The sequence below is a fragment of the Peromyscus maniculatus genome, chromosome 22 (genome assembly GCF_049852395.1).
Source record: "Peromyscus maniculatus bairdii isolate BWxNUB_F1_BW_parent chromosome 22, HU_Pman_BW_mat_3.1, whole genome shotgun sequence".
Lineage (NCBI taxonomy): Eukaryota > Metazoa > Chordata > Mammalia > Rodentia > Cricetidae > Peromyscus > Peromyscus maniculatus.
Genome location: NC_134873.1, coordinates 55,495,084 through 55,602,175, shown reverse-complemented (window position 1 = coordinate 55,602,175; position 107,092 = coordinate 55,495,084). Strand labels below are relative to the sequence as shown.

Here is a 107,092-nt window from a genome sequence, read left to right as displayed (position 1 = left end):
CCACTTGGTCCATGTCCCCATGGTTCTATACGACTGCTACCCTCCCCCTCCCCCTGCCCTCCACTCTCCAGGTCCTTACACTGCAGTCTCCGGAGCTCCTCACTAGTGGTTTCTCCTCAGAGCAGCTAGTCCTGGCCTCCACCCTCCCTGGCTCTGACCTCTACTGTCCCCTGCACCTGGGCAAGCCTCCCTCAGATCGCCTCCATTTATGTCAGCCACTTCTGAAACTTCAAATCTCGATCTTGGTTTTTTAAGTTCACACATTTTAAAAATCCCTTGGGGTTTTTTTTTGTGTGTGTGTGTGTGTGTGTGTGTGTGTGTGTGTACATAAATCCTCACAATCATCACAGATAGCACATGGAATAATTCCAACGTATCAAAGAACTCTCTCATAGTGCCCCTTTAAGTTCAAACTGTTCCTACCCCTGTGCTCTGACAAAGACCTGGTTTCCATTTCAATTTTAGTTTTATTTCTTTATTTAGCCATTTCAGAGTATGGCTGACATGGAATGTGGGCGAATGCATTGTTCCGGCCATCTTCTTTCCCTGGGCCTAACCCCTTTGGGATCCCCATGCTGTTGCCGGAGTCCAGCACGCTCCCCCCTTAGCGCTCGGAGCATCCATTCTACTGTACGGCTGCGCCCCAGCTGCTGTGATCTGCGTGTACTCCTGTTAAAGTGCTGGCCTGTTTTACTTCTTGGGGATTGCGAAAAATGCCGCTTGGACATCCGTGTGCAGAATGTGTATGAACTTGGCATTTCCGCTTCTTTAGAATAACTATCCTGTGGTTAATATGTGTGAAATCGTCTTTCCTCTGCTTGGTCCCCTCTCTCTGACTGTGAACTGACCCAAGAATTCTACAATTTACTAATCCCACCGTTGGTTTTCCCTGACCATCACCTCTGAATTGTTTTTCTTTGCCCATCACACAACTTGGATTTCAGAGTCCGTTGGAATACATTCTTATTGGGACATTCACTTGAAAAAAATGGTTTATTGTGTGTGTGATGGGAAGGCAGGGGTTACTGTGCTGTGGTGTACCTGTGGGGGTCAGAGGGCCACTACAGAACTCACTTCTCTCCTCCCACCACGTGGGGCCTGAGGATCGAACTGGACCCCCATGACAGAACTCACTTGGGCTGCCAGGCTGGGCCACAAAGTGCCTTTTCCCACCGAGCCATCTCACGGGCCCTCTCTGCAACATGAAGTCCCTCTCCTGCACCTCCCCCCTCCCCGCACTGAGCCCTCACCCTGGCAGACTCGAGTCCTTGTCCGTTCTGTTCTCAGTAGAACGGGAAGGTGTAACTGGAGGAAGACACATTAACAGTGACAATAGGTCCACATGTGACCTGCATTATACTCCAGATGTTGGCCACTGCATTATACTTCAGATGTTGGCCACTGCATTATACTCCAGATGTTGGCCACTGCATTATACTCCAGATGTTGGCCATCAACCCAAGCTTCTAATACTATTTCACACTTGCATCTCTTCAAACTTGAGACAGCCCCACTCTCTCTTAGATCCTGGTTTGCTCCCTGGAGGTAGAAACAGCCAGACTGGAGCTAGCTCATCCTCTTCACATCACTAATTCCGCCTGATTGTGTCCCCTTTGCATTCTCTGCTGTCCCTCTCTCAGAGTGAGGCGCTGCCCTGGCCTCTATCCAGAGCCATCCCCCCACATTCCATGGTACCCCGGCTTCTCTCAGCACCCACCCCATCTTTCCTCCATCTTGGCTCTTGCAAACATTTCTTCTCTTCTCTGCCTTTATCAAGTGTTCCCTCCATCCTAATATAGATCATCAACAAACACAACCCCCCAGAAAAACCAACGAGTTTACTGTTGGGAGAGCTAATGAACATGACCTCAGCTGAGGGGTCGAGGTTCACATCAGTTATGATAAGTCATGATGATGACATGGACCCTTGGTACAAGGTGATAAGAATGGCATTTAGCCTCTGAGGTCCCCTTCCCGATGCCCACCACCAGAAGAACAAGAGAGAGATCTGGATTAAAGGATGTTCTGCAAAGCATGTGTCCCAAAAATGCTAGGGTCGCCAAAAACACAGCAAAGTTTGAGAAGGTATAGGACACAGGCTTGCTCAATGGAATGTGCCTTGGATGGAATACTAAAACAGAAAAAAAAAGAAGAGGGAAGGGCAAGAAGAAGTTAGATTTAAAACTAAAGAAATAAAAGTACAAACTTTACTGTCAATATTTTAAAAATTTATTTGTTTATTCTATGGGTATGGGTGTTTTTCCTGCATGAATGCATGTGCACCACATGCATGCCTAGTTTCCGTGGAAGCCAGAGAGTGTGTCAGATCATATGGGATAGGAGTTAGAGTTATAAGCCACCATGTAGGTGCTGGGAATTGAACCTAGGTCCTGTGGGAAAGCAGCCAGTGCTCTTAGTCATCTCTTGTGTCCATAAAGTGCAAACTTTAAATAATGTACTGACATTGGCTCATCAATTGTGACATACATAATATATAATATATATATTTTATATGATATATATATATATCATAGTAATGTTAACAAATGGGGAGCAGAGGGCAAGAAAATATAACACTCCTAGGACTTCTCTATAATGGTAAAACTATGTTTATTTAATATTAAAAATGAAGGCTCGCTCATTCCTGTGAAGTACCTCTCTTTCCAGCCCCACCCTTTCCCCTGCGTCCCTTCCCAAGAAGTCTCCCAGGGAACTCCTTGGGAGAGTTGTATAGTACTGCCAACCTTGCATCCCCACTCCAGCTTGCTCACTCAGCTGCTCTGTCCTCAGCCCCCCACCCAGAATGTTCCCATGAAGGCCAACAATGTCCTGCATGCTAGCAAGTTCTAGAGGCCATTTGTTCTCCGTATCTTACCCCCTTATCCTGGTGTGAAGCCCACCCAGTTCTGTTCCCCTCTGGTGAAGTGCCATTGTCTTGGCTTTTAGTGTACTCATGGGCTGTTTCCTGTTCCCTGGTGGCTCCTGGGGAGTATTGTCGCTCATTATTCCTTCTTAGTCCCACTCATTTCAGTGCCCTGGGCCCTGTCCAGAAGACCTCTACATTCCTTGTCTACTCTCATAACCATTGTTCATCCCATCTCATGGACTAAAGTACCAATTACCTATTGTGTCCCCAAAGTGTATATCACCAGCCCTGGCCTGTGAGGCCAAAGGGGGTTCCGTCTGTAAGAGAAGGAATTGAGACTTCACTGGGGTTACAGAGAGGCCAAGCAGTTTCCTTGCGAGTCACTGGGTTTGAAGGAGCGTTTTGAAGAAGCAGAGTTGACATTTTGATCATTGTAGAACTGGAAAGTACCCTTTGTAGAGGAACAGGAAGAGGCTGGAGACTGAGGAGACCGTACTGGGGAACAGGTAATGTGTGGGAGGTCCTGTCTACAGGCTAAGAAATTGGTCCCTGCCCCTATGATGCTAGCCTGGGCTCAGCTCTGCCTCTCAATCTCTGTATGCCTGTAAGCAAGTCACTTAGAGGCTTTGCTTCTCTGGGATTCAGTCTACTTAGCTATAAAATATAAGTTATAGTTGATAACTTAGATATAAAATATAAATATATAAATATAAAATATAAAGTTATAAGTTGATAACTTAGAGAACGAGGTTGGGTTCAAGCCTCTCCGGGCTCCTGTCAGCATCCACAGACAGTCTGTGTTAGCACAGCCCCATTTCATGACCCTGCACTACCCCGGCCTCAGGGAAGAAAGAACAGGCTAAGCTGACCACTCTCCTACAGAGTATACATTCTTTTTCACAAAAGCACAGGCTGGGCAGGCAACGAGAAAAAGGCAGGAGATGGTTGAAACTTACACACCATAAAGGAAATGAGTCTACATCACATCTTTAGCCAAACCACAGGTCAGCATTTGACCAATCTGTTCTGCATTGAAGGGGGGTGGGGCTGGCCAAACTCTACAGGACAAGTAGAATCTCTTGGTGCTCCAACCTCGGGTCTGACTTTCCCTCCCAGGGAGAGTTCTAATCTGGAGGCTACCAACTAGAGCAATGCCAAGATAGCATGAACCACTGAGAAAGAACGTATCTACATGCAGGAGGTACTCAAGGGGCTCAATGGCTGTCACTTCTGTGTAGGGGCCTGGTCCTGGGGCTGTGTGCATCACATGCAGGCAGACACCTGCTCCTAACCCACAATATGAAACCGGGAAGAGTCAAGCCAGTCTTCCTTTTTTTTTTTTTTTTTTTTTTTTGGTTTTCTTGAGACAGGGTTTCTCTGTGTAGCTTTGAGCCTTTCCTGGAACTCGCTTTGTAGACCAGGCTGGCCTCGAACTCACAGAGATTCGCCTGCCTCTGCCTCCCCAGTGCTGGGATTAAAGGCATGCGCCACCACCTAAATTCCTACTGACCCACCAGAAACAATGACAACCTTTGCTTGCTTGCTGGAGTTGGAAGTCAGAGATGTTGGACACTGCCCCCACCCCACCAGGGCCTGGAGGGTCAACCACAGCTTTGGGTGTATGGTTGAGGCCAAATACTTTGCCCCAGAACAGCATTATAGGCCCCTCAGGCTCCCTGAAGTCACTGGGGACCAGGAGAGTGCTCCTCCAGGCTTGAGTCCTGAATTTGCTCATGCTCTGTGTTGATCTGGTCCTCAAGGTGAAGTGTGTCATTCTCAGAAGCGCTTAGGAAAAGAACAAGTGATGTTTGCAGGAAGCCTGAGACGGTGGATGAAGAGGAGGAAGAGCCTGGCAGGGTCCAGATAATCCAACTCAAGGTCCAGAAACCAAGTCAAGATGAAAAGGGGACCAGAAGCAGAAAAAAAAAAAAACAGAAGTTCGAGAGTGAAACTAAGACCGACTGGGGTATCATTTATTTTTTTAAAATTTCTTTTTAGATTTATTTATTATTTAATGTGGTATGTGTGTTTTGTGTGCATGTACTTATGTGTGCCATGTGCATGTCTGGTGCCTGTGGAGGTTGGAAGTGGGCATCAGGTCCCCTGGGACTGGAATTACAGATAGTTGTGAGCCACCAAGTGGATGCTGGGAATCCAACCTAGGACTTCCTGCAAGAGCAAGTGTCTTAATCACTGAGCCAGCTCTCCAGCTCAGACAGGACTTTTCTATTTGAAAATGTAAATGGGCTCTAGCATAAGATTAATATCTCCTAGCCAGCTTTGGGGCAGGAGAGGAGAGCAGCCCTAGACTTGAGCTGTATGTCTCCTAGAAATGGGCTGGGATATGTGAAAGTCACTGAGTCCTGGTCTCATCCGCAAGATGTGTATGTGCAGCATCCCTTAGGCCTTTGGAAGCTACCAAGGTGATAACGAACCCAAAACATTAGGTGTACAAGGGGATGCTGGGGCGGCTGGTCATAGGGCTGTCTATAAAAATCGGGATGCTGCTGGCCTTCTCCCGCCCCTTCCCCATCACTCCAGAAAAATGCCTGTTGGATCACCAGAAGAGTGACTTTGACAGAAGCCACATTTGGAATAGGGAACCCATCAGGTCCATGCCTAGTGCTGGCCTTCTGCTGTGTTCTGTCTCTGGCTGCAGTCACCTTTTTCTCTCTTATCCTACAATCTACCTAGGAAGACCTTGACCTCACACTGAAGTGGAGTCCTCTCTGACCTTGGCCCAAGATGCCCTTCTCGGAACCTCTGCTGGATGCCCAGTGTGAAGACACAAGGACCAACACACTCCTCAGTGCCTCCCGTGGATCTCTGAAGGTAGAGACCACGGCTTCTTCCCTTCTTTTCTAGCCTACAGAGAAAAGGGCCCGTAGATCTCTGCAGAGACACACGGAAGACAGCGTATGACTTCTGGACTTCGGCACTAGCCAGGTACAAATGTTTCCCTTCGGTTATCAGACTTCCCATTGGCTGCTGTCAATCATCTGGTCCAGTTGGGTTCCAATGTTCATTTTCTGTGTGGCAGTGAGTAAGAGCGTCGCTTTCCATTGGTACAGCCCACGATAAATGCACAAGAAACGAGAGGCACCAGCAGGAATTGGATCAGAATACTTTAATAAGATATCAGTGTCAAAATACATTTCCTTATAAAGTTAAGCTCCCGTACAGTTATAATGTCATCAGTAGGAATTTGACAACGCAATAATGTTCATGAAGTTGTTACATGGACAGGGAAGGTTAATATGAAGCTCGGAGTATTTCTCAGAGTGTTTTCAGTTAAACTGCAAAGGGAAAATGCCCGTAATGCTGAGGCGACAACACAAGAAATCAAATACCAGCAGTCACCTGTCAATAACCCTTCAAGTTCCGTCACCGTGCGTCAGGCCACACCGCGCACCGACGTGCGACTTGGACAACACCGTGCCTAGGTCATTTTAGGTAGATTGACTTTGACAGTTTATTTTTGGTTTGGGCAGTAAGTCTCTTTAGGCTCACTGCGTTCTGGCCTGATGGGCTTTGTGTGTCTTTAAAGTTTTATTGTACCCGAGTGAGCAACATCTTATGTTGATTGGTATCACACACCCCAAAGGTGGCCTCCCTCTTCCCCAGTGAGTTACAAAGTGCTCTGGGAATACTATTTTCAGTGCTTTCTACCTATTCACGTCACTTCATGTGACAGAGACCTCCGCTAGAGGCTGTCCCCAGAGGTCTGCCTGCTGCTCGCCCACAGCGGGGCGCTACACCTAGGCTTGGCAGGGCCATCTGTCCTGCAAGCTGTGGGCGTGGCGGGGTGCAGGGCTGGTCAGACCTGGCACCGGCTCCGAGTTTAGCTCCCAGGACCGGGTCACTGTATTATTCGTGGATCCCCACTTGCTTTGTGAATCCCCATTCAGACCATCTCATGGTGGCTGTGGAAATACCCAAACGTGCCGCATGAGGGAGACAGGTAGAGTCACATAGCTCAGTGCGCTTGAAGGGCGAGGAACACGACCTGAAAAAAGGGAAAAGCGCCTCCTTCCCATCCCCGACACGTCCCCGAGCCCTCGTGGCGGCAGTCACAATGCATACGTACAGAATACACAGAGAAGATGAGAGAAGACAGCTTGCCTTGCTTGCCTTAGTGGCTCCACTCACAGGATTGTTTGCCACACCCATGGCACGTCACAAAAGCAAAAGGTCACCAGAGAGAGAAAGAGAGAGAGAGAGGAAAAGAGATCTGTAGCGGTGTTAGTACAGGCCTGTGGGAGTACTATACAGTTCTACAGTGTCCAGAACACTGAGAAAAATAAAATCAACAGCCCTAAACAGATCTTAAAAGTGATTTTGTGAGCAGGCTTCCATTTCTAAGTTTTTAGATATTATAAAGTACCCCATATATATGATAAACACTAAACCCAGATATAAATTTTCCTTTAAAAAAAAAACCCTCAGTTTTACTTTTGAGTAATAATAATAAAAAAATCCCCTGAACCTGGGGTGTGATGGGGGACGCCACCAAACGGTTCAGGAAAGCCACTGCGTGGCTTCACAGGTAACCCTGGAGTTTACCTTTCACATTGCTTCTTTTTTACCCCATAAGTCATATCAAAATCAGAGCAAAAAGCTGGCTTTTTAAAAAGCACACTAAATCTTACAATATGGTGATTAGGGGTGTGTGTGTGAGAGAGAGAGAGACACACAGAGATAGAGAGAGAAACAGAGAATCCACAGTGGAGCTTGGAAAGCAAAATCCTTTTCTCTTTGGCAACAACCACCACCAAAACCACTTCAGCTGAACGAAGCCCAGGCTTCCTCTAAGGAGAGCCAACGTCCACCATGCTTGTTAGTGGGATACTGAATGTGAGAGAGAAAAAAACCTTTGGGGAATATAAATTAGAAATCATTCAAGGAAGGGAGGGGAAAATCTTATAAAATTTCAGAACGTTTTCATCGGCGGAAAAAACGACTACGTATTTTGAAAACACGGATAATAAAGTGAGCATGTCAGGTAAAGGCCACTGCTTGGTGACCTGGGCAGATCGGCCAGGTCAGTACATCTCTTAAGAAGTGTGCTGGTGTTAGAGATACCTAATTGCAACACAGACAGAAGGTGGAGAGCTGGCAGACGAGATGGCAGGGCAGGAGCGTGCCCGGCCACAGGCCCTGGCTCAGGTGGCCTGGTCCAGAGCTCTGAGAAGGTCTCTCCCTTGCAGGAGTGTGGAACTTCCCGGCACAGGGACATTCACCTCACAGTCATATCGGGTCAGTTCCGGCAACAGGTAAGGCTCGAACGATGGCCCCAGCAGTCGACTCGCCATGCCTGCAAGAAGGGGCGGGGGGGGGGTGAAAGGGAGGAGAGGGAACTTTAAAAGCCTGACCCAACTGCTGGCACAGTGCCTCCCCCACTGAAGACAATCAGGGAGAAGGGCCCCCATGGCAAGAACAACGTCTCCATGGCAGGCCGGGAACGTCAGGTACCAAGGCCATCTTGCCTTGGGCTCTACTCCCCATTCAGAGGATGGAGCTAGAAGAGAACATGTCTCAGTGGTGCTGAGATCCAAAGTAGGTGCTAGCAGCAACAGGGGTCCCGTAGCTTTGGTACAGGGCAATGTCCTGGTGGCCTCTCCCTCCTGGGGTCCACCTGCTTCCCCTTGTCTGCATTCCTATAAACAGATGCCTCACCCCCTGTTAATTTCACCTCCTCTTTCAGTCATGGTCAGAACGTGATCTAAGTTGAAATTATTTTTGCTTTGGTTTCAATTGCCAGGGCAACCTGTCATGTGCTGACTACTGCTGACCAGATGTGTACCAGGGACTGAGTGACGCATGGTTCTCTCCTTTCGGGCTTGCCCGCCCACCTGCTGATAAACAGTGGGGCTGGGATATCAAGCCCAGGGCTTCTGGGGTTCCACAGACTGAGAACCCAACTGTAAGACTATAGACAAGGTTCTGGCATTTCCCCCCGGCCTCAAAGTCACAAATTATATGTGCCAAGCAGGGGCCTCTGTGGGAAAACATCTGGGTTTCAGTGGCAATAGCTGAACTTTCCGGATCACCAAGCTACCCTGCTGTCAGTGAGTCCCCCATGCATGCTTTCAAAGAGATGTTGTGTGTGCACTTGAGGCCACGAGGAGCTAAGGAAAAGACAGACGTACGCCAAAAGCCTGCAAGTGACCTGCTTATTGGAGGGTTCCTTCTAAAGCCTTCCAGCCTGCCTTTCCAGAGCAGCCAGCTTGTCTTTGCAGAACCCACTCCAGAGCAACTGTCTTTCTTAGAACTCCATTACAGCCCTGGGCTCCTCACCATCCCAGCCGCTTCCTTCTCCCGAAGCTTCCCTAGCCTGAGTTGGTCAGAAATAACTGTAGCTCTGCCCTCTCTCCAGGGCCATGCATATGGAGAGAGCGATTTCTCCTTCCTCTCTCTCTCTCAGTTCAGATTCTCACTGAAGGGGGCCTTCAAGAAATTCTCTAAGCAAGTCACTGTCACCCACTTCCTGGGCCTGGCACCATGCAGGTCCTGGCTAATCCATCCATCCTCATGCAGCCTGGCTGGATGCACTGTAACTAGTTGCCTGAGGCCTGAGCAGAGGCTCCAAAGGCGGCCTGTCATCCAAATGCAGAGCTGCCGTGAGTGGCTGCTTCCCAGCGTCCTGTCTGGTCAGGCCCCCCCCCCCCCCCCCCCGTGTGCATCAGGACCCTGGGTACGGTACAAGCTCCCACTCACTCACCTGACACCTTCGGGGCTCCTGGAGGACTGTAGTCCTGGAACTGGGAGGCATAGCCCTGTGGCGGGAACCCACTCTTGGCATTCTCCCCTGGGCTCACGGCAGATGGTGGCTGCGGGGGTGGCAGGTGTCTCAGTGGCTGGCCCAGGCCTCTCATGGAGTTTTGGGTGAATTCATCTGGAAGATCCAAGCCGGAGGGTGAATGTGGTGCCGTCTGATGGGACCGATGGTAGCTCTCAGCCTGCCTTGTCTTTTCAGAAGCTGCAGAACCCGGAGCCCCCTCATGGCATGGACATAGCCCATTCTAACAAGGCTCAGGGAATGGGCCCTGAGCCTCCAACCCTCTGGACCCCTGGTTAGGCCTGCTTACCAGGGGCCATGCTTGCACTGATGGTCTTGTCGGGCGTCAAAGGACAGGCCCCACCCATGAGGCTCTTCATACGTTTCCACATCAAATGTGAACTGCTGCTGGTGCCCGGAGGGTCCCCCTGCAGATGTGAGGTGTGGTTGGAGGCAGAGGGCAAGGGTGGGGTGGGGTGGGGGCACCACACAGACCCAGCAGACGGCACAGGGAGGTGCTCACCCCCGGCCTGAGCTGTTTACATCTCTGCCCTAGCCTCGCTCCCCGCCCAGGAGGCGGAGATGCCCATGGCGTCCCCCGCGAGGAGGCGGCTTACCCCGCTCGTGTCTTGGAAGGCGTGCTCCTCGTGTTCCAGCTGGCGCTTCAGCTTCAGCTTGTTGGAGAGGGCTATCATGGCGGGGCTCATCATGTATGGGCCGCGAGCCCCGAAGTCCTTGGCAGACCTGCCAAGCCCAAGAAGAGAGAGCAGGGTGTAAGGGAGTAGTCTATGGCCTCCCACCTGGTGTCTTCACAGGACCAGTACTTATGACGGAGGCGATTTATGGACCCAGAAATGTGGAGTGCCAAAGGGCCTGAACAGCTGTGGCTCTGCCTTCTCTTCCTCCACCTGGTGAGATGCCAAAGCATCCAGGCACCCGTACCTCCCTCCACACACCTGTCTATTACCTCAGCTATTCTCGGCCAGTCCTGCCCTCATAGGTGACTGTCCTGCTAGATGACATCAGTCTCTACAAGGATTTCTGCTCAGTGCCTCCCACCCAGAGGACCATCTGGGGTGCTTTACAAAGGGCACACACTATAGACAACACACCCCAGCTTCTGGGACTTAGACCAGTGAGCACCCGGTGTGGCGGGTGAGATAGGAAATGTTGGCGCCTGCGTGTATCCCGCAGAGGCTCTCAGGTAGAAGCCTGGGCCGGTGGAAAGCACGGGATTGTGGAGAGAATGGAGAAACTGTCACTCAAATACCTATCTGTGCCCAAAGATGAACCCTAATGTGAGTGAAGTACCCTTGGGGTGATCAAAAGGCAGACACCAGGTTTGAGGTACTCAGTGAGCCCTTTACTCCTGAGTTCTGGGCGTTTGGCCTTCAAATATCAGTTCTCTAAACTAGGTAGGTAGAGTGCCAGCTGCCTGCAGAGTGAGGGGCTATGGTGAGGTGGGAAGCCGAGGTGGGGCCCCAGAGCACCCACTGGTGGGTGTGTACGGAAGACTCCTCCAGCCTGGCATCTGTCACTGACCTCATCTTGAACATGGAGACGTGAGGTGAGGTGTTGGGCGGCTCCACCGGTGACGGCCCCAGTGGCAGAGCCCCCAAGGGTTCGCTGTTCTGATCGCCAGCAGGCCACTTGGTGGGCCCGAAATGTAATGGTGGGTCTGGAGGCCACTGAGTGTTGGATCTGCCTCCCATCGAAGAGAGAGGAGTGCTGGCCTGGCCACAGCATGGAGGCAGGGACCCTTTGTTCCCAGCGTCGAAGAAGATGGAGGACATGGGCCAATGCTCTGGCTCCAGCTTCCTGCTTTCCACCTGCTGGGGGTACTTGCCCAGGAAGAAGGGGCTGTGGGGGGCCCCCAGGGCTAGCGGCTGGAAGATGCTGGTCATGGTACTGAAGCAGTGCTGGGCGTTGGTCTGGGGGCTCTCTGGCACGTGGGGCTCCTCCGGGCAGATGGGGCTTAGCTGGAAGTCCTCCCCATCCATCGGGATGTAGGGTGCTAGAGTCTCCAAGTCCAGCTCGTTGAAATCCGTCTGAGGAGAGACACAGAGCAAAGTTGTATTGCCGTGGCTGGCCCGGCCCATGCCTTTCCCGGGCCTTTTCAAAGGCTTACTCCTCCATGCAAGCACTTGTATTGGAAACTCTCGGATGTGCCGTTGGGGCACAAGACTTTCTGGCCATGCACTTCATTCCATGCTCTAAGCTTCCACCCCTGACCTGCAATGCCTTCTTGTTCCATTCTCTTGCAGTCAGGCAAGCTCCCTGCCTCCATGGCGTAGGCTGCCCCTCCATCCTATTCTTGCTACACTCAAGCTCCCGAGATGAAGGGCAGCTTCTCTTCCCCTCCCTCCCAGGCCCTGTAGAGGGACTGCCGTTCTCAGAGACCTGCATCGGGTTCCCATGGTCCCACTAGAACACTCATAAACAGAGACAAGCTGTGGCCACAGTTAGTGACGGACCCCTCACTGCAGACAGGCCTCTCTAACTAGCACCCAGAGAACAGTACTGAAGCAATACTGCTTGCTTGGGCTAAGGAACGCCACAGGTGCACCCAGGAAAAGAGAGATGCCCAGAGACGATGAAAAAAATTTGCAGGCCAGGGCGACGGCACACATGAGGAGCCAGGTAGAGGCCTGGATGGAGAACTCGGTCTGAGACAGTCTGGGGTATGAGGATTGCCCCTGGAGGGCTGGCCGTCACCACATCCACTTACAATGATGTGTGGCCTTGTGCAATAAATTGTCATTGAATATACAACTCAGGAGCATTTCTGTCAATCATTTAAAGTGAAATGACTTTTTAAACTGCGTCGATTGAAGAATTTGGACGTGCCTCCTTAGAGGTTTGGTGGCGTGGATTCGGGGGGAGAGGAGGTTGAGAGTTAGAAGCGGAAGTGCAGGACTAAGCAATGAAAAAGCGGGAGGAGGGCTGGCCGCAAGCTCCCTGTCCCCTGTCCTTTGCTCAGCGCCCCCCCCCCCCAGGGGATCTCTGCACAGGGATACAGGAGCCTTCATCATCCACACGGGCCCTCCCTACCTGGGTGCTGCACTGGTCCTTCGCCTCGGTGTCCATGGCAAAGAGTTTCTCGATCACTTCCATCTTCAGGTGATCCTCCAGAGATGAGTAATAGTCTTCAGGGCTGTTGGGCTGGAGACGGAGAAGGAGAGGACCGAGTCAAGAACATGGTGCTTGTCTCCCCAGAAGCTCGATGTAAACGGACAAGCATGTTTCCCGACTCATTCGGCTGCATTCCACCAAGGAATGAAGGGGGCTACTATTTACAAGCTGTGTGAAGTAGATCCGTTCGCCAGCCTCTCTGAACCTTGGTCTCCCCGTAAGGAGACGTTTGCCTCACTTCCTAGACCGGGGGTTCTCAACCTTCCTAATAGATAAATAATAAAATTATTTGCGTGGCTACTGTAATTTTGCTACTGTTCTGAATTGTCATGTATTTGTTTTCTGGTGGTCTGAGGTGACCCCTGTGAAAGGGTCACTCAACCCCAGGGGTCACGAACCACAGTCCTAGGGCGTCTTGCCGTGCACATTGGATAGAGGCCAACAGAGCTCTGTGACTGAAGCCTTCCGTTTGCACAGAGACCAAACTCGGTTCTCACTGCGATTTCAGGGCTGGGGGACAAGGACTAAGAGCCAGCTGTCAGCTCTATGGTCCCTGGAAGATAAGCATCCCAGCATTCTGGGGGAGGGGGCACTGCAATAACTTGACGGGGACAGTATGTCGTATGTCTTGGAATGTCTTTTCAGGCCTTGGCAGCAGAGCATGGGGCCCGCCCGTTCTGTGTGCTCCCCGAGGAGGGTGGGGCTCACCGTGGAGCAGCTACTGCTGCTTGTGGCACTGGGCGTGGTGTTCCCTGGGGTGCCCGCCTGGGGCACAGTGAAGGCCGGCAGGCTCCCGGACTCACTCTGGCCGCCGTGGCTCAGCTCTGCAGCCCAAGGCTGGCCTGGGGGCAGGATGGCCTTGCTGTAGGCTGATGGTTCATCAAAGCTCTGGTTTCCTGTAAAGACAAGACATGCTTGGTGAAGAGTCACGAGGTCTAGGCTCTTCCCAGGGAGGAAGAAGCCCAGAGGTTTCACAAAGGTCCTAACAGGGTCCTGACAGTGGGCCTGGGATGGACACCCTCAGTACCCGGGAGCCTAGCTAAGACCGAGGAGCCTTTGACCAGAGCTGTGATTCAATATGGGGACTCCTTATAATGAGAACAGTTCCCAACAGCGTTTGCCTTTCAGAGATGACTGCACTTACTAGAAGCAGCTGATCCCTCAGAACACTCCAGAAGGTAGATGAAGTTACCAGAGATGGACGGGGCCATTTGTCTTAGTACCATCATGAAGCTAGGGGCTGCAAGATATCTCATGCAAGGGCTCATTGCCCTTTATCGTTCTCTGAGACATCAGTTTTCCTGTGGCCTCTGAATCGCACATATCACAGGAGACAGTAACTGCAGAGACCAGCAGTCACGGTTGGGCTAGGGCGGGGTGGGGTATGGTGTGACCTGGAAGAGGCCTTTCCATGACTCCAAGATGTCAGAATAGCTGAGGACTCTGCCTAGACCACAGTGACTTCTCTTCCAGTGAGACAGGAGAACGTTCTAACCAGACAGCCTTGAGGGCTTCATCCTGGCCCTGGATGTCCTCACTGGTGTTTTTGGCTTTATTCCTTAGCCTTCCACTTAAATAAGGGCGTGCACTTTGAGATACGTGAGGGGATCTACCATCTCTCTAGACAGGCCTCTCTCCCTCAACTCAGACCCCCACAGCCAGGTGGAGAACGGACCCATCTCATAGCCCACCTCCTTTTTCCCCTTCATGAGGACATATAACTCAGTGGCCAGGGAGTTTGGGGTCCTTTTGTGCCTGGCAGAGCCTGACCGTGAACACGTGGTTGGCACATGGGCAAGGGTCAAGTGTAGCTCTGGTTTAGAGAAGGTGTGTCTGCGGAGGCTTGTCCTAAGAAGAACTATTCCCAGGCTCAGAGGGGCCAGGGTTCAGCTGGGGCTAGGAAGTGCTCACCAAAATCCAGAGAAATAATGGCATCTCCTGCAGTGGGGGCCAGCTGGGCAAGCTCCTCGGGCTCCTCCTTCAGCTTGGTGAACAGGTAGTTACTCTTCTCAGATATGGCTAGGTCCTCACTGCTGTCGAAGATGCTGTTCATGGCCGTCAGGTGGGGCTTGAACAGGGATTCGGTCTGGTCCATGGAGAACACCACATCGTTCTTCTCAATCTCACTAAATGGCATGAGAGAGCTGTTCAGAGTTTCTGCATTTTTTTTTTTTTAAGTCAAAGCCTTTGGCTCCCCCAGACACAGAAAGTCCAATAGCTCCACCTCTCAGACAAAAGAGATGGGCAGGGATACTGCTGACATTTTGGAAAGGATCGAAGTCCGTGAGCCATGGAAGCAGAGACCACGAGAGGAACCTCTACCTAGCGGCTGTTTCAGATGGCTACACTGTGCAGTGAGCTGCTGGTGTACAAGAGGCCGGAATGCTATGTCAATTTCCTTCGTAATAGCTATGGCTGCCTGTCCTGTTCTTCTGGGGGCGGGGGAGGGGTGGGGGGGAGCTGCCTCCGAGCAGCTCTGGTTTCCCATTCACGCGATACTAAGCAACTACTGTACACAATCTCCTCCCCTTAACACAAGTCAGAGGCATGACACCATAACCGACGAGGCACAAGGGAGATGAGAAACCTCCAGAACTCTGCTCCTCAGAGCTCAATGAAAACCCCTCTTCAGAAGGATTCCCACCCACGGCCAAGAGCTTTGGGAGGTAGTGCCCGGGGCACGGAGAGGCTGGGTGCCCCGCCCCCTCCCCTCCTCACCTCAGGACGTAGTTGACACACATGATACACTGGGGCTGCAGGTTGCGGGGGTTGTAGATGACTGTCCCCTGGGTCTCCAGCCACACGTATCCTCCATGCTTGGCTAGCATCCGGTACTGGCCAGACACCACCTGCCCCTTGGTGCACACTAGGGAAGAAAGGGGGCCGAGATGAGAGAGGTGGAAGAGCATGTGCAGCCACATTCAGACCCCACAGGAGGTGTCACCTGCCAGGGGGTGGGGGTGGGGTGCGGGATGGACAGAGCTGCCAGATAGACACTGGGCACTGGAAAGAGTACCCTAGGAGGGAGGCCGGAGGGCATTTCAGCTGACTCTTCATTTTAGAAAGGGGAATAGGCGGTCTGAAGGAAAGCAGACCATTGCCTGCCCAGTGCAGGAGTGACCTACTCTACAGCTCTGCCAGGCCCCCTCAAAACCCTCGTTATCGGATTCCCAGGCAGCTCAGGGGAAACATAACCAAGAGCAGCACCCTGCTTCTTCACAGGCTTCAATCCCCCTCTGCAGGCAGCAGCGCTAGAATGCATCTTGGAGAAAGGTCCGCTGCAGGGATGCAGACCTGTCGCCATTCCCCGACTGTCAAGGACAGACAGAGGGACAGACAGACAGACAGACAGACAGACACACACACACACACACACACACACACACACACACACACACTAGCTAGGCAAGTGCTCTACCATGGAGTTACATCCCCAACTGTCTGTTTTTATTTTGACGCAAGGTCTCCGTAATTGGTCAGGCTGGCCTCCAACTCACTCTGTAGCCCAGGCAGGCCTTAAACTTAGCAATTCTTTTGCCTTAGCCTCCAGAATAACTAGGACTCAGGGTTGTGCCGTGAGACCCAGCTGAGGTTTTTTTTTTTTTAAGTGTGACCTTTGAACTTTCAAGGTCATCTGTTAGGTCTGTCACTTAGGGGGTGGGGATAGTGTCAGCTGGGGTCAAGAAAGGCCTGTAACCCAGGACCAGTTAGCCTCCTTACAGCCTCCTCAGCCACGGGAAATTCTTTAAACTTGCCTCCCAACTACCCACTGAGACTGCTGGCTTGGAGTTCTTTCCTCTTCTAGATTATTCTAAGAGTTCATTTTTACATGTGTTATCACTGTCTAAAAACACCCCAGACCCCAGACTGTCCTCTTCCCCATTCCCAAATGCATTTTCCATTTTTTTAGAGAGAGAGAGAGAGATTAAAAGCTCCTGTCCCCTAGTGTCTGCTGACTTCAGAAATGTCTGTTAGCTTTGTAAACTATCTACTCCCATCTTTTGGAAGTTCATTGTTGGGAGCTCAAGCCCAGGAGCGCACAGGTCACAGAGAACTGGGGAGATAGGTATGGTAGGAGGATCAGGAAGTCTTGCTGGCATGAGGAGTGTGGGGAAGGAACAATCCTGGTGTGGTTTCCTCCTCTGCAAACTGTGGTATTGAGACCAGTCATGTCCATCATTGTCATTATTAACCGTCCAGGATGCTACTGCTGCTTGTGCTGAGGATCAAATGGACATGCCCGCCTCGTCAGCTACACAGATGTTTAGAAGTCTCCTCGTCCCCACGCTATTAATGTCCAGTGCATAGGTACTGTCTGGTTACATTACACAGAACTGTTTACAGGCAATGTCTCTGGGGACTCTATGAGAAAACAGCCAGGCTCCCTTAGACAGTTTCCCTGGGTTTCCTGGTCAGCTCCTGGGCCATCTTCCTATTCACCAGTCCTGCATGGTAGAGGGACACGGCCTCGTGCATACTCATGCTGGTCATAATCTGCATCTCGGCACTTCTCACCCTCTTGAAAATCTTAACCAGCACCAGCGAGGGGCAGGAATGGCTGAGAGTTACATGTATGCATTGCTCCACAGAGCCCATAGCTGCCTCGTGAGATGAGTTCAAGTCCTTGTGACGATGAGCTCAGGGCCTGGTACATAGGGCACCTGTGGAGATCAGTGTCATGGTCGTCTCCTTTGACAAGCGACAGCATGGGTTATTATTAACGGGTCAAACACCCATTTCACATCTGCAGCGACTGAAGCCCTCACAGATTTCCTTCCACTAAACGTTTTTGCTGACTTGCACAAAAGTCTCAGACTCAAGAGTCTAAATTAGAGTCTCATTGTCAACTTTATTTGCTTCTCCCTAACAAGCTTTACTGGATTTTCATTTACCTTCCCTGGACACGTACCCATGTTAAGCATATAATGCAAATGTAAATACCATCACAGTGTAGCTATCACCTCAGCAAAAGCACAAAGCTCTTCATCTCCCCCAGCGCCAAGGTCCAGATGCCTAACTAATCCTAGTTCCAACCTCAGAGTCCAGACAACCACTGCAGACTTTCTATAGGGTCGTTCAAGTTTATTTCATGTGCCTGACTTCATTACACTTGATCAGTGGGTTCTTGAGGTGCCCATCGCTGCCGGTGTTTCTTGTGTCTCCTCCCCTTTTCATGGGGGAGTAGTATCTCACTGTATGGGCATACCACAACTAGTTTATCCCTTCGTGTGGATGTTTGAGTTTTCAGTTGTTGTGAATAAAACAGCAATAGACCTCTGTGTCCGGATCTTTGTTTGAACTCAGTTTCATCCCTCACAGGCGTGTAGCTAGAAGGGAAACTTTTAGAGGAAATGCTAAGACCAGGTTTTTATTATCAGAAGCAGCCAAATTATTTTTTCCGAGTAAAGGCTGTGTCATCCTAATCTAATCTTTTCAATGGAATATTGTACCGTAGGGAGGAGCGACACCACCCTTTAACATGAGGAGACTCGGGCTAGGAAGGCTCTGACTCGCTTCACACTGCACAGGACAATAGTGACAGCGTTCAGATAGTCGGTCTTTTGATTCCCGGGACAATCAACCCTCCCTGACTCCATATGTCGAGCCCCAAAACAAGTGAGAAGGCAAAGTCTGCTATGGCCACTTTGTTAAACCATCATGGGCTCCTTGGGCCAAGAAGGAACTTTGCTCTTCTCTGCTGCCCCTTTCTCTGGAGACCACCTAGCTGCGGGGACACGATTTCAAATCTGGAGTTAACTCATTTAGACAGTTCTTAATGCAAACCACATTCAAGGCTCTTAGTCTGTTGGATGAAACAGTTCACCAAGCAGAGGTTGTGACTGCACTCCTGGTAATTGCAGGCAGGGCCTGCTCTATGTGTAGAATCTAATTCACACCAGCATTCTAATCATCTCATTAATGCCAGCCTTGGTGAGGGGCCTGCTACTTGGGAGGAGATAGGCTTTTTATGGCCTTTAATCTTGTTTCCCTAAGAGCACAACAAAGAGAATCCACCCCTGCCCCTCCTTTGAGAGTAACAGCTTATAAATTAGTAATCCATTTGGAAATGATGACTTTCAATTATCTAAACCTGGTTGAGGACTGAGCTTCTCCAGGCATTTTGATGGGAAACACGTACAGGCTGAGACACACGGGGGTGAATTGGAGACATGTAACTTCGATGCGCTTCTAACCGGAGCCTCCACCTTGGCCGGGGGATGAGTGCCGATCTATAGTCCAACTGTATTTGCAGGGGAGGTGGGGTGGAGACCCCTCTCACAACTGACACTGACCCTGTTTCCAGCCCAGGTAACCTTGGCTTGATGCACAACCATTGGCTAAGCAGAGGCCTCTGTGCTCAGGGCAGCTTTACTTAATGCCACCAGGAACAACAACAATAAAACCAACCAACCAACCAGCCAGCCAGCCAGCCAGCCAGCCAGCCAATCAACCAACCAACCAACCAACCAACCAACCAACCAACCAACCAACCAACCAACCACAAACCCAGAGTCTGTACTTTATAGTTGAACTGTGAGTTATCTTTAAGTGTGCTGGGGGATTAAATATATGGAGTAAGTAAAAACAACATCCAACCAAAAAATATGTTTTTCAACATATTTCCCCCAGGAGTCAGCCTCAAAACTGATAGGGCCAACTTTTTTGTTGCTAGCTCTTTTTATAGATGAGGGAGTTCTAAAGGGGGAGGAGCATTTCCATATGACCGTTCCCACTGACTGTGCTTCTTCTGTTCACCCCTCCCCAGAAGACAAAGTGCGGTACTGTCCAATCCCAGAATTCCCAGATACTTAAAAAAAAAAAAAAAAGCCCTTGCCTCCCTGTGTTGATGGACCCCTTGGCTTAGAAGGCCGAGAAAGGAAGGAAGCCAGACCCCAAGGCACTAGCTGCTGGGCAGTACAGCTGTGTGTTTCTACCAACCTGCCATGGGGATGGGGAACCCTGGAAAACACAAAAGCATTGGGCCCTCTAAGAGAAGGCTGCAATCTCTAGCTGGGCCACAGTGATGGCATACAGGAGTAACCTGGTCTTTCTCTGCCATCCCTGGGTTCCTGGGTGGGGCTGGATCGAGGCTGTTGTCTTTGGGTATTTTTGGTTGTTTTTGCCAGAGATCACAGTGGGAGACTTGTCTGTGGTACCATAATGGTCCCTGCTGTATTATTAGATCAGATGAAACTCAAAGGCCACAGGGAGGAAACAGCAGTGTGAATCTAAAAGAGAAGCAAATGTTCTCTCTCCCTCTCCCCCGACCCCCTCAAAGCATGCTGTACCCAGCTTGTGGAGTTGCTGCTCAGTTAGTGGATCTGAGCTCTAGCTATCCTGACAGTGAGACAGAGGAATGGGAGACAGATTCAGGACTAGGAACCGAAAGCCACACTTCCGTTTCCTGTGTTGTCAGTATGGCTGCCAGGATGCGTCTCGGGGTTTTACCCATTTGACTCCTCCTATCCCGCCCTCTTATCAACCCTGTCTGGACCAGTGTCAATGCTGGATGCTCTCTCTCTCAAAGATCTATGAGATTATCGTTCACTTGGTGCTTGTAATGCCCCCCCCCCCCACACTATGAGAGATGCTAAGGTTAAAAGTCACTCAGCTTCGGGGAGCTCAGCCTCCTTTTTCCTCCACAACAAGACCCCTTAGGGAAGAGACCAAGTCTACCAATCCCTAGTCCTCAGAGGGCCAAGTACAGGTTCTTACATGGTGATGAGATTTATGGATTCAGAGAAACTACCCTGGAGCATCTAGAAATGAGAAGACAACATTGGGAAGCTGGCCGAGGGACCACTACAGAACCACCCTGTCCAAGTAAAGGTGGTCACATGCCAAGTAAAGCTACTTAAATTCTTGAAAAATCAAACTTAGAAAAAACATCTCCTTGCATCAGCTACATTTCAAGTACCACCTAGGTCATGTGTGGCCTATGAAGACACAGAATGTTTCCATGACAGAGGGTCTACTGGACGCCTCCATCCCAGAGTCCCTTCACCATGCAGGCTTTCCCTGCATGCTTACACTCTGCTGGCTGGACAGTCCTCTCCCTTAACACCTTCTCTGTTTAGTCCTCTCCTCCTCTGCCCTTACAACGGATCCAGTGCAAGCCCACTTTCTTCTGAACTCTCCCAGACCCCTCTTCTCTGCTGAGGTACTTGCTGCTCTAGCCCGGGTCCAAGCTGGTTATACATTGACTTGTAGATAGATGTTCTTCAGGGTTGCCTGCTGTGGGACGGTCTGTATGTCAAATTGCTCTGACTGGTCAATAAATAAAACACTGATTGGCCAGTGGCTAGGCAGGAAGTATAGGCGGGACTAACAGAGAGGAGAAAAGAGACAACAGGAAGGTAGAAGGAGTCACTGCCAGCCACCGCCATAAAAGCAGCATGTGAAGATGCTGGTAAGCCATGTGGCAAGGTATAGATTTATGGAAATGGATTAATTTAAGCTATAAGAACAGTTAGCAAGAAGCCTCCCACGGCCATACAGTTTGTAAGCAATATAAGTCTCTGTGTTTACTTGGTTGGGTCTGAGCGGCTGTGGGACTGGCGGGTGACAAAGATTTGTCCTGACTGTGGGCAAGGCAGGAAAACTCTAGCTACAGCTGCCCCTCAGGGTCGTACAGAATGTGGACTGCCTGAGAGGAGCCCGGAGTCTTTCCTTAATTTGCATAAAAGCATTGACAGGCTGGTGGTGGCTGGGGTTCTCTGACCATCTTGAAGGTATCTACCTTATCTGCCACCCAAGATGGCGACTCTGGGAAGGAGGTAATCAAGGTTATGCCTTGCTAATCACACTCCTCAAGGGCAGATAACAAGAACACAGGGTACTCTAGGAACTCACAGTTCTGGTGACTTTTGGTCATGTTCTCCGAGTCCAGGGCATGGTAGAACTCGTAGGCAGAGCGGCCAAGTAGCTCCTCAGGGTGGTAACCGATCAGTTCCATGATTCTGAATTAAAAAGAAACCAAGGTGAGGAGGAAAGACCAGATGAACTTGGACAAGTATGCAATCAGGGGCTCCAGACGCTCAACTGAGAAAGTCCTGGTCACACCATTTATTTATTCGAGCAAAACCCCATCACACTGGGCCTGCAACTGGGGGTCATCTCCCCGCCCCCACACCTCCTGCCCTTCCTGAAGTCCCAGCTCAGTGGACTCCACTGCACACACAACCCACTATCTAAGAAGTCCTGGGGTTAGGAAGGGGCCACACAGCTCCTCCTCTGGGTTCATGCAGATGAATGCCTGGAGATCCAGGAGGGCAGAGAGTTGGCTTGATCTCTGTGCAGGTTCCCAGGTCAGAACAGGAACAAGAGCTGAGGTCTCCTGACTCCCAGCTCGAGTGCATTCTAGCAGAGATTGGGGAGTGTTTAAACGGGAATCCTGTGGTCCAGGTGGGGAGACAGCCTGGCAAGGAGGAGCCAGGCAGGGAGAGTACCTGTGTGGGAGTGTCACCACCTGATGCTTCTCAGGTGCCATCTGGGACCCTAGGTATGTCTCCAGTGGCTGCTCTGCTCATCTCTCCTCATCTCGAGGAGAGGAGAGGACAGAGGTTGCTAAGGGGAAGAAACAGAAATCCAGTCCTCGCAGGTGAACAGGCAGCAAGGCCGGAACAGGGCAGGACTGCATGGAGCGGGGATGTGTTCATTCTGCATGGTGTCTGGTTTTGGTGGGAACTGGCAAATATGGAGAGCCATGGAGAAGCATTGAAGCCTTCTGTGTGGAGGCAGCTGAATGAACAAAAGCCTGCCCTAGAACCACTGTACTGGCAACCATCTCTGTCACAGGTCATGCCTGTGTCCTAGGTCTCCATCTCTGACACTGTATGTTTTCTCTCATGAGTGCATTGTCCGGTTTACCCAGCATATCACAAGTCAGAGCTGATGATAGGGTCTCATTAAGATAGTCCTACTTGGAAGCACATTCCTTAGGACACACTTGTGTCCCGTGTCCCCTGGGCAGAGGCTAAGGACAAGGAGGGGAAAACAAAAGCCGTGTGTGCTCACTTTGCAGTTCCACATTCTTTCCATCCACACGGGTAGCATGCATGTGGCTCTCACACTCCATCCTTCTGAGGGGTCATTTTACTCTCTGCGCTAGGGAAAACTGGCCGGGTTCTGGGTCTCTCCAGAGTCCAGTCTTGGTTTCCAAGCAACTTTTCAGCTCACTTGCCGTGTGCCGTGTACCCTCTGTCCTGGCCTCCTCTCCTCCTACTGTCTGAAAGCCTTAACTCTTGCAGGGTCTGCCTGAGGCCTCTTTTTCTCCACAGAGCCTCCTCCAATTCCTTCAGGCCTTGCACAGTCCCAAAGACCATGTGCAGTGGCCCTAGGGAGGATGCATGTGTCCTCTTTGTAGCTAAGGTACAACTGAGGCCTGCCAATCCAACACCATTAAGGAACCTGATCACTGCTACCTCCTTTCCTTCCTTAAGCATGACTGGCCACCTCATTGCACACATGTTTATGTTTGTGCACATGCATGAACACACACAAGTACCTCTAGCAGCTCGCCATAATCTGCAGCCTATCCTTCCATTCTGCATGGTGCCTGCTATTACGTGAGCTGAGAAGAGGTAAGTTTTCTGACTAGATACAATGCTGGAGGTCCAAGTTGGGTCAAACAGAAGGTTAGCTCCACCGAGCAAAAGGCTCAAGTGCAGCTCACTCAGCCCTGCGGTTTCCCTACGAGAGGCTGGCCGAATACGTGTGCCAGCCGCCATCTTCACTGCAGGATGATTCATCCCCCGGTCTCCAGGCTCACTGACCATGGACCCTGGAGTGGGCACCCAAAGGCACTTAAGCCCAGATGCAGTTGGGGTAGGATGAGGAGAGAAGAGTGTTGTCTGTGAACTCCACCATATGGCATCCTTGGTAAGTCAAACACATTTCAAACTTCGCCTGGGAACCAGAACTGTAGTGACAACAGGGTGACCACTTATAGGGTCACTGATTGGCCAGTCCGACTGCGCAGATGTAGAATTTTCTAGAAACCCTTAACACTGAATCCACTGGTCTTCTAAGAAAGAGATAATCCTCTTTCCTGAAGGAATCCCATTTCCTTTCAAGATTAGGATCTTTCCATCAAAACGCTCCAAGTAAATATTATAATTAGCCTCATAATAAGACGCTTTTATCTAATTACTGTATCATCCATTCAAAGGCACACAATGGGAAAGCCCTGGAAGACAAACAAACCTGATTTCAGACTTGCCAGTTATCTTCCCACTAGCAGCTTTCATTTATCTTGTCAGCCAAAATAAATATTTAATATCCCTCTTCGTTCCTTTAAACAGACTACTGTAAAAACTTGGAAATACACACGGCCCAAACACAATCGCGGAACATTTGGGTCGTCAAGACTTCACAAAGCCAGGAAGCCCTAACTTGGAGCTAATGGCCATTTGCCCCCAACCACAGGCACAGCGACGCCACAGAGAGGTTAAGGAACTGAACTTGTTTATAGGGTCTCTGGGACGGCCCCGGGGACCTTCCCAGCTCATTTCCCTGGCTGCACAAGAGCAGGCTCGGATAGATAACAGTGGCATCTGCTCTCTCCATCAGGGCGGAGGAACCATGTCTTTCTTCCTAATTAGAGAGACTTGACTCACTGGGAGAAGAATCAGTCGGGGTCACCCATGAACTTGAGAGTCAACTCAGGGCTGATCTGAGAGGAGAGGGAAATGGGTAAAGATTGACTCCATCAGATCTCGAAGCTGAGGACAGAGTGTATTCTTTAATGATGAGCAGAAGAAGATGACCAAAGATGAAGGGAACAGAGACAAGGCCAGGCAGCTACAAGGAGGCCGGAGAGGAAGAAAAAGAGGAAATATAAACAATGCATAGTGAGAAGGTTACTTGGTTCTGAAGTCAGTGCTACACCGAGAAAGTATGTGGACCAGACGAGGGCTTCAACCTTGGGAGTGAGATGCACCTGTAAAGTGTGATGTGTTTTATTCAGGTCCCCAGCCCCAGTGTAAAAAGCTGTTACAAGGTAGAACATGTCTGTAACCCTGGTGTTGGGGCGTAGAAGGTGATGTGGTGGTAGAATAGACAGATCCTGGCAGCTTACCCGTCAGCCAGTCTAGCCAAAACCGTAAGTCCCGGCTCACTGCGAGAGCATTTCAAAACCCAAGGTGGAGAATGACAGAGAGAAGAGAGAGAGAGAGAGAGAGAGAGAGAGAGAGAGAGAGAGAGAGAGAGAGAGAGAGAGGCCAATGTTGACCTCTGACCTTAGAAGCATGACTGCAGGCAAGCGAACCCATACATACATGTACACATAGATGCACACAAAATAAGGCGTGATGTGTTAAAAAAAATACATGTCTAGAAGTGCTGTATAGAATGGCCTACCAGAACAAAACTAGGAAGAAAATTACTTTCTGAGTGTCATCCTCTCAAGAGGCAGGAGAAACCAGCCACGAGCCTCACGGGGCTCACTTTATTCATCCTGGCTGTTAACAACCATAGGTTGTTCATGAGCGGGACAGAGCTCGCTGGTTCCAGATGCCACTGCCTGGAGACCAGGAAGGCCTGGGTGCTATTTACCCCTGTTCCCCACCGAGGGAAAAGGTTTGCTAAGCAAATTAACCATGTAAACGAGATGTCTATGGAGTATTGGAACTCTTTATGAAGATGAAATTTCTGAGCGCCTTTGTTCCATCTACTTGTTTTCCCAAGAATGCTTCCACTAATAAATGCTTCCACTCAAGTCTGCATTTTCCTTCTACGCTTTCACGACTCTGGAGGCACTCATTTTAGTTTCTGTATGTTTATAAGCATTGGCAATGCATTTCTTTAATGATATCTAGATTACTCACTACTTAGACTTCAAGACCTATTCATTCCAATACATTTTTATATAGATTGTATTTGCATATTGTATTGTATTTGCTTTAAGTAACAGCCCTTAAACCTTGCACGTCACTTAAAATACTGCCCAGTTATATGAAGTCTATCCAACAAGCTCTGTGGTTAATGGAAAAATCTATTTCTCTTCTCTGTGTGAGATGTGTTGTCTGTCTATAGGGTGAAGTTATATAGCAGGAGGTAGCCTGCTCTCTCTTCTAGACCAGTCCTGCCCTGCATGCCAGCAGCCATCTTTTAGTGGACAAACCCCTACACATAGTATGAGAGAAATGTGAGAAGTAGATTATGGAATGGTTCGAGCTGTGAGATCTAGGAAACTCTGAGATAAACTCCAGAGAGAGTTTGTAGACCATTTCCAGCAGTCTAGATGAGGCAGGATAACACATGAGTATTTTTACACATTCAAACACAGTTAGGGCTAATTCCAGAACACTGTCAGCTGAGCAGATACAAGGACACAGAGCACTTTAGAGCCTAACTTTAGATCTAAAGAAGCACATGATAACCCCTGAGAGGGACGGGCCTGCAAAAGTACTTAGAATCTAATATGTATACACCAGAATCCGTGCACAGTCCTTGCAAAAGATAACCCTGAACTTAAGACCATACGGTCCTATAGAAAAAGCAGCAACAAGTTTATCAAACATCACCAATGTGCAATAAAGAACATAATATCTTGTAATTAATTTGCTTGAAGCCAGTCTGTTTCATTCTTGAACTTAAAACACCTTGGGGCTGTCTTCACACATGTGTGTCTCACACCTTTTGATTCTTTATCATTTCCTCCTTAAAACTGCATTTATTTGTGTGTATGTGTGTACATATATGGGTGTGCACACCATGGCATGTGTGTGTGTGGAGGCCAGAAGAGCACTTGTGAACGTCGGATCTGTCCTTCCACCATGTGGGTTATTCTGGGGGTCGAACTCCGGCTCTCTGGCTCGGCAGCAGGCGCCTCTCTGCTGAGCCATCTCCCCAGTTACTTTATGGGTTTTCTTTTCACGAGCCTCACCTCCCCCTCACTTTATTCATCTTATTGTTCCTAGGCTCTTTGACTAAAACGAATTCACCATAAATCTTTTTTCCAAAGGTTTACTTTGTGTGTGTGTGTGTGTGTGTGTGTGTGTGTGTGTGTGTGTGCGCGCGCGCATACAGATGCCAGAGGTTGGATTCCCCTATAAGTAGAGTTACAAGTAGTTGTAATTATATGTATGTCAGGGTGGGGGTGGGGTGGGGCGACAGACAGAGCCAATGTTCAGTTTCTCGGCAAGAGCAGTACGCGCTCCTAACTGCTGAGCCCATCGCTCCTTGAGTTGGCTTTCTTCGCTGTTCTTCTCCTTGGCCACTAGATGGCATCTCCACATGAATTTAAAATCCCAGCCCCTTGAACGGATTTGCGAATGACTTGGGTCTTCCTTGGATGGATGGCATGTTCTGTTTTGTACTACAAATTCACTGTGGTTTCGTTAAGCTGCTTGTATCTCAAGCTCAGAACTCTTAGCCACCCTTTCTTCCTGATATAATAGTTTCCATACATGGTATCTTACGAAACAGACTAATAACTCCCATGTTTGGGAGCTGAGTAGAGAAGAGCATCCTTAGCACTCAGGATGCTGGGGCAGAAAGACTCGCAAATCGCCGGCCATCCTTGGGAGGGTGGGTGCTGGAGGGAGAGACTTTTTCCTCAACCTGGCTAAGCAACTTTACATCCGGTTGTCTGGGCAACAGCCGTCAGTGGTAAACAGGCTGAGCATCCTTCATCTGAAAAGGGCATGCTCAAAGGGCATCTGAAAAGTTCCGGGTTCTAGAGCATTTTGGACTCTGAATTTCCAGGTTGACTGCGGACAGTCTATACACAACATTTCTCCCAAATTCTCAAATCTGAAACATGTTTAGTTCCAAGCTTTTCAGATGAGCAATAATGTCTGAGTCATGACTGTGCCCCGTATATAACTGGGAATGGCAGAAGTTATTGGAGGGTTTTTGAAGTATTTACTGTCCGAAATAATTTTTAGAGACCATCAGGCACCCTCTCTTCCCCACTAAGGGACCGTAACTGGTTTTGAACCACAAGTGCATCAGAAGCAGCTGTTTGAAATGGATGGACTGTGGAAACCTGGGAGCTCAACAGTGAACAGTAACCTCCCGGTTGCCCTTCTCCTTCCTCTCTTCCCTTCCTATGACCCCCCTTTTTCTTTTATTGGATGTATTAAGTCTGTAGACACAAACAATCAGAGGGAAATAGCCAGCGGCCCCCACTGTGACTGTGGATTCAAACTGCCTGCCTTTCTCCGGGGATTCTTTCTAGCTTCCCCTAGGGAAAGCCACCTCCTTTGTGCCAGATGTCACTAACTCAGGAGCACTCGCTGGGTGAGATGGCGGACCTCTGCCCCTGCCCTCGCCATCACACGTAGGTGCTGGGTTTGCAGCGTATCTCTCAGAAGGGTATGTTAGTGTGTGCACGCACACCCACACACTGCTCCCCATCCCTACACACTGAAAACAGAACTAGCCCCTCCCCCCCAGCCCAAAGCAATCAAGAAATAACACTGAGGGATTAAACACTTAAAATAGTCCCTTCGTCAGCCGGCATGCCTGGCCGCTGGTGACCTAATCTGCTAATCGGTTAAACACTCCGCATGGCACCGCACACTGTGTGTGTGTGCATCCCTCTGCAATCGTCTCTCCAGCACGCCACCAGCTTCCTTGAAAGGCAAGGTTATGCTGAAGATACAGTGTGTCCCTAGACGTCACAAGCAGCATCTCTCTCTACACGATGAGTCACAAGGCCCCAAATCACAGGATCCTTCAAGGGAGGATCTACTCTGCCCGTCAGTCCCCAGCCAAGCTGAAGAAGTCGTCACGGGGGCCCCTCCCTCTCTCTGTGTACATGGTGTCTTCAGTCCCTTTGGGGACCCGTTTCTTGTACTTCCCCCTTTAACCCAAGGCTAGCGCTTTTACCTAAACCCATTCAAACCACATCAATGAATGAACAGATTAACACTGAACTAACTTTCCAAGGAATAGATCCCTCACCTTAAAACTAACCAAAGTCTGAGGGTTCCTTTTTAAAACCTTTCCTTTCTGTTATCTACAGATGGCAAGGGGTTTGAGGACAGCGAGGGGTTCCCTGCTTATGAAGCCTGGGGATGGCTGAGATCCACTCAGAGGCACCCCCGACTTCCATCACCCACAGCCCCCGGCCACTTCCAGGTGACTGGATAAGGGTCCCAAGGACCATTTCACCTCAAAGCTGGTGACATGGATCAGACATTGGGACTTCCAAGGGTATCTCAGAAGACTGCTGAGAGCAAACACCATAGAGCTAGCTGTCTTCTGCCTAGAGTGTTCGTGTGGACACGAGGATCCTATGTGACGAACGGGGATCCAGGGACCACCACCGTAACAGCAGCGGCAAGACTAAAATGACTATCAGAGCTGACTATTGAAGCCCAGGTTTCTCTCCCCACAAGGTTGTAGTGCTTTTCCTAATTACTTAATAATAAACTTACTTAATAAACACTACCTCCCACCACCTTGAGTCCTAACTCTGATGTGGTCAGAACTAGGAGACAGGAATAGGTCAAGGGTTCTTCTACATAAGTTCCTAAATGGAGCCATAAGTGATGGCCAATCCCAAGACGAGGACACTAACTCACACCAGGTCCATCTAGACTCAGTGAAGAACCTAAGCTAATCTGGAAAGCTGAACTGCTCCTCTGTAAGAAACAGGTGCCGCTAGATGTCTAGATGGGAAAGAGGAGCTGGCCTGAGGCTGGCGGGAGTTTCTGTCTTGAGCCTTGGAGGCCTTCTGCTTTTGGGGAACACCAGACAGTTACTTGCTCATGTGGGCCACAGGCTTTCAGAAGCAAACTCATTTCCTTGAGTTCAGGAGGAAGATCTTTGCTTTGGGGAGGCCAGGGATGGGTATGAGCTGAGACACAAAGCCTCCTCAGTTCATGGAATGGCATTGTGCTTTTCCAAACGCATTCCCAGCTGTGACCTCTTCTCCCAATGACCCTAAGAAGTACGTCAAGGACAAATCATTCCTGTCAGAAGGAGTGGCCCAGAGTTTCAGGTAGTATGGAGTTGACTTGGGACACTGCAGAGTTGAGGTCATGCTGGGTAAGGCAGTCAGGCATGGCGGTGCCATCTACTCAGGTTAGGCATAACCCAGCCCAGTCCCTCATGGGCTTTCCTTCCCCTGGTGCAAGCCACTGCTCATCACAATCTGTTCTCCAGATCCCAGCAGCAGGACAGGAGGGGGTTAGGAACTGTGGTGTAGTCTTGCACCTAATGACAACCCCAACGATAAAGATAGCATGCCTTCCTTGTGTAGTCTTCTGTGTGCTCCCAACTTCCATAAAGGTGGGAACAAGAGCTCACACTGACCATGTATGAAGACAATAGAGCCTAGGCTGTCTTGTCCAAGTCTACACTCTCACTTCTGGGTCCCCCAAGAGAATGCCCAATTGCCTTGGACTTAGGGATCACAGTCCAGTGTAGCTCACTTCAAAGTCTTCACAAGGAGGCTAGCTGATAAAAATGAGTCTATACATAGCAGGGGCAAAGGCTGAGTGAAACCTGTCAGTCATGGAAAAGAACTGGAGAAAGCCAACTAGTGTAGGTCAGTATCCAGGCCAGAACTTCTGGCTAGTCTTTGAATCAGAATACTTATAAAATTTCTTCCAGACTCTTGTCATGTGGGGCAGGAAAGAGCCCTTGAAAATATCTTCAGACCCTAGATACATAAGTGAACAAATTACACATACCATAATAATGACAATAATCACCCCAGAACAGCTCTGCAGACAGACCCAGAGGCTGTGCCAATGGGAGGCTTCAAACTTTGATGCTCGGGACCTCTGAGAAGGACTGGTAAAATGACGTAAGCCTAGAAACTTGCAACCAGCAATCCGACACTTAGGACCCAGTCCCATCCCTGTCCTGTAGGTACACTCTCATACACAGACACGCTCAGGTTAAGACCCACCCTGGTCCTTGTTCCTGCCACAGATTGTCAACACTTCACCTGTCATCACAGTAGGTGAATTTCATGTCCATGCTGTGGCGGCTCAGGAAAGTCTTGCTGTCCAGGGGGATATCCATGTGGGATGGGTGCTGGATTGGCTCACACATGATGATGAGGCAGGACAGCAACGGCTCCTTGTAGCCACAGAGGCTGCTGTGAGGGGGGCAGTTGCTGTAGACCCTCACTTGACCAGTGCAGTGCAAGACCTGGGGACAAATGACAGCAGTCAGGAAAGTCCTAGAGCGCCAAAAACAGGGCCAGGCCTTTAGGTACCCCCTGCTCCCACCTCACCCGTGAGACTCGAACCCATAGCTAACAGCCTACCTTCCAGGTGGCTGACTTGAGGTTGACAGTCCGGCCTCTGTTGGTGACTGTGCACTTCATCCTCATGAAGAAGTCGCGCTCGGTAGACATATCTTTGCTTTTCTTCCCAAAACCAGAGCCTGAGTGGGCAAGGGTGTGGGAATCAGTTGAATTAGTCCAAACCATAACGTTCCTAGGCAACTTGTGTCTGTGTTTCCTAGCGGTTTGCCGTCTAGCGCTTGCAGTCTGCCATGGGCACGGAGTCCTTCAGCCTAAGGAGGAATGGTACCTCAGCTGCCGCATGCACCTTAAGCCCTGCCTCGCTTATGGCCAGAACGAGAGGATGGAAAGGAAGCTTTATACAAAACTTCCTGTGACGGCCACTTCCACTCAGGGGCCACGGGCTAGCACCAGGTCTGTGGAGACGCAGAGTGGGTAGAGGGGCTACTGGAAGGCAGAGCTGCTCTCCTGAAGAAACCAGATGCCCTTGATGCCCATCTCGGAGAGGCGCCGGGCCTGAGGGCGGCTGAGTAGAAGCTCCCGTGTTACTGAATCCCCAGGAGCACCAAGGCCTGAAGACAGGGGCTGCACCATCATCTGGTACCCACTGCACTTAGCGGGCAGGCCCTCAGGGTTGTCAGTTGAGAGCATCAGGCTCTGGCCACAGTTCTCAGCGGCCTCTCATGGGGCAGGCCGGGTCCTCCAGTGGGAAGTTTGAGGGAGACCATGGTTACTCTAAGGACATGAATCTGTCCAGTTGGAATATTCCTTCCAGTTAGACTTATCTTTGGACACTCCTGTGTGCTCTTTCTAACCCATCTCCCAGGAACGTGGACAATCTATATCCTATCTGCATCCCGGAACCACTGTGTTCTGGATAATGTACCATCAGTTTTCTCCTTAAGGTGTCATGTGTCAAGGAGGGGAGGGGAGGGAAGTGAAAACACACACACACACACACACACACATACACACACACACACCTTCTTTTATATGGAACTGGGTAGACAAGTCTGTCTTAAAGATGTTCTTGACAAAGATCAATTAGATCACCTTTCATCCAGGATTAAATAAATCATTGAGACAAAGAACATGCAGCGTAAAAGTCTCCAATGCCTACCCAGTTTTTCTGCTTCTTGTTCTGCAGAGTGGTACATACAAGGCCAGGTGTGTCTAAATTGTGTCTTTACCGCCAGCTCCATTCTGGGCCTTCACAGGCCCAGGATTACAGAGCAATCTAGAGACTTCCTTCAGATAGCCACACTGCTCTTTTTAAGAGAAGCTGCCAACACCTCTACACACACCTCTGAGGAACCTTGATTTCTTTGACTGACACAGTCTAGAAGAGCTGTGTAACCAAAGAATCAGGATCCTTGAACTGAATTTAAATATTGTGGGGGGAACCCACTAAGTGATAGACTGAATGTTGTCCTGATAAACTGTTTCTCCCATAATTATGCTTCTTATAATTTTAGTTTTTAAGTGGGGCTTGTATATGATGAATTGTAACTGTACTGGGGGAGCCCCAGGAGTTAGGGATGAAGGGACCAGAGATTCATTTGTGGCTATTTGTCTGGGTTGCTATTGTGGGCTCCTAATTCTCTAACCTTCAGCATCTCCCCATTCTGGTTTGATAGTACCGCTTCAGCTTCAACATTTTCAGTAGCTCCCAACTGTCTGCAGGACAAGCATTTGAGGCCTTCGACCTCACCAGCAAAGCATTCCACAGCCTGCCTCCCGATCTTTCCTCCTCCAGGAATCCACCCTGACCCTTTGTTTTTAGACCATGTGTTGAGTCTATGCAGACTGAAACCTTCTGTGAGGATTTGTTGATTCACTGGGTTTGATTGATCCCAACTCCCATTCATGAATCAAAAGATGTAAAATTCTACTCAGCTGAGCAGAGAGCCAGCACATCTGGAAGCTAGAAAATGCTGGACTTGGCCTCATCTTTTGCCACGGATTTGAAAAGGTCATGAGCAGCACAGGAGTGAGGTACTTCGTTCAGCTCACAGAATCAAACAGATTTCAGTCAGTATTGAACTGAGGCCAAGAGCCCAGGGGCCAGTGAGTTCATTCTTAAGTGAAGAAACAGCGAGAGACATGTAACATGAATTGCTAAATGGTCTTTTAATAAAACAAAACAAAACAAAAAAACGGAGCCTGATATTGGGGTAAATGCTGATAGATCAGAGACAAAGGAACAAGCCACTGCCACTTCTTACCTCTAGGATCCCTCAGCCTGAAAAGGCTTCAGTTCCTTTCTCCTCACCCTTATATACCTCTCTTCACCCAGCCATCGCTTCCTTTCTAGTGCTGGGATTAATGGTGTGTGTGCTTCCCAAATACTGGGATTAAAGGTGTGAGATCACAAGTGCTGGGATTAAAGGTGTGTGACTCCCAAGTATTGGCATTAAAGGTGTGTGCCACCACTGCCTGGCTCTGTTTCTCTCCTAGACTGAATTAATCTCATGTAGTCCAAGGTGACTCTGAACTCACAGAAATCCAGATGGTTCTCTGCCTCCCAAGTTCTAGGATTAAAGGTGTGTGCCACTACTGCCTGGCATCTATGTTTAATCTAGTGGCTTGTTCTGTTCTCTGATCTTCAGGCAAATTTTATTAGGGTACACAATATATCGCCATAGAGACACCTCTTTAGACAGTGCTTCTGAACGCTTGCAGGTGAAAATGAGTGGACTAAAGGGTAAACTGTGTGTCTCAATGGGCCACACTACAGCTTCCAGGACAAGATGATTCTTCTTTTTGTTTTGGTTTGGTTTGGTTTGGGTTTTGTATTTTCTTTTAAATTTGGTTTTGATTTGGGGTGGAAGGGGGCAGTGATGGGGAGATACCAGAATGCATGATGTGAAATGCACAAAGAATCAATAAAAGTTTTTTTTTTTTAAAGTGCTTCTGGAACCCACATGTGTTGGTGTATGTCTGTAATCCCAGGATTTGGGAGGGAGGATTACAAGTTTCAGGCCAGCCTGGGCTACTCTGCAAGATCCCACCTCACAAGAGAAAGAGAAGGAGGGAGGGAGAGGAGGAGGGAGGGAAGGGAGGAAGAAAATGCCAGTATGGTAGCACCTTCACCATAGAGAACCAATCATTCTATATAGTCTAGAATTTCTCAGCAGCACAGACAAGACATTAAATAAACTCATGGTGGTCCCCAGCCTGTGTCCTCTGGGATCCAGTAGGGGAAGGCCTTCAGACAGAAAGCAATGATCCAGGTGAAAGGTCGGGGCAGCACTGGAAAGGGAGGTGGTTATAATTTTACAAAGCTTTGTAAGCCCAAGTGAGGATTGCAGTACTCTGTACCAAGAGCGGAGGTAAGCCCATGAAATGTCAGCTTTTGCAGCATGCATGTGATGAGAAAACCTTGCAGGTGTGGTACCTGCCTTTGTCATTCAGGTTGGATGAGCACACGCCCCATGGTAGTGACAGGTGAGAGATGAGAAGGGTGATATCTTGATGGGCAGTCTGTCCAGCCCGTGATAGGTGCTCGGGTTCAGAGAGGATCTTGGGCAGTCATTGGGTGCTACTGCTGCTTACAGCTATGGCTCATTTTGTTTAGTTTTGAAAGATTTTACTGTATTTTTATCCATGTGTTTGTGTGCACATTTGTGTGAGTGCCCACAGAGGCCAGAAGAGGGCACTTGATCTCCTGGAGCTGGAGTTCCAGGTGGTTGTGAGCCATGGGTTGTGGGAGCTGGGAGGCATGCTCAGGTCCTCTGGAAGAGCAGTCTGTGCTCTTAACCACTGAGCCATCTCTCCAGCCCCAAAGTTTTATTGCTTCTGAAGATCCCCATTCATGCCTTTTTGTTGAATGTTCTTAGAGATGAAGCCAAGCGCCTTCTGCATGTGTAGACTCTCAGACCCGTTGGCACTCACTGGCTACATACCCATAGAGTTCAGTATAAGAGAGGGTTTAAAACCTTCCCCACCAAACCTCTCTGCCCCATGTCTCATCACCACAGGCTCCATTCACTACATGGCTCCTGTAAGAACTAGTCTTCAGTGGTGATCCTAAGGGCTGTGCCTCCTGAGACACACCCAGCCAGGGTAGGCTTGAACCTTGCATCAACCAGCAAAATAGGAATAGAAGTGATGATGTCCCAGTTTCAGGACTCAGACTGCTTCTACTCCTGCAGTTTGCAGAGAGAAAAGATCTACATGGTCCTGAGCTGCCATATAAGATGGCTGTTCTGGAGTCCCCTTCTGAAGAAGGCTACTATAAAGCTCTATAGTGTGAGCTGTGGTCACCTGTGTCCCAGCTACAAGCCACAGGTGAGCCATGTTGATCACATCAGCCTAGTCCAGCCTCTGGTGACTGCAATCCAGCTGATGTCATATAAAGCAAGAGACCTGCCCACAGAACCCACAGGAACTTGGAAGATTGCTTAAGCCTGTGTTTTGGTTGGTTTGATACACAACAAAAGACATCAGTAGCATTTCCCATAAATAATCTGGCGTAGATGAAGTTATTGGTTTGGGTGGCGTCACTTGGCAGAGATAATTGATCTCAGGTGATGAAACCTCCTAGCGATGGCACCCTGACTTGAAGGAGTACCCTGGTAGTATGACATTAGGTGTCATATATGGCCCCCAGGAGCTTTTCTGAGTCCTGGGTCATATAATCTCAACTCCAAGGCTGCATATCCACCCAAGAGCTAGTCTAACTGGAGCTTACAGAGGTCGGTTTTCCAAGCACCATACCATAATCCATCTGGCCTATATGAGTCAGCTTGGGGGAGGGATCACAAGGAGAATGGAAACACAGAAGAACACGTTACCGTTTTTGAGAGTCAGGTTCTCGCGGATCTCCTCATGGTCACAAGGATGCGTGAAGTCAAAGATGCTGTGCCCTGTTAGCTCCACCTGTTTTAGAAGCAAGGTCGGACTTCGTCACTCCTAACAATGACTCTAAGAGGGAGCCGGGAGGACTTCCAGATTTGGAGACAGGGAGGAGACTGAATAGAGTGGTCACTGACAGTCTCTGGCCAATACCAGGTCCATGGGCTTACAGATGCAGCGGAGTGCTATTGATATGGACAGGGACTTGGTTCCCAAGGGCTGCCATGTTAATCTAGCTATAGGATCTGCTAGGATGGCCACCAGCAATGTCAAGCCCCATGCCATCGGGAGCGATCATCAGGATGGGCACATGTAAGGAGCCGTCTAGAGAGATGGTGGCCAGGACCCGCCCGTGAGTTTCTGTCCCCCAAATGAAGACATTTGTCCCTTTTGAAGGGGGCCGAGGAGCGTGTCACCTGGGTCAGTCCCATGAACTTGCTGATGTTTTCCGACAGAAAGATCATATCACCATCTTGGGTCACCACGGCAATGAAACCCTCCAAGGCTTTCAGGTACAAGTTATCCATCTGCTGGTCAGCCTCAGCTTCAGATTCATTCTCAGAGCAGACTGGAAAGAGAGGGACAGACAACGTTTCATGAGTGTGGTCTTAAAACAGATGCCACCGAAGGGACAGAGGACTGCCAGGCATGGTTTTAGGGTACAAGGTGGACTTCTTGGGAAATGCATACTGCCAACTTAGTGTCTGCCACATGCCTGATGAGTGGACACTAGATGAAACACCCAGAACACACTGATGATGATTTGGGGAACAGCATGGTTGTCATGGTAACAGTACTTGCAATATCAGTAGTAATGGTGGTGGGAGAAACTAGAGGTATTTTAGCTGCTAATGTATGTGGAGCAACAACCACAAGCAGATACAGTACTAAACATGGATGTTACAATGACTCACGAAGTAGGGACCATTCCTTAGTCTCATTTTCCAGAGCTGGATTTACAAGAGTTAAGCCATTTGCCAAAGACTATGAAGTCTAGAAAGTTAGCAAGCCCCGGGGGCTGGATGCAGTGGCCACATTCAACCATCTTGCAGGCTTTGGAGTCAAATAGCATATCTATTCCTAGCTCTGTCTCCCACTGGGCTATGACTTTGAGTAACAACTGTTTGAACATCACCTTCCTCGTCAGCAAAGCCAGAAGAGTGATTTCCATCTCCTTGGTTTCAACACTTGTGACCTCTTTCCCCCATTTGCTCCCTCTACCACTGTCCTCAAATTGTTCAGAGCCCAGATAGAGAATTCTGCTATGCTATGCACACCTCACAAATCTAAATAAACACTCACACCTACTACAGTGGGGCACCCAAATGGGGGTGCAGAGAGCAAGTACTCCAGGAGTCAGAGGAGGAGAGTTAGTTTGCAGTGATGAGAGATGATTCTTTCCAAAGAAGCAGGATTGAGAAGACTCCTGAAACAGAGTTCACTGTAAGATACAAAGAGAGGCTTGTCAGTCGGGACAGGATTGGGCTGCCATTCCAAAATGCATGGGGCAGGCTTCCTCCCAGGACTGAGAAGAGCCCACCTGGATGTAGATGATCCATCTCCCAGTATCAGAGACTTGACAAGTAAAGAAAGCCCAGTGTTCTGAAGGACCTCCTCTTCCAGCCCGAGGAGCAGAGGTGGCATCTTAAAGCACCATTGGGGGCATTAGTCTGGGAATAGCATACAGAGTCGTTTATAGAAAATGAAACTTAGAGGCACAAAACAGTGAGAAGGCAAGTGGCGGGTTAAAGAGGCAGATGCTGGGGGTAATATGGGGATAGATCTACCCTGAACCATGCACTCTGTATACCCTGGACTGCCAAGTACACCTTTGCTAGCTGCAAAATATAGGCTCTGCTCTTGTCCAGACAAAAAGAACTCTCAGGCCCCGACCCTTGGCCGTTATCCTCAGAATACAGACTGTTCCTTCTTCTAGTTCATTAGTTAATGCCAAATGTATGTGTGCTTTGAAAATCTGCATTCGACCAGGTTGTGGTAGTGCAGGCCTTGAATCTGAGCTCTCAGGAGGCAGAAGCAGGTGGATCTCTGAATCTGAGGCCAGTCTGGTCTACATGGTGAGTTCAAGGCTAGCCGGAGCTATGTAATATGACCTTGTCTCAAAAAATAGAAACAACAACAACAAAATATGTATTCATCTAACACACCCATCAATTCAAGAGAGCTTGGCCTGACTTACAGAACGAGAGGTTTCAGGGGTAGGATACATTGATGTAAAAGGAACCTTTCAAATGGAGACTTCTCAGGGGAGCATAAAGTGCCATTAGATAGACTGGCCACTTGGCAAGTGACATCACTTATGCTGTGCAGTCAAGATCAAAGACCCTTGCAGAAGCGAGGACACTGAGCGTGTTCAGTTCTCCTTTCTCCCTTTCTGTGAACCCTCAAATGTGAGCATCAGCAGAACAGCCCCAGACATGCAGACGCTCCCATGAAGGGTCTTTAGTGGGACTGCTGGGGACCAGCTACTTTGCAGGGCCCAGAATCAGAGACTGTGCCGAGAGTCCCGGACCCTGCCATTTCCGCAGAGAAATAGAATGGGACTAGTCTCCTGGTAACCTTCCTTTAGTCTACCAACAGGATGAGGCACATGGAAGGCAATGCCTTCTCTTCAAACCTAGTCCAAGCGGCTAGAGCTTTCTACCACCTACCTATGCCACACTGGATGCCCTCCTAGGAGCTCAGTCCGATGCTCTTTGGCAGCTAACCAGTTTTCTGGACTAATGAGGATGAGCTCATTATGGGGGAGGAAGCGAAGCGGCTGCCGATGTTAGCACTCCCGGGGAGCATCCATGCTTAAATCCGTGGTGGGAGGGAGGCAAACTCGGTGGGTACATCAGGACCCCGCGGAGGTTAAGAAAGAACTTCTGGGCCCAGGACTGCTATGCAGTTTATGGCATTTTGTGCGAAGGAAAAATGTGGAAACTCTTGTTGAAAAATTAAGCCAAGCCCAAGACCCTTGCCAGTAGGAGAAGAAGACTACACCCCATTCAGGATGGCGCTGGAGGGGTGTACTTCCGGGCTTCCTTCATAATTCAGAGCTAGGAGTGGGCTTTCCTCCTCCTCCTCCTCCTCCTCCTCCTCCTCCTCCTCCTCCTCCTCCTCCTCCTCCTCTTCCTCCTCCTCCTTCCTCTTCTTCTCCTCCTCCTTCTTCCTCTTCTTCTCCTCCTCCCCCTCTTCCCCCTCCTCCCCCTCCTCCTTCTCCTCCCCCTTCTTTCCCTCCTCCCCCTCCTCCTCCTTCTCCTTTCACCATGTTCAAAGGGTGTCAAAGCTGTTGCTTCGGGAACCACATGCTGCAGACCATCTCAACCCCAGGTTATATTTCTAGCCCCTGTGTAGAGAACCAGCCAGTCTGGGCAGGGGTACCTGATCTAGGAGATGGGCAGGGAGAAGGTTTCAGCTGCATTTGGGTTCCACTAACTAGATGGCCACTTTCTCCAGACAAGCAGAGACCAGCCCTGAAGCCTACTGAGAAGTTATTTTCTCCTCAGCTTCTTTGATCTCAGTGGTAACACTGACTTCAAAATCTGGAGTAATCCCAAGACAGCCTGTTTGGGTTAACTAGGCCCAGGGAAAATAGTTCTGCTGGAAGTTGCCTGTTTTTAACAGGCCCAGCACAGCCAAGCGGCTTTCCACGGTGTCCAGCCCGCTTCCTTCCAGGAGGTGGCGGAATTGGCTGCAGTGGCGGGTTGACCAGCCTTTGGAGGCAAGGGGGGGCGGGGCGGGGGAGAAGGGTGCTCTGGGGCCACCACGAGAAACAGAACATCTTGAGACTGAAGTCACAATGGCTACAGGGTCAAGGACACCAGCAGCCCTCCCCCCTCTTTCCCTGGGACCCTGGAGCAGCCAGGCTCAGGCGTGGCCTCTTCCTTCAATGGAACTATTTGCTCTTACAGCACCTGCTTATCCCCCTGAGAGTTTCTGAAGGAACTTAGCCAAGTCACTCCCAGCCTGGACGAGGGAGGCAGATGTCCCGGCTCCGGCACCCAGAGCCCTGAGCCTCACGTCACATCTCTGCTGAACACTGCTGTGTCTTACCGCTGTGTACATCAGGCCTCCCCCTAGATATCAATATCTGACCCTGCACCGGGCGTGGGAAAAGAGGGGACCATTACAGTCACTAAGAGTTTACTTACTCTCTGTCTGTCCTGGGCTGGAGAAAAGTAATCGGTTCACCAATGCCACCCCATGACACACTCAGTCCTGTCCTGCGGAGAACTGGGGATACTGAAGAATGAAAGCAACCCTGCTCCTTCAGGGAATCAAGACTTCCAGGGAAGCCATCTGCTGGGAGGAGTCTAAACTCTCCTTGAGGAGAATGAAGCAGGTGCTCACTAAGGTACTGGCTGGATCTTTTCATTAGCTTGGGTTTGACATCCTGGTCCCTTGCTTCCCAAGACCTGTCAGGGTTCAAATCTCCAAGAAGGACTGGGGTATATAGACCAGCGACCTCCGCTGAGAAGGGGCACGGTCAGCTAGGGGCACCACAAGATTCTTTAATGCTAAAAATAGTGCCAGTAAACAGGCTTTGATGACTCCCCACAGCCAGGATATGTGCAGCTGAGGAGGTTTGGGAGCACCTTTTCCGGAGCAACGCTCACATCCTTCAAGGCAGCACCACCCATGTGGGGTGGCACATCAGGATGGTAGGAGGTGGCTGTTTTCGGTAAACTGGCAGGTGGCAGAGCAGGCAGCTTCTGACTGGGTCTCTGAGGTCCAGCTGTGCCAGCGGTGAGGCTGGCCAGGATGCTGGCTACAGTCTTACTCTACCAGCGTTATCCATCTCAGCATTTCCTTCTCAAAGAAATTCCACTGCCGGGCGGTGGTGGCGCACGCCTTTAATCCCAGCACTCGGGAGGCAGAGCCAGGCGGATCTCTGTGAGTTCGAGGCCAGCCTGGGCTACCAAGTGAGTTCCAGGAAAGGCGCAAAGCTACACAGAGAAACCCTGTCTCGAAAAACCAAAAAAAAAAAAAAAAAAAAAAAAAGAAAGAAATTCCGGGACTGCTTGAGCGGTCCTAACAGGGTCAGATACAGGCTTCCTGCTCCAGGGGTGCTTGGCACTTGGTAATCTCTGCAGGGTCTTTCCTTTCAAGAGCTTGGCCTAGGCAGTTCCTCCAATCCCAGCACCGACACAGACCTCATGCCCTCCAGGGACACTGACGGCAGACCGAGTGCCACACAAGCCACAAGGACCTGAGTGTGAGCCACTTACTGTATGCACCTGACACCCCACTGTGGGCAGGCTTGGGCCATCTCACACTTTGAGCTGGGAATAGATTTCGCCTGATTTCTTTATTTTTTCTTTTTATTTATTTTTTCCTTTTCTTTTTCTTTATTCTCTTTTGTTGTTGTTGTTGTTGTTGTGCTTTCCATATCTGCTCATCCCATCTCCCTCCTCCGTGCTAGCCTCCATAAAACGCCATGTGGGGCTACGTTCAGTTGATACCCATTGACTGACCAGACCGTTCGCTTCAAGAGAACGTTGTGAACTAGGGTAGTATTTCTTGAAAGGGCTGCTGGCTCTCTCGACCATTGACATCCTGGCATGAATCATCTTACTGGCTTGCTTCCAGACAGGACAGAAAAAGGCCTTGATTTGGACTATAGGTGGGGCGAGGGGTGCGTCAGTAAAACAAGTGGGGTGGAAACCAGGGAAAAGAGGTCTGACCAGGAGGCATAAGCGGGTACAGACACCTCATCAGCTGCCATCATTGTGTGCCCTTTGTCCCACTTTTCCTGGCGGAAAGGTCATGGTGGAAACTTCTTTAAAATAGCATTACCATCTTTCCCTGAGCAGTCTGGGGGGATACCATCATCTCCTGTGTCTTCACTATGCAAATGCCAGGAATCAAAAATGAACCTGACAGTAATCTCTAGAAACCTGGCTTTGTGTTGATGCTACAGTAGAGGGAATTTGAATTTTGCCAGGTATGAATCTGGGGAGGTCTCAGATCAGTTTTAGGGCGAAAAGCCCATTTTTGCACATTACTGGTGGCCTAAAACTCCTGGGATGCAGAAGTGACTCTCCTCCAGTCCCAGAGTGCTGGGCTCTTCTTGGAAGAGAATTTAAGACAATCAAGTGATATGTGCACTCATGTTCCCGCCAGAATGTGTTCTGTCCCCAGCCCAGTGTGGAAGAGAGTACCATAAAGCCATTGTTCCAGTCGGCTTCCTGTGATACGAATCTCAACTGCGGCCCCGACTCACAGCCTGGATTTCTCAGTGTTGAGGCTTCCTCTCCAACATTCCCACACACAACAGCCTACTGTGAGAATCAAAGGGAAGTGTGGTACTAAGGAAAGAAGAAATCCTAAAGCCAAGCCTGGTATGTTACAGCTGTTTGAACTCTGAGGCCTACAACCTCAACTTACACAGAGAAGGAGTTTGCAGTTTGTTTTGACTTGGGAAAATGTGTGCCCTAACACTGGGACTGCTGAAGGGTGGGTCCAAGGACATTAGTTTCCCCCTGGTTTTTCTTTTACATTTCTCCAATTTATTGAAATTATTTCTAAACTATAACTTGCACAGCGGGCTAGTGACTAAGGTCTTTCATATCATCCAACACTGTTGCGGGTGAATATCATCATTCCCTCTGTGCTATAAAGAAACCAAGGCCGAGGGAGAGAAAGATGTGTACAAAGTTGCAGGGAGAGATGGCAGCCACACTAATACTCCAAATTCGGGAGGATATCGGCTCAAAGATTCTGTCATCTTTTAGTCATGTACAAAAACCAAAACAGAACAAAACATAAAAACTTAGGATTCAGGGTTGACAAGATGGCTCTGCAGTGTGAGTTGGATCCCTAGAGTCCATGGTGGGGAGAGAGAACCAACTCCCAAAAGTTGTCCTCTGACCTACACACACACACACACACACACACACACACACACACACACACACACACACACGTGTGCACACGCGCGCAAATAAGTAAAATTTTAAAACAATTATTTAGCTGGGCATGGGCAGCATATAACTGATTCCAGCACCCGGGAGGCAGAGACAGTTCAAGGCCAGCCTGGTTCACAAAGCGAGTTCCAGAACAGCTAGAACTACACTAAGGAACCCTGTCTTAAATAATAAAAAAAAAAACAAAAACAAAACAGTGAATTAGAAGAAAAGAAAAAGAGGACCCCGGGGAAGCAGTTAAGTGCATAAAAACACTAGCCGCACAAGCATGAAGGGCTGAGTTTGAATCCCCAGTGTTCCTGTAGAGGCTGAGCTTGGCTGTGTGTGCCCAGGACCCCAGAATTGGGGGGCAGAGATGGGTAGATCCTGGGAGTTTGCTGGCCCACCGGCCTAGCCAAAAGAGCGAGCTTGGGGTTGGATGAGAGACCCTGCCTCAAAGAAATGAGGAGGAAGCAGCCGAGCAAGGCCCCAACGTCCTCCTCTGTCTCCTGCAAGAGTGTGCATGCACACTCTACAACCAAAGGGAGGGCGGGGAGGAGGAAGGTTGGTTCTGAAAATTTCTACAACTGGTCCAGAGAATGCCTGGTAGGAGCCTCTGAGAAACGATAGAGAGGAAAGGTCACTAAGCTGTCACTTCCTTTCCTGGGGTGTATTTTATGAGACCTTCTCCTTCAAGGACACCAGGACCAGATGACCAGAAGTAGAAACTTTTTTTAAATTATCATTTTCTGACTTCTTTCTTTGGGACAGACAGCCCTAGAGCTGATGTGCCAAGGGCTCTGGCCTGTCCGTGCTTGGGCTGTCTAGAAGGTAGGCAGTCCTTGTGGTCAACGCTCAGAGCTCCTGGGAGGTGTGATGTCTGGTCCTGGATCTATGACTTCATGCAGCATGCAGAGTGTGGGAGGGGTTGTACAAGATACGTGAAGACAGATATGCTCAGAAGATCCAACCCTACCCGAGACCTCAGCGAGTCAACCTCGCAACCACCGAGGAAGACACACAGTGTCTGTGTGGGCGTTCGCAGACAACGTGTTCCTGCTCCAAGAGCAAGACACAGCCCCGGCTCTGAGAACCTCCTGTCCACCCCATTGCTCATGACTAGTCCTGGTCGGTCTCCAAGCTACTTCCCTTGGACATTGGCTCACTGGCTCTTCTCAACATCTTCGCCTGGGCGGCTTCGCAGAATCCTACAAATCACCTACATCTGTCTTTCTCACTGCTCCAACGGGACCAACCTCTGTGTAAGAAGAAAGGCATGCACGTGACCTGGGATGGCGTCTCCAGCAGTCTGCCTTTTATTTGGCAATGCAAGCTTTATGGGGCCTTAACCCGTGCTTCTCTCTGCCATGTGCACCGGCAACTGAGTGCTTGCTCCTGTCCCACGGCCCGGGCGGCATCCCTGCCCTCGCTTACCCCCAGGATCTGCTGTCTCTGCGACAATGCAGTCGCCCGACCTCGAGGCACAGATTTAGCCTCCACCCTCTGGGCCCCGGGCAGTCAGCCTCTCCTCCAAAGGTCTTTCCCGTGTATCCTTCCTGTGCACAGGGCCCAGAATAGCACCGGCCGGTCTGGCTTCCCTGCCTCGCTCTGGATTCCCTCTGTGAGGGGGGCTCTTTCCTAAAATAGTTCTGTCCTTACAGGATGGCAGAAGGAGCCCGTGTCCGGAGCGCCACACTCACTTCGGGAAAACAGAAAAGGAACCGCAGGATCTCTTTGCCTCCTTGACGGCCTCACCCGCTCGTGCCCTGAGACGCTGCCCAACCGTAGTGCCAGTCCGGCTGCTACACGCTGCCCAGTCTCCTTACAGAATGGATAAACTCAACGAGAGTGCACAGAGGATCTGAAAGTGGAAATCCCAGGCTGCCTCTTCCTGGTGGGGGCCTAACAGGAAGCAGGTTTTGAAGAATGTCACTCTGAGAAAGGAAAAAGAATTTTTTTGCAGAGATTCTAGGGAAAGGAGACTCCATGGGCTGGCTGGGGGCAGGTGATGCCTGAGGCTGTCATCCACCAAGGGGCTATCTCAGCAGGAACGGGCACAGCTAAGCCACTGCCTCCATTCATCCCTACAGCCCTCCCTGGGCAGTAAGCATGGACAATTCCAGTGTATAGGCAAGGAAACCAAGGTCCCTCCCGAGAGACCAAATGCCCTGCCTAACTGCTTAGTAGGAGGGGATAGATGGATGAGGCCCACCCCTGCCACCGATGTCCTAGAGATGTGTCAGGACGATGAGGGTGACAGGCTTCCTGCAGAATCACATGCGGAACAGGGCCCACAGCCAGATGTAGCAGGGCTGGGTCTCTAGCAGCTGTGGCCTGCCCTCCCAGGTCCTTTCCTCTCTTGCTTTGGGTGCTCATACTCTTCCCTCGGTCCTGCCCTTGACCTCTTCCCCTGGGTGTACTCATGATGAGACCATTGACAGAGAGGAGATGGCTAAAATGAAAGAACAGGGCCAGCGAGAGGGCTCACTGGGCAGAGGTGCTTGCTGCCAAGCCCGACGTCCTGAGTTCAAGCCCCAGACCCAGATGATGGGAGAAGAGAATAGAGCGGACTCTCCAAAGGTGTCCTCTGACCTCCATATGCACCCACATACATACGCTCACGCACAAATACATGTAAAACTACAGGCCCATTGTCGGTCTTTTTGTGGGTGGATGTTTGTAGAGCAATAGGTGTGGGAGTGGGGCCTAGGGACACGCCAGCCTCAGACAGGACCCGCCAGTCTTACCTGAGGACAGGAGCTTGTGTGTTCGCAGGAAGCTGATAGCTAGCCGCATGATGGAGGCTTTATCCAGGTGGGAGCTCACACTGTGAGGCAGGGGTAGCTCGTGAGCCAGTTCATAGAAGACCTCCGTCTCCTTGCTGCGCCGGCACCTTGCGGCATCTCGGGATTTCTCCTTCCTCAGCTCCGAGCTGCTCCTAAAGGAAGAAGCAAGGGGTCAGTGCCCAGAACATCCCTGTCATCCTCCCTCACTGCTGGTAGAGTCACGCTCACGCCCCTATCCACGGTAAGGTCAGTTCTCCCACTGAGCCAACCGGGGCCCAGCCCAGAGGAACCACGAGCAAGCTGCTTTTTGTTACTGGCTCTGCTTTTCGGTGTGTTGGTGTCTCCTCAAATGGCTTCCTTCCCCTACATCCCTGTGGGGGCCAGAACTGGGCTTCGTGCGGGTAGAGTTTCAACAAAGACTTGATGATTAAATTAATTAACAGACCTTGGGCACAGGGGTCAAAATTCCAGTGATGGAAAGGGAAGGATGCAGAAACTATGGTCAGTGCACACATGGTGTTGTGCAAAGCCCTGGAGAACAAGGCTCTCTTTTTTTCTAGGTAAGATGCACTCGGTAAAAAACGAAGCCCAGTTCTGGACCCTGATCCTGATTCAGATGTGAGAGAGACGCCAGAGCAGAGACTGAAAACGCCAGCAAGACCCAAGGAGAGCACGAGGCAGACACGCCTCAGTTTGACTTCCAACGTGTGTGCCTACAAGGTGTGAAAAATGGCAGTGCATACAAACCCCGCTGGCCTGGGCCACCAGACCGACTCGTGTGCATTTTCCTCTTTGTCGCAGGACAGAAGAAGGAAGACCCACACCCACACTCAAACCCACCTCTCTCAGGAGGTCTAAAGATACCGGGATCGTCTTACGAAACTCACATCAAGCACTAACATGGGCGAATCAGAACCCATGGGCCAGAAGTCTTAACTTCTCTGCTTGCTGACTCTGAAAGCTTCAAGGCACTTAGCATCCCCTCAGTGGTACCCACTTGACTGTTACTGTGAGGACTTAATATGATCATTTATGTGAAACCTTAGCTCCAGGCACATCCCACTCTAAGCAATCAGCATTAGCTTAATAGTATTAAAAAAAAAAAAAGACAATCTGTCCATGAAAAGACGACCTATCCTATCAACAGCATAGAGCGTGTCCTCAGAAAAATGCACGCATTACATGTAACATTTTTCTGTTATGTCATACAGCGAGAAATACAGTAAATGATAAACATTCTTACAACGGTCACGGTATAGTTCAGCTATAATTTTAGACAGTACGGTGTTAGCCTCTTTAAATTTCACAGCTTGCTGCGAGAATAGAAATTATTAGCATCCCCGATCTCCAGATGAGAAAACAGGCCCGCAGAGGCTAAATAATTCACCTGTGGCTGCCAGCTGATAAGTGGAGAATTGAACTCTGCCCTGGGCAGGGCAATCCCAGAATCCAGGCACTTAGTCATTAGTGACTGTTAAGAGCTGCAGAGTAATGGAGTTAGGGAGCGGGACCCCCCCCCCCACCCCCGTCCCTGGCCTACTGATTATCTATGTTTTCTTGTGTTTCTATAAATAACAGGTATTGTATAATAAAGAAATTGGTTTGTTTTTTGTTTCTGTAGAAGATGTTCAATGTGTTTTGTGGCTTTCAAGGCTTGATCTAATCAGCTCCAGCCTGGCTCATTCTACCTTGCCTTCTGACATTGCCAACCCCAGGGGCTGCTTTCCTTTTGTTAGGCTTTGAGCCTCTTGTTATCTGGACAGAAAATCACTATTTGGGGATTCCTGGAATGCTGGCATGCCTCTTACCCCCTTGCGGATTTGAGGCAGAAGCCCTGTTTTGACTTTACAGCATACTTCATTGGCAGACACAGCTCCCTGGATGGATGGATTACCCACTGGATACCAGACTACAAAGAACCACACAGCACTCTGATGGTCAACCTTGTGAGAAACTGTGAAATGAGGGACTTGGGTTTTCTTGTCCTCTCTCCCCTGTCTGTTTCCCTCATCTATTCCTCTCTCCCTCCACTCTTCCTGACTTTCAGCTCTCATGAATCCCACACCTCTGTATCCCTATCCATCTCACCAACTAGGAACCTGCCCTTTGGGAGATTTTGCATCTTCTACCAGACTTGACTGGTCCCCAGATTTTGCATCTTCATCCTGAGTTCACCGGGGTGGGGTGTGTTGAGGGCTCACAGGCTTTTTGGTGTAGGAAAGGCAGGCAGGATGGGTACCTACACTGGAACACTACAGCTCTGGGTCATGAGATCCAGACAGGAGACGCTGAATTTCACTCTTCAGTACCAACCCTCACACTTCCTGACAACAGCCGGGTCAACACATGACCTAGTCATTAGAAACAGCTAAAGCAGCCATGCTGGGGTGGAGCAATCATCACAGGCTATGGATTAGCAGCAACACCTTCATGGGCAAAGCCCCTCACCTTGTCAAGGCTCCTGCCTTAGAGAAGAGCTCCAGGGCTGAGGAAGAGCTGAGGGGAAGAGGTTACCTAGAGGCAGGGCTCTGCTTGGCATTAGGGATTTGAGCTGTACCACATTCCTTCAAGCACACACACACACTACTACAGCAAGTGTTCAGCCACTGCACCAAGGACTGTACACACCACCTCATTATAGTCTTCTTCATGACAGCTCAGTAGACACTGTGCAATTTACAGACAGGGAAACTGAGGCTCAGAACAGGCTGTATCATTTTCTCAAGGTCTTAAAGACAGAACCTACATAAGTCCTTGGAGGGTCCAATTAGGGAGCAGGCAGGCTGCCTAATTTTATCATTGCAACCACCATGTGAGGAGAGCAGGCAGGTGGAACCCATGTCCCCATTTCAGAGACCTGGAAACTGAGACCCAACTGGGTTAAGTTGCTTGCCTAGAGCAATTATCTAATTTAGTGGCAGAGCCAGGGTTAAAATCTTACCCCCACCCCACCCCTAGTACTCAGTGTTCATCTGTAGGAGAACAGTACCCCTCCTTAGCAAAAAAGAGGAAACTTCCACATCTTAACCGTTTAGAAGAAGAAAGGCTGAGAACCTGTGGCAGGCCCTTGGTTTAAAAGTTGTGCACTTCATTTTAGCTACCTTATTTTTACAGTTTCACTCTAGAACTAGCTTGATTTTAATTAGATCCCCTAGTTGACCTTGACATAGTCCAGAGATGTCCAATGTTGACTCTTAGAAAAATAGACAAAAATCTGTAACACTGAAATCATTTAACTAACAACCCTGAAGAACTCAAATAATTAACATGAAGGTACAGGTACCAGAAGCCCAAGTTTGTCCATTGGCAACAGTACACCCATCTAACTTTGGAGAAGAAAATACATTCTCTGGGCTCTGCTCCCCTCACCTGTAAAACAGGAAGAAGACTCCATGTCTTGTCAGGATAAAATGAGGTCAGTGTGGATGCTCTAGAAGGTTCTCTGGCGGTAAAACCTATCATGGCAGATTAAAGATTCATCTGACTACCATGAGCATTGGTTACATTTGGACTCTGCCATAACACCTGTCCTTTCTCACCTAGCAGGCTGTCTGGGGGGTGCAGGGCTGCGTCATGCAAGCTGATCCCGGCCCGTACTGCATGTCACATTTGGGCATCTTCCTAGGCTGACAAAGTTGGACCCAAGATAGGCCCAACAATGATCAATCACAGTTTGTTTTTCTTTCTAGAGTGACAATCCTAAATTTACATGTTAGAATCCACTGTCTTCTCTGAAAAAGTTATCATACCCTGAATATTTAGATAATTAGAAATGACTTAAGAGTTTCTTACACCACACTGCTTTTTTTTTTTTCCTTCGAGAAGTTTCTCCTCCCATCCTTGGGGACTCTCCTGTTCTGATAAGGAGGCCCTGTATAGCATGTGGTGTATGAAACACACTACCTAAATGCCCCTCTGTCTCCTGTCCTCACACACACCGAGATGTGCCTGCTGGGCCCCAGGCTGGCTCCTGTGGTCACTAGAGAGTGAAGGAGCCCACAAGCCTCACTCTCCAGGAGTAAGCAGTCTAGTTAGGGGGCAACAGCTACACTTGTCATCATTAACTAGAATCATAAATAAGGACAAACATGGTAACAGCAAGGACAGGGACTCAGAGAGGCAGGATTCCAGCTAATCTGGAAAGATAATGGCTACACCCTTATAACAACTTAGGAGTTTGGAAACTATTTTCTAAAAGAAACATATGTAATCTCCTTTGAGTTTCACAATAACCCTTAAAGACAGGAGCTAGAGAGACTAAATCATTTGTCTCCATCCTAGCCAACACCCCGCCCCCCAATGTTTTCCCCTGGCAACAAGGGAACGATTGAACCATTCTGACATGCCCAGTGTTATTCCAGACTTTCCTACAAAGCAGATCCTCATCCACACTATGGGAAGAAGAGGATGGAGACCTATAAAAGACCCAGTGGCAAAGACTCCGTGGAGCTCGGATAGCTCTGTCTTTGAATCAGCACCCAAGAACCTTAGGGAAATCATGGAATCCTCGGAGGAGAACCAGTATTGCAGTTGAAACTGGGGGGGAGTAGGAAGGTGGAACACAAGGAGTCCCCATTGCTGGAGAGCTGGCTCACAGTGAGGTGCTGTATGACGGGAGTCCAGGGCTGCAGCAAGCAGTCCGGTACACTCCCTGTCACACCGCAGCCAGGAGTGGGAGCCGCTTCTGATTTTCAGGAGCTTCTCTGCCCCTCCCACATTCATTTATAGTCAGCTGCTCTCCCTGGGGTGGGGAGCACACATGATTCTGAAAGATTTAATCCCAAGTAAATGAAGTAAGCACTTTGGGACTAAGCAGCAGGCAAGAAGTAAAACCAAATTGACTGTCCAGAAGCATTGATTGGTCAATAGATAGGGATAGGTGTAACTGTCCCTTTGCTAGTGGATGACTGGCTTTGGGACCCCTTACAGACATCAAAGTCCTCAGACTTGAACATTAATGTTAAGTAGTTATACTGTATTATTTAGGGAATGATAATAAGAAAACAAAAAGACTGTACATATTCAGCACATACATGATTTCTTCCCAAATATTCTAGATCTGGTTAGTTGAATCAGCAGGATATGGAACCTTGGAATACCAAGTGATAAATGTAGACACTATCACTCAATCAGGCAAAAGAACCTTTAGTCAGAACACATGATGCTGTAAGTATGGCAGGGGATGCCTGCCTGATGCATTCAGCCACAGTGACCTACTCTTGGCCCAGATGAACCTTGTTCCTGACCTCCAAGTGACCAGAGCCTGAAGGGGAGCCTAGCTGTCTCCAACACCACCAGGAAGTTGGTTGCTCAGTTAGCTTTAGACTCCTAACTTTTACTGGGACTGGAGTCATCAGGTATCTAAGCCATATGTCCATTACCCTATAAGGTCAGGTAGCTGAGAAGTCAAGTGAATTTCAGTAGGTCAGGGAGATGGACGAGGCTCATTAAACCAGCCTGGGTCAAAGTAAAAATCACAGTGGGATGTCAATGCAGGCAAAAGGGGTCAAATGAAACTGGGAAGGAGGTGGACTCTTCAATGGGTTTGTGAAGCTGTTGTACAAGAACTGCCTGGTGGGAGAAACACCAGGTTCGGGCTGGAGAGATGGCTCAGAGGTTAAGAGCACTGACTGCCCTTCTAAAGGGCCCGGGTTCAATTCCCAGCACCCACATGGTGACTCACAACCATCTATAACTCCAGTCATAGAGGATCTGACACCTTCCTACATTGTGCACAGTCACACAGGCAGGTGAAACGTTCATATACATAAAAATAAATAATTTTTTTTTAAAAAAGAAAATACCAAGTTCAGGTCCCAGGGGGGATCGAGAACCACTTGGGCCTTGAGCTTAGCAGTTAATTACTTCACAGATGAAATCAGGGCAGAAACAAAGCCTCTGGGGTTCTTTATCTTGGCTGTTCACTGGAAGAGCCTTAAAAATGAATCGTGGGGTCCTGGCTCCAGAGACTCGGATTTGATGTATGTGAGGTACAAACGGAGCATCGTGACCCCAGCTCCTTTCTGTTCTCATGTAGCAGAGCCAAGAACCACCGTTACAAAGCAGTGTTTAAAGGTCCCTTATGTTGATTTTTGTGTGTATTACATATGTTGTTCTGGAGTCATGGATGTCTTGGAAATGCAAACAATTTACCCTTTTTTTTTTATCAAATATTAAGGGGGAAAAGAAAACGGTATTTATGGAGCTCTGGAGTACAGTGCTTTTTCTAAATGATTTCATTTGATCACATTTACATTGGATTGCTGTGATTGATGTCAGTTTGCAAAACAGTCATTTTCAATGTTAGCTTGTATCAGAATCACCTGGAGTTCTTATCGATACAGCTATCTGGGCCCATTAGCATTCATCACAGGGGTCTTGAAGCCCAGGGCTACATCTGAGTCCTAGCCACACCCTTCTCCTCTACCTTGCATGGTGTTCATAATCATCACATCTAGCAAATTTGAAGTCACTATCATAAGCTAAACAGATAATATCCGGGAGCTGAGTGGGGCCATCAATCTATTAGATGCTATAGCCATCAGAAGAGATCAAAATAATGATAGAGAGATTTACACTGTCATACAAAAAGGTGGTGACCATTATAAGAGTCACTTCAGGAGAAGGCTCGGGCTTATTCTGGCGAGGTGGCCACTGCTTTAAGTATTTTAGAAGGTCATTTTGGAATTAATGTTGGAGCCACACAAGAATATCAGTTACAACATTTAATAGTGTTGATGTCATTCTAAACCTCTGACTATCTTCCCCAACTTATCCACCCTTTTAGTCACCAGACCAGGCTGTGGCCAGCTCATCGTTCTTGGAAAGAATAAAATGTGCTCTCAGCTGATAAGTTTTTGCCCAGCTGGAGGTACTCAAAAGAACAAGCGACTCACAAAAATTTCGCGGAGGGTAATTCTAAAGACTAGCAAGAACGTGTTCTATGCGGACAATGTTCTGATGGTCCACTTTCTGGGAGCATTCTGATATTTGTCCAAACAAAGGCAATAGTGATCGGCATCTAATACAAAGAGAAGAAAAAGTTCGAAATGGAAAATACCGAGTTACGAACTCAGGAAGAACTGAGACCTAAACAAGAGGAAGCGATATCAGTGCACTCAGACAAACAGGCCTTCTGTGAAGAGGATGGTCTCCGTTCTGGAAGACAAGACTAACAACACAGAGTGATTGCTGGGGTGGCTGAAGTGAGGGGCAAAGCTTTCACGGCCCCGTCTTTTTCTGAAGGAAAAGTCTAGATAATTGTCTTTCAGCCCAACCTCCTCTCTCGTGGGGAGTTTAGCTCCCAGCTGCCTGACCCTCACAGAGGGTCAGCGTCCCTGGAGCAGCAGGCCTGGACTGCATTCAGAGCTGACAGTAATGTCTGGAGCTCACGCCACTTGGCCCTCTAATGGTCAATTCCACACGGGGAGACTGGAGATGCTTATCACACGGTCTCCTCTGCCCCAGGCAGCCTTGCAGAAGACAGTAGCAGATTCAATTACTGCGCAGCCCATCTGGGGACCCAGACACCCAGCTCCTTCCATCACCTTAGGACATGTGGAGTCCTCAGCCCTGCTGGGAAGCTGGACATGGACAGGAGTCCTGTGACAAACAGCTGCAGGGCTAGCCTCACTCTCCCAAGTACCCTGATCTGAATTTTATGTCTCCAAAGTTCATGTTGAAATCCTTGCCTCCAGTTTGAGGGTGGAGCCCTGAGGATGAGATTAATACCCTTATAAAACAGGTCGAAATGGCTCCCTGGAACCTTCCACTATGTAGCCACAAAGAAGGTGCCACTGTGTGAAGCAGAAAGTGGGTCCTCGGCTAACACACGGTCTGCTCACACCTTGATCTTGGCTGCCCAGCTCCCAAGGAGCAATCAGTCTCTGCTGTTTCAAAGTTCCCAGTCTATGGTCTTCGTTTCCGCAGTCTGAATAGCTATGACACTGGGTAACCACTACATATCAGTGAATAATATCGCTTTACATTTGGATCACACGTGACAGCTTCTACGGCACTTTATGTTGAATCTACAAGGAGGTAACTCTTACATTGTATGTAGGCAAGAAGCCACTGCTCTCAGGACTTCCATTTTAGAGAGGAGGGAAACTGAGGCTTAGAAGATGGAAATAGGCGGGAGTGGATGAACTGCCTCAGATATATTTTCATGGACTCAGGAAGAGTCTGTCGCCAACCAGCTCTAGGCATGCACCCCACGTGGAAGGAGAACTTTATCACGTGTCTCCTGTAACCTGGAGGTAAGGCCAGTGCATACTTGGTACAGGTAACTTGGAAAACACACAAATGTCTACAGGAAGGGCTCTCATTGGATGTATGGATTCCCCCACCCCCCGACCTTTTTACTTAACATTCTGTATAATGCTCAGAATTCTTTCAAAACATCCCTAAAAGCCAGCACCAGCATACTGTGCGAGCAGAGAGCCCAGGACTTTGCATGACTCCCTTCCTGTGGCTTAAGTAGGGTTTCCAACACTTAGGTATTATAAATAACACTATGACGTGTGCCTATGCACCAAGTATTGCTTTGTAATTAATTTTTTTTTATAATAAAAATGACAGGTATCCAACTCCCTGACAACTCTATGTCCATAAGCCACTCACAGCTGAGTAGACAGATGTGGTCACATCAGCCACCTCGGGACTATAGCCTTCATTCCTGAGTGGTTGCAGAGGAAGACAGCAACAGAAACAACTGTTCTTGCATCCCCCCCAAGGCCCCCCATTCTCTTAGGCCCCCTCCTTTCCTTAGACCTAGGTTGAAAAGGCTGAAGAGATACGACCAATGGCACAGAAGGGGGAGGCTGCCTTAAGTCCAGTCCTGAGACGATGGCCATCTTGCCGGGCAGCAACTCCTCTTCCCACTTCCCACACGGTGAGGTCTGGAGAGGACTTTTAGAAGTTCACCCCTGAGAGAAGATCGAGAGTGAGCAGCAGCGGAGCATTTCTCTGTCCAGGCATTGCTCTTGGTTGGCCCCCGATGCCCAGTACTGCCTGACCCCCGCCACGGTGCAGGCTCTAGCTATGGGATTAATCAGTATCTGCAGACTGATACGCTGCTGCAGGTGTAGCTAGCAAGTAACCGCAGGCCATATTTCCCACTTAATAACCATTGCTCATCCTGCTGCCTCTGATGTCATCCTCAAGTCTCACGAGGTGAGGATGGCCTTGGGTGACATGACATGAAGAAGCAGCCCCCAGAGATGGAGGCCAGCATGCTCAGCACTCCCCCAGCGATGGAGCTAGCACTCACCCTGCGTCAATGGACCCCACTTACCACACTGGTTGGTAATTGGGCCATCCTCCCCAAATGCCAGTCAGCAGGCCCCTCTTGTAGCTCAGAAGGCTTTACTGAGCTTGGTACATGGAGGGTACAGCCCTCTAAGGATACTGAATTTGACGAGCCATTGAAAACATACCCTCTAGTTTAGGAAGCAGCAAAAGGGGACAACAGGGTCACCTCCTGCTCTAGGCCATCACTTCAAGGGGCAAACATGCCCTGGAGGGAAAGTTTACGTTTGTTTGGAGAGCTCTGTCTAAAGACAAAAAGATAAAGGGAAAAATGGAAAGAGGAAAGGAAGGAGAGGAGGAAAGGGGATGAGTAGAGACAGAGCGAGCGATGCGGGACGGTGCTTACTGTGTTGGCAGGTGCACGGGATGTCACTGGGGAGCATTTCTTTCTCCCTGGACTGTTTGTTTCGGGCCCCTTCCCTAGGTCTGGGCATAAGCCCCACGCCCTAAGCTGTTGCCAGATGGGTTCCAGGGCTTTTCCTTGGGGCTTCTGTGTCCTCACAGCCTTCTTCTTTTGGATCCCAAAAGCACCCAACAGTACAATTTGTGGCTTGGCTCAAACCACACCACATGGGCAGCCTGTTCCTACAGCTCTGCTTTCAGCTAGAAGAGCTGACAACCATTGAACAGCAGAAGAAGCAAGGGAAGGATGATCCGTGTGTAAAATGGACTCCCTACCATGAAGCAAGGCTCTGTGGCGTGGGGAACAGCTGACCAGCTCCCTATGAGCCCTAAGATTTAGCTGTAGCCACTGACACTCCCCACAGCCTTCCAGAATGTTTCCTCTTCCCCGCCTTAGCCTATCTATGTTGAGCTGCTCCTCGGTTCACCTCCACAAGGAGTCCATTTTTTTCCCCCAAGAAGGTTCCGCCTACCCTGACCTCTCTACATCATCCTGCTCCGGAGATTCCACACCGCTCAGTCAGCCCTGTTCTGTTCTTCCTTTTATTTCAGCTCATGTAGACACGTTCTTCTGGGAAGGGCCCCCACCCTTGGTTCTCTCAGAGTCCTCTAAAGCACAAGCAGTACTAACTGAAGACATAAAAACCACCTCAGTGATTCCTGCTGTGTAAATTCCTCAAAGTTGCTCACTGTTCTAAATCCTTCCTAAGAATCCTAATCCAGTACGTGATGAGAGCAAGAAGTTTCCACCCGGCAACAGTTATTAGTGCGGAGATGTCAAAGGTAAAAGTGAGTGTGTGTGTGTGTGTGTGTGTGTGTGTGTGTGTATGCGCGCGCGCGCGTGCATGTGATCTATTCTCTCTGAAGAAATATTGGGGTGTGAACTAGAGATGCTGACATGGGCCCATGATGTCACCTGCACTGCACACACAGAACACTGGGGACCTGGATCCAGCCCACTGCTCAGGTCAGGTGGTCTGGGCCAGGGCAGGAGGGGCTACATTTCTAGCACCATCCTGGTGGATGCAGATGTTGCTCAATCTCACACACCTCCATAGAAAGAATCCCAGGACCCTTACCATCTTGAGGCCAAAGATACAGTGGAGTGTGTCCGCTACCTGGATGCCATCCTTGGCCAAGGGTGCTTAGTATCTAATGGATTGGACCTTCGCTGTCAGAGAGAACCCCATTCACTTTGCACATTTCTTTATGAAACTCCCCGAAGCTGGTGTGGTGTCAATCTCCTCTGACTACCCTTTCATCTCTGCTTTCCTAATATTCCACGCCCTGTCTCCCCCAGCAGCATCCTTGGTCCCAGCTCCCTCAGGTACTTCTTGCCCCCATTAGCAGATGCCCTGTCCTGCTGGCTTTTCTGTGCAAAGGCCCTGCAGCCATTAAGGACTGCGGAGGCAGAGGCATACCACCTTCAACTTCTGAATGGTCTCCGTAGGACCTTAGCTCTGGGCAAACTGGGTAAATATCTGCTAAGTGATGTAAGGGCGGTTCAGATGTGCCCTTCACCCTCTTCCTTTCCGCCTCCCGGAGGAAAGGGACAGCGATCTCAGCTGTGTTGGCCTCCAGCCTTAGCCCCAGCCACACTCTCTCCTCTCTCCTGGGGAACTGCAGCTGGGTCAGCTCGGGCTTTCTTTTGCTCTTTGCAGCTCCCCTTCCCTGCAGGGAAGAGTTAAAGCCCTGGGAAGGCTGCTTCCCACTTGGAAATCTCCATTTCCTCCTGTAGCTTGAACAAGAGAACTCTATGGGCAGAGGCTGAGCAGGCCAACTGCACAGGGAGTGAACTCCCTCTGAATGAGACTGTTCTCAGGCCGCCAAGTCAAGTCATTAAGATGCCAGCCCCGAGGAGCAGCCTCAGCGTCACCTCTGGAGAGCGGTATCCTCAAGGCCAGGCCCAGCAGTGGATGAATGGCGAGCACAGAGCCAGAGAAAGCAAGCAAGTTCTTTCATGAGCAGGCATGGAGAACCTCAGCTCTTTCTAGGGTGGGGGTAGGGTGCTGCAATGGTACAAAAGGAGAAGACATCCCCCTCTCTCCCCACCACTGAACTAAAATTAACTCTCTGATTTTACATGGAATTGCCAAAAAACTGAGTGCTCCTCAAAAGGCAACCAGAAGGGTGGAGGAGGTAATAATAACATTAGAGGAAATATGTGCAATGCCAAAAATAACCACTGTGTCATGAGAAAACAGAGCTGTGTTGCCTCTGGGGCACACAGTGGGCATATGCAGGAAGGAGGGGGCAGAAATCCCCCTACAAGTGCTAGACATTTGAATGTTCTAAATGAAGAAGAAGGGGGCGGGGCGTGGAAGGGGGAGGAGTCCTCAGTGGAATAGATGGCTGCTGGTGGCAGCTCTTCTCAAATACAGATCATAATTGCAGGGGTCGGTCAATCCTCTCTTTACTTCAGACACTTGAATTTTAAAAAGAAAAATCACCGGAGTGTTTGGCCTCTTCCTCGGGACTGACGCTTGGCTGCGTGCTCATCCAGCACAATCCTCAGAGCTTGTGGCACCTGAGGTGTTTGGAAACAAGTGAAGACATGGAGACAGACCCTGCAGGACGTCCACTCTCCAGTCTGCGTCTCCACTTCTCCACACACTATTAAAAATATCCAGAGGGCTGAGGCTGTAGCTCGGTTGGTAGCGTGCTTGTCTAATGGACAAGGAGTCCTGAGTCAGATTCCCCAGCACCGTGGAAACGAGGCATGGTAATGCATGTCTGTAATCCCAGCACTCAGCAGGTGGAGACAGGAGGATCAGGAGTTCGAGGCCATCCTCAATGATATACCAAATTCAAGGCTAACCTGGGCTACATAAGAGCCTATTTAAAAAAAAAAAAAAAAGAAAGAGAATGAGCTGATGGAGAATCTGGTCCTATTGAGCTTTGGTTTGTGGCCTATTTCCATGGTCACATGCCTGGCATTCTGGGTTTGATTCATGGCCACACTGCAGACACTTGTTTTCTCCCAAATTTGTCCCTTCTTGTTCCTATGAGAATTGACTATCTGTGCATATTTAGGAAGCCTTACTCCATGCCTTTGCAAAGAAGTCATCCAAAGCCACAGGAAATGCCAAAAGGCTTCCCCTCAAGTGGTAACCCTGAGCAACCTGGGAAAGCAGGCTGTCTTCCCCGGGAGGGGTTTATCCCGCCACTCTTCCCACAGACAAGACTCCCTCCTCACAGGCTGGGTCTCAGAGCAATAAAGTGACAGGTGGAGATGTCTCCTCTGACATCGGGGAGCCTGCAGGGAAGTGAGGGGTTAGACTCTGGAGGGCTGGCTTACTCCTCAGTCAACCCCAGGGGAGTGTGAGGGGAGAACGTTTCAAAGGCTGGAGACAGAATTGGAAGGTGGAGCTGAGGAGGGAAGGAAGACAGAAAAAAAGGATACAGATGCTGCTAAGGAAAGAGTAGTGGCCAGGGGGCAGCAAACTGGCAGGGGTAAGGTGCCAGTCAGAGTGGGCACAGCACACTGACATGTACCGACATTGCCAAGCAAGCAATCAGAGGCTGCCATAAGAGGCGGCAGCAGCCCGCCTCGATCCTGTTCATTTTGTTGGTCATGCTGTGGTCACACAGGACAGTACATATGAGACTCTCTCTTGACACCAAGGCCAGGAGAAATGAATCTTTGTTAGAAGATTTTTACAATCTTTTTTAGAAGCAGTCACGGCTGGGCTGCCATGGGCTGGAATCTGGCTGGGTCCACAGAGACCGTGGCAAGGCATTCTTGCTGAATTAAAGAGGACGCCGTGTCTGTTACCCACGGGATGGAACACACTATCTTACCCAGGCTATACCCCTTCTCAGGCTGCGTGGGTGTGATTTCCACAGATATCTACCCCTGCCTTCCTGCCGGGTCTCTTCGCCCCTCACCTGTTTATTATGGATCAAGAAGAACGTAATTGCCATCAGACCTCAGAGAGCCCAGCTCAGGAGCCTGGCGCCCCTTCTCCCAAGCCACTACCCAAAGGCTGTTTCCTTCATTGGGACAGGAAGAGGGTCACAACTGCCCTCATGGGGAACACACTCAGCACGCCCTTTGAGGCCTCCTAGCCCCAGCCTGATTCTCTAGACTCGGGTCCCCTCATCTGAGCCCCAGTGCCTGTTCTGGCCAGACTTCAGTGAATCCCCAAGTGCCACCCCCTTCCGCCATCAAGCCAGGTTCCCGGCTCTTCGGCTTCAGTTGAGAGGGTCTCCTTCCATCTGACCTCCCAAGCCCTCTGCTTTAAGGTCCAGCCAAGCCTGCTGCCCTGCAGAGGCTCTCTTGACCCTCCACCCTGTCCACATGGATGCTTCCTCCCTCGCCCTGGCCTGAGCACTGAAGTTGGATGGTGTCACTTAACTGTGAGGTACTGGCCCCTTTGTTATTCCTTATCTCGGGGTCCCCCCCCAGTGACAGGCAAAACAGCAAGCTTATGAATCATATACCTCCCCCTGACAACAATTAGCATCAGGTAGCTCTTTCAGATATGGTAAGGTCAGCTGGTATGAGGTTGTAGACAAGCCACACTCCTCCAGTCACGGGAACAGTAAGGCAGAGTTCTAGTGCTTTGGTACTTCCTGCCCACCCCACCCCCCAAATGTATGGGCAAAGGGAAATAATGGTGGCTAATTCATGGCCAGGTTATTTAACACCCAAGGGCTCACTGTCCCCAGGGAACTAACTGATCCACATATCCTGGGGATATCTTCACATAGAGGTGGTTGCCTGTGCCTGCTACCTACATCTGGGTGTTTCAGTGAGCCAACTGCCAATCAGCACCCACTGGTGCAGGGCAACAAGCCCAGACAGGGGCTACCCTCTCCCCAGCCCTTTCCTAAGAACCCAGTTCCTTGATAGAACAATCTACCACTCAGCATCGTCCGTTGTCCAGAGCCTTTGTATCACATGTGTGGGTGCCCTCCCTCCTCAGAGTCATTTCTGGCAGGGAGAATGCTGGAGCTTGGCCAGAGTTCCCACCTTCTTTTAGTGATGTAACATGGAGGTGAGAAAATAGGACAAGTCAACATCCCACAAGCGATTGAACACAACCCCCGACTCTAAGAAACACCACCAAAACAAGCAGGTATAAAACTCAGTGACAGCCGGGCGGTGGTGGCGCACACCTCTAATCCCAGCACTCGGGAGGCAGAGAGAGGCGGATCTCTGTGAGTTCCAGGCCAGCCTGGGCTACAAAGTGAGTTCCAGGAAAGGCTCAAAGCTACACAGAGAAACCCTGTCTAGAAAAACATAAAAAACAAAACACAAAAAAGAACAACAACAACAAAAAAAAAAACCCTCAGTGACAACCTCAAAATCATTAATTAGTTTTAAGGAATAGGCAACACTTAAAACAAATTCTCTCCATTAGCCTGAGTCTCCTTTAAAAAAACCTACACTCCACTGCCAGCCGTCAGTTCATACCAGACCTAGACACACGTGCCCCCGGGAGGAGGTGGTGCAGCCAGCTGCTTCCCTTATCTGTCTACCTGCTAATGCAAGTCTCTGCTCCTGGGGTGGTCAACAACCTCTGTAAATCACGGTTATTAGGGATAATCTCATTTTGACATCATTATCTAGCCCAGCAGTCAAAAAGAAAACAAGTTGGTATTTTTTTTTTTCTCTATGCAACACTGTTTGCGACTATTAATGCTGACAGGTGACGGGGAACGGGCTTCCCACGAGATCTTGTCCCCAGGCCAAGCAGCTGGGGGGACCTGAACCTCTCTGCAGAGCTACCAAAGCAGGGGCAGATTTCTAGGCCTGTAACACCCCCTGCCTCAGGAAGAGGCAGTAACGACATAGTGACCGGCCACTTGCATGATTCTACTGTGTGAGAAATGGCAGAGAGAGGCTGTAAAACCCGCGGAGAACCTGCAGCCTCAGAGGCAGGGCTGTGTCCCACCGAACCATCTGGCAAATGATCCTGAGCATGGGGAGACCTGAGTGGAGGGGGGAGCTGTGTGACCCTGAAGGGGGACTGTGTGACCCCGGAGGCTCGCCTGAGTTGTCCGTTAGCTATGTCTAAGACACTCCAAGACCTGTTAATGGGTAGAAGGCTCGCCCGTCCGGCACCACTGGATGAAATCCTCTTTCCTGGTCTCCTGCTCGCTGCTTCCCTTAATTATTTTTAAGATGTCGGATGAAGCTTTGACTTCGTTGAAATAACTTCTAATGGCCCCCAATGTTCCGACAAAAACATTGTCCTTTCCACCACGGCAGTCTGCCAAACCCCCACAGCTCTGTCTACACTGCCCAGAAAAAGAGTTTTGAAGCAACCAGAGCCTGAAAGCACCATCCCTGGACCAGCGAAGACAGCTCAGCAGGCAAAGGCACTAGCTACCAATCTGAAGACTGGAGGAGTTTGATCCCTGGGACCCACAGCATAGAAGAGATAAATGACTCCCATAGGTTGTCCTCTGACTTCCATGGATGTGCAGTGATGTTCTCTCTCTCTCTCTCTCTCTCTCTCTCTCTCTCTCTCTCTCTCTCTCTCTCTCTCTCTCTCTCTCTCTCTCTCTCTCTTCCCCCCTCGATGTAATCAAAAAATAAATAACAACAACAGATTAAACAACACCCCAACTTTGCTACCATGAAAAGCTAAGGGCTCCTTTGCATTTCTGGGGCTTTGTAAACCACATGGCTCTTTGGAATTTAAATCCCACCAGGTGTTGGTGAGTGGTGAGCTTTGGCTTACTGAACATCATCCACAAGTGCCTAACTACTAGGTGGTAACATGGGCCTCTGCCTTTAAGAGGACAAAGCCTAGTGCGGGAGCCAGACAAGCGGACAGCGGGGGCAGCCTGGGCCTGAGGGCCGGGGTGCTTGCTCTGAACTAGGGCAAGTTACTTTAGCTTTCCTGACAGGCCTCTGCTCCACTGAGCGCTGCAGAGGAAGGAACGACACCGGACTTGTAACATTCTCAGAACAGTGTCTGACGCCTGCAGAGCACTCCAAAGTGTTGGAGCTCCTGCGGCCAGCGCAGAAGTCAGCAGCAAGCGCTCTGGGGACAAGAAGGGGGCACATAACCAGAAGAGGAAGTTGCTAGAGGGGATTTTTCTCTTTTGAGTTTCCAACAACAAACAGGAGTTAGCCGGAATACAGGGCACTGTCGGGCCTGGGGAGGCTCAGGTGGTAGGTGTGGGCTTACGTAGGAGCCCACACCTTATGAGTCAGACGATGTTCAGGGTGATGGGATTGAAGCTCTGAGGTGTCCCAAGGTGCCCTCAGCTGGGAGCAGAGTGGCTCACTGAGCCACGGGCAGCCCCACTGTGGCAGGCACATCTTCTGTTGCTGCATTCCTTGCGATTCGACAATGAGATGATTGTGTGGATATTACAAGAGGAGATTATCTCCATGGGCACTGCGCCCATTTTACTGCAGAGACCCAGCCTTGCCAGAGCCAAGATTTCTGAGCTCACAGCTAAGTTGCCAATTCTAGAGAAGCCCCGGCAAACCTCAGATCCATCAGAGAAACTGCTCGCGGCGGGATGCCTCGCTGTGAAGGCTGGGCTCCGCTGAACAGGTGCTTGGCAGGGGGAAGACTAGGTACGCATGGGATCGTTTCCATCCAGGGAAGTAATCTATGCAGGCCTTACTTCGTGTGCAAGCATTGAAGGAAGGAAAAAATTACAAACAAAAAGACAGCTCATGCCATGAAGTGGTTAAGTGCAGCTCAGCAAAGACCATCATGTTCCTAGATTTTGGAAAGCCTTTGATCTCTGCTCTCGTTCTCTAGGGGATTGGGAACTCCAGTCATGCTCAGGTCCTAGAGGACAGTAGGATGTGACGCAGCTTATTCGACTTAGGCGTGAGTAAAAAAAAAAAGCCTTCAAATGAAAGCATGAAGGAAGATGCTAAGAACAGGAAAGAACAATTCCTGCTACAGGGCATGAATGTTTGGAGACCTTAATCGGGATTTGCTGGAGTTATAGTGATACATCCTTAGTCAGATTCAAGTCATTCTGGGAATGATTTATGCCAGTGGCTGGAAGTGAACTTCTTGTCTCTGAGGAGGAGGCTGGGGAAGACTCAGACGTGTAGTACTCCAGACAAGCAGGCAGAGGCAACCCAGGCTGAGAGTGTGTCTTTCAGAAGATGATTTCTGTTATTCGAAGAGGCGAGGTCTCTGGGCAAACGAGCTTGTCTTGGTAGGACAATCCCTCAGTTACTCCCCTTTAGCTGTGTGAATCCCATAAGCATCATCCTGTTCCTTCCTAGGTCTCCCCGGCTCAGACTCCCCTCAGGGACCATCAGAAAAGATTCTGAGTCCTTGGAAAGAAAGAACATTCTAGAAACAGGGCCTCCTACCCTATTGTTGCCTAGCACCCAGATAATAATCCCTAAACTAGGGTCAGTAACCAATCCCAGGTCTCTACTTTCAGACATGGCCTAGTTATCCTGGAGAGAATTCTGGACCCGTCCTTATTAAGGAAAAGAAATGTAATACATAACCCAGCTTAAAAACCCAGGAAGTTCTAATACTCTATCAAGTTCCTCCGACTTTTTCTTTCCCCCATAATCCTCAGCTGAGTTCAAAGGTGAGCACTTTCCCAGAGGCTCATTAGAAATAATGTTTATTTCATATATTTGGAGGTTGCTTATTTGGAAGAAAATGGCTTTTTTTATGAACAAAAAGGGGAGGGGACGGGAACGAGACAAGGCTGACATTTGGGAGAGCAGTTCTTAAGGAGGCCTCCTGGAAGGCGGGTTTCTGTCCAGAACAGAGGGCTTCAGCAGCAAATCACTGTCCCTCTCTGAACCCCAAGACTCCCTCCACCCTGCCTACTGCTTTGGGCGCCTGCGTGAAGGGGTATTCTCATGGCAAGGGTGGCATGTCCTTGTGCCACATCGCACCAGGATTTCTGGGGTCTCCACCAGGAAAGAGACTCAGTAGAAAGCTGTGGTCTGCTGAACTGAAGCGTGGAGCAAGGCCATCTCGGACTTCTCGGGAGATGAGCGGGAATTACCAGTGAGAGGGCAAGACCAGGGAGTTCACCCACCTCATCCGCTGTTTCCATCTCATTTCCCCCCTGAGAATAAAAAATGCATCGACTACTTGCTATGCTTGGCTAGTGGAAAGGTGTGTGTGTGTGTGTGTGTGTGTGTGTGTGTGTGTGTGTGTGTGTGTGTGTGTGTTGGGGGCAGGGAGTGTGACATGGGAGGTAGTTGAGACCTCCACCTATCTATCTCCCAACATGGCCTCTTCTCACTCATCAAGACCTGCTCAAGTTTCTTGCTCACCTGTCCCAATTCTCTAACCGAGATGACCTGAACTATCTTTTATTCCACTATTCTAGCCAGTAGGAGTCTGCAAACTATTCATTCCCATGTTGCCCGGGTCTACCAATTTGCATATGAACTCTGAGGAACTATGGTTTGGTTTGTTATGAAACCAACTCGAGTGGGTTTCCTCAAACCGTAGACGTGGATACTGCAGGGGAGGGAATGTCTATACTCCCCTCCCTCCAAGACAGGAAAAGCTTAGGCACTGGGAGAATTCATCTTAGAAAAATCTGGCCCCAGAAGGATAGGGCCATAGGAAGCGCTTCTCCAAACTATGGTGAGACAGGTATTGTCTGTGCACTGCCCTCTAGAGGCGGGGCTGAGAACACTGCCTGTTGTTGAATCTGAAAAATGTAGAGCCCTGGATTTTCCCAGTCATTGGAAAGTGAATTCTTCTGTGCCTATCTTGGGTCAGATACACTGTTCCGATAGAATGAACATCCAAGAACATATAAGGAACCAGTTTGGACCACTTCATACTTTCAGTCTATACTGCTATTACAAAATTGGGTCTTTCTAAGGCTCCAAATAGGTGGCTGGTTTTCTACAGTTTCGATATTAATGCCAATGTTTCGAGTGTCAGAATTCTGGGCTGTGACTCACAAGTTGGATGGTTGCTGTAGAGTCTCCTCACTCTGGTTCACTCTGAACTTTCTTACTGCAATAGTCTTCAGATTCATGCCTCAAGTATTTGGGTATTTTATTTACTTTTGTTTTATGTGTATTGATGTTTTGCCCGCCTATATGTATATGTGTCATAAGCACACCTCATGCTTATAGAGGCCAGCATCAGATCCCTCCAAATTGGACTTAAAGACAGCTGTGACTTAGCATGTGGGTGCTGGGAATCGAACTCCAGTCCTCTCAAAGAGCAGCCAGTGCTCTTGGCAGTTGAATTGTTTATTCAGCTGTGTTTCCAAGCTTTTAATCATTAATGTTCTCAAATGTTCTGTGTATTAGTGCCCTTTCCTCATGTAGACAAGATCTTCAGGACAGGGACCCCTATTGTCTACTTTTACTATTCAAGCATGCCCAGTTCAGTACTGGAACATACAACAGACACTTAATATTTATTCAACCATAGAATCATCTCATTTTAGAGTAAACAAAATGTTACCATTTATCTGATCTTACCCCTTTACTGTATAGATGAGGATGAAGACTGGTTAAGCCCAAAACTCAAGGTTAATACAGCTCTTCCTCTGGTGTCTTGGAGCTGGGACCAACCTTTATGGTGACTAAGCCACTACCCTCTGATTCAAGTACAACAATGGCCTCCAGGTTGTAGTTTAAACACTACTTTCCCAAGACACCTCAGCTAAGAGGCAGACCCAAGACTTGAACTCAGGTACTCCATCCCTAAAACATGCAAGCCTACCACCATTCTGCCCTATGACTCCTCTCCCAAAGTTCTAAAGCCATCTGTCCCATATTCATATGTTGGCATTGACTGTCTCCTACCTTGTCTCATTCTACCTACCCTCCACTTGCCCATAACTGCCACAGGAAGGACAGGGGAGGCCATCTTTAACCTTCCAAGGTCTTCAGCCCAATGCTCCCCCTATCATGGGTGCTTAGCAAATAAAACTCCACTGGTTTTTGAGAAGGCAATCCATGTCATCTAAGATGTTGTACAGATCTCCTAATACTTGTTTATCCCCCATGGAGGAGATAGGCATCTATTAGGAGTGAAAACGCCTTTGCCAAGACCTCTCCACCCTGGCCAAATGTTGCCCAAGTCTTGCACAACCCTGAAGTCACATGGGTGGCTCATCCCCCAGGCAGGTGACGCAGCCACTCCTTTCTACGCCCATTCACGGGCTGTCGTTCTGCGGACTCATCTCAGCCCTCATGCTCAAGCGGCGCTGCTCCCGGAAGTAGTCACTCTTGATCATACACACCTGGGCCTGGAAGCCGACAAGGAAAAGCATCATTCTTACTTCCCCAGCTCCTCCTCGGGAGTAAAAGTTGATTCCTTGCTGGTGGACAACAAGACAAGATTCCAGTGGTTCTGAAATCCACCCAGGAGAGGAGACTGCTCTCAAGGGGGTGGGGGTGGAGGGTAAGGGGTGCCTGGAGGAACTAGCCCTGCACAGGATCATTTCCTTTTCATCTTGATCATCCCCCTGTTGTCAGACAGCCCAAACAGCACCTACATTAAGCCAGACTCTCCCTAGGGAAGAATAGCCAGTTTTCTCGGTAGGGACTAATCACAGTAGCCTGGGAGATTATCTCTTTAGGATTTAAATGATGAGCAGGGGCTGGCTTTTGCTAACCTTAAACATCTTGGGTTTCTGCTTCTATCTCTTTGATCTCTGTTTTGAAAACAAAAAGATCTAGTGTGAATTCTGAAAAAAAACCACGGCAGGAGAATTTCAATTTTTTTTTCACTTGCACACACCAGACATGGGTGGACATAAGGCACACTTGAACCGAGAGAGCATAGCCCAATGGCACAACAAGCTTTCTTGTTGGACTATCTTTGGACCGCCAGCCTGCAAATGATGAGCCAGAGACTTATTAATTATGAAAGCTTGGCTTTAGCTTAGGCTTTTTCCCAAGTAGCTCTTATAACATAATTAACTCATATTTTTTAATCTATGTTTTGTCATGTGGCTCGGTTACTTCTTCTTAGTACGGCACATCTGACTTGCTCCAAGTTGGTTGGCTAAATCCATACACTTCTTCCTCCTCTTCCTCTCTTTCCCAGGAAATCTTGCCTATCCTCTCCTGCCTAGCTATTAGATAGTCAGCTCTTTATTAAACCAATCAGAAGGCCTCTTAGGCCGAGACACATATTTACAGTGTACATTAATATTAGCCAATACAATGGAGTTTTATATAACTTGCAAAGTATAGAGAAAATGGCTTATGGAACTCATCCTCTGTCTGGTGCCACCAGCACCCAGGCCAGAGTCTTGCTGATGACCACTAGAAAGGCTGACCAGTCCCAGATAGCCTACCTCTTCTGACCTGACTTGCTATGCTCAGCTGAACCAAGAGGAAGTCAGCACAAAATGAGTCATGGCACCCTTCACCTGCCTACAGGATATTCTTAAACAGAGGCCAGTAGGCTTTTGCCATAAAGGAAGCACACCCTTGGTGCCTCTCCCTGTCCCTTGGCCCCAAGTGAACACCCACATCAGCAGAATTTGCTTTATGCTCTCCTCCCATCTCCAGTGGACAACAAAATAGCTTTCCCTCCAAAGGTAATGACCTAAAAACCTCCACAGGACATTAATATTCTGATGTAACTCAGTAATAGTTTCCACAGCCCCTATCTCTAAGTGTCTGACCTAAGCATACAGAACCATTGCCCAGCAGAGAGCACTGGATCCAGTGGGTCTTAGGAGACTTAGGTGGGCTTTTAAGTAGGAGGGGGCTCTGACAAAGACCTGACCTTTGGAAATCTCCCCGCTCAATTGGGAAAGTTTAGCCCACCCCAAGTTATACCCTGTTCCTCCTCTTTCAATGAGCCCCTGAACATGCCTCCCTACTAAGGACCCTCTCTGCTTAATCTAACACTGTAGCAACAGCCGGTACCCGAAGGTACCCTACAGGAGGCAAAGTAAGACCAGGGAAGGTTGTGAGCCTGGCTTTAGCCCAACCCATTTGCAGCATAAAGCAGAGATATTAATCGGCTTTAGGTTTCTGTAGTCTTGACATTTAACAAAACGGCTCCGAATTATGGACTGTGCCACTCTTGTGAAGTCTTTTATAAGCTGCAGCCAGATACCCATTCCTGTAAGTGATTTTAGTGTGTGACTTTAAAAACATATCATGACAGGCAGATGTCAGTGGAAAAAGACTTGCTTAGTATATGTGAAGCCCTACATTGGATTCCCAGCATACAAAACAATTTTTAAATATGAAATACAATTTGATGTGGAAACCCCATGGCATCTGGGTGTTGCCCAAGGATGTCCATTTTTTATTCTAACCTTTTTCTCATTCCTCTCCACCACTGGACATATAGCCAAAGTAGGGCATCTGTGCTCCTGAAAGCATTCTGGTTCACCTGCAACCGTCTATTTGCAGACACCTCTCCTCCCCAGTAGACATGGATGTTTTATCTTTTCATAAATTAAATTTGCACTTAGAGATAATGTTTCATATAGTGAATATTGACATATAATATTTACTATACTTATGCCTTACTAAGTAAGTGATGCAGGGAGAGGAACACACACACACACACACACACACACACACACACACACACAACCGTCATCATCAAAAGCATAGTTTATCTTGCCCTGCCTGGCTCCTTTCACCCTGACCCCATGCTAAAGATCAAACTCAGGGCCCTGTGCCTGCTGAGCAAACACTCTCACTGAGCTACACACCCTAGCCCCCCCCCAGCTTCTAAGCTGCTTATAAACAGTTCCTGAGACAAGAGATCACCCCATATACACAATGGTCACAGACTAAATATTTGTTATTGGTGGTAAGGAGGAACAGGCATCGTGTGGGTTGGCACAAACGTCTGAAAGATGGCATTAGGTTATTTCCGAAGCCAGAAGAATCACAGCTATTGCTTAGGAGACTCCTGAAGGACACAAAACCCCACTTTGGCTTCATCCTCTCCTTGTGGAAAACATGTAGTGAGCATCCCAGGGACAGAACGGTGGCAACAGCCACTACAGTTCATGAGTTTTTTAAAATGTCTTCTATGATTTTTATTGTGTCTGTGTGTATGCATGGCATGTATGTGTGTGTACATTCATTTCATGTTTTAGGAACACAGAAAAGACACAAACCCGAGGATGACTTCAGGGCCAAATGTGTCTCATAAATTCAAGGTGCTATCCTCTTGTTTGATCTTGTTTATCCCTTCTGCTCTTTGGTTGAAGATTTCATCATATTTACACATAGCTGCCTCTGGCACCTACTATGTTTACCTTTCTTAGCAAGTATTTATTGAGCACGATTTTAATATCTGTCACTATATTGAGTGCCAAATAATGGAATGTTTGGAACACAGGAGAAGTGAGTTAAGAAAAAAACTTGAAAACGTAAAAAAACAAAGCAAAACAAACCACCACAACAAAACTGTCTTCAGTAACTTCATCTACGTCTTCAACCTTGTAAGCGCCCTGTGTTGCCCGAGTCCCAGACTCGTGCTGTGGTCTGCTCAGGCCTAGCCCAATCTGAGGATGCCACGTCCCTCACATTTCCAAGCTACCAAACACTTGCCTCCTATGCAGCTCCGATTGGAGCCTAGATGAAGTCTTCTGTTCAGCCATCATTGGCTGTTGTAGCAAAGGGCAGCTCCAATGGGTATGGCTGTGAGCAGCAGGCCTCCAAGGTCACCTTTTGCTATGATAGGTTAATACTGTGTATCCTTGGAAAGGTGGCAGAGGGATGCTCCAGCAGGTGCTTCAGAGTCCCACCCATATCAAGTTCAAGCTCTGTTCCCTATAGTGTTGAAGATGCCAGTCATCTGGCCTCTTGCTGTCTTGTTCCTCATTTCTCAGTGTCAACGTAAAGCATCAGTTCTCCAAGTCTGGACTGAGTACCAGCAATGTCAGTGTCTCCCGGAATTTGACAGAAAGGCAAAAACCTCAGACTTCTTCCATAAGAAACTCCGAGGACATCCAGCACGCAGAGGTGTTTTGGAGTGTGTGTATGTGGGGGGGGGGGGGGTGCACGTGTGCGCATGCATGTGAATGCACATGGGCTCTGATCTTTCTCTATCACTCTTCACTTTATGTTTTGAGACAGCATCTCTCAAGGAATCTGAAGGTAGCCTTTTTTGGCTAGGCCAACTGGCCAATGAACTCCCAGAATCTGCCAGTCTCTGCCTTCCCATGCCTAGGGGTCATAGACATGCAGGGCCAAGCTTTTACATGGATGCTGGTGATCCAAACTCAGATCCTCTTGCTTTCACGAGTGCTCTTGACCACTAAGCCATCTCCCCAGGCTGCACTCTGAGTTTAGATGACCCCCGTATGGCTTGCATGTGTGCTTCTGTGCTGACGTCTGTTTTAAGGAAGAGTTCTTTAGTTAGAAGTCCTGTAGTACTTCCTCTGAGGACAGAGCCTAGGTTGCCATCCATTACAAATGGCTAGACATTCTTTCAGGTTCACAGAAGGTATCCCACAAGTTCTAAAGCTAGGCTGCCAATTTAACATCCCAGGAGTGGGGAAGAGGAGAGACTTATATATTGCTTTAAGTAGGAAAACTTGATAGCATAATGGTTCAAAGTCCTAAGCAAGGGCTTGGCAAGATGTCTGGGTGATTTTTATTTTTTCTCCAAGAAGAGGAAAGAAAATGGGTCCAGGTTCCTATAACAGATGATAACAACGCTTGTTTCCTGGGAAGAGGAATACTCACCCCCACCTGAAATACTAAACAAGGAGGGATTACCAGGGTAAAGCCAGCCTACCGCATGCTTGCTTGGGTTGAAACTTATTCAGAGAGTGACTGCCATGTAAGTCTCAAAGGCCTCTATTTCATCTATTTCACAGTAGGTCCCCAGAGGTGCCTAAACCAGAGATGGAGATCACATGGGCTCTCCTTCCCTCCTTACACTCCCCCCCCCCAACATTACCTTGAAAAGCCTCATTTGCCTCATAGGCATAAACAATGGGTCAGTGGTGTCCAGTCCCACCCAAGCCACATGTGGGGGGGTGCCAGGGCCACATGTCTATAATGACAAATACATTGGCAATCATTAGGAAAAATGAGAAACCACTTTACACAGACTAAACACCAGAATTTAATGGGTGGCAAGGATACGAAGAAGCCAGAACCCTCGAGCATTACTCGGAATGCAAGATAGTATAGTTGCTACAGAAGAGAGTATGGCAGTGCCTCGAAGACTAAATATGAAGTTGCTGTATGACCTGGCAGTCTCATTTCTAAGTTAATATGCCCTAAAACACTAAAAACAGGGACTCAAGCAGAGGTTGGTAAACCCACGCCCACAGAACACTGCTCACAACTGCCTAAAAGGGAGACAACCAAAATGTCCTCTTGATGATCAGTAGATAAATACCATGCGGTACATACATACAATGTATTGTCCAGTTTTAAAAGGAAATGAAGTTTTGATCATTGCTCTAACATGGACAAAACAAAAAGTTGCTAAAGTTGTGAAAAAAAATCAAGACACAAAAGGATACTTTATATTTTCATTTATATGAGGTACCTTTGAACTGTCATAGTCACAGAGAACGTAGCATGGTAGTTACCAGGGGCAGGTTTGAGCAGGAGTAGAGAACTACTGTTCAATGAATGCAGAGTTTCAACGCGGGATGAGGAAAGGGTCCTTGAGATGGACAGAGGTGATGGCAACATGGCAAAGTGTGTGTGGTTAATACCATTGAATTGTACAATTGAAAATGGCTGAAACCAGGAAGGGACAAAGCTAACTGACAGAGTGCCTGCTGCCTGGTAAGCAGGAAGCTCTGGATTCAGTGCCCTGTACCACACAATCTAGGTACGGTGCCTCATGACTATTATCCCAGCACTCTGGAGGTGGAGGCAGAAGGATCAGAAGTTCAAGGTCATCCTCAGCTGTATAGGGCACTTGAGGCCAGCCTGGGTTGCTGGAGACCCTGTGTCAACAAACAAACCAGAAACAAAAATAAACCAACAACCCCTCTCAGAATCCAAACAAACAACCAAAAACTAACCAACCAAACATGACTAAAATAGCCAGCCATGTCAGCCGCGATAATGCCGCCTGTCCCATCACCACTGAGGCAAATGAAAACACAATGCAAAGATCTTACAGCTCCTTAAGATAAACTTCCACCCAAAGGAAACATGCTGAACAAGACGACCCTGAAACCTCTCCATGCCTAAAGCTGAAAACTAGGGCGGATGCCTACTTTCAAGGCAGCTAGCTTCCTACTGGACTTGGGTTTGCCACACTTGAAGCTCATCTCCCGTGAAAAGAGACACTTAGCTGAAGATGGAGACTTGGCTGTGGAGTTCCAGCTTCACCCAGCGGCTTCAAACGCCCCATCCTCCCTCCCATTAATGAGGCTTTGCTTCAACCTTTCCATTAGCCCACAAACTACTATTAAAAAAGCCATTTATCAAATTAACACGGAGGACTGCTAAAGTCATCTGCGAGCTCCGTGCACTTTGCCACGTAGGAGTTGCCATGCCAACAGCTGCCGCACGTTCATTGTACAGACCTATCAATTTTAACAAAGTCCTGTTTCATAATTCTGACTGCCGGTTCAGGCGTCCTGTCCCTCCCTGCTTCCCGAATGCGCAGGCGCGACCCGGAATCCAACAAAATCAGGTACTGACCGAGTAAAGAGAGCAGTCTCAAAACTCACTCGCTAAATTAGTCCGTGCCAAAGATTTTGAAAAGCAGACCAAGATCATTAATTCCTCTCTTTAACTCTTAGTCCCATCATTCCTCAGGAATACAGCATCAAGGAATTTGATGTAATAACAGTCTGGCCAGTAAATCTAGAATAGGGAGTGCAGGGTGAATAAGTTGAAGGAGAGACTATAATTATGCAAATTGTTACAATAGATCATTTGCCGGCGACTATCAACAAAATGAGGTAAATCCTTGCAGTCTACTGCTGCCAAGTTTTGTAGCAAGTTTTTGTTTAAAAAGCTGCCTGAGAGGTTTAAAGTAAATGTGTTTAAGCTGAGAGACATTCTCTGGCTTTTTGATTTAGGTAAAAAGTTTAAGCCAGAGAGTTTAGGAAACAACTTGTCTTGCCTCAAAAGCAAACCTTACAAGCAATTCCCAATGGCAAGTAATTAAGCCCAGTCTCAAACTGGAACTTTTAGCATATATATATATATATATATATATATATATACATATATACATACATACATACATATATACACACATGCAGAGGATGTGGCTCAGTGGTAGATCACTTTCCTAGCAACAATTCGAGAGGCCCTGGGTGCAATCTCCAGGACCAATTTGGGAGATATTAATCCAGTTTAAAGGACAATCCAAACAGGCAAATGCCGTAGACACCCAAATCCAGTACCGGAGTGTTCACTGCGCTGATGCTTACCGTGGATCTGCTACCCTTTCAGCATGTAGAGTACAAATGCTCATCACCACCCTTAAGAAAGTACAGTTTTCAGAGGCAAGGTAGAAACCCTGTATCTACAGCTTGTTTTTGTTTTTAATAATCAAGTGCTTCCATGTTCTCATATCATCATAACAGTACTGGACCAGGAAAGGTCACTTCTTTAAAGACATGGATTGTGTTACAAATTTTCAGGAGGGTGATCGCCAAGGAAAATTTACAGGGAGCTTCTTTAAAATCTTGGGCACAGGGAAGCCACCAAAGCAAAACTTGTTCTTCCAGCTAGTGGGCTCCTTGCTTAACGCGCACACGCGGTCCTCGTGAAAGATCGTTTTCCCCAAAGTGAGACCTGGCCCAGCCCTTGGATCTGTCATCGGCACAGTCTCCTCCCGTGTGATCATGTGAGTTATTCTAAGCCTACAGAAAGGCCTACGCAGGCTCGTACCCTTTTATTTTGCAGTTACTTCTGGGACAGCAGCATTGTGGTCAGAACTTCAGGAGGGACGTTGCTTTTCAGGTTTGAGAATAATTGTTGGGCTGGTTACCACTTGCTTTTTGAGTCTGGAAACGCACCAAACAGGAGTCTCATGAAGATGCACCTCTGAGCAGAACTTAATACAGCTAATAATACCCATGTCCCATAGCCCGTGTACCAGTCAGTGTTCCTGACATAGGAGAAGCTATGTTCTCTCCGTTAACAGAGCTTGTTATAGTGGGGTGGTAGAACTTTGGTGATTTTCACCTTAAGGCTTCTTGTATGGCTTGCATGGGAATAATTCATATTTTTTTTATGATCAGAAGAAAACAATTTAACTACATTAACAACTTATCACAGGCAAGATGATTCATGAATATAAGATGGAGGCATGTGCATGTGCGAGTGAGTGTGTATATATGTCTGCAGTGTTCTTCTGACTCCCTTCCTGCTAAAATCTTCCATCAAACAGTTTGATGGGCTCTGTCTCCGTGGCCCTCCACTAACAGGACCCAGAGCACCCATAGGTTAGATTCAGATACCGCCCATCCGCCCTCCACATCTATTCTCCATCCAGCAGGGCCAGTGAGCTGCCCCCGCGCTGGGGCCAGCCATTCAAGAGGCAAGGAAATATTATGCAAGAACACAGGAAGTCAGAGGAGACAGGATTCTGGGCAGGCCTGGCAAGGAGTCTGTGTGAACTCCAGCGAGCAAGCGGACTTTGCTCAGCAGGGCTGAAGCCAGCAGAAAGCCTTCCCAGGGCAGCAAGGCAGAGCTGTCCACATCATGTCTCTGGCCAGTGGGTGGCCATCCAGAACTTGATGTACCTGATAGAAGGCAGATAAACTCAAGTCTCAGTATTTCCACTTTTTTGGCCCAAGTTCAAGGTGACTCCCCAACACTCCTGCACTGTGACTCACCTCTGTCCTAGAGCATGATTACCCCCTCCCCCAGTGCAGCATGACTTCATTCAATAATTTAAGCCTTTTTCTCTCAAGGCCTCACTGGCTCTCTAGCTCACTTCCCCCTCGATGCTGCAGGCTGATGGACACCGTATTTTCAGGCTGCTGGTGTCAATCAGTTCATGTGGTCAGCAGGCCTGAGCACGCCATATATACTCACATATAGGAATCATAGTAGCGATGACCCCTTCCTTGGCAGCAGTTTGTATTTTTGAAGCTCTGATCCAAACAGTTGGGAATAGGACAGTCACCTACAGATGTGTAAACTGAGGCACAGGGTAGCGACCCACCACTGTAGAGTGATGGTGTCCAAACATTCATTTTCCAATCTAAGTGCTCTCTCTCACCCCAGAAGCCTGGATCATCAGGAGATGGAGACATGGCCCCTCCTGGTCACGCAGCTGTCTCCTTTTGGGGACCCTCTATCATATCACAGTCAGCTTTTTTGGTAGGGTGTTAGTCCTGCTGCACTCACGGAGATGGGCTGAGCCAGGCCCAACAGCAACTCTTGATCAAAGGGAATATTTTTTGGAGAGAGAGAGTTACAAGAGATGGGAAGACTTCTTCAGTCCCTGCCCATAACCCTCAACTTCCCTGGAAACAGGAGGCCAGACCACTAGAAATCCCCTTCAGAGAGGAGCTAGAACCCTAGAGAACTATGAGGTTATCTGCTCTGGTTTCCACTTACTGGTTCATTTTGAAGGTGGAGAAATTGAGGCCAGGGATGGGCATCTAGCTGGCTAGTACCCATCTCTTCTCAGAAAACTCACTAAACATAGCACATCTCCTTCCTGCAGAAAGTCCATACTTCAGTGTGAGTGGGAGGGCCACAGTGGGCATGCATGGGGCTGTGGTGCTAGGACCCCCCACCCCCACCCCGTAGAGACGTAGAACCTGCTGCTGCTCCCGGCCTGACAATTTCTAATTGTGGTAAGAACGGCAGTGGCCATTCCCCTGGGACTCTGCTGTGCATTCCCAGACGCTACCAGCACACAATGGCCCCTACTTTGTCCGGTGTAAACATTGCCAAATATGACAAACAATAACATCGCCACAACAGAAAACGAAGGTGCCAAGAGAGGTAGCATTGGGTCTCTGCAAATAGTCTGAGGCTAGGAATCTGTTCACACAGGTGCTGCCAGCTCCTGCCATGGCCATTATACTCTTGGGTCCCAGTGACCTCATCTATACGCTAAAAATGACAGTTCTTTAAGTTCCCACCGAGAACTTTGGAAAGGGCCAGGTGTGGTAGCATCCGTGTAATCCCAGCCCATGGGAAGCCAGCATGGGCTGCGCAGCAAGACCCTACCTCGGAAAACAAAACCAAATCAACTTTAGGAAAACATTAAACACTAAACAACTGCAACGCTCCAGCAATATCAGAGCAGTGATTTCACGGAATGAATATTTAAGGAACACGGGTATACGCAGGCTCTGTCCTTAAACAGTGAGGACCGGATGGTAATAAGCAAGGCACGTGTGGAGCCTGCACCTTCACGGTTTGACCCCGGCAGGGGAGGGCCATGACAGATAGAAGCAAATACGTAAGTTACACCATGTGGGAAGTGTTCAAAAAAGAAATAGCACAGGGCTAGAGGTCAAGTGAAGGAGGTCAAGAAAGGCTTCCCTGAGGAGGCGATATTTAAGCTGAGACCTAAGGCTTGAAGTCCGCTGGCCAGTCTCCCGGGTGTGGCTGAAGGAAGAGCAAGCGCAGAGGTATGTGGTTCAGACATGATACGGATGATGATGGGTCTGAGGCCAGAGCTGAGTGACCTGCCAAGTCTCATGGTCAGTGTGTGGCACAGCCAGGCCTCTGCATCCAAACACTCCTGCTCACTTCTAGAAACTCAGGCTTTCTGCAGTCCCTTGGTATTAATCTGGTTTCCTCACTCTCAGGGTATGGACAAAAATATCACTGAACTCAATGTCATGATTGGCAACAGCCCACAGGCCCCAAAAGTCCAGGCAGAGGGACACTCAGGGGCCCGGAGACCAGAGTCTCTATTTTAGACTCTCCCGAGGCTCCCTTCCAACTACAGTTCGTTCACTTTAAGAGGTAATAATATGCCTAATGATTATATTGCAGTGCTTTTTAATTACAATGCCTTGAAGGTTTGTACTTTATACTTTTCAAAGTTCTTTCCATTGAGATAATGCTTACAAAATGAGCTTTTAAGTATACTTTTAAAATGTGTGGTCTTATTAAAACATTAACTGGTTTTAATCCCTTAATGGTACTCAGAGAAACCTGCACATACATCTAGTACTCATGGGAAACACCCAGAGGGGTGAAATCTCCATCCTAGGTCACACAAACCAGAGAGCAATACAGAGCAGTCTTTCAGACTCCTAAAGACTCCTGAAAGTGTCTTTGAACTTCCTGGGGAGGCAGGCTTTGCCAGGGACACAAAACCAGAGAAGGTGGCCCCAAGAGCATTTAGAATCTGTTTGGCAAAACAAAAACGAAGGAACACAGAATGCTTGTGGTCATTCTGACGCTATTTGGAGGCCAAGGAATTCAAGTGGGTGAAGCTTGTCACTCCCCAAAATAAACAAGGGCCCTAGAGACCTAACCCAAGGAGAGTTAAGGTGAAGTCACCACCCCTGTTGTGATGTTTGTACCCATACAAGGAACTACAGGTGGCTAGAGCCCCGAGGCACCTGTTGAGCTCGATGGAATACAGTTTCTAATGTGCTTAAGGGATGGCTGAGGGTTGAAAGATCCATGCTCAGTCACCCAGACAGCTGCCCGGCTCCTCTAGTCCTCTGGCTCTCCCCACAGCCTTGAGCTAGCTAGAGAACATGGGGACGACACTAGCTTGAGATATACCTAGACCCCAGCATTTCACTGACCAAGACCAGACAGAACCTGCTTTAAGTTCCAGAGAAACAAAGATGGATTTTTTTAAAGGACCTTTTACTTTGGAAAAGAAAATGAACATGGAGACTAATGAGATGGCTTGGTAGTTAAGAACACATACTACTCTTGCAGAGGCCCAGTTCCAAGCACCCATGCCTGGTTAGTGGCTTGCAACCACTTGTAATTCCAGCTCCAGGGAATCCAACTCCCTCTTCTGGTCTTTGCAGGTACCTGCATGCATACAAACACTTGTGCATGCACATACACATTTTTTTAAACATGAAAAAAAAAACACATTTAGAAAATAAACACAGATGAGTAGACATGGAGGCATTCACAGGTTGGCAGATGTCTAGTCACAGGTGAACCTGGCTAAGGTGGCCTCCTTTTTCCTTCCTGCTGCCTGGATGGATCGATGGGAACGTAGTTGCTAGACTCACATAGTGTGGCAAGATCTGAGCACATGCCTCTCTATGGTCTTGGGGTTTCTTAGAGCTTCCCAGAGGCTTCCAGAGGAAAGCCCAAGGTCTCGGTTAGCCTCTGGATAAGGACCAATCTGTGCTGGGCTGCAAAGCTCCACTGCCTCCTGTCTCTTTCTGGTTCTGGCAAGGTGACTCAGGCTCCCTGGCTCCAGAAGACCCTTCTCTGGGCTCAGGTATGATGCTCATACAGCAGGCACAGTAAAGCAAACCACCGGCCTAACCAACCTGCCAGGACTGAGCAACGGCTTCTCCATTCTACAACCAATTACCAACCACAGGGGACAGAAAAGAACTGAGTTGAGACGTGCAGTTGTCATTGTGAGGTTACATTTTAGGCTCAATGCATTCCGGAGCTATAGCTTCCCTTGAAGCAGGGTAAGCTAATGTAACTAGGATCAGAGCCGCTGGCCTCTGCTGTCCCTGGAGTGGGACCTCATCCAGGGATTTGGGATCTTTGACTGACTCCTGGCCCACAAATGTTCAGCTGTGACCTTAAGTGCTTCTCAATTCCTCCAGGGAAAAGGTTACACCTGCTTGCGGAGAGAAAAGGGCTCCGGCTGTCCTACCCAGGTGACTCCGAAAGACGATGCTATTTTTCCCCGACTCTTCTGGCACCAGCCGACCCAGAACATCAGAGCTGGATTTAGGGAGTGGTGTGGCTATGTAACAGAAAAGGAGAAGGTCACAGAGCCACTTGGCCAGAGCACTCTGGGCAGGATGTGTGAGGAAGAGCTACTAGTAGAGACTGACTTGGCCCTGGCTGTGGAACTCCATAATGCAGTAGGTTCTGGAGGGATGTCTTATCTTTCTTTAATGAGCCGTGGCAAGAAGGGATGGGATGAATGACCTCACCAAATCCCCCAAGGGGGCAAAGGCTGTGCCATCAGAGCGAGAATATGAGGGTGCCGGGCACTGCCCTTTTAGGGTCACAGCAAGCCACCCCCCTTCTGGTTCCCATTCTGAACTCTAGCATCTATTACTCCCAAGTAGTTGTGCAAGCAAAAAAGGACCATGTACCTAAATGACAGCCAATTTCGTAAGACCCGTGGGTGCTGTGCTTCAGGTCACTGTTGTGGAGGACCACCAAGGCTGCCTTCGGTCACTCCTAGGTGCTCACACTCTAGCTAGGCTCCTGGGAGAAGGAGAAGGACAGTGCTCTGAACAGCTACTGTCCCCAGAGAGGAAGGGCAAGGATTCCATCCACTGACTTGAGAAGGCCTGTCCCCAAATTGCCCAGGTCCCATCTCTTCTACCATGAGAGCTACCATTCAGCGCCAGAAGGGGCACTGGCCAGCCCTGGCCTGTGTACTTCTACCTTGCCATCAGCTCCTTCCAAGTCCATCTCCAGCGAAGCAGCCTATGGTCACTGCCTGTGCAAACCTGAATCCTAATCTTCAAGACTGAGGTCTTAATTAATGCTCCTCTCTCAGACTGATGTGTCCTTTTTAACTTTGCATGACACAGAGCTTTCTCAGTTCCTATCCGTTTTCTGCTTCTGGCTCAATGCTTTGTCTGGACTAGCTTTTTACCCCATAACTAGATGGCAGCATCCTAAAGACGCAGCTAGGAGACTCATCCATGTCAACCACCACACAAGTCATTTGAAGAGGCCAGAGCCGGTCAAATGCCTCATTGTGATCTTTCTGTGCAGCACAGTCCCCAGATTAGTAGATAACCTGTAAACACATTGGCTCAACACAAGGCCACCGTTACCACAAACCTCATCACTTGCATGATGATTATCAAATAAAGATGGGTTAAGCTGATCTGAGCCTGTGTTTTCCATCGCTCTCCACAAAGGTCCCCATATTCCTGAATTCCCTTTACAAACAACTACAGAGCACCTAAAATGGAGATAAGAAAGCAAGCTTTAAAATCATTATGCAAATTTAAAAAAAATCAGACTGAAGACCAAATTGACACAGGGCTACGGTGTGCTGCTGACCAGAGAAGGCTTTCTAGGGAAGAATCTCTCTGAGAGCTGGTATCTATCTGCACAACTTTCCCACCAGGCAACTGGTTAAGTTCTGAGTTAGCCTGGGGAATTCTGCTGTTTAGCTGGTATTTGCCTTAGAATATTGTACATCCTTGATGCGAGCCATTGACATACTTCCTGTCCGACTCTCACATTTGATAGCTAATAATGTTCATCTGGTCCATGCCCACCCCCCATTATTTTCTTTTCTGTTCTTTCTAAGCAAAAACAGGTGAAGGAAAGTTGTGTGGATGGAGACAGCTGAGTCCAAGAAATGGACTTTGTAAGTAACCCAAGAGTCCACAACAAATCAATTCTGTAATTTTTTTAAAAAAATGAAACACGATTTTAGAGAGAAAGGAAAAGGACCGAGATTTTATAGGCCACAATGGGTCATTTTCTTGGAAAGGCAAGAACAAATGAAATGTCATTAGATAACAAGGAAATATAATCGTCTCTTTGGCAAACATAAGCACAAATGGAGGGGGAAGTGGCAGAGAGGAAATGACTATGGCATTCTATGAAAGGAAGAGAGCTTGGGTTCATGGTAGGAAAAGTGTGAGCCATCTGGGCAGAAAGAGAGGAAAGCCAACCAGGAGTGGACCAATGTAAAGAATCAGGCAGGGATGAATACGACCACAGTGCCTTCATGGCAGAAGAAAGAGGCTTACGACTAGAACTCAGGAGGCATCATGGGCAATAGTGAGTGGAGCAAGCGGAAGACCTAGGGCGGGTCCCTCATTGTCAGCAAAGTCAACTGTCACATAGGTTCCCCTTGGAAAAGACTTGGGGTCAAGTTCCAACCTCTTCATTTAGACTCTGGGTATCTAGCGAATCCTTGGAGAACACCCAAGTCTGCATAGAACTCCCTCGCCACAAGGAAAGTTTGTCGTGCCCCCAGGACAACAGAGAAGGCCTGAAACAGGGCAGTACTGGCACCATGTAAACTCGTCTTGAGAGCCTAGGAAAACCATGCGAGTGCCAGGGCCTTTCCTAAGTAAATGCATGGGTAACCAATTTCCATAGAATGCCAGAAGACTCCAGAGTGAGGCCACAGAGGGCACCAGGGTTCCCTCTGGCTCCTTGACCACCACAAAAGACTTCACCAAATGGGTGGGGCACATGGACTGAGCCAAAAAAGCACAGTGCCAGCAATAGTGCCAGATAGAGAAGCTGAGAAGGGCCTTGGCTTCTACGCCCCACCCACCATTAATTCCCTTAAGTCCTGGGTATAGAAAAGAGACTCCTGCTACACGGTGATACGGTTACAATTACAGACGCTCCCTTGTCACCAGTGAAATGTGACCTTAATATTTTCCTTATCTTAATATCTAGGCAAACATTTGTTGGGCAAGTACACAAATAAAGGTTCTAAAGGTGAAAATGTGGTGTGTCTGGTAACACCACACTGCTCTGAGCCCAGGACAAGAAAGCCTTTCGGCTCTGCACATGATTTCTCTCTCCCTTTACCCTAGACACCAAAATTAGCTCCATCGACCTTAGCCAGGGCTGGAGTGAAGGCTGCCATTCTAAAATAGCATCTTGGGCACACCAGAGAGAAACACAGGGATACAGTGGCTTGCAGAAACTTGCTCAGAAAGCTGTTTCACTGGACTGATTGTTTAAAAACTAAATATATAGGAAATGAGCATTATGAGAACTTCTGGAACTTAGGGAACTGCCCGTGTGGCATATTTTATATATCTTGATTTACTCTATCAAGCCCTACTACCTTCCTTCAGAAAGCACTGTGGGGCCATAGTTTCATAAAAAAAAAATTGTAGAGGTTGCATGGTTATAAAAGTATTTATGTAATAGCTATGCTTCAACCCAAAGTTTCACTTTATAAACATGCATAGTCTTATTTCTAGGTTGCTCTACAAACATCACGTCTGCTTTTCTCACTCGCCTAGGAGTTGAGAATTGATTTTTAAAACTTTGTTTTGAAAAATGTAAGTTTCTCAGCTCCAAGAGGTATAATGCTGTTATTCCCACATAGAATTCATAAACAAAGCTAAGTGACTCTGTGTGTGTGTGTGTGTGTGTGTGTGTGTGTGTGTGTGTGTGTGTGTGTGTATGCTTAAAGGCACTCTTTTCCTGCAGCCATGTATGACGTATTTTCCAGAACAATCTTTCCCAACACTCCAAAGTGCTTCAGCAACAGGAAGTCGTAAAGGCAGGAAGGAGGCCTGTAAATATTTGCTGTAATTACTCATTAGTAATGAGAGGGGTTAGTGCAGCAGTTTGATTTGCTCCTTTGAGTTCCTGACTCCCCCCCACACACACATACACACAATGAAACAAAACCAAACCAGGAGCCCGAGGTGGTATCCTGGGGGCCAGCCTTGCCACACCTAGATCCACGGCTAGGTTTGGCTTCAGATGGCGTGGCTTAGTTCTTTCCACAGCTCTATTTCCCAAATGCAAAACGACAATAATGTGCTGTTCTCGCTGCTTCCCCATCCCCTACAGGAGGCAGTCAGGACAAATCTCACACAGTGATGACAGTCTGGGAGTAAAGTATGTATATTTGTTAAGAGTAATCGGCCATCAAAAGACAGAACGCTACAGCATAGTGGTTTAAATTATTACCAGTCCCAAATCATATGCTGTAGTTGACGTATTTTAAAGGACTTATAAAACATTCTGAACTTTCTCAGATGGACTCTGTCTTCCCTCCTCTTAATCTTAGCAAACTACTGACTTCCCACAGTTAGAGGCCAACTAACTATGCACTTCAAACCAACAGGAGACCAAAAGAGGCCACTGCAATTACTTATTTACATAGGAGAGTGACAGTGGCTGTACCCGGGGAATTTGGGGGTAGCCAACAGGGCAGTAAGGCTCCATCTCTAAAACAGTGGTTCTCAGCCTTCCTAATGCTGTGCCCCTTTCATACAGTTCCGTAGGTTGTGGTGACCCCCAACCATAAAATTATTTTTGTTACTTCATAACTGTAAGTTTGCTACTGTTACGAATTGCAATGTAAATGTCTATGTCTTCTGATGGTCTTAGGCGACCCTGTGAAAAGGTCATTTGACAACCCCCAAGAGGGGGTCGAGACCCACAGGTTGAGAACCCCTGCTCATGAACCTCGTGGTCAATAGGGCAGCACGGCAGAGGCCTGTTTGTATCTACATGGGTTAGTTACACAGTCTACCCCTGGGTACCACGAGTCTTCTGATCCTTTGCACTTACCTATGACATTTATTTTTTTTTTCCAATTGAAAGTTGTCACTGGAAAAGTGACAGTGAGTGAAGAGTGCAGTGAGTCACTGAGGGAACAGAGGAAACTTCTAACGGTTCATTTCCATGAAGTTGTAGAATTAAGAAAATGATAGATGGATACATGGATATATATGTGCATATATATATATATACACATATATGTATATATATATTGTTTTAATTATGGGGGGAGCATGTGCAGGTGACAGAAGTGATGGCATCTGCATGTTAGATCCCCCAGGAGCTGGACTTAAGAGGCAGTTATGAGCATATAGGTGCTGGGAGCCAAAACCAGGTCTTCTGAAAGATCAGTAAGTGCTCTAAAGTGCTGAGCCAGCTCTCTAACATGCATGCATGTGTGTGCACAGGTGCACGCATGTGCATGCACACACATGCAGACACACACACACACACACTTTAATGTGGTTGTTTTACTTACCAGCAAGCTATTCTTTCTGAAACCTCATTCTGTATGAGAAAGTGTCTGCTTCCTAGGATCTGGCGTACATATTACTTATAGCCTTAAAGAATTTTGTGCTCAGTGGTAGGTGACACTGTATTACAGGAGCCTTAAGGATGTAATGGTGGCCCCTGGAAACAGCCTGAGGCCATAAGCAAAGCAGTATTTCTTGAGTGATTAGGAAAAGAAAGGCCACTCAGACGCTCATAATAACATTCTGGTCACTGTCATGCTTATCTCTTTGGTTTGGGGGATCTCAAAGGACCTCGACATTTTTCTCAATCGCATGCTTTCAGATCGGTTCTGTGTCTTTCAATTAACAAGACCAATGACATCAAATTGCACACTAACTCTGCTTAAAAACTGCAAGTCTTGCTAGCTGCATATATCCACAGATGCCCCCCCAAACCTCCCCCCCACACACACACCCTGACCCACAACTGCTAATACGGCAGTAGCTTCTCTTTCTGTCGTGATATGTTCTGATGCAATCATGGTTTGTGGCGAGGAAACTCCAAAAGACCTCAAGGTTCTTAGTTACAGGGGCTGGTGGTGCTTACCAGAGATAGGGCTCTATAAAAATACAAAATATGATCACAACAATCATAACCATTCTTTATCCCCCCATCCATTCTTTCCTTCCTGTGCTTGCAATTTCAAAAGATCAAAGAGTCAGAGGAAGTCCTGTTCATCTTGATTTGTAGATGGTTCTTCAGAAGCCACAGAGGAAGAGGGCCTAACAGGTCCCCCTGCACAATGGAGTCCGAAGACTGAGGAGTTATTGAAGTCTTGCCACCAGCAAAGGGTGGGTGGAAAGCTTTGAACTTCTAGGGGCAGTGGAGAACTGTCTCCTGTTCAAGCTGAAGGGGGAAAAATATCTATAAAAAAAATAAAAAATTCCAGGAGTTCCAGGAATACCCTTTGGATCTTCAGTTCCTGCCTGTGTGTGAGGTTTGATACATAGGATGAGTCACAAGAGAGAAAGTCATTATAATAATTATAAACACAACAACAGAAGTTATCATTTATAGAGTGCTTACCACATTCAGACATGGTATTAAGTGCTTTATAGGCCTCTTAGGCAAGGCCAGGAGGCATGGAACAATTGCTAAAACTGTGGACTCTGGAGACAGTTTGCCAAGCAGAGTCTCAGCTCTACTACACTGCCTGGGACGCTGGGCAGCAGCCTTACTGTGCTCGCGTTCCCATCGGTGAGGTGGGGATAATGACAGGGCTTATCTCACAGGGTTGTTACCAGGATGAAGAAAGCTAATCCACGTCAAGTTCTGAGGCCAGCGCTGGCACAGGGAAGCTCAGAGCTCAGCTTTTTGTCTGGCCTTCCCGCATATATGGGTTCATTTCTCCTAAGAACACATCCATTTCTAGAGTACGAAAGAATCTCCAAAGAGCGGGGAGTAAGAGAAAATGTGAATGTCAGTTTCTTTCCATAGGTATCCCCAGGATAAGGAAAGACAGTGGCATGGAAATGTACCCAGGCAGTCTGCAGCCTCCACCAAAAGATCCTAAAACTCAGGGCAGCTCTAGGCTGCTAAACAAGACAGCCAGGAAGAAGGCCTTGCCTCCTCCTGGTCACAGCACCTTTGGAAGGCTGCTAGGAGCGGAGCAAGGGATAGCGGTATAGCTCAGTGGTAGGGAATGCTTGCCCAGCACGTACAAAGTTCTGGATTCAATCCTCACAGGGAGGGCAGATGGAGTTTTGTTTTTTTGTTTTGTTTTGTTTTGTTTTTGAAAAACATGCACTTAATAGAATTTTAGAGATTGACTACTACACTGGAGGCCAGTTTACAAAGTGTAGGGGAAAGGACCCACTCCCTTTTCAGCCTTCATGAAGTCACAGTCAACTCCACTGCTGTCCTCAATGGAAGCAGAAACCCCTAGTTGTTACTGTGGAGGCCTACAAGAGTTCCCCCTACATATCCTTCACCCAAAACAAGTGTGCCCCTGAGTTAAATTCAGTAGCCATTTTGTCTATGGTACCAAGATTCATGATGGAGGACTCCCTTGAGCTCCATATTTTACTTCTATTACCCCCACTGGACTATCTCTGGGATCTAGTGTACACTGGTGTCCAGCATCCATCCTCTAGTATTCCAGGAACACTGGGAGGCAGCTTCCCCCCTTACAGCAATGCATCTAGATACCAGTGTGTGTGGTTACCGAGGGAAACGCCACTCAAGAGTCTCTCTTCTTTAGTTTCAAACATTTGAACCCTACAAAAGAAAAATAATATGGGTGCTGACACCTAAGATTTCGTGGGTGGTTCTCTCTCACAAACAGAACACCCCAGTACAGACCAAGCAATTGAAAGTACGGAACATATTCCCCATTTCTTAGTTTTCAGCCTTTTTTGTCTTTCAGACTAGGAGTGTTCGCTCTGTGCCCATTGTTACCTTACTAGTTAATATCGTGTATGAATCATCATGAGACTCGGCACCATGAGGCTGGAGTGGGACATACAGGTAAAGGATAGCTAGGTCCTGGGAGAGAACAGTACTGACTCAGCATCAGGGTCAAAGTTCAGTAGGTATACACTACACAACTTTCCTTAGCTTGGTCAGGACTCAAAACTAAGGAAAGCTCCCTCGGGGTAAAATGAAAAGGGAAACTATTATATTGATATAGGGCAGAGCTGGGGGAGATTAAAAAAAAAAAAAGCAAATAAATGCTGAATAGAAAAGATTTCCAAGCCTAAATGTTGAAAGAATTAATCACAACAAGGACTTTCAAATGCATTGGCCTGAAGTCCAGGAGCATTAGGAATTACCTACTTGGTTCCTTCTATTTCTAAACACTTTATACCATAGATTCCTAGAGTGCTGGGAATCACCATGCACACACACAGGCAGGCAGGCAGGCAGAGAGGCAGGGACAGAGAAACTGATTTACAATGTAAATAAAGTAGACTGTTTTCATCTCCCGACTTTCATCCTGTGAAAACGCCTAATCTCACCATACAACAATCTGGTAGCTCTGGAATGTTCTCCACTCCACAAAGTAACTAGCAACATCCAGGAACTGAGGAGGGTCCTTGAATTGTTTTGCTCAATGCGGTCTACCAGAGCAGTAGTTTTTGTTTTTGTTTTCTGTTTGTTTTGTTTTTGTTTTTGCTGTCCTTTCTACCTGAAACAAAGAAAGCTACTCAGCAGTGGATTTACATTTCCCTAAGTTTGGAGACACAGAGGGCAGTGCCACCTGACCGGTTGGCATCATTTCTGCCATGGCTGGAAGGCTCTTGCGATTATCTAGGGAAGTAAATCTTCCGTTCTGAAAGTTCAGGGGTCTGGTGGTAGTGGTGGTGACCTGCACTAAGTCTCTGGAAACCCCCAGTGGCATGTCAGGGTTGGGGGCTCTGCTGGCCACATACTGACTGACTGTAAGGAACTAACATTCTGCTTCTTTCTTATCAGCACTAATTTTCCTTGTGAGGACAGGAGCCATTTTCCCTTCCCTGGGCCTTATCCAGAAAGAGAAAATATTTTTATGGTTTCCATGCATGTTTATAAAATAATCTTAAAGCCCCACAATAAAACAAACAACAAAAACAAACCCGAAGTCATGACACCTTCTGAAAACTCCGTGAAAGCTGTATGAAGTACAGTTTAAGTGTCCAGATGGATAGTGTTCCACACAAGTCTCTAGCGGTCTATAGGTCTGGTAATTCAATGTAAAATGCTGCCAAGTGTTGACGGAACTCTGATTAGAAAATACGCTTCCACTTGAGGAAGCCATCCAGCACTGTTGCCTTGATTTGGAAAACTGATAGACTTTGGTTTCATTTTCCCACTAGCATGAAAATCGAGTCACAGTTTGGAACTGTCTCCAAGTCCTTGTGCACCCTTGCCCTGGCATCAAGCGCCAGAAGAGCACGCCTGAAAGGTACTTGGACCAGAGTCTGGCTTAGGGCCTGGACTCGGATTCCTGACCATCCAAAGACCTCACTTGCATGTATCTTAATTTCTCTGCTCTGCAAATTTCCACTTGAGACCATCCACACTTGGCCCTTCCTAGAGTCGGGAACCTTGGCAGATGGATGAGACCTCTGCTTCTTCTAAACTCAAGATTGTTGACCATGGTTCCCCCTAAAGCCTGTTAGCCAACCAACAATTAAAAGGCCGGCTCTTAATTATTATGGATTAATATATCCACCCACTCAGGGATGTTTGAGAATAAAACAGTCCTTCTGGCTTCTTGAGGGGCTGTTTCTAGAAGAAAAAATACAAATGTTCAATGATGTTCTGGAGAAGAAACAGCTCTTAAACCAATAAAAATACAAAATTTTTCAGAACCACTAGTGGATGGAATCACCAGTCCAGAAGCCCTGCAGCTCACATCAATTTCGTGAGGCGTTCTGGGAAGCTTGGGGCAGCCACTTAAGAGATACCAGCCTTCAATGCCCCGCTTCACAATTTTTAACTACATCTCAGTGCTCCAAGAAACCAGCCAACACAACCCAAGTCTCAAAACTATTAGCCTAAGAGACATTGGGCGGTGAGGGAATTCCACAAGGCTGGTCCTGCCTTTCCTTAACACACACACAAAATCCCTGCTGGGCTACCACTAGGGCGCTGCACCACCCGCAGCGGCCTCCCCAGGAGGTTCGCAGGCCAGGCGGTGTTTCACTGGTTCTTAAAGTGGCCGCTGTCATCGATAGTTTGTGGTATCATTACACAACTTCTTCCCGCTCCTACTGCGGCTCCCATACTCCGACGGCCCTCTGCTAAGGAGGCTCTGTAAACCGGCTATGGAATCACTTTCCCTGCTCTTCCCTGTTTCTCCCAACGACTGGTAGACCTAAGAGCAAGATGACACTTCACACTGATTACCATCAGGCCTCATCTCTGTAAATGCGACAGTCACCCATAGGCACCGCAGTAATAAAACGTTGTACGTTCCCCTGGTGGCTCTGGGCTGTCTAACTTCGCGGTTTTGGTTGTTTATGATTGCATTCTGATTGGCTTTGAGTCCTTTCCCTTGCTTCTCTACCCTCAAAGGACACAGCACCCCAGAGCTGCTTGGTGGGCGACAATAGGGAATCTAGAACCGGACTCAATGCCTTCCCAACCCCTAGAGGTCCTCCAGCGCAGGACGCGGGCGCCGGGCCAGGACGGGTGCGATTCGCTCGTGTTTATCAAATCCTTATCGGTGCCCTGAGGTGGGAGCCGTCGCTTTCGACCAGAGGATACACTGTTCCTGGCTCGGGTCCCTAAGTGGAAGTCCAAACAAAAGCCAATCTGCTCTGGGGCTGAGTCCTCAACGCAGTCCTTTCCAGCTTGCCTGTGCATCTCCCGCGGCTCGCACCACCCTGCCGGCCCGCGTTCGATCCTGGCCACCCTAGCTAAGTCGTCGCGGAGCGCAGTGCTGGACGCTCTAGCCCAAGGCTCGCACCGCAGAGGGCCAGGCGACCAGCCACAAACTTTTGCAGGAGGCGAGGGTGTACCCAGGTCTGCGAGGCTGCTTGGTGCGCTCCCACCCAGGCTCCGAGAGAGCCCAGTGCCGCCAGATCCCGCGGCGCAGATTGAAGGAAACTGGAGGGCAGCGCGAGCTGGCCGGAGTTGCCTCTCACCCAGTGCCCACAGGTTCGCGAGGGCAGGCCTCCGTGGCTGCCCTTCTCTGTCTTCTTAAGAGTCAGACACTCGGAAAGGCCCGGTGTCGCCGTCCTCTCCCTGCACACTACGACACCTGCCCCCGCAGGGCAATCCAGGTCACTACCCACTCTCTGGCAGAGTCGCGGTGCAGGGCGAGGGAAGGGGGGGGGGTGTCTACAAACTTGAGTGCGGTCCGGAGCAGGACACTTGGCCATGTTCCGGCTCCTCGGGCCAGGGAGCGCCCCCGAGTTGCGTTTTTGCCCCCTGTCCCATGCTAGTTTGGGGCGCAGAGCTCGCCCGGGAGCGCTCTCGGAAAGACCTTGGAGGGGCGTAGGAAAAGAAAGGCGTGTCTGCTGCCCCAGCAGGTAAAGCCTGAGAAAGTCGAGGGCATCAGCCCAAGAAACATTGCAAACCTCTGGCTGGGGAAGCTTGGTGCTCTGGGGACGACAGGCTTTGGAAGGCGCCATGGAAGCACCCCTGACCTCCAGGGCCATCTCTCTGGGTCTCAAGGTCTCGGAACTAGGGGGTTCGCGACTCGATTGCGAAGCCGCAGCAGCTCCGCGTCCCTAAAGCCCGCACCTGCTCGCTCACTCAACCCCCTACTCCTCCCCAAGAGCGGTCCTCCGGCCTCCGAGACCTCTCGCACCCCCGCCAGCAACTGCCCGGGGTCGCGCCCGCCTCGCGCAGTTCCGCCACTGCCCGGGACCGAGTTGGTCGCCGGCTCCGACGCCCGCCCGCTTACCTTTTCTTCTCCTTGTCAGCTGTCATTGTCGCCGCGTCCCTCCGAGACCCGGAGCGCCTGGGTTCTTTAGGGCGGCGGCGGTAGGGGCTGCAGCCGCTGCCTTCTGCTGTGGCCCTCGGCGGCTCTCTGTCGCCCCGGCAGGTGTGAAAGGTCTTTAGTGCTCGCAGGTCCGAGTGTCCCCGCACAATCAGGTGGAAGTTTGCGGACGGCTGGCTAGGTGCGGAGGAGGAGGAGGAGGAGGAGGGAGGAGAGGGGTGACGGGGAGGAACCTGCAGGAGGGGGCGGGGCCGGGGAAAAGGAATGGGAGGAGGTGGTAAGACGCCAAAAGGAGAGAGCAGCGACAAGGGACCAGAAGTTCCGTTTATCCCCGAAGTAGAGTCAGTTTTCTGGGATTCCGCGAAACAAAACCAACCAAAAAAAACCCAAACAAACAGAAATAGTTATTCGACGAGCGCGAGTGGGAAGGAATCCGGGGCCAGGCGAGCGCGGCCGCTGAGATGACCATACAGTCTCAGGACACTGCCGAGGATTGTACGGCCGCCTCAGGAGAGCTGGAGCGGGACGCTGGGGACTCCGAAGCTGTGCACCGGCCGCTCTCGAATGTCCGGCTCCCTCCGCTGCCAGCCCACTTTAAAAACTCGGACGGCCCGCCCGCGGGAGGGCGCGAGGGGCGCGGGAGTCCCACAGCGGCCCGGGGGCGGGGCCTGGGCGGGGCTCCAGACAAGCCCCGCCCCCGCCCGCTAGCTGCCTGTCTGGGCTTCCCACCGCGTCCGGGCCAATGGGGAGGCGCAGCCACAGGCTCTGCCTTGACCCCGGCCCGCCCCTTTCTCCCGGGCTGCGCTCCTCCGGCGCTCGCCCAGCCCTGCCTTCTCCTTCCGCAGATCAGCGACTTGTTTTTATGGTCTGCTGGGTGGCGGGGAGCTAAGCGGGACTCGGGGCGCGGAGGCTCAGTTTTAGCGCCCGGCTGAGTAGTGACGGGGGTCTGCTACCCGAGCGGAGTGTGCTTTCGCTCCAGCGTGCTCTCAGCTGCGCATTTCCCTGAGAACCAGGGCAGGACCGCGGGCGGGGTCAGGGGTCCCACGCGCGGCTGGGGCGTGCAGCGCCACTCCCGGGTGCTGCAACGCGTCCCCGGCCCAGCTGCGTGGCTCCCTCCGGCCGGTGGGAATAATTCCCAGGACTCCGACCACAGTGTTGCATGCCTGCCTTGCCCATGCGCTTTTTTTTTTTTTTTTTTTTTTTTTTTTGGCGAAGCGCAGCTGACCTTGACTTCTGAATCCAGAGAGGCGGCGGGGGAAAAGCGTGGGAGAAAAATGTGACAAAAATGATCTAGGGTTACTCCTGCCGGTGTCTTTTCCTCAACTGGTTTATGGGTTGTTTAAGGTGCTCGCGGTAGGCTGTTAGGTTACTATGCAGGCCAGAGAGGAAGGTCTTGGAGCCCTCCTGCCTGCCGCCGCTGCCAGCTCTCAATAAATACCCCAGCGTCACCGTGGGTTCCCCAGTGTGATCTTGGGGGTGAGTGTTGATAGCACATCCCCAAGTCACTAGATCGGCCCGCCTTCTAAGGCTCCAGGGTTATGGAAACTGCGGGAAGTGGTTGGTGGTTCATCGTCAGGGAGAGAGCTCTTCGGCCTTTTTACCTGTGAGATACCCCTGCCCTGACGCGGTCCCACTTCCTACTTAGGTGATCCAGCAGGGAACAAGGGAAGCCGTTGATTTTTGAAGACTTGGGGAAAGGTCCACGGGCTTCACATGTGTGAATTCCTGAGAAAGCAAGCACCTGCAAATTGAGTCGCCCTGGGACCCAAATCCTGCACTGGTCCCTCACCAACATTTTCTAGTAAATTTATAAGCAGAAACGGGGTGTATGTGTTGGGGCGGGGGCAGATCTTATGGGCGTAGGCACACAGGAAGATGGGCACTTTTCAGGAGTCTTGGGAAGGTGTCGCAAAGAATGGGGAGGGTGGAAAAATCAGAAATGAGAGACACTTTCCTTGAGAACTTGGAAATCAATGATACATCTGACTGTGATTTCAAAGGCCATCTGTTTCACCCTATGAAGCTGGTGGGTGATTTCCTACGGCACTCACTTCTCCATCCAGACAACTCTAGTGGACACATTTATTTGTCTTAATGAGAAATTCAAATTGATAGACATGGTCATAATAAACTATAAGCATATTTACTTCACTTGACACTGGAATGGAGGGGGGGTGAAAAAAACAAATCAATTTAAAACAAAACTCTAGCACTTTGGCAGCATCGGGGCCCCTGACATTGTTTTCCACCAGAGCTCCCAAATCCTGAGCTGTGCGTGACAGGTGACTGAGCAATACCTCTCGCCCGCAGGGAACATTTCAGCAGGGCTGAGGTTATAAAATTTGTTGGGGAGATTTTTGTTTGTAAGAGGAAAGGTAGGGCCCAGAGGTGTAAGCATGTGTCGGGCCCTGGGTTCAATTCCTAGGACACGGACACTCCAAAAGTAAGGGGTCACTCAAGAACACAGCAAGCACATCAGTATAGCCCCTTCCCTACACTAGCATCCCCTCTTTCTAACTGGGGTTTTAACATATAAATGAAATGTACCTGTGTGATTCGTAGAAGGACCCAGACTTGCTTAGAGCAGAGTCCATCTGGCCAACCTAAAGCCTCTTAAGATGTCTTCCAGAATTCAGTCAACAACCTCTGTAAGGAGCTGAGGGTGTAAGCTAGACATGGCATTCTGTGCAGTTTTAGTGTCCGTGGGAAACTAAAGGGGACAAGCTCTGAAAATAGATGGTAGGTGTAGGGGAGTGGGGCCCCTGGCTTTGGAGAAATGTCTCTAGAGGCGTTGATGGTAGGCCACGGAGCAGGAGACATCCTGAGGTAAAGCTCCCAAACTTTAAAAGGGACACAAATGGCCTGTCTCTCAGGAAGTCTCCCCACCGGTCTCTTGGCTCCCTGCTGCATGGCTTGGAGCCAACAGCTATGGCATCAAAGGACTGCCTGCTTGTTTTAATGAGGGATGAGACTGGGCCTTTGGTTCCCTTCCTTCTTTTAGAGTATCCCATTAGAAGGACGAGCTGTTGATAAGGGCTAACCTAGAAAGCAGGTATTTGGGAGGTAGCAGGAAGGTGCAAGGATGCCTCGGTCACCATGTCAGAGTGACAGACTCCACCCAGGATACGGTTTGTAATCAGGTTGGAGTGGGTAGGACTTAGCAGAAGCGACCGTGGAAGGCTGGGCTATTGCTTTAGTGTTGACAAACTTGCAGCTCCTTGTCACAATGGGATCAAGAAGAGACGACAGTGGCCCCTGGGACTCAGACATTGAAGGAGACACTCAAAGTCACAAAACCCGGCCCTTACCACTGTCCTGTGTGTGTACTGTCTCATGTGGCAGCTCTCTGATCTCAGGCTGACCATCTAGTTGGCTTGGAATGGTCAAGAACATGGGAGGTAGCAGAGATGGGGAGGCGCTATCATCCTCCTCGAAAAACCTTTCTGACTCACCCCCAAGAGTTAATCTGCGTTGTCAACTTGATTGGATTTAGAATTTCTTTGCCAACACAACTCTGGGCTTGTCTATGAGGGTGTTTCCAGACGCTACGAACTGGGATCCAAGACGAAGTAAAAAAGAGGAAGTGATCTGAACGCCAGCATTCATCTCTCCCTGCTTCCTCGATGAAGATGGACACAATGTGACGAGCCGCCTCATGAAGTCACGCCTACAGCCATTCTCATCCCTACACTGTCCCCAACATGATGGCTGGTCCCCTCCAGCTGTGAGTCAGAGGACACCCAACCTCTCTTAAATCGCTCTGGTCAGTTATCATGTCACAATAACAAGAAAAGTTTTTTTACGTTCACTCATATAGGCATCACCCCGTGCATGCCTGGACACGCACGCATGCGCGCGCGCGCACACACACACACACACACACACACACACACACACACACACACGCAGCTGCTCCATTCCAAACAAAGCCAACCCATTCTGTGACTTCACAGAAACTATTTTCTATATTCACGCTCTAACCCTGAACTCTAGTACCAGAAAATCATCCTCCGGTGCATGGCTCCTGGCCAACATCCTGAGATGGTTTCATAGACACATGCTACTATACATGCTATTACACATTCTGACTTTCGGCCCAGATACTCAGGATTTTGTTGTCTTTCTAAAGAGGCTCTGTGATTTTATTTTGAGGAAGGGGGGTCAAACAGTTTTTTTTTCAACTCGACTGTCTAAGTGACTCCTGACAGAGCTATCTGGTTACAACCCACCCCACTGAGGCTCCTTCAGACCTGGATTGCCGGTGACTTAGAGGTCGGTGGCTTCTGCTGCCGGACCTAGGGATAAGGTTGTAGCAGTAAGAGGTTGTATGTGTTTCTCCCTGCGTCATTTAGCCAACGAAGGAATCATTGATCCACAGCTACGCGGCCACGCTACTCCACGGAAAACAATTTGTCCGCCTCGGTCCCTCCCTCCGGTGGACCCAGCCCATTTGTTCAACACTGCCTGTCTCAGATTATGAATGTACACTGGCTCACCTTTTAAGACTTTTGAAACCAGCAGGCAACTTTTAAGTGATAATAATACTTTTTGCTTCCTCCAAATAGTTTTTAAATTGGTGAATGAATATAATTGTACTGGTTAGTTGTTATTATTATTATTATTATTTGTCAACTTGACACAAGCTAGAGTCCTTTGGGAAGAGGAAAGCTCTGCTGAGAAAATGCTTCCATCAGAGTGCTCTTTAGGCAGGTCTGTAGCAGGGATTTTCTTAATTAATGATGATGAGATAGCCTAGCCCACTGTGGCTGGTACCGTCCCTGAGCAGGTGGTCCTGGGCTATATAAAAAAGTGAGACAAGCAATCCCTGGAGAGCAAGTCAGTAATCAGCATTCCTCCATGGTCTCTGCTTCATTTCCTGCCTCCGGGTTCCTGCCCTGATTGAATTCTTGCCTTGGCATCCCTCCGTGATGGGCGGTAATCTGGTTTATGCAAAATCCAAATAAACCCTGTCCTCCAAAGTTGCTTTTGGTCATGGTGTTTATCATGGCAAAAGAAGGCAGACTAGATCAATAATGACTATACTCTCAAGAGTCTCTTAAATATGAAAATTGAGGACAAAACCACACTCTAACTCTCAGAACAATAGGTGTGTAAGAATTGGGTTGTCTGGGGGTGGGGTGGGCAGGTAGGGGTTGAGTGAACGAGAATGAAAGGCAGAAAAATCTAGAATCCAAGCTGTGTCCACTCCTAGGACCCAGAGAAGCTTAGCCTGGACTGGCCAGGCAGCAGGCTGGTGGGTGTGCCATCTGAGGTGGTAAAGTAACGCTCATGTGAGAAGGATGGCCAGTAGGAAAGAAATGCTAGCCCCACCTTGGAAAAAGCATGAACATAAATGAAACTTCTCTTGTCACTAAAAATGATGCTGCTGGGCCCAACCATCCCTGCCCTGGAGCCTGGATGACTCCAAATGGCACAGAGTAGCGGTTAGAATGACCCCTCAGCTACTTAGAGTAGCCTTGACCAAGAACAGGACGTTAAATCGAGCCTCTTTGATTTCTGTTGAAACCAAGGTCCCAAACACTGGCTGCCCACTGCCCCCATTTCCAAAATGCAGAACACAAGAAAGCTTTGGAGAATGGTTTTGAGTGTTTTTCCTAGCCACTGTTCACCTCAAGGGAGTTCCTGATTTCCCCATAAGGAAGACTCACAGCTAGATTTCCAGGTGCAGTTGTGAGTATCATGGTCTACCCAAGGGAGAACATGGAGACCACATAGGGAGCTCATGGAAATTTCTGGAGCTTGGGGGATGCAGAGAGTGCAGAAAAGCTGGCTATATTCACATATAGAAGTGATTTCCAGTTGCTTGTGCCACAGCAACGGAACAGGTTGGATTCCCTGGACTCTGTCTAAGGGGCAAGATGAGAGTCCATGGGAAGTCTACTTAGGACATGCTCTTGCGTGACACTTTTGTAAGATAACAGAGGGAATAAGACTAGACAGAGGGAGAAGTGGAGTTTCTTGGCAGCTTCAATAAAAGCCTCATTCAACTTTCTAGAAAGATCTGAAGCCGGATTGGTCCAACTGAGTAGTCCGTGGCAATGTGAATAGGTCTTGTGACCCCTGCATTGAGCAGTCGTTAGTGATGGATTTGAAGTGTATGATCTTTGGAGATAACATCTGGGTAAGTGGATGGGTGCGTAAGTCTATCTTTTATTCTGGAGGAGAAGTCAGAGTAGTGATGGAAAGGTCTCGTATAAAGCATGATATTCAGGGCCAGATACGGAATTCACAAGATGAAGTTCACCTGGAATGTGTAATGAGAGGCTGTCTGCATGAATGTCCTTGAGAAGTTCTCAGAAGAAAAGGCTGACCATGTCCCTGGAGACAGAAGCTGAGGGAAGATCACCAGGGGCAGCCGAGGGAGAAATCCCTTCTGGAACCACAAGAATTTCAGCAGGAAGGGACAAGTCCGGTGATTGCAAGGATCACATAAGGGTACCAAAGAGAGACGCACCTGCTGTGGCCAGAGGAAACCAGAGAGAGAGAGAGAGATTGTATCTGTGCTCGAAAAGAAGGGGGTGGGGCAGAAAGGAAAGGAGGAGGGAGGGAGGAAGGGAGATCTTTCCTTCTTGCCCCCATTTCACCGCAGGGCGAGGGCAGGCTGAAACAGGGATAGAGACACTAGGTGGCAATGTATATTGGCATCCTCAATGGCCATCAGGGTACCTGGCACGAAATGAGCACATGACAAATGACATGCAGAGTGAAAAACGTTTGCCCCTTCACGGTCTCCAGTGGCTTGCATAAGAGTCCCGGTATCGACATCACAATGGGTGCAGAAACCGGGCCTTGGTGAGGTGTAGGTGTCCTGTCCGAGGAAAAAGAAAAAGGGCAATTCCTGAAGCACATGCAGCATGCTCCTAAAATCACTTGTATACACATGCTCACTCATGCTCATGAACCTCTGCAGGTGCCACACCAAAAAAATAAGCTCCCACACAAACAGAGTGCACACCTCTGTCTTTGCCCTTTGAAGAAAACCAGGAACACAATGTGGAGAATGAGTCTGTAAATACTTAAGATTTTCAACCCTGAGAATTTTCTCTTTGTCTCCTCAGAGGGCTGAAGGTTCTAGTACATGAACCAGGGTGTGTGTGTGTGTGTGTGTGTGTGTGTGTGTGTGTGTGCGCGTGCGTGCGTGCGTGCGTGCGCGTGCTAAGGATCCTATCTGAATGGGAGAACCGAGAGACGTGGATGTTTCAAAACCTTTAGATAATAGGGCATGCTCTGTGTTAATTGCTGATTTTACATCATTCTAGGTTAGTTCTTCTAATTATTTCTATTTTTGCCAGACTCATGTGGGTCCTGCTTAGATAGTCATTTATGGAGGCAAGATGCTTTCTGGCCTAAAAACATGTTAGAGGTAACACTCAAAGCAGATGACTCCAGGATAGACAGTCCAGAGTTCATGGTCTATCTATAGCTTACAGAGTGAAACTTGTATGGCAAGGTTTTAAAGACTAACTAGAGCCATAATTACAAAAGTATTGGAAAAAATAAACCATAGGTGATTCAAGATGATACCAAAGGTGAACCTATTCAGAATACACGCTTCATTTAAAAATTAATAAAATGATAGTGTTGAAATAACCCAGTATTCCAAGCTTCCCCCTTCAAATTCCGCTGAGGCAATATCCCTTTTGACTGCATTTGTTGTGACTTGGCTTAAGTAATTTATCTCATCCGCTCATTCTGTGTCAGCACCTGAGCGTTTAGCCCATGTTCAATCACATGGCTGATATTCACCTCCAAGAGATGAACAACATGTGGTCCTACCTACTAAGCCTCACAGTTTGCTATTGGAGAGGGATGTCCAGACAGGTGAAATACCACACCTCGGAGTTAAAAAGCCTGCTGTTCTAAGAGGTCAGCGTGGGAAACAAAACAGAAGAGGGAGAAACTGGGTAAAGTCTTTAGAAAAGGTAACATTCTGACTGGATCTTGAAGGGTGACCAGGAGTTTCCTAATAAGAGAAGCTGAAGCAGAGCATTTCTGGGTAGCAGATAGCAACTGGGTCTTTTCTTCCAGACCCAAAGCCAAGGACCAGCCCTACAGAGGCCATCAAACCTTTGGCCGAGTGCTAGTCATCGTCCATCTTGGATTTCCAGCTTTTGCTAGTTTCTACAGTGCGGGGGACATTAAGGCCAGTGGCTGCCAGATGTGTAGAGTGGGCTGTGGCTGCTCTTCTGCTCCATGTGAGCTGGCCAGGACCCTCACCTTTCCGACCTGGCATTCCAGCTTTCCCATCTTGGATTTTGTTCCTGGTAATTTAGTACCACTGAGGCAGGAATGACAGCTAAGTGTAGCAGTGACTGAGCATTCTTTCGGCAAGCAGCAGCTAGTCTGCAGGCGACCTTGGCCCATGCAGCTCCTTGCTCAGTTAACCAGGAACCTACTTCAAGTCCTTCAAGAGAAAAGTTTACATTATTTTTGTTGTTGTTGTTGTTCAGCATAATTTTTACAAACCCCATTCTATTCTTTTTCCACTGGCATTTTGCACAATAGGCATTCACACCAGAGGGAAGTTTCCATGAGCTCTAGACCCTCTGAGAGCCAAGTACTCTGAGCAAAGCACAACTTCTTGCCACCCAGGGTACATGTGGCGCTGAGGTCTAGGTACTTGGCTCTACCAGCTTAGGGATGTTACAAAGGCAAATCAAAGTGTCTCCAAGAGATTGTTTGTAGGTACATATGACAGAGGGAAGCTCGGGGCCTTGGAGAGGAGGTATCAGGGGAATCCTGGAACCTTATAAGTTTTAATTAAACATCCTACCTGGAATACACACCCCCTGACCTGTGCTCTGTGTGTGTGTGTGTGTCCCCCCCCCCCCCCTCTCCTCTCCTCTCCCCTTTTAATTCTCTTTCCCTGTTCCTCCTTCCTAGTGGATATCTTTTTATCTCCAGAAGCTTCTGCGGAGGTTAGAGGTGTCAGTGAGCACACTGGTTATAACCCTGCTGATCGCTTAGATAAGGAGGCATTGTCCAGTGCTATTTCCCTGTGGGAGACAGCAGGGTCCATGAGGCTCCTGTGTATGAAGAACGGGGAGGGGCGGAGGGAGGAAGACAGCTAGGTGCCATGTTCTGAGCCAGCCTTTGTGGTCTTAAGTCACTTGGGCTAGCACCGATACCTTGGCTCTAGGTTGGACCTCAGGGTGGCTCTCGGGTGGGTGTAGTGTCAGGGACTGCTGGAGAAATGTGGCAGAGAAGGAGCCAGGAGAGAGAACCCTCTTCCGCTATTGTTCCTAAATCAGTTTTTCTGCTACAGCGAAGGAAGTCCCTCTTCCTTGCACGGTGGGGGAGGAAATGACAGGCTGGAAAAAACGGAGAGCACAAATTTGAGAGCTCAGACGGGAAGGATTCAAGTCTGCGAAGGTCAAGGCGCCGTGTGCTGCTAGGCTGGCCACGCAGCTAAAGGCAGTTTCCACACCCATCGTCCTGCTTTGGCCTAGAAGTTCAGGGGGCTTGTCGCTGGAAACCTGCAGCCCGAGTTCTGGGCTCCACTTTTTAGGGTAGCTCAGGTTTAAGTTGCCACAAACACATCCAAGCCCCAGCTTCCTCGTCTGAAAGAGAAGATTCTTCCTCGTGGACTTAGAGACATGGTCAAGTGTCATAGCCCAAAGGTACTTTAAAGTATAACTCAAATATGGTTATGATGACCCTACGTCCTAGCGGTTCTTACACCATAATTTTCTTTTTCTTTTTCGAGACAGAGTCCTGTAGTGTAGGCTCATCTTATAGTGATCCTCCTGGTTCAACTCTCCCTCTCTTCTCCAGGTGGGGATTGCATTCTTCAGCTCCCATAATGAGGTTTCAAACGCAGAGTATGAAGAAGGTGAAGGGAAGGAACTGAAAAAAAGCCAGTCTGTTTTGGTTTGTTTGTTTCTCTCTCTCTCTCTCTTTTTCTCTTCAAGACAGGGTTTCTCTGTGTAGCCCTGGCTTTCCTGGAACTTACTCTGTAGACCAGGCTGGCCTCAAACTCACAGAGATCCGCCTGCCTCTGCTTCCCGAGTGCTGGGATTAAAGGTATGTGTCACCACCACCACCACCCGTCCAAAAGCCAGTCTTATATACCAAAGTAACACAAGTTCAATACATTTAAAGACTTAGTTTGCAGGCCAGGCTTGGTTGTGCGGGCCTTTAATCCCAGCACTTGGGAGGCTAAGGCAGACAGATGTCTGCGAGTTCTAGGCCAGCCTGGTTTACATAATGATTTCCTGGCCAGCAAAGGCTACATAATGAGACCCTATCTGAAAACAAACAAACAAACAAACAAACCCAAGGTAAGTACATAAATAAAAATAAAATCTTAATTTTGGGGGCTGAGCACGTAGCTTGGGAGGTAGAGTACTGACCTACAATGCGCAAGGCCTTCAGTGGATCCCCAGCATAAGATCAGGTGTGGCGGTGCACACCTGTAACCTCAGCACTAGGGAGGTGAAGGCTGTGGGATCAGAAGGACAAAGTCATCAACTATTTAGCAAGTTCAAGGCCAACCTGGGATACGAGAAACCATGTCTCAGAAAAACAAAAACAAAAAAGCCCAAACTTAGTTTTCTTTTTTTAAAGATAATTTAAAATCAGGTTTTGTTTTTTTTTTTATTAAAATTTAAAAGGATTTTCTAAGTACTGGGAAGGGCCTCTCTTCCCGGCTCTTTCATGGTAAGCCTCTGGTTATGTTTTTGAAGTAGAGTTGACGGAGATGCGGGCAGATGGCTAACCTGACAGGAACAGCGGGTTTTTCTGCTCTCTTGCCTTCCCTGCCTGCCCCACACCCAGGCACTCTATCACCCCAGTGGAACTGTTGGCCCAGCCCACCATTAGCGTAGAGAGCTGTGCAGTATTTCCACTATTGACGCTCCTATGGTTTTCTCTTGGCTGCAGGAACCTCTTCTCACCTGGAAAGAAACTTCTTCTGCGGACTCCGCTGTTTCCACCCAGGCCCTAGTCTGGCCCAGCCACCAGCCTCTTTCCAAGCTTCAGCTCTGGAGAAGAAATGGACAGGGGGGCGGGGAGTGGGGGGGGGTTGTGCCTCAACCGCCTGAACAGATCTGGCCTCTAGGGGGCTTGTGTTGGGTACGTCTGGTGGCCCCGGCCTCCACTTCTACCATGCTCCAGATGGATTAAGAGCCGGCTTCCAGGAGATGGCGACTGAATCAGTGGTACCATCCATCTTCCCACTGCACCCTACTGCCCTTGGCTCTGCCTCTCTCAGCCAGGTCTTCTTCCTCTGTGACCATCCCCACCCTCTTAGAGACGCATGCCCCCCTTGCTCCGCCAGATCTCTCTCACACAGGCCTTCAGCGCATCTTGGGCTGATTGCTCCTTTGTCTTCTAAAGGATAGAGTGGCCCATCAGTCCCAAGAGCTCAGTTTGTCCTCAATTATGCCTGGCCTGAGAGGTTCCTAGGATGTGGGGGCACTGGCCTTAAAAAAAAAAGAGAGAGCTAGAGAGGTGTAGCAGATACTTTAGAACCGGAATCTGAAGACTGGAGAGCCATCTCAGAATTACACTGACTTGGGCTGACGTGGCCAACTTCTCTTAGTAGCAATTTCCTTGTCCGTCAATTGGAGATACAACTGAGGATGCTGTGAGAGTCTGCAGTGATTTGTTCAAAATAAACTACACCCCTCCCTGAAGCATCCTTATAGAATACTTCTCGCTTTTTAAATTTTACTTTGTGGCACACAAGCTGAGTCTTCTACCATGGTCCCATGTCCTCATGCCAATGTCTGTTTTCTTGTTTGTTTGTTTGTTTGTTTGAAATGTCTGGTTATTTCGTATGTGTAGATATAGGTATATGTGTTTAAACAAAAAAATCTCTTTACTGAGATCTGGCCTGCAGGGCTGAGGTTGGGCACAGGTGATATTGCTGGAGGGTCACCACTAATGACTGCGGCCTTTCCTGACACGCTCCAGGCTTTATTTCTCAATCCTCTGACAGCAGGACTAGTTGGCCTTCGGCAAAAACAATAGCACAGTTAACACTCCTGAGGGGTTTCTGATGACCCCGTACCCACGCCCGGCCCCCACTAATTGCTTCCGAGAAGAGAGGCATGGGGTAGCTTGAAGCAACTCTCCGGTGCCGGATACAGCCCTCGTTTCTTGACCTACGGGTGGTGGCCTCCACGGTGAGGGACGGGGCGGGATTATCTCCATTCTTTCAGGGAGGTCACTGATGAGCAACAACACCCTATTCAAAGCCATGGCTGGTTTGGAAACTGAAGGGAGGAATCTGGCAGGTGCTGGGGTCCCATCGTTGTTGAGTTTGGCCTCATTAACCAAATCAGTTAACTAACCACAGTGTGAGCGATGTCTGAGAAGCCACAGCGCTCACAGTGGGAATTCACTCACTTTATCTTACAGATCCCGGTTAACCAATTGGATTAGCAAGTGTCCAGCGTGTGGCGGGGGACAGATAAGCACAGCCCGTTGCTCTTGTATGGCCCTTTGTTCTGCACAAGTAACTCTTTAAACATCCTATCACCGATTCCCACCGAGCCTCGATGTCATAAATAGTATAGATATTTCCAATGGCCCTTTGCAACCAGATAACCACACAGATAGATTAGACTAAGTGACTGACGCATCTGAACATCTCAGTTCACAAAGCGTATTGAGGAATCCAGGGCTCTTATCTCTCAGACCATTGTTTTCTTCTATTTGCTTCTCTCTTGTCAGTGCTACAGGCTATTCTCCACAGTGCAAGCCTCCCGTGAGTGTACATCACTTCCCGGCGTGTGTATGGCCTCCAATGGCTTCCCACCTGAGACACATCCAATCCAGGGGGGCTTACCTGGCTCAGCCACCTGGCTCCTGTCCTATGCCCTCCCACACCATGCCCTTTCTCAGGCCTGCATCACCTAGGCTCCCCTTCCCACTGCTTGCTCTTCAAACCCCTTCCTGCTCCTCAAACCCCCGACTTCCGGGTCAGTCTTTCTCACTGCCCAGCTTTTGCTGTCTGAGATCACTTACTGGCTGAACACGAGCGGCCTGTCTTTAACCAGCAGATCATCAGCTCCTCGTGGTCATGGAGATGGTTTTGTTCCTGCTGAATCCCCAGGGTCTAGAATAGGAACTGCAGAGACGGGGTAAGCAGGGAGGGCTTTTTGAAGAAATGGATGTTACACGGCATTCTTCAGAGTAAGAGAGATGAAGGCCTGGAAGTAGCCTGACCTTGGCCGGAGATCCGGGACAAAGAGGCTGCTTAGCAGTGGGAAGCGCAGTCCCTAACTTAGGAGTTGAGTGGGCTCTATGGAAGACTGCGTGGTGTTACCAGGTCAGCCCGGCCCTGTCCAGTCGAAGGCTCCTGAGCCTGTTCTCCTCCCTCCCTGGAGATGGGACTGACAAGCCAAACCTTGCCATCTCTCCTGAAGCTGATTCTGTCTCCAACTCACATCACCATAGGTTGGCCTGCCAGAACCAACACCTCTTTTGACTTGAACCCTGTGTCTAACCATTCCCTTAACTTGATACTCTAATCTGAATGGCCAACCGGAACTCCTAACTACAGTCCCCTTGACTCGGAGGGCCAATCACAGACCCAGACTCTATTTCTTTCCTCTTGGGATAATGTTATAATTAATAAATGGGATAATTTATTTTCTATTTATCGCACTGGGTCTCTGACCCCTTGTCTTGCCTTCTCTTGGATCAATCAAGTATTAGTTAATAATTTCTATATTCACCTTCTATCTAAATCTCTATTTTTTTTAAGTGTTTGTTCTTGGATCACAATATATAGCTTTAATTTATTATTTATCTTGAATTTACATATAAGATTCTAAACCAGGGTAGAGAAATGGGTCAATGGATAGGAGTGGTTGTTACACAAGTTTGAAGATCTGAGTTCGGATCCCATTACCCATGTAAAAAGGTGGGCAAGGTCATGTACATGTCTACAACCCCAGGGCTGTCAGTGGTGGAGACAGGAGACTGGCTGGGACTGGCTGGCCATCAGACTAGCTCTGTGTACACTGGGAGACAGTGTCTCATGGTAGAAGAGGACACACAATGTCCTCCTCTGGCTTCCATGTCCACACAGGAAGGGTACATGTGCACACATGTGCAATCAGCACACACCACACATCCACAAGAACCTAAGTAACGCAGTCCCCCTTTATTCTACCATTGCCAAATATGCCTTAGGGGAGTGTGAACCCCGCCACTGTTTTTGTTATTGCTTAGAAAATTGTCTTTTCAAGTTATTAAGCCTTAAAAATGAGCTGGGCAGTGGTGGTGCACACCTTTAATCCCAGCACTCGGGAGGCAGAGGCAGGAGGATCTCTGTGAGTTCGAGGCCAGCCTGGGCTACAGAGCGAGATCCAAGACAGGCTCCAGGGCTACCCAGAGAAACCCTGTCACAAACAAACAAACAAACAAACAAACAAACAAACCAAAAAAAAAAGAAAGAACAAAACCCCCAACAAACAAAAGATATAACACTTTAAAAAATATCCTACATATTTAAAGTTTCTGTTGCGTCTTCCTCTTTCCTGTCTTTAAATTTTTAATTTTTATTTTTTAATACTGTGGCTGTGTGTGATGTGTATGTGTGCAATGTGTGCAGGGGCGTGTACACCACAGCACACGTGTAGAGGTCAGAGGACAACTTTCAGGAGTCATTTTTTTCCTTCCAGCATGGGCCCTGGGACTCGAACTCGGATTATTAGGCTTGGGCGGCAAGCGTTTTATGCGCGCCAAGCCCTCAGCTAGCCCCCTTCCTTCTTCTCCCTGAGTCGTTTCCATTTGATCTTTGGTCAAGTTCCCCTCTGTGCTGCAGAACCTCACCGTTCTCTTCGTCCCTGTGACCTCTGCCGCCTCCTGAGGCTGTCAGCCTGGCGTCCACAGATCTGTACCTTCACCCGGTTTTAAACTCCCTACAGCTAGATCCAGGTAGAGCTAGGAGAGAGAAAGGAGAAAGCAGAGGACAAGTGGCCCCTCTTCTTCCTCCTTCTGATCCTGGCTCTCCCAGCCTCTCGGACTCTAGAAAGTGGGGGGTGAGGGACTTCAGAGAGGTCAAGGAGCTTGTGGACTCATCAGGAGGCCCCGTGTACCATCCTGACGTCCGCAAGCCCGTCTCTCTTTCCTTCCCTCTCTTTCTTATTTTCCTGACAGTCAACAAAAATCAGTAGAACTTCAGGGAGGAATAAATGTGATTGGGTAAGACAAGATGCTCAAAGAAATCTGCAGGGCAGCGGTGGCACACACCTTTAATCCCAGCGCTCAGAAGGCAGAGGCAGGCGGATCTCTGAGTTCGAGGCCAGCCTGGTCTACAGAGTGAGTTCCAGGACAGCCAAGGCTACACAGAGAAACCCTGTCAAAAAAACAAACAAACAAACAAAAAGAGAAATCTGTAGAGTTTGCATTTGGGTGATGATGTTGCCTCTGAAGCCCTGCCATTTCTAAAGAGGACACAAGAGCTAAGAAGGAGCCACTCAAAGATTTGGAAATACACAACAGAGGGCAAATCAATGCTTGCCCTGCTGTGTGCACCACAGATTTGAAGAGCCTTCCAGCACATGGCTGGAAGCCATTCTCTGAAGGGTCGCTGAAGGGAGAGGGTGCAAGGAAACCATGCCTGAGCCCAGAGGCAACGATTAGAAAGATACACAGCTGGCAAAGACCAGACTCCTTCCTGGCTCCTCTGTAACTTCTCCTCCATAAGTGTCAATCCCTCTGACAGTTGACCTTTAGTGGTCCTACCAAACATACTCAGCTTCCACCAGGAAGACTTCCACAGCTACTATTACTTACCTCTCCCTCCCTATCTTCTTTTTCTAATTAAGAGCTCTGGAACAAGTCATACTGAAGTTCAAATCCCAGCTAGACATTTGCCAGTTAACTGACTTTAAATAATCCATGTCCTACATTAAGTTGGGGCTTCTTTGTCTATAAAAATGAAGATTTCTCCTTCTTCCTCCTCTTTTGAGAGATCTTCCTCATTTGGGAAAATCCTCAAGAATAAATATAATTGGGATAGGACTGAAACACTTAAAATATATTTAAGAGATCATCTAAAAGAATGAGAATATTCTAAGACAAAACCAAGTAGTTAGGAGTCTATAACAGATAATTCCCAAAGATAATAAAACAAGTAATTAGGGGGCTGGAGAGATGGCTCAGCAGTTAAGAACACTGGATGCTCTTCCAGAGGACCCAGGTTCAATTCCCAACACCCACATAGTAAATCATGACTATATGTAGCTCCAGTCCCAGGGGATCCAGTGCCCTCTTCTTGCCTGCATGGGTACCAGGCATGTACATGGTGCACAGACATCCATACACACAAATACAGAGTTATATTTAAAAAAAACCAAGCAACCACATTTCAAATATGCCTAATGACAATAACAGTAGGTAGGCATATACATAAAGTGGCTAGAAGTATAACTCAGGGGCCGGGGATGTAGCTTAGTGATAGAATGTGTCCTTGGCATAAATGAGGCCCTGGGTTCAATTGGTGGCATCAGGACAAAAAGAAAACAAGCACACTTTGCCTAGAGCAGATTTTTTTGTTTTTTGTTTTGATTTTTTGTTTTCCGTTTTGTTTTGATTTTTGGTTTTTCAAGACAGGGTTTCTCTGTGTAGTTTTGGCTGTCCTGGAATTCACTATGCAGTGATTAAAGGGATTAAAGGCATGTGCCACCACTGCCCAGCTGCTAGAATAGTTTTCAGTCTTTAATAATCAGGA

The 107,092-nt window shown here is 48.8% G+C and overlaps 1 protein-coding gene across 1 annotated transcript; it reads right to left on the bottom strand.

Annotated features, from left to right (window-relative positions):
- Positions 1-5,978: 5,978 nt before the first annotated feature.
- Epas1 (endothelial PAS domain protein 1) lies at positions 5,979-91,003 on the bottom strand. Its single transcript, XM_016005046.3, has 16 exons — positions 90,346-91,003; positions 45,500-45,690; positions 36,261-36,412; positions 35,784-35,868; positions 31,009-31,127; positions 30,685-30,890; positions 21,630-21,736; positions 15,495-15,642; positions 14,688-14,902; positions 13,485-13,672; positions 12,696-12,806; positions 11,187-11,692; positions 10,262-10,388; positions 9,955-10,072; positions 9,588-9,761; positions 5,979-8,180 (listed from the first exon to the last, which is right to left on the bottom strand). Exons 1-16 carry the CDS (start codon positions 90,369-90,371, stop codon positions 8,029-8,031), a joined length of 2,625 nt encoding a protein of 874 aa, XP_015860532.2. The 5' UTR covers positions 90,372-91,003; the 3' UTR covers positions 5,979-8,028.
- Between the last annotated feature and the right edge of the window lie 16,089 nt (positions 91,004-107,092).

Coding starts and splice junctions, on each gene's coding strand:
- Epas1 (XM_016005046.3), bottom strand. CDS start 90,371: ATGACAGCTGACAAGGAGAAGAAAAG. Junction 35,869..36,260: donor AGTTCATGGGACTGACCCAG/GTGACACGCTCC, acceptor CTTCTAAAACAG/GTGGAGCTAACAGGGCACAG. Junction 11,693..12,695: donor AGGACCAGTGCAGCACCCAG/GTAGGGAGGGCC, acceptor GTCTCTCCTCAG/ACGGATTTCAACGAGCTGGA.